At 38.8% G+C, this 144,001-nt stretch overlaps 5 protein-coding genes and 1 long non-coding RNA gene across 6 annotated transcripts; 2 read left to right on the top strand and 4 right to left on the bottom strand.

Annotated features, from left to right (window-relative positions):
- Positions 1–17,308: 17,308 nt before the first annotated feature.
- LOC5576797 (serine protease snake) lies at positions 17,309–24,677 on the bottom strand. Its single transcript, XM_001662831.2, has 6 exons — positions 24,503–24,677; positions 24,390–24,430; positions 18,860–18,969; positions 18,421–18,796; positions 17,795–17,975; positions 17,309–17,714 (listed from the first exon to the last, which is right to left on the bottom strand). Exons 1-6 carry the CDS (start codon positions 24,555–24,557, stop codon positions 17,695–17,697), a joined length of 783 nt encoding a protein of 260 aa, XP_001662881.2. The 5' UTR covers positions 24,558–24,677; the 3' UTR covers positions 17,309–17,694.
- A 12,873-nt stretch (positions 24,678–37,550) lies between these two features.
- On the top strand, positions 37,551–52,724 carry LOC5577667 (aminopeptidase N). Its single transcript, XM_021838125.1, has 5 exons — positions 37,551–38,322; positions 38,398–38,553; positions 49,560–49,856; positions 50,826–52,361; positions 52,424–52,724. The coding sequence occupies exons 1-5, from the start codon at positions 37,862–37,864 to the stop codon at positions 52,704–52,706; spliced, it is 2,733 nt and encodes a 910-aa protein (XP_021693817.1). The 5' UTR covers positions 37,551–37,861; the 3' UTR covers positions 52,707–52,724.
- A 19,139-nt stretch (positions 52,725–71,863) lies between these two features.
- On the bottom strand, positions 71,864–99,654 carry LOC5578897 (aminopeptidase N). Its single transcript, XM_021838124.1, has 5 exons — positions 98,978–99,654; positions 73,617–74,269; positions 73,479–73,560; positions 72,273–73,418; positions 71,864–72,208 (listed from the first exon to the last, which is right to left on the bottom strand). The coding sequence occupies exons 1-5, from the start codon at positions 99,583–99,585 to the stop codon at positions 71,992–71,994; spliced, it is 2,706 nt and encodes a 901-aa protein (XP_021693816.1). The 5' UTR covers positions 99,586–99,654; the 3' UTR covers positions 71,864–71,991.
- Positions 99,655–99,740: 86 nt separating this feature from the next.
- LOC5576799 (aminopeptidase N) lies at positions 99,741–118,582 on the bottom strand. Its single transcript, XM_001662834.2, has 7 exons — positions 118,036–118,582; positions 117,818–117,973; positions 117,257–117,755; positions 117,048–117,201; positions 112,695–112,776; positions 111,474–112,628; positions 99,741–100,122 (listed from the first exon to the last, which is right to left on the bottom strand). The coding sequence occupies exons 1-7, from the start codon at positions 118,494–118,496 to the stop codon at positions 99,900–99,902; spliced, it is 2,730 nt and encodes a 909-aa protein (XP_001662884.2). The 5' UTR covers positions 118,497–118,582; the 3' UTR covers positions 99,741–99,899.
- On the bottom strand, positions 118,558–137,465 carry LOC5576798 (aminopeptidase N). The gene is made up of 6 exons (XM_001662835.2): positions 136,751–137,465; positions 135,964–136,689; positions 119,463–120,117; positions 118,899–119,404; positions 118,762–118,843; positions 118,558–118,692 (listed from the first exon to the last, which is right to left on the bottom strand). Exons 1-6 carry the CDS (start codon positions 137,422–137,424, stop codon positions 118,633–118,635), a joined length of 2,703 nt encoding a protein of 900 aa, XP_001662885.2. The 5' UTR covers positions 137,425–137,465; the 3' UTR covers positions 118,558–118,632.
- On the top strand, positions 128,337–130,559 carry LOC110674176. Its single transcript, XR_002498712.1, has 3 exons — positions 128,337–128,892; positions 128,973–129,895; positions 129,974–130,559. It is a non-coding gene; the product is annotated as an uncharacterized LOC110674176 (long non-coding RNA).
- Positions 137,466–144,001: the final 6,536 nt, after the last annotated feature.

The following is a 144,001-nucleotide window of genomic DNA, read 5'->3' as shown; positions in this document are numbered from 1 at the left end:
TCAAGGACGTGTCCCCTCCGCATGTAGCGAGCATGCTATCTCTGACAACAATGAAAAGTGGGCAATCGGACACGACATGCTCCGCTGTTTCCTCCACACCAGCACAATTGGGGCACGCAGGAGATTCTGAGTGCCCGAACCTATGCAGATACTACCTATAGAAACCATGTTCTGGCCATTGGCGTAGCTAGGATTTTTTTCTGGAAGGGGCCTAGGGGGGGTCTAGCAAATACTTGTTTTTCAGATGTAATGTTGGTCTTAATAATCATGGTTTTCACAAATTTCCTAGTTTTAACAGATATGTATTGATTTTATTTATTTGTCGTGGTACATGGGTAAATTTCAATTTTCGCTACGGAAATCATTGATTCTTTTTATAAAAATCCTTCAAGAATTCTAGCAAAAAAAATGAACTTACAAAGTATGCCCTTTTTGATTCTTCTATGATTTTTCAGGTATTCAACCATGTTCTTCGAAGAGATTCCTCCGAGAATTCCTCCGTGAATTTCTTCATGATAATTTTCGTACTATTCAGTGCTTTCTTCAAGAACTCCTTAACCAGTTTTCACTCAGTTTGTCCTGGGATTCCTACGGAAAATCATTCCCAGAGTTTCTGATCTCACTAAAAAGTTTCACGAAGAATCTCTTTCGAATCGTTTGAAAATCTCATGAAGAATTCCGCCAGAGAACGCTTTAAAAAATTATTTTAATAATTTCTCCTGTAAGGTCCTCTACGTACATATTAAAAATAAATTCCAATGGATAGTTTGAAATATCCTGTTCATTAACAATTTGTTAAGGATTTTCAGGAATTACTGAAGGATTTCTCCAAAAAAGAGTATAAAGCAAGATTCATTCCACCATTTTTTCATAGAGTTCGCTTACAGCTTTTACAACTTTGCTTTTGAAAACTTCCTAAAGTTTCTGTAAAGGATTGAAAAAATTGCAGCAAAGATTATCCAGACTTCCTACAAAAAAAAAAAATGATTCTTCCAGGTGTTACTCTAAGGATTCCTCGTAATATTCCACAAGAATTTCATAAGCAATTAAAATATCAATTGGGAGAATGTCATTCATGATTCTTAAAGAAATTCTCCGCAGATCTATCGGCATTTTTAACAGATATTTATTTTAGATTTCACATAAATCAAGAAGCAACATTCCGCATTCTTTCAAAACTCTCTCGAAAATATGTTTTCTTATTTTTTAAAAATGCCTACCTAAGAAATGTTGGAAGTGCTCCAACATTCAATAAAGTTCTTAGCGGAATATGTCCAACTGTTCTTTCAAAAACTCTTCCGCGAAGATATTCATAGATTTACCGAGTAATTTGTTCATATTAGAGAATTATATTATTGTTTCCCTAAGATTCTCAAAAAAAAAAAAAAATTACCAGAGTTCGTTCCCAGAGATTTTTTTTTCCAGCGATTTCTTTTCCAAAGACTTTTTTCTACCACACTAACGGATTTTTTAAATGATTTGTTGATGAAATTTTCATTAGATTTTTGCAATTCATTCTTGAACTCCTCAAAAAATTTCACCAGAAGTTCTTTGAGGTTCTAGAAATAACTCATTTTTTCCGAATGGTAATCAAATTCCCATAAATAAGGAAAGTGTACCAATTATGGTCATAGTGGTTCCCTATTTGGCATATGGGAAATTTTTATAACTTTTACATTCTAAATCTTTTTGAATGTTCATACATCAGGATATATCGTAAACCTTACTACTACAACACACAAAATCTTTCAAAATGTGAAAACATTCAAGTAATCTCGTATGGCGAAATAGGGAACCACTATGTCCATAACTGGTACACTTGCCCTAACATTTCAAAAAATTTTCCACTCCATATTTGGTTCAAATCTCAATATTTTTAGGGATTACTTTACAAATTTCTCTACAAAACACTCCATATCTGATTTCCAGAGAAATACTTACAAACTAGATTTGAAAGAACTTTGTTAGTATTTTTTTAATGCAGCTTTAATATAATTCGGAAAAAAAACTAAATTCCAGTCGTAAAATGCAATAATTAAACCGTAGAATTTATAATAGAAAATTGTTTGTTGGGGACGGACCTGGTGTAGTGGTTAGAACGCCTCTCACGCCGAGGACCTGGGATCGAATCCCATCCCCGAGATAGTCACTAAAAATTATAGTGACGACTTCCTTCGGAAGGGAAGTAAAGCCGTTGGTCCCGAGATGAACTAGCCCAGGGCTAAAAATCTCGTTAATAAAGATAGAAAAAAAAAGAAAAAAAAAGAAAATTGTTGGAACAGATGGATATTTTACTGAAAGTATTTGTAACTAAAATCTTATTATTATTTTGTATGAACTCATGATACTATATTTCATGTGGAAATGACCCAATTCCTCATGAACTTCCAGAAATCAGGAACCATACGTATAAGAATTCTGCCATTTTTCAGAACTGTCATAATTTTCAATTTTCAGATTCTTTTGCATGTTGTTTCCTGGAGTATGAAAAGATATTTATACGAAGATCCTCAAAACATCATGCAAAAGAAGGAGAAATAACAAAATGTTGAAGCATGTAGAACAATAGATGAGCAACGGTACAATAAAAAAAAATATCTTATAATAAAATAAGAGAATAATCTTTTCTTTAGAGGTGAAATTATAGAAAAGTTAAAACCTCTCCAATAAACTTACAAATAAAACACAACATTTATCAAAAAGTTTCATCAGAATCTTCTTTAAATATTATCCTTAAAGTCTATTCTTCCATGACTTCTGGTTTTCTAGAATTCTGCCAGAAAGCCTTTAGAAATTCCGCCCTCGTATCGCACAAAAATTCAAACCAAGAATATGGATTCTGATAATAATTTGTAACATTATTTCTAGAGATTTGTTTTAAGGAAGATCAATACAAATTTATTTATGAATATCTTAATAATAATGTGAAGGGGAAAATTCTCAGCAATTTTGTTACATGTTCCTCTACCGCTATCGCTATCCTAGTGCCTGAAGCAAAAGTTTAACTGAGGATTTTCAACAAACTTCCTCTGAAAATTCGAAGGCAAGAGACATTTCAAAAACAATTTTGCGTCAAATTCTTGAATAATCTGGGGATTTGAAGCAAAATTTCTAGAAAAAAAACATAGATGAATTTTTGACGTAATACGTGATAGATTTTGGAATTGAGGATTTATTAGGCACTTTCGATGAACTTCGTAGAAGAATTAGTAATAAAAATTTTTGGGAAAACTAATTAAAGAAAAAAATTATTGTTCAATCAATTATTTTTCTGGAGGAATTGCGAGGGAAAACTGAACTTTTGATAGATTGAATAACATTTTTTAGGTAAATCCGGGTACATATTTCAGAATCAATTTGCTAATAAAAAGTGGACATAGCAGGAATTTATGTACATTAGGAAGAAATCGCTTTGAAAGTATGGACAAGTCCCACAATATGCTTTGACTAATTCCCAAGAGATTTGAAAAATTACTGAAGCCACCCATCAATATTCCTTGAGGAATTTAATTGTACTAAAATTCTATAAAGAACATCAAATAGTTATATGAAAAATTCAGCTACAAATAACAAATAGTAATTTTTTGGAAAAATGTTGTTTATGCAATAAATTTATTCATGCAAAAATACTTAACACAAATTAAACCATAATCAAAGAGATAATTTATTGCTGGAGTAAAACACTATGGTCGATTTTGTTACATTTTTTCAAACCTAGTCAAATTTCTACCATTCATCAGCAGAAAACTTGGCTATGCCAAAATTCCTTGAAAGTTAAGCCTTATTTTTCGACAAAAATTCCTGCTATGGATTGTCAGAGAAATTCGATTTCCAATTTTGTCTATTTTTTTCGGAGTTGAAGTTAATGTAGGGAAATCATCTTCACTGGACACCTCGCGCAGGGTGTTCTAGAAAAACATAAGAAATTAGAATGCAGTGAATATGCTGCTTTATGCTGAAACAGCATTATTTGAATTATTCGAAAAAAAAACGAATTTTGAGAATCAAAATTCCAGGTTATTGACGCTTTTTGTACCAAGAATACCTTTGCAACGGAGATGTTGATAAATTGCGCTTCTCGCAAACAACAAGAAACTAGCTCTAACAGCAAACAATTGAACTTACAGACGGTCAAACTTCGGTTGTCGCGCGATTCACCAAAGTCAGAACCGCCACGCTGATGCAGTGTTACACAAACGAGATTTTCTCAGTATTATAATTGTAATAATATATAATAGTTGTACAACATAAAATAACGTAACTACTGAAGATATTTTTTATCAATAATAATAGTCATGTACATTGATTCAAAAAATTTGGCTCTATGCCAAATTTTTTGTTTTTAAATTTTTATTTTTATTATCATCAAAAATGGGGGGGGGGGGGGCGGTTCTGGATGACTCTGGATGACTGTTCCTACGCCAATGGTTCTGGCACAAACTGCGTCAGGTGGAAATTCACTTCCCCATGGTTGCTTTTATACAAATCTGACACATTTTGTTGGGTCTATCTAACTTCAGAGGAGTTATCCAATTCTGCTGACAACCTCTAAGCGTTGCCTCTTTACACGCTTTGCGGACTCCTCTGGTACCTTTTTGGTTGAAGTATTGAAAACCTTCCTTGAGGACGAGCCTGATGAGCGTCATCCCGGCTATGGTATGCACTTGCTACTCTTAAGCACATGATCCTATACGTGCTTTCCAACCGTTTTAGGTTTCTGCTCGTTCAAAACGCTTTTGACCAGATTGATCTTCCATACCTTAGTAGGGGAAAAGCACTAATTTTCGACCTACAAGAATTATGTGCCAATTTTCGGAGGTAGGCCAAAATCTATGAATGGGTCGAAAATTTCTACAGGGTCGAAAATTGGTGCTTTTCCACTATAGATAGCGCCACGCCTGCCAGGAGTTTGCGTTTGCTGGTAATTACAATAGAGCTGTTTGACATCATCATCAAAAGCGCTGCTATAGCCGCATATGCCCTTTTACATGCGTATTCAACGTGGCTAGCGAAGCTGAGCTTGTCATCGATCATTACCCTAAGATGCCTAAGGGATCGCTTGGACTCTATGGTGCAATCACCTACCGAGATAAGAGTCCGTTGCTCGGACTTGCGGTTGTTGACCACCACCACCTCAGTCTGGTGACGGGCCAGTCCTAGTTTCCTAGACTTGATCCACTCCTCAACTATGGAAATAAAGTGCGCTGCTGTTAACTCTACTTCCTCCATCGATATCGTCGGCGAAACCATCAATCTTAACACCCGGCGGAAGGGGCAGCCTCAGTACGTCATCGTACATAGCATTCCATAACAGTGGGCCCAGGATTGAACCTTGAGTAACTCCCGCGGTAATTCTAACACTTTTCTGCCCCTCCTCTGTGTCATACAGTAGAATCCTACCATCAAAATAGCTTTCTAGAAACTTACATAATTGCACCGGTACCTTGAGGCGATGAAATGCGTGGGCTATCGCTTCCCAGCTTGCGCTGTTCAATGCATCCTTCACATCCAGAGTGACAACCGCGCAGTAACGGATGCCGTTCCTTTTATACTCGATTGCCACCTCAGCTGTCTGAACGACCGCCTGGATAGATTTACCTTTCCTGAATCCAAACTGGTTGTTGGACAGACCGTCCGCACCTTCCGTATACGGTATTAGCCTGTTGAGGATCAACCTCTCGAACAACTTACCCGTCGTATCTAGTAGACAGATAGGTCTATACGCCGACGGGTCACCTGGTGGTTTCCCCGCATTTGTTAGTAGCACCAATTTCTGTCGCTTTAGTACATCCGAGAAGATTCCTTGATCATCACAGTGCTTTATCGCGGTTCTGAACATGTCCGGATCCACATTGACTGCTGCTTTTAGCTTTAGGGCAACAATCGGGATGCCATCGGGACCCAGTGCCTTATTTGACGCGAATGATTTCACGACTTCTGCCAGCTCTTCGTTCGTCACCATCGCCACTTCTTCTCCTTCATCTGCCGCATACGGCGCTGGGGGCCATGGGTTTGTGGGATGATGCGAGAAGAGTACATCGAGATCGCAGCAACTCGGGCGACTTCTCTTGGGGCGCTATGGAACCTTTGGTCTTAGCCATTACCACTCTGTAGGCGTCACCCCATGGACTAGAATTGGCACTCTAGCATGGACTATCAAAACATGCCCGTTTCCGACTCTTGATTTCCTTTTTAAGAGCTAACTTCTGTGCATGTGCGTTGTATTCTTTGTCTAGCTCGAAGGCAAATCGCTCAGAGATTTACAATTGATTTGCACCACCAATAATCGGCGGAATGTTCTCTCTGGGATGGGCTTTTCTCGGCATGGAAATATCAAACGCTCGCTTTTCGCCGTTTAGGTCCAGAGTGGTCCATTCGCGCCTCAGGGCTTCAGTGAATACTTCACCGTCGAAGTGCGCTGTTCTCCAACATCGGACTTGGGTCGAGTTACATCGCATTGCCCTCCACCCGCCTATATACTATAGCGAATCGATTGATGATCGCTATGAGTATACCGTCATAGTTTATGGTACCGTATTACCCCGTTTTTTTGATAGTTTTTTCGAAGAAAACTTCAATATTAGAGTGTCCATCCCGGGACATCCCGGGACAAAAAATCCCGGGATTTGACGAAATTCGGGATTTCCCGTTTCCCGGGATTTTATTTCTGACATCCCGGGAATCTCGGGATTCCCGAAATGTACGGAATGTAGAATTTGATGAAAACCACTAAATTTCAATGAAAAACAATGACATTTTTCCTCTCTGCCAACCTTATTTTATAAAGTAGAAAAGCATAATGATTCAAACTAGTAATTATTGTCATGAGAAGATCAATTTACCAAGTAAGCAACACATATTTCCCTTTGTCTAGTTGCCAACTCTTAATGCTTTGTTTTTTAACATTAATTGTTTTTATAAGCCATGCTGAGATAACAAATTTGAAAATACACCTAAACTGCCGCAAACTGTAAGTCAGTACCATCTGTAAAAAGTAGGTTTTGAGCAAAATGGCTGAGAAGTTTTCAATCTCGTTTTCCATATAAATATTCGAAAAATTTCAGAAGTTTGGAACATGTTTTGATTTTAATGAAACTTTCATAATTTGCTTTTTACTCCGTTACTTTTCCAAGAAAAATATAAAGATGACCAAATGACGATCCATTTTTGTGCTTCACGATGCGAAAATCTGCAGTGGGATCCCACTCGGCTTTAGATTGGGTACTACTTCTAGTACTGCATTTGGTCCCTTGGTACTGCAAAAGGTACCGTTAAATCGGGTGTAATTGATCAGAAGGGTGAAATTGATCATCGTATCACACGATTTTATTTATGCACAAATATCAATGTAAGCTGCAGTAAATGAACGTTGCTTGTCGTAACTATTGTCGAATTGTGTGTTGTGAAGTTTTTTGCGTTGAAGAATGTTTATTACTTTGAAAATAATGTAAAATTTCAAAATCATGCACGGTACAGTATTGACAAACACCTATAAACTTCTATTTCTAAGCAAGGATTTAAACATAGTATAAACCAGAAAGTTTGTGAGGATGCTTGAGATATATCCGCAAACCAGATTTCATCACCAAATCTCGTACCAATTAGCTCAAATTTAATTTCTCTTAGATATCATTGATTTCCTTAGGAATATTTAGGCGTTTTCCGCGTGATTCTGAAATTTAACTATTCGTTATTTATATGAATATTGCATTGTTAAGATTTTTACAAGCATATTTGGATTCAGGGAGCTCAAATTTATCATGTAGAGTTGTTTTGAAAACTAACAATAATGGAATTGACAAGTGATCAATTTCACCCCGAAATGAGATCTCCTGATTTTTTATTTTAGAGATATTTCTTAACACTAAAATGACATTTGTTAGAAAATTTCGGTACATGGGTCAATGAGGCTCACTTTCGTACTTGTTTTCCTGCATTTAGTTGTTTGGCATTGTTAACATTATAGAAAACAGACTAGAAAAACCGTGAAAAATGATCAATTTCACCCGAAATTACGGTACCCAAGTTTGACAGATCGCAGTACAATTTTCACGGCATTCTAGATTTTGCTTTATTACCTTATGCGCCATAAAATTTTAGACAACTGCAAGGAACATGGAGGTCTTTATTTCGTCTTTGGTGGGACTGACATGGTTTACTTTTCATTATGGGACAATTTCTCCTAATTTTACTGAACAAAAAGTGATTTCTCGTTAGTGCAGCTAAAAGATCATTAGAAGATATAATGAAAACTGATAGCAACTCAATTTTTACCAAAATGCAGATGGGACTGACTTGCGATTCACGGCAGTAAAATTCAGTCAATAATTTTCAGTAATTAACTTTTAGCATGATCTACAATATCTTCAATGATCTTTAATCATTTCTTTTGTTTTTAACTATTGAAGCAAATTGCTTTGAAATTATGACTTAAGCTTTTATCATACTTCCATTCATAAGTGTTATATTGTATTGTTAAATTTGTACTTCCATTCCATTCCAACCGAAATACTAGTTTTATTGAAAATTTGATAAATCCCGGGATTTCCCGGGACAAGCATAGATTTTTGTCCCGAATCCCGGGACGAGCAAAATGGCCGGGAAATGGACACTCTATTCAATATGTATGCATGATGTTTCAAAGAATAACAATTTATATTTTTAAAACAAGTACTGACATCCTAGCTATCGGTTGCACTTGATAGATTGCCAAAAGACTTATTCTGAATGGATATATAATTTTTCATATAATCGAAAGTCGGTATTCTGTTTTGGGGTAACTTTGATAATGAAGTATCAATCGAACAAAATTGAATGAATTACGTAACATTTATAGGGCGTTGCATACCTCTAGGCGTTTAACACTATAGGGGAACTGGGGGGTAAAAGGAACACCCTAAGCAATTTTCATGTTTTCTTGCTTATGAAACTGTCAGATTATTTTTCAATAGCTCAGAATTGAAGAAGGATGTTTATGCAATGTAACAAGTTGAAATATTGTGATGGAAATAGAATTTTATCATCATTATTATAATTTTGAAAATTTTTTTCCACTGAGTCAATGTTTCAAACATGTGGATAAAATGAACATGTAACGGGGGTAATACGAACATATACTTAGGGGTAAAATGAACATACAATGGGGGTAATATGAACATATGCTGGGGGTAAAATGAACATGAAGTGGGGGTAAAATGAACACCATTCAAATTGAACGGGTTGCGGCATGTTTCTCGGCATCTGGCATATGATCAATGCATACCGTAAAACGGGGTAACTTTGATAATGCGGGTAACTTTGATAATGCGGGACCCCCAACATATTAAACGAAATAACGAAGTTTCTGTGAATCAGTTAAGAAAAACGAATGCAAAACTAAAGAATATTAGTATGACACTTCATGTCAAAGCTATTTTCATTGGAATCAAGTGCATTTGACGATTTTTATGCAAATATTAAAAATTTACAAGATTTTAGCATCTTTGCAACGCTTACAAACAATCTGTTCTACGACCACTATTTGATAAAGTCATAATGAGTTCGTCACTTACCCATGACAGCCTAGTTATAATAGAACATGAATTCGGTCTCAAATCTCTTAGCGAAAACCATTTTTACAAACTGGGACCATTTTTGTAATCTAAGTCAGAAATTTCCATATAGCGTTAAACGCCTAGAGGTATGCAACGCCCTATAAATGTTCCGTAATTCATTCAATCTTGTTCGATTTATACCCCATTATCAAAGTTACCCCAAAACCGAAAACCGACTTTCGATTATATGAAAAATTATATATCCATTCAGAATAAATCTTTTGGCAATCTATCAAGTGCAATCGTTAGCTAGAATGTCAGTACTTGTTTTAAAAATATAAATTGTAATTCTTTGAAACAGCATGTAGAAATATTCAAGTTTTCTTCGAAAAAACTATCAAAGTTACCCCGTTTTACGGTACCTCAAAGACATTCCGGAATCGATGAAACGTTTAGCTGGACCATTTAGAGGGCTGTCTTGTCTGTTTTTGTATTTTCTCCGGAAAACTCTCGGCATCTGAAATAAAATCCGGTAGTATTCGCCCTGCCATGGTGTTCATATTACCCCCATCTCGAGTGGTTCATTTTACCCCCAAAGAATCGACATAATCAAATCATTTGTTCTAAGAATTTAGAAGATCAAAATACTTTCAATTTCCGTCTACTCATCATAAATACCTTAAAGATATGATGTGCTGCGCAGTTCAATAGATTATTGATGATTGTAGTCTTAAAAACCTTAAATTCCATGAGTGAAAAGTTACATCATATGAGAAAACGGAGAGGCGTACTTTGTTTTTGTTTACTTTTCCAGCTTTTGACAGTTCTAGATCGTGCTAGAGTTGCCGAAATAGTTTTTTAGTCTGAGTATTAAGGATTGTGCTATGTTTTGCATAGATTTATAGCATAATTACCGTAAAACACAAACCTGTTCATTTTACCTACAGTTCCCCTATGGAAATTTCTTACTTAGATTGAGCAATTCTCGCTGAATCCAAGCCGCCATCGGCACCCATCGTTAGAATTCCAATTTTATGTCACTGATCACTAGTTTTTAATAAAACTCAAGGGTGGTCCTTTCGATTTTCCCAAATTGGTGGACCCCTCGTACGCCAGCTAGCTAAACAGTTTGCCAAAATGCCAGTTGATAAATATTAGGTATTTCTTCACGTGATAAGTCTCATATTTCGCTTGGAACACATAGTAAACTTAGTGGCATCGTATAGAGAAAGGATATAGCTTTCATTTGAAGTTAAACAAAATTTTGGTGGCCATTTTGAATTTGGCCGCCATTTTGAATTTTGTTAAAAAAATCGTTTTTTTCACCATTAGCGCACTGCTCGTTTTGAATTCTGAGATCACCAGCAGAAAGCTGAGGAAAAATTGCGTAAGATGGGCTACAGAAACTAGGTGAGCAATGGTATTTACCCTATGAAATGAACGATTTTCTAAATCATGTTCTACGATTTTGATGTATATGGCGAGTGCAATCAATGGAAACATCATTTTTTGTAAACAAAGAAACAAGTTCTCAATCTTTGGTGTGTTGTTCGAGTCGAGTGAAGAACAAGAGTATTATTTTGAGTGATAAAATCTGGTGGCTATCTTAATTTTATCGTAATCTTGATTTTAAGTAGTAAAATGAATTTTTCACCATGATAGCACTCAGAATGAATTTAGAGGCTACCAATAAAAACAAGGTTACGTATACTCTTTTTCTTATTATTCTACATTTTCCTAACGTTACGTATTATTATATAGGAATTTTCATTTATAATGCGATTTTCAATAACTGAATAATTCTTCGACATATCTTTGAATTCAGTTATAATAAATAAATAAGTTTAATGAATGGAAACCGTCCAAAATGTTGATTAAAATAACATTGAAACATTTTTTTACCATATGCATTTTTGCCATTGAATGAAGTTTATAAATTACGCGTTTGGACTTGCAAGTCTTGTGGTAATATCTGTAGTTTTAACGTAAAACATTGCCAAAAGTGCATTTATTAAGAATGGAAATCTTAATTTTTTAAGCGAAAAGAGTCCTCGATTTTTTGGACCATAGAGTATCGTTTTTACTACCGCCCAACATGCATGTGAAAAATAGCGAAATTGAAAGATAAGAAGCAGGCTTTTTTCTAATGTGGACGTAATGCCGGAACGCAGGTGTATCATTTTGAGGTTGGAAAATCTGGCGGCCATCTAGGATTTCGACGCCACCTTAGTTTTTAGCAGTTGAATGATTTTTTAGCATCTCAGCACTCATCATATTGATTTATAAGGCCTCCGTTAAAAAAACAATCAGATTCTTTATTTCTCATCTTATCTCAGCTGATCAACTGATTGTTCATTTCTATCAATGGCTCTAGACCAAATAAATGAAAGAAATAATGCTATTTTTCAACTCGAAAATATGCAGAGCAATCCTTCAGGTAGCAAATAAGCGTTAAAAAAAATCCCATTTGATAATTTGTTTTGATGCTATTTAAGCTGAGGGGCTGGTTCTGTTCCAGTAGGGACGTTACGTCAGGAAAAAGAAGAACAAGAAGAAAAGTAAGTGTAACGGTAGCATTAAAATTCAACATCTGGAGTGCTAACAACGTGAAAATTCATTCTACTACTTTAAACCAAGATGGCGTCAGAATCCAAGATGGCCTCCAGATTTTTTCACTCAAAATTCTTCATCTGACTCGAATAATACACCAACGATTGAAAACTTGTTTCTTTGTTGTACAAAAAAAAATGTTTGCATTGATTGCACTCGTCATATACGTCAAAATCGTAGAACATAATTTAGAAAATCATTTCATAGGGTAAATACCATTGCTCACCTAGTTTCTGTAGCTTATTTTACGCAATTTTTCACAAGCTTTCTGCTGGTGATCTCAGAATTCAAAACGAGCGGTGCACTAATGGCGAAAAGACGATTTTTCTAAAAAAAACGTAAATGGTGGCCAAATTCAAAATGGCCGCCAAAATTTTTTTTAACTTCAAATGAAAGGTATATCTTTTCTCTACACGATGCCACTAAGTTTGCTATGTGTTCCAAGCAAAATATGAGACATATCATGCGAAGAAATACCCAATATTTATCAAAAAATGTTTTTTTTGTAAGCTGTTTAGCTAGCTGGCGTGCGAGGGGTCCACCAATTTGAGAAAACCGAAAGGACCACCCTTAAGTTTTATCGGAAACTAGCGATCAGTGACATAAAATCGGAATTCGAACGATGGGTGCCGATGGCGGCCTGGTTTCAGCGAGAATTGCTCATTACAAAAATGGTCCCAGTTCGTGAAAATGGTTTTCGCTAAGAGATTTGAGACCGAATTCATGTTGTACTACTATTAGGCTGTCGAGGATAAGTGAAAAACTCATTATGACTTCATGAAATAGTGATCGTAGATTGACAACTGTCGAAAAACTCGAATGACAGAGCCGCGACGAGTGATTTTTTTGGTCGACAGTGACTCCAGTCGAGTCATTTTGCTCGACTCAACTTATGAAATAGGGCCCTTAGTTGGTAATACATCAAATAATTTGATCAAACCTCGTTAACGATGTTACGCCAATTTACTCGGTCCATGGCTGTGTCCTTCCAACTTCGATTTTGGTCTACGCTCTCCAGACCTAGGGGTCTATTTTATGAGTCGAGTCGATCAAAATGACTCGACTGGAGTCACTGCTTGACACGGGTCTGTCACTCGAGTTTTTCGACAGTTGTCACTCGATGTGACTGGAGTCGATGGGTGTCATCTGAAATATTCATGCTTACTTTGATCGAAAGTGTCTACAGACGAGTCACATGAATCTACTCGATTTATAAAATAGGCCCCCTACACACTAAAAAAATCTTAGATTTACACGTAACGTAATTTTAGCTTCAATCATGCAAAGCCATTTCTCATGTATTATTCAGTGATAAAACCCCTAAACACATCTATTATATCCAACATTGTTACCAAAATCCTTAATATTGAACGCGAAACGTCTTCTCTCAAAGCAGGGTGGCCACCGAACCGGGAAAAAGACGGGAATTTGATTGCACCGGGAAAAAGACGAGAAAAACCGGGAATTTGAGATGACTACCGGGAAAATCGTATTGAACGAACATTTTGGAGCTATCAATCTACAAACCAGAAGTTGTAGAAAATCGTTATATTTGAATAACACATTGGATTGCTTAATTTTTTTTTAACGATTTAATTTCTACTTTTTAAACTATGCGTCTTAACAATGTTCACGTTTCAAGTCCAGTATATTTATATTAATATACAAAAATATAAACTTAAGCAAAGTTCGCCATTAGAAAATAAAAAAAAACGCCGGCCACGCCTAATGATTGCACAGATTTTCAGTGTAAATTTCGGTATATGCTAAAAAGATTGATTTTCACCGAGCTTTGTGTTAATTTTTCACAGAATTTTGTAAAATTTTAGCTTTCGCCGAATTTTCTGTGAATTTTTGACAGTTATGTTGAAACCACTGTTGTTCTACGGAAAAATCTGCTGAAACATATGTCAAGGATTTTTGTTGCATTCTAAGTATGTTGTTTGCTTTGGAGAACTCTTTATTTTCATGAAGAACAAATAAAATGATGAGAAATTGAGTTGAAATATCTTCAATTACACAGTTCGAACGAAACGTGTAAATTTCTGAGACATATAATGCACATAATTGGAGCGTGGAGTATCATGGATATTTACATGATATATCATGTAAACTTCAATTATATGTGATGTAATCCAGCAGGATCCTCTGTGGTTACATGACATATAACACAGTTTTACATGATTTCAGACATAAATTTACATGACGTCATGTTTACATCGCATAAATGAAGTTTACATGACGTGTAATCTTCATAATTTTTAACTGTGTAGCTAAATCAAAAACCGGAAAAATTTTGGCGACTGTACCGGGAAAACCGGCAAAAAAGCGGGAATTTCAAAATGGAAATTTGGTGGCCACCCTGTCAAAGAATGTTGCATGCAAAACGGCTCGGTTTACATAAATAAATTTTCACATATTTTTATCGCTAGCAAAAAAACAATTGAAATGTTCATTTTACCTGCACTATATGGGTAAAATGAACAGCTGTTGGTGGTAAAAGAACATCATACAATAAACGTGAGCAAAATTAATATTTTTAACAGTTTTTGGTGCATTCCCGCAAATATACCTATAAATGATTGTAACCCATTCAAAAAGAAATGTAAAAGTTTCAGATTTGACATCACATCACAACGATATTCCCATCACTGAAAAACCTCAAGACCTCCGAGCCAAAAGTTACGACAGCTCCAATTTTCAAACGTGGTTTTCTAAAATCTTAGTTTTCGTTGATATTTTCACTTCAATTGACCTCCATATCAATCCGAACACTCGGATATATGCTCTAAATCGTCCGTTCGTGATAAAAATTCATTGAAATTTGTTTTTTCTCGGTAAAAGGCACGGTGTTCATTTTACCACCCCTGTTCATTTTACCACCACTTCCCCTACATGGTACATTTGGTGCGGGGGTGAATATTTCTCGACCGCAGCTTCTTCTGTAGCCCATAGTAGGCGCGACTTCCACTGATGATGCGTCTCCGTATTTCACGACTAACGTTGTTATCAGCCGTTAACAAGGATCCGAGTTAGATGAACTCATAAACCACCTCAAATGTATCCCCGTCTATCGTAACACTGCTTCCTAGTGTAACCGTTCGTAAAACTTTACCAGAGATTATTAGCAAACTCGGTGGCTTGAGCGCCACTCTCAATGAGAGACCACTGGTCGTGTTCAGATTTGCCCGACGCTTAGAGACTTCTTCTCTCTTGGAGAGTTTTGAAATGTTCTTGGTAAACAACACTAGAAAATCAAACGCAAGAATGACTTTTACTCCTCCACAGCCTTAAAGTTTTAGGGAATTCAGAAGAGGATGCTTACTCAAATGAGCTAATGGACCTATGCACGGGTTCACTATTTGACGTTTTAGCGGTGCCGTGTTATTCATGTGACCATGGAAACCAGTGAATTCGGCATCGCTCAAACGTCAAATTAATGAACTCGTGCATCGAGCTCTTGACGTACCTGCGCAGGCTTTTGGCGTTGACTCGATGCTGGCTCGTTGACGGGGAACGAACGTCGACTCCGAAGACTCGATGATGGCGACGATCGACCTCGGTGATGGCGGCCACCAGCGTGTCTGTGCTGCAAATTGGCGGGCAGCGGAGAAGTCGACCCGCGTGCAAAATGGCCGAAATAACGTTGCAGAGGGAGCGGCGGCTGGAACGGAAGCTTCCGATTTCGGACAAGGAGAGCAAAGCGACGATTTCGTCGATTAATACCCGGCACGATCCGATCCTGCCAATAGAGAAACACGTACCCAGCGACCCGGCTTCGCGTACCTGTCCGCTAATCCGAGCGGGGAGTAATGTCGCTCTAGCTTTGGATTAGGATCGAGATTCGTGGCGTGCAATTGGCGGTACGCTTCAACGAACCGAATTCTCGGAAATGGGTTCACCAGAGATGACGTAATGGAACCTTTACCTTCGGCAATTGGCGTCCGAAGGAGAAAAATTCGCTACAGAAGTACTTTAGTGACTTCACTCGCACCTCCGTTTGACTACCTGATAAAGGCGGTGCACACGGGTCTCGACTCGCGGCACGAAGCCTTTTTGGGAGGCGGCATGATCTATCAGTCTTAGGCCGTTCTCGTTCGTCAGCGGGTGGGCGCTGAACTTTTCAATCGTCGGTCTGAACTCATCCTCCTGGCCAATATGAGCGTTCCTGCAGCGCTACGATGCCGAAACCGTGGATCTTCAGTACAACGGAGAGTATGCGTGTGCTTCCGATAAAGTTGAGAGATTTGCAGTTCCACGTACCGAGTTTCCAATCGCTAGTCCATTTCCGTCGTTGTGGTCTTTGCCGATTGTTTGGTCCGTATTCTCTCGTTGACGTTCCTGTGCTGGTGTAAAGCTTGCGGGGCCTGATTCCAACCCCCTACATTTCCGGAGGCCATTCCCCTTAATTTTCGCTCCTAACATGGAGTACAGACGCTCCAGGTTTGCAGAAGGAAAAGCAAAAGCAACCCCCCCCTTTCTTGTCAGCATACGACCAGAGTTCCCACCGGGGTTGGGTCTATTTTGTTCCTGCAGGTACGCGAGGTACCAATGGTACGCCATGCCCAGCCATTTTCCGTGCCGTAAGAAACATAAACGTATATATTCAGTTTTCTGTACAATGTTAGCAATCAAAGGGGTGTCATATGAACCAATAAATTTTAATTAAATTGCTTAGGGCTGCATTACCAGAAAACATGGTAAATGTAGTCAATTTTAAGCAGAAATTTTCCGAAAGGCTTTATACCGATGTCGCCTATAAAGTCAATGTGCCCTTGTATGCTCTCTCGTCATGAACCATGCGATAAAGTGAATATCAACATTCATAGAGCTCTCCGAATACGATGTGCGACGAACTGATATAATTCACGTTGTACACTCTCTGAAAATGGTTCGATCAGCATAGGCCAGGGGAAGTGGTTCACCTAGAGTGAATTTATAGCAAAGAAAAAGTGGATTTTGTATGAAAATTGACAGGAAAATGAATGACAAGTTCATCCACTTCTCCTGGCCTATATTCGGATGAAAATCCAAACTCTGGTCCCAATGTACTAAACATCTCTTGGTGACAGAATGTCCAATTGACTCGTGACTGTGGAAGGCACGCCAGCAGATTCAAAAAGAAAAAAAATATTAGGAAGTCCTTAATATGCAAAACAACTTCGTCGGAAAAACTATTTTTATTTAAAGGTCTTTTATATAATGCAATAAATCCACGATGACTGATTTGAGTAGGAGGCTGATACGATGAGATGGAAATCGATTATTAGTAATAGTCGTTTTGAATATGGACAAGATAAGGCTATGACTAATTTCAAAAGAAATATTCTACGATACGAATGAGTTGCCGTGCAGTTTAAGAAGACGTATAATTAACCACATTATTGTCTTCCAAGGCAGCTTCCAACAGAAACACTGGATGTGATGATGTTCAACTCAATTTGTTCACTAGTGTATAAATTCTCTATTTCAAACGTAGATATCTGTCTTTATATTCCCTTTCGAATTAGTTGCTAATGAGTAACACGCTGCCGCGGCCATCGTCTGTCACTTAGTAGCGTGCGAAACACTCTGCGGAATAGAGAGAGAGGCGATAAAATCGATTTAATTCGTTGCTCAAACAATCAACAAAAATCCCCCGTCGCTTGTACCTTTTTCATCGAAATCCAATCCGGTGACGGTTTCCAGCCACTCGTAGTACGATCCGTAGCGGGTGTAAATCCCAGGGGTGCTCGTATCGCACGATTTTCCGATCGATTTGTGGCCAATTAGATAGGGTACTTCCTTGCCCGATCGGCGCGCGACGATCTGAAGCGGGGAGCTGTGTAAATCCTGTTCGGAAATGATGGATGAAAATATTTCTTGATTAATCATCGTCTGGTAGCGCCGTTGGTAACGTATGAATGATCACGTGTTGTGATAGATGTTTAGGTTAGGAATATAAGTTGTATCTCTTCAAAACACTTAGGGTAAACGCTTCTTTAGTGGAGTTTCTGACTGATAATTGAAAACCACAAATTTCACGATATTATAAGTACCAGACCTCGGCGGGATCAATAATGGGCATAAGGACAATAGTTTTCCAAATGAAATGGGATAATTCAAATGACATTGTGTGTTTTAAGGCGCACTAATAAGAAAAGACATGGAACTTGTTGATAGGCCGCACAAAACGTTTAAAATATTTAAAATATCATTGCAGACAAGCGTCGAGAATGAATTTCAGCTACATTACTGGAACTGAAACACTATTATCTTAGCGTAGAAGTCTACTCACCGTGCAGCGTTTAAGCTTCGCGTTCCGCGCGCAGAAACAGCACAGCAGCACTCCGAAGCGTAGCTTCCGGTTGGGGTTGTAATATTCGTGGCACTTTTCGGAACCCACGGCCAGCAGCTCGGCCCGTTCCAACTGGGCGGCACCAGCGATGGGTCCAATCAGCTGGACGGGAGTGTTCGACTTGGGATGCGACTTCAGGATGCAAGCCGCTCGAATCGCACTGGAGTAGATTTGCGGATTCCGTTCCAGCACCGCAATGGCCATGTTGTGATAGTCAAACTGAGGCTTGTAGCGATAGTGGAGAGTGATGTTCGCAATTGGTATGTCGAAAGTGTTCCCACTCGAACTGCCAAAACGCGCCAAATTGGGTTGTCGCCTGGGAAGTTAATCGGCTGTTAAATTAACGGAAAGTGCAATCCCAATTGATTGGTGTAAATACCCGTTTTTATTAGCACAGTGTGCACCCAGCACCACCATTTTTCCTCCCAAGTAAGATCCTCCACAGACAATAGTGACTCCTCCATTAGGTTGTCGTTGACCGATTTGAACCTGCAGGTGGCGTGAGGTGATTGATATATTGCACAGTGTGCTATTTTGAGAGAAAAATTGGACGCAATTCAGTCGCGATGGAACGGTTTATGATTTTTTTTTGATAAGCCGAAAATTATGAGGAATCGAGTGGTGCCCACCCCTTTCCTGTTAAACTTATGTAAGGGTCCCATTTTGCTCGATTTTCTCCATGTTTGCGAAAAAACATCTATTTTGGAATATAGTAGGGCAGAATCACCAGTTTTGTAGCCATAGTTGATTTTATCCTGTCCCATAAAGCTTTGAATCGATAAAACCGTCAAAATTTAGTAAAAAATAATAAAAAATAAGTATTTTCCTTGAATTAATTACTGTATTAAACCTAATTAGACTATGATATTCCTTATTTGGCTACTCTCATCAATGTGACTGACAAATAAGGAACTGAAGTTTGAATTGTGGTCGAAATTAGTTCAGGTGTCATATATTGATCGTCGCGTATTTCAGTGCGATAAAAGCTTTCTGCTCTATTCTGGTATTTTTCATGCATAATATGGATTGATAGCTTTTATTTATCGTCTTTGCAGAACACATATGGCTTCTCATATATTTTTGTTAAATGTTTACTCTTAGGCAGAGCCGTAGCGTCACCTCATGGCGCCCTTGGCGAACCACCATTTGGGCGCCCCCTTGTCAAAGTCAAAATTTATCGATTTCTTTTCATGAAACAAGTTTACGTTAAACATACCATAAAAAACCCAAAAGGTTTCTTTTAAAAATTCAAAAACTACCTCTGTGTCTATATGAACTTCACCAAAACATTGAAGAAGTATCAAGCTAAAGCTTAAGTATTCCCTTATATTAATATTACATTAAACTGTTGATAAAATTTGAACGAAATCATAAATTTGTTTTTGGATGAACTGTTTTAGAATTCCATGAAATTGACATTATACAAACCTGCAGAAACATCTAATAGTTTTACATTTGGCAAACATTTGCGATTTATATTTTTATCAAATGCATTGACTAAAAATGAAACGTCTGTTGGAGACTCAGCTAGTATTTCAGATTCTTACACAGATTCTTCTTGGAATCGTCGATTTTTTTTCGGATATTCCTGGGATATTTTTCAGCGAAAATCAACAGTTAATCTCTTAAATGAAACTCTCAGCAACACATATTTATCTCAGAAAAAAAAAATACGCTTTAAATATTTTCAGCATTTATTCATAACAAATTTAAATATAGTTAAATTTAGCTTTTTGATAGTTTTTGACTAGTTCGTCAAAATTAGTTATTTATGTTTTATAATTTTTAGAAACGTAAAGTTGGTGTATTCATTCTGTTCAGGATTCTGAAGGTGAACTTGCCAGGAGATTTTTTGAAAATTGTGCCCCAGACAATATGATTATTGCAGTCAGAATATTCACAGATTTATGCTCAGTATTTCATCAAAAGTATTCTATCAAAATAACACCATTTCCTATTTATTATGATTGAATTCAGAGATATATCATTCAATTTCAGTGACCGGGGTTGACTAGGGTATGATATTTTCAACAGCTTTGTTCTATTTGTCATGCACGATTTTTAAAACTGTCAAAATTAGTAAAAAATTTCTTCGCATAAAAATTTATCGTTAAGCTAAATTTCAGAATGTTTGACATCCAAAAACCTTTCATTACTAATAGTAAAAACTGCAAAAAATGCACTGGTTTCCCTAAGACCCCGATTGTGTGAGATTCCTATTTGTAATTCTGTGGAGTTCTGCAGAGCATCCTGTATAAATCCTTGTCAATGTTGTGGAAAACTTGCTTAAGATAATGTAAGAAATCTACTCAACTATATATAACGACAGTAACCATTGGTTGAATAATTGAATTTACGTAGACATTTTTTCCAGAATTTTGATCCACGAATGTATTAGTTGTATTTGGCGAACTTTGCTGAAGAGTGACAATTATACATCAACTTAAAAGGCATAGGAGAGGAAGCGTACCTTATGATGCTCATATATTTTGTTCTGATTTATAAAAAGAACCTTGTTTATTCTTATATGGAATCTCATATCAAAGTAATGAAGTTATTTTATTAGAAAAAAGAAAAGAAAAGTAGTTATAATCTGTCTGTTAAACATAATCGTATTCTAAGTTTGAAAAATAGAAAAATAGGAAATATATTAAAAAAACATTTAGTAAATATCAGTATAGATTCAATTATTTTATACTGATAATTTCATGAAAATATCTCAATAATCTTCAAGTTATGATTAATGTAATCTTCTGAGATGATTTCAACGCATATTTTTAAAATATTAGTAATGTTTTCCATTTTTCACCTTAAATCTGGTACTCATTGGATATGTCTCTCCCAAAGTTTAGCCAACTGCGTCACGCATTTTGGCGCCCCCTCAGAGCTGGCGCCCTTGGCAGGTGCCAACCTGGCCAACCGCACGCTACAGCACTGCTCTTAGGCTGGCCAAATCCGATGCTTCCACCCAGTGCAAAAGTGCAAAAATATATTACCATATCTTTAGATCCTTATCAGCTAGAAAGTAGGTATCTTCGGCAAAGTTGTGCAGCAGATTAAGGGCTATCTGGCTGTGAAAAGTCTGGTTGAAAATTCATCCACTAGGCGGCGCTTGTGGCAAATTTTATTCAAATATCTGTATAGGTTGGACTCGATTATCCGGAGTACCGTAATTTCGGGTGAAATTGATCATTTTTCACGGTTTTTCTAGTCTGTTTTCTAGAATGTTAACAATGCCAAACAACTAAATGCAGGAAAACAAGTACGAAGGTGAGCCTCATCGACTCATGTACCGAAATTTTCTAACAAATGTCATTTTAGTGTATCTCTAAAATAAAAAATCAGGGGATCTCATTTCGGGGTGAAATTGATCACTTGTCAATGCCATTATTGTTAGTTTTCAAAACAACTCACGGGCTAGACAAATCGCCAAATAGGCATCGCTAAATCTTTCAGCATTCGAAAATATAGGTTTTTAGCTTTCATTTGACGGGTTCCCCAAAAAAATCCACCAAGGGATCCCGAACATTTTTTTTATTTTAAATTTTTTTCCTTCAAGCTCGATGGTAGCCCAAATTTCAAATGAAAGTTGATATTTCATAGATATATAAGATTACATATTGTAATAGACATAACTGTCCTATGTGATCTTGGGGATACGACACTTACTCGTACAGTGGAGGACACACTCAGTTGAGTTCAACTAATTTTCATTATTTTACCAAGATCCGCACAGCTGAGCGGTAAGCAAATTAATTTTAACTGATATGTCAGCCTAACATCAAGTTTACTTAAAACAGCACCTTTGGGTGCCGTTACCAAACGTCACTTTTACTAAGATGTCAGCAAACGACCTTTTACCGAGATTTGCACAGCTGAGATCGGCATTCGGATTTAATTGTGTATTTGATTCTAGTGTATAACTGTTTCTGTTCATATTAGGAAAAGAATAATTTTCTTTTCCTTCTTTCTGGAATTACACCCCTATTGAGACAAAGCCAGGTTCTCAAATAAGAGTTCTTCGGTTACTCATGAACTGAGAATTTGATTCGCCTATCATGATTGTTTTTTTTTTTATAATGTGTGTAAGATAAATATATTCGACCGATGAGATCTAATCAACCATCCTGAAAATTCCACAAACTACGTTACGCTCTAGGGGGAGGGGGGAATAGCGTTTAATTTTTCCATACAAAAAACGTTACGGAGGGGGTGGGGTGAGGTGGTCGAAAATTTCCGATTTTAGCGTTGCGTAATAAATGGACGCTGCCAAACGATTGATACGAAATAGAGCTCTTTTGAACCATTTTTACAAATCAATATCACTTGCTGCTGGGCTAATATTGCCATATTTTTTTTCCACAATTAATATGATATAAAAAACAACATGCCAAAATAGTGACTCTTTGAATTGAAAATAGTCTTGCAGTTGTGTTAACTCAACTGCTATATTCTTGAAAATATCGTGGTCAACAGGCACAATCTGGCTTCATAAATAAGCAAAAATGCCACATTTGAGGAACAGAAAATCTATTCAAGATTCAAGAAATTCCATTTCATGACCAAGTAAGTACTAACAGTTTGGACTAGACTAAAAGAATCATTGAGTCAATTTTTTTTCAAACAGTACGAAACAGTCGATAAATTCGATATCTTTGGAAGTTTGTTCATTATGTCTCTGCAACGGAAATTCCATGGAATTGAATAGCCATTCCAAATCTGATTACAATGTTAAATCACATATACGGTGGCGCCTTTGTTTTGTTGCGGTGAGTGCCAAAAAAAGATACCTTCAATGATCCATTGAGATTATTATTTCCTCTGTTTGTCGATAAAAGCAACTGACTGTTTAACGATAAACTTGCGACGATCGACGCGCCACCATATTTCATATAACGGAGGGTATTAGAATTAACTTGGAGGTGATGATTTGGAGACTTATACAAAGTTGTTTGTATAAGTTTGGCACTTTGTTTTATGCTATTGAAAAATAGGGTGGTCCACGTTTTCATAGAAATGGAGTAACTAACTTTCTAATTTGTAGACATGCTTCAGCAAAGTTGTAGAGCATTCAATTTCAAGCAACTTTGCCAAAAAAAAGTTTTTTTTTGTGTCTATCAAATTGACCGATTTAGAGCTTTTTTCCTGCGATGACATAGGGTGGTCCGAACAAAACTGATTTTCTGGCCCTAGCGTTTTCAATTCAATTATCTTATCAAAGTAGTCTATGAAACCTTTTACAGCTTTGAAAAATGCGTAATTTGGTGAGTGAAGAAACTCGCTATCTGTTTCCGTTTGGGAGTTATTGTTGTTTTTCTCAAATGTTATTTGGTCTTTTCTGCAAAAGTGCCGAGAGTAAGATGTTTTCCTACTCAGGAATTATCAAGTTATTGGGACTTTCAGTATTTTATTCGGTTGGCACTTATCCATAAACTTATAGATGTTCCATTAATATATGTAAATATATAACACATTCGATGTGTCCTAATTTTATGTTGGTGTAGTCTGCTATATTCAGGTATGTTTTATGTTTCGAAGATAATGGGCAAAATAAACAACTATATGAACTCTACACTAATCACGGTAAGTACCTAATAGTTATTTGGTCCTTTCTGCAAAAGTCAGCAATAGTTTTTGAACTTTTTCTTCTGCGTTGCAGATAGTATTATCCAATATATATGTGTTTTTCGCAAAATGGAGAAAATCGAACAAAATGGGACACTTACCGATGTTTTACAGGAAAGGGATGGGTACTACTCAATTCCTCGTATTTTTTTGCTAAATACAGCATATTTTCCATAAGTCATGTGATCGTCCGTTAAATTTCGTCCATTTTTTCTCGCAAAATAGTACACTGTGCATTGCTTCGAAATGATTAATTAACATCTGTTGTCTGTCTCAATTCATACCACGTGAGAGCTCTCGACCCCTCGAACCCACTGGCATGTTCCTGTTATGAGTAAAAAGCAGTTTTTTTTTTAACAAATTTTAAATCAAACCAAAAGTTCGAAAATACATTTACCGGTTTCTGCAACCGCTAACAACACCAACGCCAACGCCAGCATATAAAACTTCATATCTTGGGCGATTAAATGATCGATTGATGGCGCGGGATGGAAGATCTATTGCCGTGTGCAGCGAATCACGAACTGGGGAGCCGAGCATCTTTGCCTTCCTGTGGTCGCCCGTCCATGTGTTATTACCCGGGGGAAACTTGTTTTTCGTTATTCTGAATCGCATTTGCCCGTTGTGGGATCTTTATTTTCTACCCGCTTTCTGGAGGGGTTGACGGGGCAAAATGTGCTCGATTAAAGCCTATTTAAACATTCTTATTTTGGTAAAATTTGAAACCATTCTTATATTTTACATTACTATTTTGACTTCTAATAACCAAATATTTGGAAAAATAGTTTTTAAAATAACACTTCAGAAATAGCTGTTTCATCCTCGGTCAAAAATACTAATTCAAATTCTATAGTTCACATTTCAATATATTTTCATTAGCCCCTATTCAATAAAAACTTCGGTAAAAACGTCACAAACAAAGGGTGCTCATCTTGCTTCGCCTACCCCTAACTATGTGCAGCTGGAGGTGAAGAGCCGGAGACTTATCACCACCGGTCTGTGGGATTCATAGGCAGTTGGGTGTGTTTTGGATCCATCCGTCCTCATCACATATTCACAATGGGTTTATTTGAGAACGGAGCATTGATAAAGAGGCACGTTTGGCTTGTTTCACTTTACTTCGAGTTTCACATTACAGGTTTCGTGCTGTGACGGGAATTTGAGGAATTCCCACTCATTGTTTGGAATCGGACCCAATACTGTAGCCAATATGTTTTCGTAATCTGAATAGTACTCACTATATTCGAAAATCAAAGACACGTGATATTGATGACATTTAACAGAATTGCTTTTTATGCTGCTTGATCGATTTTCCATAGTGAAGGATTTTGTTTATCTTACCACTTTGGTATCTAATGCTTTCTCGATACCTACTTAATTTCATTGGTATATCTATGTCTCATTTTTTTCTACCTTCAAGACATTGCTTTACAGTGTTCCGAGAGCACTTTTGAAGTTATTAACTGATAGCTTTCATTATATGCATTTCCATGTTTGTGTCGTATGTTAGGCATGATGATAATTTAAACCCATGGGCGTAGTCAGTGGTGAGCACGAGAGAAGCGATGATGGCAAGTAGTTTCCTAGAGACTGCGTCGATTATCATCACTAGGGATTTTTTTTCAAACACACAAGGAATTACACAAGAAACAACATATTTCATTAGTAATTGCACATGTTTATTCTTTAGGCTCCAAAAATTTGGTTTGCTGAAGAAATTCCCAAAGGAATTTTTGATAGAAACTCTATTAAAGTATTTCTGCAGCAACTTGTTGATACATTTTAAAAGTAACTTTTTGAAAATATTCTCGAGGTGCTACTGGAGAGATTACTGATTGGTGAACTTTTTGCGCAATTCCCTGAAGAACTTTTTGAGAGTGCTTTTCGGAAGCCCAAGCAGGCGATTTCTTTGTTTTCTCCGTCGGATGGTTTTTTTTGGGATTTCGCGGTTTGCTGGGCAGTGCTGGTGATGGAATAAAAAGTGATTAGCAACTGCGCTATCAACGATAGATTATAAATTGGTGAGCTCGTTTCATGCTTCTATTTTAAATAAGTTATATATGTAAACACAGAAATTTTAATGACAATGGTTTTAATTTTACGGTTTTACATTTATCAAAAAATTGATTAGTTCGTCACTACAAGTTTCGACATATTCTTATTCATGTTTTACATAACACATTGAAATAAACATACCCTTACCTATGTTTTTGTAATATCAAAAAGAAACTTTGAAATTTTTTGATACAAAAAGCATCGATGTTTTTTTTTCAAGTACTGATGAAAGACTATTTTTCAAAAGTATATGATGTTTTTTTTGTGAATTCTCCCTACTAAAAGAAGTCTTTTCCTGAGATTATCATGGAGATGCAGGGGTATACTCGGTCTCTAATAATAATGGAAATCACAAACATTCCTTTCTTCACGTAACGACCATAACATGAAAACACAACACACGTGTCTGTTTTTGTATTTACAAAATCTTTGAATAGTTCTTCACCATAGGTATTGACATATGTTGTCGGCTTGTACCGTTTTGATTCATTTTACGGACACTTAAGGCTTCAGTGAAATACAACTAATCACTACACATATAAATTGAATAGTTCTGTACAAAACTTTAGCATTATCAGGCTTTGCAAACACTTAAATTTCTAATGGTGGGTGAAGATTCGGATTCCACATCTTTAATTCACTTTAATCAATAAAAATGTTCGGCCTCTGCATGATTTTTATTCCGGACACAACCACACTTTCGCTTCATATTCTGGACACTTAGATTCGAATTCCGGACAGCTCTTGAAAAACACAATCAGAATAGTCAAATCATTAATTATACACACTTAGCCATTAGAAAGACGTCAAAACTAATTGTACATGGTAAATTTTCATGGATTGCTATGTAAAATGTTTATAAAAATCATCTTTAAATTGGGAACTTTTTGAAGGCGCATTTTGAAAAATTTCGAGTGAAATCTTTCCCATACAAAGTAGAGTGTCCGGAATTTGTAGCTGTCCGGGATTTGAATCAAAACGGTATGTCAATAGATGACTTTTTCAATTGAGGCCACATGAATCGCATCACTTACCAAGGTGAATCCAGATTGTGTAGTTTATGAATACTTCCTACTATCAAAAACTCCTTTCCGTGACAACCATGAAGATGCAGAGGTATTCTCGGTCTTTAGTAATAATGGATGCCACAATAACATTCCTTCCCTTCCCCAATGACCGTTAGGACGTGGCTGGCGCCGTTATTGACTTTGTGAAGTTTGGAAATCTCGAAATTGTACACTGAAGATGGTAAGCTACTCCCAAGCCCCGTCTGTTGGTTCCTTGTGCAATTTCGATTGTTCTGGTCAATAACGGAGTAGCAACTACGAATTGTACGGTCATCTATGCTCTTGCTCATGCTCAATTCCCAGAAGAACTTTTTGAGACTCTAAGAATTTTCGGTGCAAACTCTGGAGAATTCCTGAAAAAAATTCACCAGGGATTCCAGGACTCCAACAGTAAGTTATAGAGGGTTTTCTGTACTGCCCATATTTGCATAGTCAACGTAAGCGCCGTTGACAATTTCAGTATTCTAATTAAATTTTTGAGCGTATTATGGCAAATATTATGTTTTGATATCGATAGACCGTTAGTTCTAACCCTCCTCTAGATACCAGCCTGAAAATAACAATCTTAAAGTATTCGTTATACGTTGTTCTAATAACAAAAATGTGTGAAAACGTCAGAGGCGCTTACGTCGAATATGGGCAGTGTAGGACTGATAGTAAGATTTTTTGTAGAAATATTTTGCATAATTCCTGGATAACTCCTTTGATAAACTTCTTGGCGCAATTCTTGAAGGATACTATGAATGATCTTCTTCAGGAGCTCCTTAAAAAAGGATGGTGGGGGTAAACTGAGGTTCTTGTTTTGTTTTTCAATACAAGCTTGTTCAAGATTTAATTAAGCAATTCCTTGACGATTCATCCATAAGAAGTGATTTTAAGACTATTAGAGGAATACTATATCAATTTCTGGGGAATTTCTTGTTTCCAGTGACACTTTTGTAGTGCTCACCGAAAAGTTTTTTTGAGTAATCGTTCAAAGAATCTGTGGAGGAACATCTGAAGGAAGCGGTTTGTTTAGCTCAAATTGTTGGCCACCTCGTAAGCCAGCCGAACAGCTTAAAAATGCATTTGTCTTATAAATCTAAGGCATCTCTTCACGTGATTTGTCTCTTACTTTTCTAGAAACACACGGAAAACTTAGTGACATCTAATGAGAAAAAACAGCTATCATTCAAAAGTGACGGAGTTGGTGGTTTAGTTCCTCGTACTTTGTAGTTGATTCTTTCACTTGTGGATGATAGAATCCACCCTTATTCTATCACACTTAAACTTTTCGTTCTTAGCTATCGCTAGAACCAGCTACATTTCCCTCCTCGACCTGATAAATAGGCAGTTTGCTAACCAAAAGCAAACCTCTCTGCCATAAAAATACCTAGCCCTTATTTCTTTAGTCATGAACTGGCGTTGATGCAGTGGTATATAATGCATGAGGTCATTAGTTTTCTACTAGTATTCGAGAGATTTTAAATATTTCTTCTTAAATTGAATTCATTCAGGAGTGACTTTTGGATATCCTCTAAGAATTGATTCAGAGATACTGTTAATATATTTTCAGGAACTTCGTCTATTTCAATTCAGCAATTAGTTCAAATTCCATCTTACTTGTTCTTATCGAGATTGATAGCTTGTATGTAATTGCTGAAATAATTCCTTGATTAATTCAAGGAGGAATGCTCGTAAAATGTATACAGTTGATATTCCTAAGCAATTTTCGTAGGTATGCTGCAAATTTCTTTGAAGAAGTTTAATTGCTATTTATAAGGTTATTAATAATCAGTGAAGCACTGCAGGACCCTGCTGCCCAAGCAGGACAGCTCGGTTTTGCGTCGTCCGATAGATTTTGCTGACAATTTCGCGCGTGCTTTCGTTGCCAAAGAATTTTTTTTCCTGTTTTGGAGCGTCTTGCTGGGTAGTGCTTCGTGAAGCCCGAGCAGGACAGTTTGGTTTTGCGTCGTCCGATAGATTTTGCTGACAATTTCGCGCGTGCTTTCGTTGCCGGAGAATTTTTTTTTCCTGTTTTGGAGCGTCTTGCTGGTAAATATTTGGGAAGGCCCAAGCAAGACGGTTTGTTTTCGGAACGCCAAGAAGTTTTGCTGTCAGTGTCAGTTTTGTGTTCAGTCGAGAATGGATTACCAACTGGTGAGTTCGTTTCATGCTTATGATAACACATTTTTTCTTGAAAGCGTAACTTTTATGTAATATTAAAACAAACTTTGTATGGTTCGTCACTATATGTGTCGGCATTATGCTTTTTTCTTACACAATTTCAATATACATACATTTTTCTCTTTTTGACATTATTAAAAATTATCTTTTGAAATGTTCGACATTCTGAATGTTGACATATTTTCTTAAACTTCTACCATATCGAGACAAAATGCACAGTAATACTCATATGTCATTTTCAAACAAACTTTGTATGGTTCGTCACTACAAGTGTCGGCATTATTCCTGTTTCATATAATTTAAAATATATACATGTAATTTTCAGTTTTCGTCATTAATAAAAACGTCTTTTAAATTGTTCGACATTATAGATGTTGACGTATTTTTTCCAAAAACTTCTCGAGACAAAAATACAAAACTAGCTTTAAATATAAGTCGTATATTCCCCCCTTGTCCATGGATCGCATCACCGACCAGAGGTGACTCCCAGATCTTTTCCTCCCTTCCCGTGGTGATTGTGGAGATGCAGAGGTATTCTCGGTCTCTAGAAGCAACAATCATTACACCCTAACATTCCTTCCCCATCCCAACTGACTGTAAGTACTTGGCCGGCGCCGTTATTGATCAATAATATTAGATCTGTTAAAATTGCACTTCGAGAGTAAGCGGAAACTCCCATCCCTTATTCATTTGGATCGTCGTGCAATTCTTACCAGTTCCGATCAATCACGGAGTAGCAACCATTGGCATGTGCAGTCAGTCTATGCTATGCATGCTATGCTATTTATAAGGTTATTAATAATCAATGAAGACATTTTTACATCAGTCGTTTCTTCAATGATTTTCAGATAAAATGTAAAAAAAAAGGATTTTTTGGACAGACAATAATAGAGTACATGGAGTCGTTCATTATTCCCAAGGAGCAAATAGAAAAAAAGAAAACAAATTATCTGAAAGAATTTCACAAGGAATCAAATAAAAAATACTCCTCAAGTGCTAAATACACTCAATACAGAATTCCTAAAGCGGAATTCTGAGTGTAGCTCCTGACTGGGTGTAACTCTTGAAGAAGAATATCAGAAGGTGCCACACGGTGTGCTGGAACACACATATTATCGAACTTGCATGAACCTCCGATCTTTTTTCACTAAAAGTTAGCCTTGATAGTCAAAAAAAGCTTGCGGAATATTAAAAAATCTTTCATCGGCAAAAAATTGAAAAAAAATAAATCAATTTTTGTATTTTTCTCTCATTTATGAGAGAATACCAGAGTTACACTAACTTTGATGCATTGCAATACCTCAAAGACTTATTTGATATACCTTGAAGACGAATCGATTACAAGACGTTTCAAATTGAGCATAATTTCTACTGACATTCACACAATGTGACCAGCCCATGGTGGTATGCCGTTTATTAACGACATCGCATTTTTACATAAATTTATTAAGGTAAACATACTACAATTCACAAAATTTCCATCAATGTTTCATATTCTACTGAATAACTGAAATCATTGGAGTTCGTTATTGAACATGAAGGTTTTTTAAGATAACAGACAATTGTATTAAAATACACAGTCATACAATTATATAGGACAATGTACTGTTTCAGTTTTGTATGGTATGTTCACTCTAGCTGGTCTTGTTATTCACATTTGTTTTGATTGAAAGATGGAGGAAGATTTTACGCAAACCTGTATACGGTGTGTCTACATCCGAAACTAGAACGCATACAAATATTGTAAAATATCGTTACATATACAGGGTTTGTACAGAAAATGTAAGATGTGACAATAAAAAAATCTATGATAGTCTTATATTTCTTGTACGAGTAACAATATTATATAATATTTGTAAAGTTGTCATGCAGATTTATATTGAAATCTTGCAGCTGCTTGTTGGGTACGTTTGCTTAAACTAAATACATACCATAAAACGGGGTAACTTTGATAGTTTTTAGAGAGAAAATCTATTTTTTTTTTGTAAAACAATCATTGATTTGTTTGTTATCGATTGCACATGAAAGATTGCATAACGGTTCGATAATCGAAAGTCAGTTTTTGGTAATGGGGTAACATTGATAATTACTTTGGGGCAAGTGTGCCATAGGGGCAAGTGTGCCACCCCTGCTTTTTATAAAAACTACAATATATATTTTCTCTTTGAGCTTAACAATATGTTCCCTTATAGTTCACAATACTATGATCAAAATATGATGAAGATTGCTCTATTTTTCACGTATTTACATCGACTTGTGCAAAGACAACCAAATAAGAGTGGATTTTTATAAGATTTCGTTGTTTCTAAATAGCATGATGAAAGGTAAATTTTTAACAGATTTTTCTAACGTACTGTACATCGTGAAACTATTCAAATGTGTAAGTTATTGTGGCATTTGAACGAAAAAAGTATTAAGTTTTACATACGAGATCCAGTTTGGTTGAAATGTATACTTATTGGGGCAAGTGTGCCACCTAATTGGTACACAAAAATTGTTGGAATGAAATTTATAAAAATGTAAACATCGTCAACAAAATCATAATAATAAACCAAAATGAGGCACCAGTAGTAGTTTCTGAAGTATAGTAGGGGAATAACTGACATTTTTGCCCCCCAAAGTGATTTTTTTCTCAAAATATTCAATAATAACATGTTCTTCGGCTTATTAAGTACCGTTTTTTATATATCTACATCAATATTTAACCGTTATTTAGTGCTGATCTAGTTTAATATTATACATATTCGCCGTATTATAAGGGTAATACATATATTGTATTGAATGGAGACAAAAATAAGCATTTTAGTTATTCGAATTGAGTAATAGGGAGTTACGCATGTTTTGAACCTTGTTATAAAGCATCCCCTTATTACGGTAAATATAAAATTATTTTTTAAATTATCGATTAGCGTCTGCTTTGTAAGTAATATTAATAGGAAATAAAGAAAATTTCATTACAAGTAGAATTACATGCGATGTTCATTCGGTGGCCGTCTTGCCCCATATGGGTGGCACACTTGCCCCATAGTGTCGAAAAATAGGTTATTTTGGATGATTTTTGAGAAGCTCCAAAACTAATACTTTTTTTAAATTATTTTCTTTTTAAATGACACAGTGGTTATGAAAAGATGTGAAACTAACATCATGAGGCTAAATTGGTGGATTTTATAAGCTTTAGACAAAGTTAGAGAACGATTTGCTAAAGGTGGCACACTTGCCCCAAATTCCGCTAGATAAGTACATGGAAATCCACAACAAACTATTGTTTGACATCATTACAGTTTGAAAGTGTTTTCAGTCAAAACAAACATGAAAATTGATAATAATGGGTATAAAACTATATCTCTGAATAGATATCTATCGATAATCATGTTTCGACATTGAATTCACCATAAATCAATCGTTTTTGGAACATGAATGAGTATAAATCGAATGAATCCCGTGAAGTACATGAGGCGTTGCATATCTCTAGCAGTGCTGTAAACATTCGACACTTTGCGCGACGTTCGTTTCGTTGCCATGGTCAGCAGTCCCAGTACAAGTGTTAGAATGATCGTCGACAAACACAAGAAAGTGTCAAGTCAATTGAATGTCGTCTGATACGATGACATTTGCATAAATCATAAGTTTTGCATAGAATTCAGACATCGGATCATAACCAGTGCTGTAAAACGGTGTACAGAGTCTGTTCAGGCACACCAGAAAAATGCTACCGCATCGGTGGTTCATTTTGTGCGATTGCGTTCTTGCTTTCTTTGCTCACGATCGCCCGAACACATATAGTGTAAGGGGCATCGCATCACTTTATTTTGACATGCAATCACGCGTCCGATTCCCTGTGATATTTCTACAATAACGCCACATATCGGTCAATTTTCTCAATACTGTCGTACATTAGTTTGTAATCTATCTATTATAATCATAAGCCATCCAATTATTCACAAAAATAGCTAGGAACGGAAAAAAAGAACGGCTGTGAGCAGACTCTGCTCATCCAGCAATCACGCTCTTTTTACATTTGTTTTGTTCTGGTTCTCCGATGCAAGAATCTGTGAGCAAATCGATCGCTGTTGGTTCGTGAGCGTGTGAGCGTGGATCCTGCTTAATATTGGTTCATTTTGCGTAAACGGCATGATTCTTTCCACCACTGATCATAACCAACATGAATAGTTTGATCTTGTCTGTTACGTCGAATGTGACACACATACAGTGAAAGCAGAACAGAAACAAATAAAACCGTAATGCTTTCTAGCGAAGCTATCGTGGTCAGTGCCATTCAATTGACATTTTTCATTTCGACATTCGTTCGATCGCTCGTGTTGTGAATGTTTAAGGGAAGCACTGCCGAATATCAGCGAAAACGTGTCGACTACCGTGATTGCTTACAACACTGATCTCTAGGCTTTTAATGTTATATGGAAATTTGTGACGTTGATTATAAAAATGATTCCGAATTGTAAAACTGTTTTTCGCTATGAGGTTTGATACCGGATTCATGTTCTACTGTAGCTAGGTCATCGAGCATATGTACCGAACTCATTATAATTTCATGAAATAGTGATGGTGAAACAAATTGTTTGTGAGCGTTTTGAAAGTACTAAAATCTCATCATTCTCTTATATTCGAATGTAAAGCCTCAAATATTCTCGATTAGCACGAAAACAGCTCCGAGGTGAAGTGTCACACTGATACTCCTTACTTTCGCATTCGTTTTGTTTAACTGAATAACATAATTTTTGTTATTTTGTTTAGTACGTTGCGGATCCTGCACTATCAAAGTTACCCGCATTATCGAAGATACCTCGTTTTACGATACTAAAATTTATGTGTCCATGTTGGTTATTGAAATTGGTTATTGAAAGTGCGAAGTCGTGAATAAAAGTGCTGGATTACGTTGGACCGATTTGTCATCTTCGCGACATTTCTATCAATAAGTATCTTTATTAACGAGATTTTTAGCCCTGGGCTAGTTCATCTCGGGACCAACGGCTTTACTTCCCTTCCGAAGGAAGTCGTCACTGAAATTTTTAGTGACTATCTTGGGGATAGGATTCGATCCCAGGTCCTCGGCGTGAAAGGCTAGTGTTCTAACCACTACACCAGGTCCGTTCCCGTTCGCCACATTTATTATTCATCTCATGACAAATTATTGGAGTGATGACATAATGTCGATCCGAAGTAATCCAGCTCTTTTATTCAAAATCAGGCACTTCAAATAAATCGCGCAAATATCATGTGCGCATTGCATATGAGTAGATTAGTGACTGCACCAAACTCCATGTTATAGTGAAGCCTCTTTCAAGACTTTTGCTCGTATAAGCACATGAATACAGCCTATACTGCCATGTGTATCCATTTCTGGGAATTTCTATTCTGATTAGAAAACTATGCCACATACGTAAAATATTACTGATTTGATTCAGAAAAAAGAATACAAATCGTTCGTATGAGCTTTTCTGAAGTGAAAAGTGAAATATCCATTATATAAAATACGGCATACCATCATGGGCTGGTCATATTGTGTGAGCGTATTTAGGAAATGATGCTTAATTTAAAACATATGAGAATTCATTCATGTTAAAGATATGTCAAATTGGTCATTAAGCCGTTAAAAGTCATCATATTAGTGTAACTCTAATATTATCCTATGAACTCATATATGGGAAAAGGATAAAAATACAAAAATCGACTTTTTTCAATTTTTTGCCGATGAAAGATTTTTTAATATTCCGCAAGCTTTTTTTGACTATGAAGGCTAACTTTTAGTGAAAAAAGATCGGAGGTTCATGCAAGTTCGATAAAATGTGTGTTTCAGCACACCGTGTGCCATCTTAGACGAATACTTGGAGGAATCCCTAGGAACTGTGCTAGAATTCTAAAAGCAATTTATGAATTCTTCGTATTTTGAAGAAATGTCTCGTTGAAAAAAGTCGAGGGGGTCTTCAAGAAACGATTATTATTGCGATTATCAAGTGATTATTGAATTCCTCGAAGAATCGGAATAAAAAAATAAGAAGGAATCCCAAGTGAAATTCCTGGGTAATATGTGAATCTAATTTTGTGACGAATTCTCCGGAGAATTCCTGGATTGATTTGTTTTCAGATATCTAGGTAGATCGTTGGCAAAAACCTTGGTTCAATATTAGATTTTTTTTTCTAAAAATATATTGCGGTCTGTTAATAAAACCTTTGTGCCCGTGTACAGCACTAAACAAAGGAACAATTTTGTGTACGGTGCGTTTGCAGACTTTTAATTTGATCGCGGAGTAGATCGACAACATCGTACAGAAAGAAAATTAATTTTCTGAAACGAAGGTCGAGATTTAAAGTTTTTGAAATACACTTTGAAAGTGTTCTCATGAAGCCCGAGCAGTGAAACAATTGGAATGATGGTGTAGAAAATAATTCAAAATACGTCCGACTCTCACTGCTACTGGATAACTACTGATTCAGAAGTATTGGGTTCTATCATTGTTTCTATGCTGAAACTCTTGATGAATAACTAAATTAAACATTCATGTGTTAATATTGGATAGAACATTGAGATATCGAGTTACGGAGCAAAAATTGTTTGGGATCCTACAGGGATCATCGTAACCCATTAGAAATTGTTTTGTATGGTTCCATAAGCTGAGATTAAGTCGAAAAATCTGCTAATTTCAATTCAGCTTTGAATTACCTTTCGCTTTTCCTGTCACAATATGCTAAATTTTGAAAAAAAAAAAAAAAAATTGGATCACAGTTCACAAACTTTAAGCTAAAATGCTGAAATTTTGACATCGAATCAAAATATGTTATTAAAAAACTCAATAATTTGAAAATTGTTTTGATATACAATGAACACAATTATTTATGCAGCGTTTCGGAAGGAGGTGAACAACAACTAGAAAATACTACTCTTTAATGAATGTTCGAATCCTCTGAGTAGAATCTCAAATAGAGAAACTTAAAAGTAGATGGAGTACCGTGTACTTTTTAATTCCGCTCCTAAATGCTTATCTTTGACAGATACGCGTATTTCGACTACCAATTGCAGTCTTCTTCAGTGTCAGTTACTCGTATCTAAAATACTAAATAAATAAATCTATATAAATAAAAATGGAATGGTGTTTGTATGTCACGAAATGGCTTACGAACAGGTCAGCGGATTTGGATAATTCATTCTCCATTTTGTTCGTCAAGGGTTCCGACGTGTTTGTGTGTATAAAAGTTGCAGGATATTCACCGGGAAAGTCGGAATAACGAGAATGAACGGAACTGTCATTTTGTATGGGACGATTCGTAGAGGTTTTCAACAGCCTACTTGATGGCAAGACGAAGTTTGCCGGGACCACTAGTGCTAAATAAAAATATGAAAATCATGGTTTTATTGTATAAGAAACACATTTTTCCCGATGTTTCTTTAGGTGGGTCACGCGTTTCAAAATTTAGGGAACCTATGACTTAGATGACTAGAAGGATTGATCATCTTGTGAATAAATTTGAGCGAATTGCTATATAAAGTAGAGTTTCCGAAATATGAGTTATGTTATGGACCACCCTTATATTGAACATCACCTGAAAAAAGGGCCTAACAAGTTCTAGCAACTTTGTAGAAGACAGTTTCAGTTTAATGTTTCACTTCAAAGCTCCAAATGCATCTGTTCTCGTAAATCGGCTTGCTGGACCACTGTGCAGTGGCACATGCGGTAATTGTAATGCAACTGATGATGCATCACATCCACAGAATGCCCTGCCCACCTCGCTCCATAACTACTGCGGCATCATTCCAAACATGTGGGCCCAGATAGCTGTAGCGGTAAACGAAGGACCAAGCTGAGGGTAGTGGGTTCGAATCCCACCGATCGAGGATCTTTTCGTATAGATTTTTTTTTCGATTTCCCAGGCACAAATACTCTTGTGTGCTAGGCACATACGAATGCAAAATGGGTCGATTGTTTAAGAAAGCTTTCAGTTAATAACTGTGTGAGTGCTTACAAGCTGGGAAGCAGGCTCTGTCCCAGTTGGAACGTAACACCAGAAAGAAGAAGAAGAAGACGATCATTCCAAACTTGCACCTTTTCTCGGTTTTTGTGACCTGTCTCCCATATGCGAAATGCGAACAAAAAAAATCACCCTTTCTCAAGTGTTGCACATTCGCCATTCCACCGGGTGAGCTTCGATCGGTAGTTTAGTTTGCGCGCGCTTCCGAAGACGGGGCGCCGGCCGTCGTGCTCTCCGTATCGTTAACTGCGCGACGGTTATCTATCTCGTCGACTGTCATATTGCATACCTCGGTACTTACATGAAGTGATAAAGGAAAACTTATCATCACCTTCTAACTGGAGGGATACTTTGTGTCGTTGCTCGTGAGAGAGTGCTCAGTCAAAGACAGTAATTGCCGTGCAAACTACAAGGTACAAATAATTGCTCACTTGGCTGAGTTTGCAGTAGACTTGTCTCAGCTGTAGTCCCAATTAGCAGTTCAAATGGACCGGCGGCAGGTCAGCAATCGTCACTTGTTGTGTCTCGTCGCGTTGATTTTCGTGGGCGGTGCAGTCTTGGGGCAAGAAGTGGGGGAGGATCATTTCCGACTGCCGACGAACACGGTTCCGATCGGATATGACGTTCAATTGACGGTGGATTTGGAGCAGTTTGCGTTTTTTGGAACGGTGCAAATTTTGCTGAAGGCAAACAACGCTTCCAATCATGTGACTTTGAACGTGAAGGAGCTGGACGTGTCGAACGTGAGACTCACGGAGGACACTGGAAGGCAACTGGCGCTGGTCGTGTACGTGATGCAAAATGATTCGGAAATGGTGCGGTTCAACTTTGATTCGGATCTTCTGGAGACGCACACCTACCAGCTGGCAATTGACTTTGCCGGGAACATCACAGACGACCTGAAAGGGTTGTACAAGAGCTCGTACTATCGGGGAACAGAGGAAAGGTTGGCGTTGTTGCACTAATGGATACGATAATCATCTATAGGTATGAGGTAATCGGTTGATTGGTTTATTTTTAGATTCGTCGCTACCACGTTCAATGCAGCTGCCTATGCGCGCAAAATTCTCCCATGCTACGATGAGCCTCAGCTGAAGGCAAAATTCAAGCTGCGAATCTATCACAAACCGGAATTTCGAGCACTGTCCAACATGCCCGTTGAGAACCGCATCGAATCGTAAGGCACAATTGCAGCACGGTGTGACGGAAACCGTTATTGACAAAAATATGCACTAGTTGTGTGCCTAGCATTCGAAAGATAAAATATTCGAGAACCCTGAGTTTGGAAATGTTCCAACGAAGGAATTAAAAGTAAGTTATCGTGATTTGAAGGTTTTTGGGTATTTTGAAGGAATTTGCATATGCATAATAATATTCCCTAGAAGTGCATCCCAGCGCAGGGAATGAGAACTAATTGAAAGCTTACTTTGACGTTGTATGATATCACGACATCAAAATTAGCTTAGGATTAACTCAATATGATAATATTCTGATCAATGAGTTAACAACAATTATATCAAAATATGAAATCAAAATGTTGTATTCAAATAATAACTGAATAATAACAAATTTTGATAGTAGTATGCCAAACAAAAACTCATTTAGTTATTTGATATTTTTATATATTTTATAAGTAATCTGTTGGTTATTACTTATTATGCGACATCACAAAAAAATGAAATCAAAATTAGTGATAATTGTGATGTTTATATTAAAAAAGTAATTCACAATAGTGATAATTATTATGCAATCTTAAAAATTAACTATATTTTTGGAAACATCAAGACATTCACCCCTATTCTTGTTTACGGCGGATCCAACTTTTGATCGAATCCTATTCGTTCAAGTGGAACAGATTATCTTCAGAAAGCTGACCATCATAATAACGGCTGATTTGCTGCTGAAAAGTAATTTCTTGACTTATCTCGATGCAGGGGATATGCCTACAAAGAATCGTTCAAGAAAGCGTTTTTTTCTGATCGCAGTACGCAGAAATGTCAGTTCAAACGAGAGTCGCAGTAGAAAATTTCTGCAAGGGTACGATGGATTTTTTTGGGCGATTCCTTTTTAGTAGCTGTTAGAGCGACGAGGGTGATTCAATCACGACACTGATTTTTAGAGCAGATCGAAAGTCGGGTTTTTTGTTGATCAGCTTAAACTAGAGTAGATTTATTAATAATTCATTTTTTTCACCATAACTAGTACTCACAAATCTCAGTGCTTCTTTCCGCTGGGTTTCAAACCGCCTATCCAACTGACCTATCACTACTTTACTACTTTACTCTCATCACCGATCCCCTGTCTTTAACGTTCTTCCTGCTGGACTGTGTTTAGGGTTACCAGTCATTACTGCCACGCTAACAGTAGCAATTTAGGCTTAACCAAGAAATTTTGTTTTCATTATGGTTCCTGTTTCCTGTGAGCAAGAATGGGGTGCGACTCAAAACTCTATCGGTGCTACACGCGCTGCTGCGAGATAACACCCTTACTTCGAAGAAGACGTGCACCATCGTACGAGTAATGTTTCTTCATTGTACCCTGCCAGCTCCATATAAAAGGGGCGGCCAAAACTACCAAAATCTTTTTTGAGATTTAATTTTAAAATATACCTCATGTGTTGTATTATTATGATCCTTAATTGAAATTGAACTAAAATTTAAATTTCTATGACTTATACTGCCGTGAATCGCAAGTCAGTCCCATCTGCATTTTTGTCAAAATTGAGTTGAGTTCAGTTTTCAACATCTCTTCCAATGCTCTTTCAGCTGCACTAATGAAATAATATGATTTGTTCGGAAAAATAAGGAAAAACAGCAAGTCAAATTGTCCCATAATGAAAAGTAACCGCATATCAGTCCCACTACTGACTTTCGTACCGTGAAACACAAAAATGTAACCTGTTTTGATCATTTTTATATTTTTCTCAGAAAGATATCGTAGTGAAAAGTAAGTTGTTAAAGTTTCATTAAGATTGGAACATGTTACATTCGTCTGGAATTTTTTGAATATTCGTATGGAAGACAAGTTTGAAAACTTCAAAGCCCATTTTCCCAATGCCTACTTTTTACAGATGGGACTGACTTGCGATTCACGGCAGTATATGACTGCAAACCGGCTGAAGTCAAAAATTGGAAAATGTGACAATAAAATAAAGCACAAAGTTTAAAATTTAGGAATGCAATATTTCCCCAAAGTTATCCACTATCTGAAAGCTTATGGATCAAGACTTTTATCGAGCATGAGGATGGAAAAAAATATTTGGTTGAAGTTTTTATACTAATCAATATTACACTTGAGTAATTTTGTTGATTTTGAACATGAAAAACAACTTTTGTCGCGTCATGTCGCCGCAATTTCGAATATTTCACATCAAAAAGCATCCTTAGATCTTACAAAAACCTTTAAATTTTTTGCAGAAAATTTCTGATTTGCAAGTTAGAGCGATTTGAATAGGGTTTCAATGCTAGTAATGGACCCTTTAGTAGCTGAAATTCATTCTCGACGCTTTTCCGCAATGCTATCTCAAACGCATATACGTTTTGTGGAGTCTAACAACAAGTTCAATGTTTTTACTTCATAGTACGCATATGAAACATACAAAATCATTCGATTCTTCCAGCGAAATATGCATTTGGAAAACTGTTGTCTGAATGCCTATTATGGACCCTCCCGGGGTCCATAATAGGAATGTTTACAAATTTGACGTTACCTATTATGGACCCTCCATTTGATTCCCATGTAATCCGGCTCGCTGCCGACGTGCCTATTATGGACCCACCTGGAAATGCGTAGTATGGACCCTCTTGTGTGGTTTCATTTACAAAACTCTTCAAATATCTGTATTTATGCGTTTCAAACCAAATATTTTGCCTGAAACTGCTGACCAACAATGCAATCGAAGTTCCATCGGTTGATTTTCATAGGAATAAGGTTGCTTTGAGTGTTAATTTTATGTTTTTCTGTAGGGGGTCCATAATACGCAAAGGGTCCATAACCGGCATCGATTCCCTAATCCAATATTTTACATATATTTTGACGGTATTTTTCATACTAAGTTTATTTAAAATACATTTAACAACTATTCATACACATTTTGATCACATATAAACAAAATTTGTATTTTCAGCCCAGTTTTATAACAATTTTAAATAAGAAAAAACTTTTTTTAAAAGTTACGTAATTTGTGAACAACCCCTTCTAAAACAACAAAAACGCCAAATAACATATTCAGATTACATATTTCATCGATTAAGGCGATAAAAATAGTTTTGGCCAAACTTCACTTTTTTCCGACCATTGTGCAGTGCTGACTCGCAATGTGCTTTGGTCTGCATGGTCGAGTTGTCTCATTTTCACTCTTTGTGTTTTGTACACGCGTAAAAAAATCCACCCCATGGCTGCACCTTGCTTTGGGTTTGCTCGTAAAGAATGAGAGATACACAAAATTTCATGGTTACTGTGATGGTCCCCTCAAACAGCTTTCCAAAGCATTTCTGTTCTATGATTCGATATTTCCATGAGCCGATGGTCCCTTCAGATATCGGCTCATGAAGATTTTACTGTACATATGTTAGAAAAAAAAAAAACAAAAATTGATATCATTTTGATGAGTTTTAGAAATCAGATTCTGCTCGGGTCGTTATCAATTTGTAAACCAACCAAGTTTCGAACCATGAAGTTTGCATTAAGCAGTCAAAAGATGTGATCCACGCATCTTCTCTGTGAGTTCGAAATCATTTCATCAAGAGAGCCAGAAGTTATAGTGATTTTGACATTTACCATTATTTGCATGCAGTTTAACCTTTGCGTGCATGACCTATTTTTACAACCAGATTTTCGTGATCTTTTTGCTCTAATTTCCATAATTTTCAGCCTATTTCCATAAAAAATTGACAGAATTACACAACACTATTCAAGTTTTTTGACCTGTACTGGAAACTCCAGTTGGACGATCCGATCCAAATTTATATGGATGTTCCTTGGGGTCTGTCCGAAAACTATTTGAGATATTTCCATAATTATTTTGCATGGATCAAACAAAACTACAGCGTTCTTAACTGAATCATAACCCATGAATTGCTGTCCTTATTCAGGTTCCCGGAACCGGGTCCAGGACATCTCGGGAGTACTTGTAAATGACCCTATGTTGCCAGAAATTACTCAATATGCATCATGTTATACTCCCAGCGAAAAAAGATGGATGTGTTGCATGATATGGAATGCAATCATCGCATTGAAGTCTCAGAATAGGCTCTAGGATATTCCGGAAGTACTTGTAGATGGCCCAATGTTGCATACAATTTTTAATTACGCATTGTATTACAATTCTGTTGTAAAATCTTGAAGATTGAAATGTTGCATGACATGGTTTGTGCTAATCAAATTTTTGTCCCCAACTAATGCCTCAGGAACCTGTTTCAAGGTATCCGGAATCGGCCAGAATGATTCTAAATGAGTTGAAAGAATCGCAATGTACTAGAAATACACTGTAGGTTTGTTTGATCCGTTCTATGTTACAAATAACTACACAAACAACAAGGCTATACGTTCCAACCGCAGGCTACTGAATGATATTTCTAACATGTCAGCACCTCTCTTTTATCCGGGTGCACGATGGTGGGCATACATACGTTGATTCTTCCCTATTTCCCCGAATCCCATTACCCTGAATGCCATTAACCCTAACGCCATTACCCCGAATTCCATAACCCCGAACGACACATCACCCCGAATGACATTACCCCGAATTCCAAAATCATGGGGAAATGTCATCAATATCATCATGTCAAGATAATTGTGAATTCGGGGAAATAGCATTCGGGGCGATGGAATTCGGGGTAATGGTACATTCGGGATAATGGAATTCGGGGTGATGGGATTCGGGGAAATGGCATTCGGGGTATTGGGTAGAATCACATACGTTAGGCATAATGGACGTTTGGCATAATTTTCAAAATATTTCTAGTGATGGATGGTATGAAAAAAGTTGATTACTTATCTTGGTTATCTTATCCCTTCGAAAGTGGTAATGTATAAACATTTTATTATTTTCATCAGAGGTTTTAGCTTCATTCAAATCAAAGGCTGTTCTTTATTCTTATACCGTCGAATTGTTGACGTTAGAATTGTTCAATTTTAAACAGGAAATGTTGCCTTCTTTATTTAACGTTATTCTTTTGAGTCATACCATAGTCATAAGCATTTTAATTTTGAAAATGCTGTCGTCGTCGTCGTCCCTCTCCACGTTCTCCATTTCGCTCTTCGGTTACTGCTCGGGTAGTGTCTGATGCGAGTAGTAGGTGCTGCGGCTGCTGCTAGCGAAAGGCGATGTGTCGCTCGAGAAATGCGTTTCAAGAATGAGCCTCTGCTGAAAGTTCGCCCCTATTTATATTCGTGTGGAATCGCGTTTTCGCTCAATATGCATTCTCATTGGTTGCTGAGTTCGACGAATGCCAGACATTTCGCATAATACGCATGCTATTGGACGATGAATTTAACGAATGGCAGACAAGCAAACATGTTTTCACATCGTTGGTGGAGAAAAATGACGCAATCAACATAGGCACAGATTATCGCCTTAATGCAATTTCTTTCATTATGAAATATTTCTAGTTGCGCTTTTTATTTAAGGTGTGTAATTAGTGTCAGTTATAATGTACATTTATTCCTCTCTGTCTACAAATGCCATCAGTGCTTTTTCCTTTTTACATCGAAAACTGTTCTTTGTAGTATTTTGCTCGATATAATTATTGACAGTTAAGCTATACGAATTTAAATTAAGAATTTTGTAAGGGGTTATGCACAAATTACGTCACGTTCCAAGGGGGGGGGGTCAAACCAAGCATGACAAATCTTACAAAATTTTCGAAGGACCCATACAAAAACCATGGGAGGGGGGAGGGGTTCGAAAAAGTCGAAATTTAGCGTGACATAAATTGTGTACCATCCCCAATAAGCGTTTCTCAATTACCAATAATCGATGATTGGTAGAAGAGTAAAGATCAGCATTGACAGAAGGCTCTCAATCACTAACTGTAGAAGTGCTCTCATGACACTGAAGTTATAAGCATGATGCTCTTCTGGAAATTTTATCTAAGGAGAGAGTAGGATAAAAATTCGAAAGTGGCTGTTAACCTTGTTCAGTTTTAAACATGTTTGGTATATACATTATTATTGATTATTTGCACTTTACTTTATGATGTTTGCATGAGAGTTTTGCCCTTATTGAACAATTGAATTGTGACAAGTACGTGTATAAGGCATTGAAAAATGCGTGACAGAGGGCGGAGGGCGGGTCTAAAAATCCCGAAAAACAATGGACGTCATATTTGAACAGTCCCTTACTTATATTTCACAATTTTTGGAGCAAAGTAGAGTAAATAAGTGCATCAAAATCATAACAATATGGATTTTAAGTTTAGGTACGCTCATCCCTATTTAACATAAATATTTCATGCTGTATTTGAGCTGTATGGATTTTTATTCACAAGAGTCCGAATTTCAAGACAAATCTTGTTCCAAGTGTCTGGATTAAAGGACAAGAGAAGAATCATTGAGTTGACTATTTGAGTGATAAAATCTTCATTTATAATTGAAAACTCTACTTATCTCGTTTATTTGGCAGGCTCAGGCGCCGTAGGGCATAACAGAGCCGAAATCTTTTCTTTTTTTTACATTATTTACATTTTGAAATTTGAACTTATTTTAAAAACTATGTTAGTTTGCGGAAGTTTTAAGGTTAGTTAATACATTTGTAATAGGAAAGGAAAGGATTTATCGGGATTTCTTAAGCTACTTAGACTACTAAGCTGATGAAGCTTGAAGGGACAGGTTGTCCAAATCTGTAATGAAACATAATTGAAAACTCATCATCGCTACTTAGATAAGATATGAATCTATATGTAGCAGCACTGAACTTTATATATATATCTAGAGATAATCTATTTAAAATAGCATTTGAACATTGGTATATGCTTAAGCGTCCGGATATTGATGCAGCACGGTATAAATATTTACAATCTACTTGCTCAAAGCGCTACCTCTACGTCTTATCTCAAGATAACCCCACTGAAGGGTGTGTGATGTACCTGCTTTCCGACACACAACCTGCTCATCACACAACCTCTGAACCACACATCTCCAATCTCTTCATGACTTTCGAGTTCCTCCAGCTCTGCCAAGCTCGTCTTCCGATCAGCCAATGTCCGCACCTGTCCAGCCTCGTTCTCAACATCTTGGCCACCGACTCTTTGTTCCTCTTCAGCCATCTCTCTTCCAGACTCTACCCCCTCGTTGAGGTTCTACCGTCCAGGCCCTATCTCCTTGATTAGGTGCTTCCTCGTGATTCTTTATCGAAGTTACCTCTGCGTCCTCCAGGCGCTCCTGGGCCCATAACCTGTTGAAAATAGCTACACTAACAACCAGACTATCTGTTCCAACCGCAGGCTACTGGCTGATATCGCTACTGAAAAACAACTTGCACGATGACTTGACTGACTGTTTCATTGATTTAGAATACTTTTCAGATTTTTCCGCAAAAATTGTGTTAGTGCTCTTCAAAGAGTATAAGATTACGGTTATAATGACACCTTGTTTTAAAATTTTGATCGATCCAATGCTGAGGAAATTAGATATGATTATTCAGTGCGTTTTTTGAAAAATATAACAACTATAAGTAAAAATTTTGTATACAAAGTTGTAAAAATGTTTTTAGAAAAATACATACGAAGTAAGAGTAACTTTTTGCCTTTCGAATGCGGCTAAGAGAGTTTCAATTGGACGTGTAATCACAGAGATATAGACTGAACACTTTTGCATGTTTTTAGGGGGTGAACCACGGTTATGCACGGGAGTGTAGATGAGATAATGTTATTTTATAATTAGTAAATACCATACGATTTTCTTTCTGAATTTTTCAGTTTCAATTGAATGTTTTTCTTATATTATTAAGTTTTACAGGGAATTATGGTTTGGAATATTTCACAAGTGGTTCTACTTTCTTTTCGTCATAAGCTGTTCTTTAAAGTTTCTAGTTTTTGGGATATTTACAAAATTTCGATATATGTTGCAATTATTTGTGCCATTTGTTCGATGAAGTTCGATAATTAATGCCTCTACTCTCGAACCAAAGTTACATTTACTATAACAACTTTCAGGAGCTTTCAGACAAATAAGACGGTTGGAACATCTTTTATACGAAGAATGGAGAATTCTTTTTTGTCCCGAACCATATTGAGTAGCGAAAGGCAATTACTCTTTTTTGAAAATGGATAAGAAACAATCTTCAGAGACAGAGTGGTGAACTAGAAAGTACGATAAAGAATACAAGAAAAAATTCTGAGTTTGGAGAAACTTTAAAGAACCGCTGATCAAAAAAGAAGGGTACATATCATATGAACCGTTCATCACCTTAAAATATACAATAAGTTATGATAATTATGAGAGCCAACACATTTTCGAGGAAATAGGCCACTTGAGGGTATTCAGGGAACTGGCATTTGCGGAACTGGTGTTCGGGGAAACGACATTCGGGGTATCGATATTCGGGAGAAAGTAGCACAACCTCAATAAACTGCCAATTGGAATGCAAAAATTATCTGGTACATCTTCGAGAAATTCTGTACAATACAATATTCTGACGAAGAACAGCTCGCGTTGAAAGGAAATGCATTTTTTTTTCGAAGTTTAAACTATATAAAACAGCTTAGAATATTGTATCAAAACCTCATAGGCAAAAATCTCGCAAGAGATGTAGAATAACAGTGTTATATTGCCTCCGTTTTGTGCATTAGCAGAAAGCTTAAAATGAGAAGAACGAGATTATTATTGTACTATTAGTTCAATTTAGTGCTCTTGCAGATGTGAAAAGTCGCACAAGTCGAATATTGTGACTGCCATCTTTTGATTCCGAAATATTTCACCATGAATTAATTGATCAAAATCGACAAGAAAAATATTTCTGGGGAATGGTACTTTCTGGCGAATGGTATATTATGGCAAAAGGTTTTCTGGTAAATGGTATATTCTGGCGAATGGTTTTCTGGCTGATGTCATTCTGGCTAATGGTTTTCTGGCAAATATCGCACAGTCAAAATTTTGGCGATCCAATGCTAAAGAATTTAGCTATATTTTTTCAGTGTGTTTTCAGAAAAATGTCACAACTAATAATTTAGCTTAGCTTAGACTGACTACACATATCAATGGTTGCTATTCCGTGATTGACCGAAGTCAGTGAAAATGCACAAAGAATCAACTAGAAGTTCGGCTGGGGTTGGCCATAATCTTCTTCAGTGTGCATAATTCAGTGCCTCTATTTATACATGGTCAATAACGGCGCCGGCCACGTCCTTGCAGTTAGGTGGAATTGGGGAAAGGAATGTTAGTGTGTAACCTTTGCTATTTGGAGACCGTGTTTGCCTCTGCATCTCCACAAAGGTTACTGGGAGGGATGTTTGTTAATGGGAAGGATTGTTGGGTCACAGGATTCACTTTGATAAGCGATTAGACCATGATAAATAATTATTTGTGAGATATAAACATGCTTATATGTAAATATAATATTTTCATTTGATATGAACAATATCTATGTAGAGAAAAATTATGCCGACACTTGAGGTGACGAACCTTTCAAAGTTTGTTGAATAAAGTGAACCTTTCGGAAGTCTACACTTGAAGTGTCGAACCATTCAAAGTTTTATTTTTAATTACAAAAATAAAGGTAAAAAGAAGAAGGTGTATTGAATAAAAAAAATGTAGACACTTTACATACATGAGTTGCTTGTGGGGATGTGCAGCTAGTATATATTTGAAACCCCTAGAAATAATTCAGAACAAAGTAGTTAAAATTATAAGAAATCTACCTATACGCTTTCCTTCAGTAGAGCTTTACAGCGAATCTACTTTGTCTATACGATCACTCTGCAAATATAACATGATGATTCATATTTATAAGGTCCGTAACAATTTGATAAAAACAAATGTCGTACTGTTTAATGTATCAGATGTACACTCACATAATACAAGACAGCAAAATTCGATCTTTGTAAACTGTCCTAGGACCCAATATGGCTGGAAAAATCTTTTTTATCAGGGAATTATAATGTATAACTCGCTGCCAAATGAAATGAAATCTCTTAATCTTAGGTTGTTTAGGCGTAGTTTAAAACAATATTTGTGTAACATGTAATTTATAGTTAGAACAGCCAACTGAATAAGTAGAATCGCTATTAGAGTAGCTGATAACAGTTTGTTATAAACTTTTAGCTACAAATTATATTAATGATTAAAAAAAAAAAAATAATAATTTATGAATCAGAGTTTATGTCGATACTCACAGTGACGAATCATTCTTTTTTTTTTGAAACATCATATTTACATCTCACCGTTGTAACGATTAACGGTACAGTCATACATATTTTATAGATTAGGAACAGTAGCATGAAACGAGCTCACCAATTGATCCGTCATTATTGAGCAGGAACAATCCTCTTTCAGCTTCAGTCGTTTGCTCGGCTATATAAAAGCACTCAGAGAAAATAGGCGCGCGACCCGTGAGGGAAAACAACTGACGACTACTCGGGCTTTCTTGAAGCACTGCCCAGGAACAAGCGTCAATGTCGGAAGATCATAAAGAACTAATCGAAAGCGGCACTTTTTCACTTTACTCGATCGACGCGCGACATGTTTGATCCTGCCTCTATCGCCGGCCCCGCAGGAGCAAGCGTCAAGGTCGAAGGATCAAACACCACTCCATGTCGCGCGTCGGTAGTGAAGTAGTGAAAAAGTCAAAATGTCACAACTAATAATTTAGTATACAAAACTCAAAAATGTTTTTGGAAAAAGACCTGCGAAGTAAGAATAACTCATTGCCTTTCAAATGCGCCATAGATAATTTCAATTGGACAAGACATCATAGAGATAAGGACAGAACACTTTTGTATGTTTTTGAGGGGGTGAACCCAAAATTTTGCACAGGAATGTAAATATGCAATTTTTTCAAAATAATAAAAAAATCTTCTAATCACGATTACTTTCGAGTCCAGCGTTAACATGATTTCATTCGAGTAGTGTGTGCCATATGTGTGAACATTTTTCATTAATAACGATTTCAGAAACACCGTGGAAGCTATCAATAAGCCAAGTGCGTCACCTCCATTCACTGAGTTGGCCGTCTTCTATTCACAGCGCTAATGCCGATAACATGACCGTAACCGCGTTTATTGAATCGCCCCCAATGTCGAGCTATCTGTTGGCATTTGTGGTGTCGGATTTCGGCGAGATACGAATTGATGCTAAATTTGCCGCGCACGCACAGCTCAGCGTTATCAATTCGACGCGCTATGCACTGGACTTCACCAAAGATGCCATCGGGCACTTGGAGCGGTTCTTCAAAAGACCCTATCAATTGGACAAACTGGACATCGTCGCCATAGATGACTTTCTGATGGGCGCTATGGAGAACTGGGGTCTTATTACGTACAAGTAAGTACGGGAGGGTAGCAGAAGTTGAAATTGCTCAAATTATTTATCCGTCGTTTCATTTGAAACTTTTTTATTTAGTTGATACCAAGAAGCATACAGTCTTCTGCCAATATTCTTACCAGAAATCATCCAAAGTTTAGTCAGAAATTCACTGCCTATATTGCAAGGGTTTGTCTCAATTTATGCCAAGAATCTTGTTGGTATACTATCAGTTCGTCCCGTTAAATGTCATTAATATCACTTGACATTGACATTCGAACATTGTCAATACTTTCCTTTCCCGTGGAAAATGCCAACGGAAAATATTTTTCTCTGTGACCATTTCTGGATTACTATCGGATGTTTAATCGGATAGTGCTATTACATTCTAATCAGTCCGAAATTCAATCATTTTTCAGCGTTGACTAAATAAAAATTAGATGTTTGTTTCATAGATATTATACAAGTCAATGGGTTACTTCATTACTTTCAGTACTTAAAAGAAAATTGTTGAGGGGGTCCAGAAAAATGTTTTGTTTTTAAATTTGTTGTGCCAAATGGTTTGTAGAAACTTAAGAAAAATTCGTGGAGATAACTTATTAGTGGAAAAAATTGTGGGGATTTGAGATTCGCTCTTGAAAAATTCCAGGAAAAAATAGTTCATTTAAGGATTTATGCAAAAATTTCTTCATTAATTGAAGATATAATTTCCAATGCATTTAACGTAATTATTTAAAAAAAAAAAAAAAATTGATGAAATTTGTAGAAGTAAATCAAAATAATTACCTGGAAGGAAACTTGCAAACGTTTTTGAGGAATGTTTGGATAAATCTATGGAATTGTTTCTTTAAAGGAAAAAAAGCAAGTGCTGCAGATATGTTTTGAGGTATTAAGCTTCTCTCAAAGCTGGAAATCCTGGTGGTACCTAGCTGCACCTTCGATTTACAGTAGGAACATTTTTAGCTAATCAATATAAATTATGTTTTGTAGGACCTCAAGGATCGTCTACCGCCAAGGATTGGACAAAACGGAAAAGCTCCAGTCCGTCACGAAGATCGTGTTTCACGAGTTGATCCACCAATGGTTTGGCAATGAGGCGACCAGTGCCTGGTGGTCGTACATTTGGTTGAACGAAGGCTTCACCGTGTTTCTGGAGAGTTACGTTCTGGACCTAATGCGTCCCGAGTGGCGCACGCTGGACCAATTTCTGGTGAATGAAATGCATTCGGTTATGGAGCGGGATGTACTGCCAAAGACTCGTCCGATGACAAAACCGATCGATACCCCGGAGAAGATTGCCGGGATCTATGATTTTGCCGTCTACCCGAAGGCTGCCTCCGTTATCAGGATGTGGCAGTCAATCGTTGGGCGAGAGGTATTTGACGATTTTTTGGTGGAATATCTTATTGACCGTAGCTATAAAGCGGCCACAGAGGAAGACATGATCCGAGTACTGCAAAACGTTGTCAATCGGCATGGAGTAAAACTTCCCCCCATCAAGGATATCGTGCAGAGTTCGACGATGAATCCTTCATTTCCGGTTGTTACAATCGAAAGATTCTCTAACGGAACTGTCAATGCAACCTCGGCGCCAGTGGAAACATTCTACATTCCGTTGAATTGGTTATCAAGCACCAACAAATCCGGCATCGAATGGATCACCAATTCGGAAGGCCAAAAGTCAATTCAGCTTGGAGCTGTCGGCCATGATGAATGGGTTCTTTTCAATCCGAATCAGCATGGATACTATCGGGTCAACTACGATCGAAGAAGCTGGACCTTGCTAGTGGACGCCTTGAAGATCAATCACCACCAAATTCCAACGTTGAGTCGTGCTCAATTGATCGATGATGCCTTGGCCTTAACCAAAACCAATCAGTTGGACATCGACATTCTCCTTGAAGTCCTGGATTACCTACCGCAAGAGTTGAACCTCATTCCGTTGAAGGCCGGCTTCAAAGCTTTCCGGTACCTCCATCGGATGCTGCAAGGCAATGAGTTCTACCAAAACTACTGGGATCACCAGTCGAAGATATTGGAGCAGATATACGATCGCATGTTGGCCAACTCGGCGGACGACCATATGTCGCGTTTGTACCGTGCGGAAGTCCGCAAGGTCGTCTGTGAACTTGGAGCTCGTAAATGTTTGCAAGATTCGCTGGAACTGTTCGATCGGTTCGTAACAATCGATCCCGATCTTCGAGCCCCTGTGATTTGCGGTGCCATGAAAGCTAGCGAAAGCTTCAACGTGTGGGCTTTAGTCGTTCGACGAATGTTGCACATAACCAGGAACTTTGAACAGAAAAGGATCAATACAGAGGAGTTTGAGGACATATTGTACGGGTTTGGTTGTGCAGTCAGCGAGGACCGATTGGACAACTACATGATGATGTCGCTGACCAGAGAAGATACACTGGAGCAGTCGGATCGCATCAAAATGTTCAACTACATTGCAAACAGCGGAGTCAGCGGTACGAATATGGCTCTCTTCAGGTTGAATAACGATCTTAGGACTCTCAAATCAAGGTATAACATTTTAAAAATGAAATTTTAAGAGGTTTCATTACGTAACTTTTTTTTATCCCCAGATACGGATCAGTTACGGAGATCATAAGCAATCTGAAGCGCGCCATCAGCACCGAAGGGCAACTCCAGGAGTTCACAAACTTTATGAAGAATAACACGGACACGAGCTTGGGTCTGCTACTGGCGGAAGTGCACAATGAGGCGCAAAGTAATGTTCGATGGGCGAAAGAGAAATTGCCGCAGATTTCCAAGTGGATTTCATTGCACAGTTCTGCATTTACGTTTTTCATTTCGAAAACTTTAATGGTTCTAGGATTAGTTGCTGTTGTTTATCGTTGGCAATAAAGTTATCTGTTTTTTTTTTTTTTTTTTTTTTATGACACTACAGAAGTCCCTTGTTTATTCTCCCGAAAAATTTCGTCATGATGCTCGAGAAGCTTTATCTAGTTCTAGAAGCTTCTTCCAGAAATTTAAAAAACTTTGTTCTTATGCTCGTCAAGTTTATTCCACAAGTGTGAAAAGCTAATTCCTGAAGTGTGAAAAATTTGGTGCAGAAGTTTGGAAAGCTACTTCCAGCAACTCGAAAATCTTCGTTCAAAAGATGGGAAAACTTCACCCATCCACAAGTACTGAAAGTAGAGCCAGAGCCAAAGCAAGAGCCAGAGCCAGAGCCAGAGCCAGAGCCAGAGCCAGAGCCAGAGCCAGAGCCAGAGCCACAACCAGAGCCAGAGCCAGAGCCAGAGCCAGAGCCAAAGCCAGAGCCAGAGCCAGAGCCAGAGCCAGAGCCAGAGCCAGAGCCAGAGCCAGAGCCAGAGCCAGAGCCAGAGCCAGAGCCAGAGCCAGAGCCACAGCCAGAGCCAGAGCCAGAGCCAGAGCCAGAGCCAGAGCCAGAGCCAGAGTCAGAGCCACAGCCAAAGCCAGAGCCTGAGCCAGACCAAAGCCAGAGCCAGAGCCAGAGTCAGAGCCAGGGCCACAGACATCCTCAAGTACTGAAAGCAGAGCCAGAGCCATCCACATGTACTGAAAGCAGTGCCAGAGCCTGAGCCAGAGCCACAGCCAGAGCCATCCACTAGCACTGAAAGCAAAGCCAGAGCCAGAGCCAGAGTCAGAGACAGAGCCAGTCATCCACAAGTACTGAAAGCAGAGCCACAGCTAGAGCCAGAGCCAGAGCAAGAGCCAGAGCCAAAGCCAGAGGCAGAGCCAGAGCCATCCACAAGTACTGAAAGCAGAGCCAGAGCCAGAGCCAGAGCCAGAGCCATAGCTAGAGCTAGATCTAGAGCCAGAGACATCCACAAGCACTGAAAACAGAGTCAGAGCCAGAGCCATCCACAAGTACTGAAAGCAGAGCAAGCGCCAGAGCCAGAGCTAGAGTTAGAGCTAGAGCCAGAGACACCCACAAGCACTGAAAGCAGAGCCGAGCATTCCACATGTACTGAAAGCAGTGCCAGAGCCAGAGCCTGAGCCAGAACCACAGCCAGAGCCATCCACAAGTACTGAAAGCAGAGCCAGAGCCAGAGCCATCCACAAGTACTGAAAGCAGAACCAGAGCCACAGCCAGAGTCAGAGTCAGAGCCAAAGCCAGAGCTAGCCATCCACAAGTACTGAAAGCAGAGCCACAGCTAGAGCCAGAGCCAGAGCAAGAGCCAGAGCCAGAGCCAGAGCCATCCACAAGTACTGAAAGCAGAACCAGGGTCAGAGCCAGAGCCAGAGCCACCCACAAGTACTGAAAGCAGAACCAGAGCCAGAGCCAGAGCTAGAGCCATCCACAAGTAGGGTAACTAATATATTTTGGACCTCTATCTATTTTGGACCCCCTGGGCCGTTTTCCTACAAATTTCCTAGATTAAATCAAAAGGCCAACTCAATTCGCAAGTCATTTAGAAAGATAGGACTATTTCGCACTTGCATCAACCTTGTGTACATGGAAAATGTATTTATTTTATCTGAAATTATTGAGGATTTTGCCCTCCAATAGACTCACACCTAAATAATTTTGTCCCACCAAAATATTCTCCCACCATGTTTGCCATATATTGGATGGCGTCGTAGCTAACAAAACCAACAAGTAACGCACATGTAACGCATTATGTTGGATTGTACATTGAATGCAAGGTGCGTGCTTCTATGAAAGTGCCATATAAACTGACGTGTGAGTATTTATTTTTCCTCGTTGAAGATGTGTACGATAATCTATTCCTCAACTAAACGAACAATAATAAAAATCAATCGGTCCATCCATGCAACCGTTACAACACGTTACACACAGAAATTGAAGCCGTCAGAAATTTTTCAAATGTAAACAAAAACTTTTTTCAAATTTCTGGACTAAAAGCGTAGAGTTTCCTCGCTTATCCATTGTCAATCGATTAATTAGACTATGGGCAAGCATATTATACAACCAGTATCGTGGACTTTGTTCCCAATCGATAATACATGCCAAAGGTCCAAAATATATACTTTGAGGGTCCAAAATGTATTGGTGTGTCCAAAATAATGAAAAACAGTGCTTCACAATTCTATTATTTTCGACGTATTTTGGAACCTTCATGACCGTGTGGGCATTTTTATCTCGTAAAGGAAGTTTTTCTCTACATTGTACCATATTTTTTGACTTGGTTACGCTGTGCAATTAGTTAATTGTGACAAACAACCAAAATCACTTTCTTAGGGGGTCCAAAATACGACTGTTACCCTACTGAAAGCAGAAGCAGAGCCAGAGCTAGAGCCAGAGCTAGAGCCACAGCCAGAGTCATCCACAAGTACTGAAAGCAGAAGCAGAGCCAGAGCTAGAGCCACAGCCAGAGCCATCCACAAGTACTGAAAGCAGAACCAGAGCCAGAGCCAGAGCCAGGGTCAGAGCCAGGACCAGAGCCAGAGCCAAGGCCACAGACATCCAGAAGTACTGAAAGCAGAGCCAGAGCCAGATCCAGCCAGTCGGCGAATACTGGTTTTCGAGAGGGCCGCTCGACAACGGACCAGATGTTTACCTTGTTTATTGTTCTAGACAGGGACAAAAATACTCAATCTACCCTCGCCTACATTGATACTTGCTGGGTAGAATCTTCGTTGATTTTTATTTGTTTTTATCCTCGCCTTGACAACACAACAAAGATTGGCAAAGCGCTTGCCGCAAGATTGTCAGTTTCCTTTTACCCTGCTGATACTCAACCGCTTTATGATCATCGGAAGCAAAAAATGATATTCATTCTGGACAGCTTGACTTTTTTACATTCCAGCATATTTTTTAATTAGTATGAACCTCAATGATAATCAATTTTCTAAAACTGACACTCTTCTGCTTCTGATAATCAAAAACACCAGCGACGTACGGGCATCGTTGTTTGTTTTTTCATCTACTTTTGTGCCATCTTCTTTTTTTTTTTTACTTATTCGTTTATTTGGTAGGCTCATGCGCCGACAGGCATAACGGAGCCGAATTCATTTGATTTGGTTTACAAAATCTGTTTGCTTCTTAAACATCTATGTTAGTTTTGGGGAACCGTAAAACTCGCGGTTTGGTCGAGGTTAGGGAATACAATTATCTTTGGGGAAAGGATGGGATTTAAGGGTTTGATTGATCACAGATAGCAGCAAAGTGGCGGTATGATGCTGTTCGTCAATCATGGGGCGGACTTAAACGACCTGTAACGATACAACAAAATGGTTTCAAGGGGAACGAGGCGGACAAGCGGAACGACAGACAGGGTAATCAAACAAAAACATCGATTTTCTTCAAAAATTTGAAGAGGAGGAACATGTAATCGAAATCTAACCTACCCAACACATCTCTAATGTCTTCCTTATCTGGTTTTCCTTGGGCCCTGAGGGATGCACATAAATTGGTTCTGGCAATTTCGTATTCGGGACAGTACCAAACAATATGATTGATGTCTTGGTAGCCTGCGCCGCAACTACAACGATTGCTGTCTGCGAGCCCTATTCGATAAAAGTGTGAGCCCAGGGAGTAGTGATTGGACATCAGACGACACATTACCTTGATAAAATCTCGGCTCATGTCCAACCCCTTAAACCACGGTCTATTCGATACCTGTGGGAGAATAGAATGTAACCACCTGCCCATATCCCCTTCATTCCATTTTTGTTGCCAACTGATCATGGCTTGCTGACGAGCAATTGTGAAAAATTCATTGAAGGTAATACGCCGTTCGTAAATATCACCTTCCATAGCGCCCACCTTGGCGAGTGAGTCCGCTTTCTCATTGCCCGGAATCGAGCAATTAGAAGGGACCCAAACCAAGGTGATTTTGTGATTCGATATAGCACTCAAAATGGATCGTATTTCCCGTAAGAAATACGACGAGTGCTTTACCGGCCTCATTGAACGAATAGCCTCGATGGAGCTAAGACTATCCGTGAAAATGAAGTATTGATCAGAGGGAAGAGAGGCAATTCGCTCTAATGCGTAGTGTATTGCCGCTAATTCAGCAACATATACGGAACAAGGATTCTGAAGTTTATGGGCGGCGCTATGAAATTCATTAAATACACCAAAACCAGAGGAATCATTTATTTTTGACCCGTCTGTGTAAAACGTTCTGTCGCTGCTGACTTGGCCAAACTTGTCTGTGAAAATTAATGGTATATACTCCGAGCGGAGTGGATCTGGAATTCCATGGATTTCTCGCTTCATGGTCAGATCAAAAGCTACAGTTGAACTGGAGAATACTGGGAAGCAACAACCGTGGGATACATTCGAGGAAGGATTAATCTCCAGAGTCATGTACCGGTAGTACAGTGTCATGAATTTTGTTTGAGGATTTCGTTCGATTAGCTTTTCAAAGTTTTCAATTACCAATGGGTTTAACACTTCACAGCGGATGAGGAACCGGAGCGACAATTCCGCGAAACGATCTGATAATGGGAGAACTCCTGCTAATACTTCTAAACTCATTGTATGAGTTGAGTTCATGCATCCTAAAGCGATTCGAATACAGCGATACTGAACACGCTGCAGCTTCAAGATGTGAGTTTTCGCGGCGGATTGGAAGCAAAAGCTACCGTATTCGAGGACCGAGAGTATTGTTGTACGATATAGCTTTATCAGATCTTCCGGATGAGCTCCCCACCATGTTCCTGTGAGTGTACGCATGAAATTGATTCGTTGCTGGCACTTCTGATGCAGATACTTGATGTGCTTTCCCCAGGTGCATTTGGAGTCGAACCAGACCCCTAGATACATGTGCGAAAGGCCTTGAGTGAGTTCCTTACCCATGAATTGAAGCTTGATCTCTACTGGGTCACGCTTCCTAGAAAAGACAACTAACTCAGTTTTCTCCGGAGAGAATTCGATACCCAGCTTTACAGCCCAAGTAGACAAATTGTCTAAAGTATCTTGCAGTGGTCTTTGCAGATCATCCGCCCCTGGTCCTGTTACGGAAACAACGGCATCATCTGCAAGCTGTCTTAACGAGCAATTTTCCACGAGACAGTCATCGATGTCTCTGACATAGAAATTGTAAAGAAGGGGGCTTAGGCATGAGCCCTGGGGGAGACCCATGTAACTAATTCGTGAAGTTGTTGAGGTTCCGTGAGAAAAGCTCATACGTTTCTCAGACAACAAGTTATGCAAGTAGTTATTTAAAATTGGGGAAAGACCACACTCGTGGAGTTTGTCTGAAAGGACGTCTACATTAACTGAATCAAAAGCCCCTTTAATGTCCAAGAATACTGAACCCATTTGTTCCTTTTGAGCATAGGCCAGTTGGATTTCTGTAGAAAGCAACGCTAGACAGTCGCTCGTTCCCTTACCTCTGCGGAAACCAAATTGCGTATCTGATAGAAGGCCATTCGATTCAACCCATTTGTCAAGCCGAAAGAGAATCATTTTCTCTAATAGCTTTCGAATGCATGATAACATCGCGATAGGTCGATACGAGTTATAATCCGACGCGGGTTTACCGGGTTTTTGGATGGCTATTACTCTCACTTGTCTCCAGTCATCCGGAACAATGTTGCCCTCCAAGAATCGATTGAAAAGATTCAGCATGCGCCTCTTCATGACGTCTGGGAGGTTTTTAAGCATGCTGAATTTAATTCCATCCATGCCTGGGGCAGAGTTGTTACATGAGAGGAGAGCAAGTGAAAATTCAACCATCGTAAATGGTGCATCCATCTCGTTTCTGTTGGTTTGCGTGTCGCGAATGATTTGTTGGGTTGGAACGGAATCCGGGCAGACCTTCTTGGCGAAGTCGAAGATCCACCGAGGAGAGCTTTCGCGATCCTCATTAACTTTTGAAGCGTTCCGCATTCTTTTCCCGACGGTCCAAAGTGTTCTCATTGACGTTTCGCGCGATAGCCCGTTAACAAAATTACGCCAATATCCGCGTTTTTTCGCCTTTACAAGGCTTTTAAATTTTCGCTCGAGCTTGGTAAACCGGTCGTAATTTTCTAGTGTACCGCGTTTGCGAAATTCTTTGAACGCGGCGGATTTATCGCGATAGACCTTAGTACACTCGTCGTCCCACCACAGAGTGGGTGGCCGGCTTCGTACTGCAGATCCTGGAAAAGGGCGACGCTGGGCTTAAAGAGCACTCTCAATAATTAACCCGGAGAGAAATTGACATTCTTCCATCGGAGGAAGGACATCCACTAACTGTTCGCCATCGGAGACCACCTCGGCGTATTTTTCCCAGTCAATGTGCTTGGTGAGATCATACGGGCGGTTTATCTGACGAATTGGATTCGAATTATTGGTAACTGAAATTCTGATAGGCAAGTGATCACTACCATGGGGATCTTGAATTACTTTCCACGTGCAATCCAATGATAGTGAACTCGAACAGATTGAGAGGTCTAACATGCTTGGAGGATCTGGAGGTTTTAATCGTGTTGCTTCCCCCGAGTTCAAAATTGTCAAGTTGAAGTAGTCACAAAGGTCATATATCAAGGAAGCGCGGTTGTCGTCCCTCGGTGACCCCCAGGCTGTACCGTGAGAATTGAAATCCCCTAGGATCAACCATGGTGCAGGCATAGCGCAGCATATGGCCGAAAGATCTCTGCGAGATACTCTGACATTAGGTGGTATGTACACGCTGGCTATGCTGCAACTTTTACCTCGTATAGTAACATGACAAGCAACTACTTCAGTGCCTACCATCGGGGGGAAATCAATTCTATAAAAGGAGTGGAGTTTATTGATCCCTAAAAGCACTCCTCCATACCCATCCCCTCGATCTAGACGAATAATATTTGTTGCTGAGGTATTCGGATTCTCCGAAGCAAACTCGATTTTTGCTCGAAAGTTAGCTCGAAGCTGTAAATAGTTTTATTAAACATTTGCATGCCGAACAATAGCGTTTGTACTTACATTTAATCTCCTCATTAAGTATTTTTCAGCGAACAAATATGCTTCTAGGTAAGTTAGCTTAAGGAAACCTAGTTTAAGAAGAAATTTAGTATAAGTTGAACAATGTCTAGGTATAAACAGCAATAAATTCTTACTAATGGTGTAGAAAATAGATTTTAACAATTGGAAACAGATTCTGTCTTTTACTTCTTTAGCTGATATTAATTGTATCCGACATGATGGCAAACAATGACGAGGAGCTCTATTGCATGTTGTATGTGTATTGGGGTTTTGCTTAGCCTAGTGTGAAGCTGCCTGCGATCCATCCGTTAGACGAACGATCGAGGGGTCTATTCTGATGATTAATCCTAACATTCCGCCCTTCGTGTCACCAGAACTGTTGCTTCGGTGTCACTTTCCTTATCCACATCGATCAAAGCTAGTTTGACGACTGGTCGTCGTAGGATGCCGCAGGATGTCTGCACATCGGCCCTACGTACAGTGCCATCTTTACCCGGATATGTTCGTACTACTCGCCCCCTTTGCCACCGATTCCTAACATTCCCGTCAACTACCACTACTAGCGCACCCTCTCGTATCGGCTGGACGTCTTCGAACCATTTTGTTCTCCGGGTTAAGGTCGGAAGGTATTCTTCAACCCATCGCCGCCAAAATTCATCAAGTGTGTTTTGAATCATATTCCAGCTATTACGTATTGCAGCCTTATCGTCTACAGGGGTTTTGATAGGTTGTCGTACACCAGTAGAACTGAGGAGAAGGAAATGGTTTGGCGTCAAAGACTCGTGTGCAGCGGTCTCTAGTGGGATGAAGGTCAATGGTCTGGAATTGATCATAGATTCCGCCTCGACGAGTACCGTAGCGAACGCTTCTTCATCTAACAGGCGAACGGTCGGAAGGGCTCCTAAAGCAGTTTTGAAGGAGCGCACCATCCTTACCCAGCATCCCCCCATGTGTGGTGCCGATGGAGGGTTGAACTGCCACTGTGTCTGGATGTCAGTGAACGTGCTACTGATTTCTCTATTGATCATCCGTATTTCTGAGGCCAATTCTCCGCTCGCACCAACGAAATTGGTACCATTGTCCGAGAAGATTTCACGTGGAGCACCTCTGCGTCCGATGAACCGCCGAATCGCTTTCTTGCAGGAGTCCGTCGATAGGTTGGCTGCAATTTCTACGTGAACTGCTCTGATTGTCAAGCAGGTAAATAAGACAACCCACCGCTTCAACGTACATCTTCCTGTTGGTGATCGTATATTATATGGTCCGAAATAGTCGATTCCGACCATAGTAAATGGGCGACAAAACGGCGTTAATCTGGCTTTTGGAAGCGGTCCCATTCTTGGTATTGTTGGAGTAGCGTTATAAACTCGGCACCACATGCACTGTTTCCTTGCAAGGCGTACCTGAACTCGTAATCTTGGTATGTAGAAACGCTGCCTGACTTGGTTTACCACCGTTTCATCGTTTGCATGCTGGAACTTTCGGTGATACCAGTCCAGTAGTAGAGTGGTCACCCGATGTCTTCTAGGTAAGATAATTGGATTTCTAGTATCGAAGTCCACGAAGTCAGCTTCCTGGATACGCCCGTCTATGCGCAATACGTCGTACTCGTCGATCGCTGGAGTTAACTTGATAAGGGGGCTGTTTCGTTCTAGTCTCCGACGATGCGAGGAATTTGACCGCAGATTGTATTTGAACACCGTCACCTCGTCCGGAAAACCGTCGAATTGTGCTATTCGCCACAAGCACCTTTCTGCTTTTTGTAGTTCATCTCTGGACAGCGCGCCTATCTTTGAGGAAGTTTTCCTGTGTTGCCACATTCTGTTGTCGATGAACCGCAAAACGTACGCTACGCTCCGCAGCAATCGCTCCCACCGAGAGAATCGTTCTAAGTCAACTGCTGGTTCGGTAACGTGGTGATTACAGACAAAGGCTGGTCGAAGTTCTTCCACTGTATTGTTGACTTCGTATCGACAGTCCTTCGGCCATTCTTCTTCGTTGTCGTACAGAAAACCAGGTCCATGATACCATCGGCTTTTTGAGTCAAAGGAAGGGCCTTTCCCCCACTTTGTGGCTTCGTCAGCCACATTGAGTTTTGTGGGCACCCATCGCCATTCGTTAATCGATGATAGGTTAAGGATTTCATTGACTCGGAATGCTACAAATTGCCGATACCGCCGAGCATCCGAACTTATCCAGGCGATAACAGTGGATGAGTCGCTCCAGAAAAATGTTCGACGTATTTCCAAAGAATGTTTTTCTTCGATTGTCTGTCGCAGACGAGCGCCAAGTACCGCTGCCAAAAGTTCTAGGCGCGGTATCGAAAGGGGCTGGATTGGAGCTACCTTCGTCTTCGAAGAAACCAAAGAACATCTAACACGACCATTGTCGACTACGCGAAAATAAGCGACTGCTGCGTAGGCTTCTTCGCTTGCATCAACGAAGATGTGCAAATCTAAGGAGTTGTAACATTCGATGCTGTATCCCGGGAAGTAACAACGAGAGACTTTCACCGTATTCATTTTACGGAGTACGGCAAGCCACTGTTGCCAACGGCAAAAAATTTCCCAGGGAATCTTTTCGTCCCAATCGATTTTGGCCCTCCAGACTTCCTGAACAAGAACCTTCCCATGAATAACGAAGGCTGCCACGATACCCAGAGGATCATAGATACTCATTGTAATCTTCAACATTTCCCTCTTGCTCGGAACTATTTCTCCTTCGATTAGCTGTTGCAGATCTTCACGGAAGCTCAATGAAAATGAAAAGAAGTCTTCGTCTGGCCTCCAAACCATCCCGAGACGCCTCTCCGTGCCTGTTTCTTTGTCTGCACCGAAACATTTAACGGAACCGGGTTTTACTTCACCGATTTTATCAAGTACCGTTGTTCTATTTGACAGCCAATTCCTTATTTCAAACCCGGCTTTGGAATGGACCTCTGCTACTTCCAGTGCTAATTCCGCTGCTTCTTCCTCTGTGTCGACACTGTCCAAATAGTCGTCTACATAGTGCCGATGTTTGATTGCAGCGGCCGCTCTCGGATAATCAGCTTCGTTCTCAGTAGCGTTCAAGTTCATGGCGAATAGCGATTGCGCTGGGGAGCACGATGCACCAAATGTTGCAACGTTCATCACCATTATGTCGATCGGGCTGTTTGGGCAGTTTCTCCATAGAAAAAGTAGTGCACTACGGTCTTCCTCTTGTATCAAAAGCTGGTGGAACATTTCTCTGATGTCTCCTGAAATGGCCACCTCCCGCTCGCGATACTTGAACAGCACGGATAAAAGTGAAGTCAACTGATCTGGTCCTTTTAACAGCATCGAATTGAGTGAAACGCCTTCAACTTTTGCGGCAGCGTCCCAGATAATCCTCACTTTACCCGGTTTTCTGGGGTTGAGAACTACACCGAGAGGAAGATACCAGGTTCGACGTGGATCGAAACTGCGCAACTCTTCTGTGGTAGCTTTGTGTGCATAGCCCTTCTCTAAGAAGTCCAGCATTTGTCGTCGAACGTTATCGTAAAGTTGCGGGTCTTTCGACAGCCGTTTCTCTAGACACCTCAACCGCTTTTCTGCCAACGGACGGCTATCCGGAAACTCTATCCCGTCGTGTTTCCATAAGAGACCAGTTTGGAATCTCCCACTATTTGTCCGTACAGTTGTTTCTTGCAGAATCTTGCGTGCTCGTCGATCGTCGGCACCTTCGACCTGGGGTACCATCGCAATTCCAAGGCTTTCTATGGAAAAGAAGCTCTGTACGTAATCATGCAGATCTTCGTCGGCTGGTTTCGCACAGATATGCAGTTGTCGGTGTGGCATAACTTCTACATTTCCTCGCTGACATCCGTAGATTGACCAACCGATACGGGTTTTTGTCGCAATCGGCTCATTTTGTCGACCTTCTCGAAGTTTCAAGGTAGCCAACAAGTGAATATTGGTTAGTCCTATTAGTACACCTGGTACTGCAGCATCATAACTCTGTACAGGTAAACCTTCCAAGTGCTGAAAACGTGCAGACATCTCGTTGAAATTCAGCGACTGCTCTGGTAATCCGAGGTGTTCTACTGTGTAGACCTCGTTTAGTTTGAACCGCTGATTACTGCCCAATGCTGATATTTGTAGCTGCACGAGATTTGTGTCAGTAATTTGTTTCTTCACACCTCCTGTCCAGTGGATGCATAGGGATTCTGCAGAACCGTTTACTCCAAGTCCATCAATCAATGACCGTTCAACCAAAGTGACTGACGAACCGTCATCGAGGAATGCCAGTGTGTTCACCTGACCGTTTTTACCATACAGGGTTACCGGAAGGACTCTAAACAACGTTGACGAGCTGATTTGACGGTGAACTGCTACTGTTGCATTAGTTGGATTTTGAGTTGATACTTCTGACGACAAATTGTTGGAGTATAGCAGCCGATGGTGTTTCTTTTGGCAACCGTCTATCCCGCAGACTTCTCCCTTGCAAGGCCACCGTGTGTGCGGTGTTAGACAGCGACGACATAGTTTATTTTCCTTCACTAGCTTCCACCGATCGTCGATGGATAGTCTCTTGAAAGACGGACATGCGGCTGTTTGATGACTTCTAGCTCCACATGCTGGACACATTTTGCTGACAGCGATTTGCTTATCGGGTGACTTGGCTCGATTGTTCGAACCTCTCCATTCGCCAGACGTATTTCTATAGCCTTCGCTTCTACCTTCGTTCGACGTTGTGTGTGCGTTCACATATACCTTCTCCTTGGACCGAGGTTCCTTCGATGATTTGAGCGGAAGTGCGTTGAAACAGGTCACGCTGCTGGTGGCGGATACGATGTTGCCCATGTATTCTCCGAACTCAGTGAGGTTTACCGCTGGTAATAGCTGTTGGTGAAGTGCCCAACTAAGCTTGACGTTGGCCGGCAACTTGTCGACGAGTTCTTGCAGTAGCATAGGGTTTGAAAGGTGCTGCTCCAACCCAATCGCCTTGAGATGTCCACAAAGGTTCTGCACTGCAAGACCGAAACCCACAAGTGTTTCCAGTTTGTCCGCCCTTGGTGCTGGAATTTCGCGGATTTTGGAAATCATATTGTGGATGATGTGTTCTGGCCTCCCAAACAAAATTTGCAACGTAGACAACACCTGTGGAACCGTAGAGGGATGAAGCAAAAAGCTGCTGACTGCTTCCCTAGCTCGACCCTTGAGACTTCGTTGTAAACGAAGCAAATTCTCCGAATTGGAATAACCACACGCTTGAGTCGAGTGTTGATAGCTGCTGCAGAATAGTGGCCAATCCACTGGATCCCCCGAAAAAACAGGCAAATCTTTTGACACTACTTGCCTAGTAGCCAACTGCTGGGGTGATGGACCAAGTTCAGCTGACTGGAATCCAATGTTTGGCACTGCTGTGTTCATCACAAACGGATTTGGAATCGGACGTTGGCTCTGTACACCAGACACAACATGGGGGGGAACTATTGGTGGTACATTGTAATGACTTCGACCACCCACAGGGGTATGGATCGGCGATGGGGAATAATTTTCATTAAAACTGTAGCGCGGATACGAGGGGCTAGTATTTATTGATGCGTTTTGTAAATTATTGGGAATTACATTTATGAAACTCATTGGTGGCATGATGGTACAATGGGGTGCGGGGTAGTTACTTACATTTGCTGCATGTTGCGACGTTGGCTGCTCGTGGATCATCTGCGCTGGTTGCTCGTAGACCGTTCGCTCTGGTTGCTCGTCGCTCGTAGGTTGTTGGTGATTTCCCTGAAGCAGTTCGATCGGGTCGGATTTAAGCACACCGATATATCCACCAGTATGCTGCTGTTGGGAATGCTTCAGAAACTGCTGTTCCACTGTTCGGAGCCGCTGTAGTTCGTCCTGAAGCGCAGTCAACTCTTGATGCTTCTGCTCTTCGATTAGTGCTTGGTTACGCTCCAGTTGTTGAAGTTGTGCTTTCAAATCTGCTTCTCGTGCTCGTTGAACTTGCAAATCGTCACGGTTCTGGATCTCTAGCTGCTTTAATTGGTTCGCCAGCTGCAGTTCCCGTTTTCGTCGTATTTCGTTCTCCTTCTTACGCTCCGATTCCAATTCCTTGCACTTTCTGAGGTTTTCGGTTTCAGAGCGCCACTTCTCGAATAACGTTGTGTTCTTCAATATTTTTGGCACTGTCCCAGTAATCGGCTTGGCGATGTTGGGTTCCTTCAAGAACTGGCTATATATCCGTACATCTACTGGTGATATAGAGGTGAAGCGTTGGGATGATCTCACTTCGGTACCTATAGCGCCACGTTCATCTTCATCGTCGGCTGTATCCCCAATAGTAATGCTGCCAGTGGTGTCGATATCGACTGCCAAAGCAAGCTGTTCCGCTAAACATGGCATACGGTTCGATTCAACACCGGTCGTTTCCTTTGGGGTTAGCGGTGTCGATTGCACATTTGGGAATATTTCCCGCGAAGGCGTGTGGCGGTCCCCGGTTGGAACCTGTTCTGGGTCTTTACTCCGTGTATCACGGCATCGGAAGGAACAGCGCTGGTAGCCACTTGCTGCTCGCGGATCCAGTTCTCGACTCGGTTATTGTCGCTGGCGTTGTTACTAGCATCATCTTCTTCTAAGTCCCCCTAGCTCAGAAGCTCGTATTTTCGAGCGATGAACTGTCGCTGCCGTTCTAGCTTTTCCCGTCTAGATCTTTCTTGCAGCAATCTCTCCTGCTCTATCTGTTCCCGATGGAATTCTTCCTCCAGTTGTCTTTCCTCCTCTAGTCGCTGTAGCTCTCGTGCTATTTGTGCTTGTCGTGAACTGGACGTACTCAAACGACCAGACGTGGAGCGTGCCGGGGGGAGACGAGTTAGCCGGACACAAGAAGAGCAAACGAATGGTTTCGTACGTACCGTCTCAGACGTTACACTGGCACACGAATAGTGATAATAGCACTGGCAATCGCAACATAATACCATTGGCTCGGCATTGTTTGGCCGCTCACATCCACCGCAGTCGCAAGCTTCTGCGCGCTCAGTGGATGGAGCCATATTGCGATTATCTATAGATGAAAGTGCCGCTCGTTCAATGTCATCATGGAGGTTAGCTTGCTGGTCTTGCAAAGCTTTGGCCTGGGATCTCGTTTGGCGAACGTTTGACCTCCTGGACATGACTCCTCAAGGTTAAATCTTCGAGAATTTGTTGCTGAAGTATTCGGATTCTCCGAAGCAAACTCGATTTTTGCTCGAAAGTTAGCTCGAAGCTGTAAATAGTTTTATTAAACATTTGCATGCCGAACAATAGCGTTTGTACTTACATTTAATCTCCTCATTAAGTATTTTTCAGCGAACAAATATGCTTCTAGGTAAGTTAGCTTAAGGAAACCTAGTTTAAGAAGAAATTTAGTATAAGTTGAACAATTTCTAGGTATAAACAGCAATAAATTCTTACTAATGGTGTAGAAAATAGATTTTAACAATTGGAAACAGATTCTGTCTTTTACTTCTTTAGCTGATATTAATTGTATCCGACATGATGGCAAACAATGACGAGGAGCTCTATTGCATGTTGTATGTGTATTGGGGTTTTGCTTAGCCTAGTGTGAAGCTGCCTGCGATCCATTCGTTAGACGAACGATCGAGGGGTCTATTCTGATGATTAATCCTAACAATATTAAAATCGTGGAAAGGGACATCTTTATCGGATGTTAGCCATGTTTCACAAAGGGCAAATACGTCACAGCGCGTACTGTGAACTAAAAATTTGAACTCGTCTATATTTTTTAAAATGCTTCTACAATTCCACTGTAGCACTTCGATCATATCCCCGACCTCGTTGGTTAAATTAGCCATCGAAAGATATGAACGAGTCAAGAATTGGCCAATTTGAAGCCAGTTGCTTCAGAAGAGGTTTTACCAAAGGAAGAATCATATTGATAAGGTTCCTTATTGCGGGCGAGACTTCGATCATTTGGAAGATGATATCCACTAACCCAGAAAGAGTCATTTTTCCGGAAGCGTCGACCTGTTCTTGTCGACTTTTCTGGTGACAAGATTGTTGGTTTTCTGAGCAAAAAATGGGGGCATCCGGGGTTTTGGATGTTCCTGGAAGTGACGGAAAGTCTCCAACTGAGAATTTGAAACCCGGAGGTACTGCGTTAGTAGAGTTTCTGTCCCTTCTTGATTTTACCAGAGATGGTTGGAGAACCTGTTCAACAGAAACGTTTTGAGGATCATGCTGGCGTTGTTTGAGCCGCTTTGCAATGGCTCGCTTCCTCTTGGTTCCTGTGTTAATGACAGTGTACTCTTCTCCATCCTCAGTGTGGGCTCTGGATCTTCAATAGGCAGGGAAGTGAAGAGGTTATTGCTGTTACTCGATTGGGCTGGTGGATCATTGGTCGGAGCGATCTTTTTCAGAATTTCTGCGTAGGATCGCTTCGATCGTTGTTGCAAGGATCGAATTGTGTGTTTCTCCCGCTCTATAAACTTCGGGCATGCGACTAGTTCATGTGGAGCTTGTCCACAGCATGTACATTTTAGTTCGCTTGGACAAGGGCCCTCCACATGCTGTTCTCCGCACTTGCTGCAACGAGGTTTGTTACAGCAGTACGTTGCGGTGTGCCCTAATTGTTGGCATTTTTCGCAGTGCATGACCGTCGGTTTATAGAGACGGACAGGTAAACGAAGAAGCCCAATCACGAGGACGTCCGGGAGGGCTGACCCAGAAAAAGTCACTCGAAACGAATTTGAAGGTTTTTTGGTGCCATCAGATGACACGTGGTTCATTTGTTTGACATCAATTATCTGTACTGGAGGAACGGCACGATTTTTAAAACCTCCAGTACCAGATCTGATGTCCTCACATGTCAAAAACGGTTCGGTAACTACTCCTGAGCACTCGATCTCTTGACTAGACAAGTAGACATGGTACTCCCTCAGAAAAAGCTCGTAGCCAGCAATCCGATTTGCTTGTTCGCGGTCACTGACGGTGACCCGCAATTTATTACGGTTGGGCGAAGACACCTCGACAATGTCTCGAAACGACTTTGCCAGATCCTTCTGAATTTGAAGCTTGTTTAACGGTTTGCCTTTGGGCCGAAAAAAAACCAGAAAGGGACCCTTAGATCCGGGCGGATAAGCTTTAAGGCGGGGGGTCGCAGTGGAAGAAGCGCTAGAAGAACCATTTGTCTGGGAATGAGGAAGACTTATTGCTTGGGGAACCACAGAATGCATTTTCAGACCAGTATTGTTCTTCCCTGAGGTGGAGGGAAGCACTGCATTATCCTCGACGGACGTATCCATCGATTCTTGGAGCTTACTCAATAGTTCAAATGAGGGAGATTCTACTGATTCAACATCATCATCAGAGATATCGAACCTTTTCGCCCCCCCGCCGTCATCGGTTACGTCCATTGAGATGGCTTAGCACCACCCTAGTGGACAGCCGAAACCAAAAACAATAGTAAAACTATCAACAACTAGCCTAATATTTACAAAACAAAACAAAAAAAAAGAAGAAGGATACTAGTAGTAATGATAATGATAACTGATGAATCAATCCAAATATTAATAATAATAATAAAAAAAAAAACTTTTTAAACTTACTAACGTGGGCCGTGGGCCGTAAGTTGGCAACCACTGATATGTACCCGAAAACAACTATCACGTGAGACGGTGGATGGGAAAACAATAAGGCGAAAAGCAATAAAGAGTAAAACTACTTATCTATCCGTTCGGGGTGTAGGAAGTTTTTTTTGTTGCTGCGCCAATTTCCAATACAGCAGCCGTACTCGTCTATGTCGCCGTCGTCGTTGTTGTTATTGGCGACCAGATGATGACGATGATGGACTTCGATGATCGTCTTTGGTTAAAGATGAACGATGCTGCAATGGCATCGCCAATGCCAGCTCGCTTCCCGTCGTCGGCAGGAATCACCTTGCGAATTATTGCACAAGCAGGATGGCAAGGATATAAAATAAAAACCTCAGCGTGAGGAAAAAACAAAAACTCCACTTGTGGAAAGATTATCGCGCGATGATAAACGGAACAATGCGTCTGACTCGTCCGAAAGCTCGACAGGGAATGTTGTGCCATCTTCATTGGTGCAATCACGGCATAAAAATTAACAAGGCAGGCTCTTTACTGATGTAAATATCAATTTTGATTGCAAACATGTGACGTCACTCCTATCGTACCATATACCTTCCGGAGCACTAGATCAGTTTTTTCGCAAATTTGTTCGAGGTGGATAGGAATGACGTCGTCATATAGCTGTCAGTTTTCGGAATATATCACCTTATTAATATATTACACCGTGGGTGCAATCATATTGGTGGTGGTGCGGTTACTTTGATGGTGGCATAAATGTCAGTGAATTGAGTATAGTGAGCATGATTTTTTTCGTCCCTGGTTCTAGATGTATTCCTGAAGTATAACTTGCAGACTCACGATCTGTTTATTGATTTCAAGTGAAAAGAAATGAACTGTGGAAGATAATGTCTGAACATGGTTTCCCGGCGAAACTAATTAGGTGTTGAACTACTACTGAACAATTTCATTTCTATATGCAAATTCATTATGTTTTATTAAAGTATTGCAATACCTGATCCAATTACACTGCGGAACACGGTTTTGTCTCAAGAACCAACGTACCGCTATTTACTAAATTAAGGGTTGCCGTTTTCAGAAATATCATGGCACGTCTAGTTTTTGAGATATTGATGGTTGAAAATGCTAAATTTGACTGTTTCAGCCAACTTGCGTGCAAGTTTTTCAACTTGTACGGCAATTTGTTTGCTAAATTTGTCACAGAATTCAAACTTTATGTATAGAACAATAATTATCAATGAAGTTCATAATATTTTCGATGGTAAAATGTTATTTTTTGGTGGTTCAGAAAAGTATTGTATTATGCCATATAAGAGAAACGAAGAATTTTATATGACGACTGCAAACATGTTGAAAAAAATCGATTTAACCTAAATTTTATCGTAAAATTTCAAGTGATTAGTATCTAAATTGAAAGTTCAAGTCCTATTTAGCATGTCTGGTAGATTATATCACAAAAAAGTTTGATAAATCATACTTTAAATTTCATGTAAACATCAATAAAACCAGTGTTTTATACAACTTTGGCGACCTGTAGCTAGAAATTGTGACGTGCTGGAACATTTCTGAGAACGGCATCAGATTCAGCGACCCAAACTCTACTAGAGACACATAATTTGATCCTTGAGACACGCGAAAGTGTCATTTTTGTTACGCTGTGTTATCAGTTTGGTGTTTGTAGAATATGCCAGAGGTATAATTTGAGGTATTTTACATCTTATGCAGTTCTCTCTCATACCTGATATAGGTAGTAAGTAGGGACAATGGAAATTCGCGGCAAAATTTTGGAAATTTCGCGTCTGACCAAGGCGATTAATTCAAAATTTCGCGGCTTTGTCGCGGTCCCATACTTTTGGCCGAATTTAACCCAAAATTCACATTTTTGGTGAAAATAGTGTGTATATGTGCAAATTTCTTGGAATTTAATTAAATACAGTCTTTATTTTACAAATTAAGGAGATGAGTTTAATATCAGAGTCATAATACAAAACTTAGGTAGCCAACCAGAAAGACATCCAAGTTAGAACTAAGAATTTGATGGAACTTCGAATTTAAAAAAAATAAACCTTTTTTATTAGCAAAAAAACTGGAATTCACTGTGATTTTCATAAAACTTCTCCAAATTTGACTAATTCCGCGGCATTTCACGGGTTTCTCAAATTTCGCGGCGAAGGCTAAATTTCGCGGAATTCGCGGCTTCAGCGAAATCGCGAATTTCCATTGTCCCTAGTAGAGAGTTTTGAAAATTATCTGGTATAAAATATTTTGTTTTCAGCAGCAATTTTCTTCTCCTCGAGTAATAGTACATTTACTTTACTGGATAGCAATAGGCATCACTTGCAGTCACGATGATTCGCATTTCGATGTTTGACAGGAAACCAACGGTAATATACATAAAGGCTTTGATACACGTGGTAACCCAGTATCGCCCACCTACAAGCTGACCCCCAGGCTTCTAGTTATGACGAATAACACACGTGTGGTTTCTCTGGACCAAACTGACCACTGTTTGTATGCGCATGGCTTCTGGTATAGAGAAACCATGAAAGCGGAAAAACGTTGACCGGGTGTAATTAGCCTATGAGATTGATTAAAGCACGGTTATATTTTTTTAAATATATTTTACTTTTAACCATCAACCGATTTATTCACTTAACTCAGCACAGCGTTTGTCAGTCGCTGCAGCCTTCAAGAGATAGTAAATTAGCTCACAGCCCGCATATTTAGAGTTACAGCGCATATTGCTGAAGTATTCGCCGCACCAGTGGCAAATTGTGCTCCTGCCAGCGAATCTGCTCTTCCACTCGACTGTTAATGTTCGCAGCAAAACTCGAAGAAACGGGCAAAATCATCATCATCTGGCGCAGTCGTTCGGCATTCAGTTGATCAACGATCCGATCGGCAAGTTTGTTCAAGAGCTTCTCCATGCTTCGTTTGCTGCCGAAACTAAAATTAGAATATCCTGTAACTATATTGATCGGCTTGAATTGTAATCTACTGCAAAACTTACATATCATCCAGATGGGCCTGCTCTCGTGATAGAAGATCGAAAATCGAGACGATCCAACTACCGCTCTGTTCAGCAACAGCCTCTAAGAATTGGTCGACCTTCTGATTCTGCTCCACCAAAAACGCCATTACGCGTTCCTGCTCTTCGCGACTGCCGACGCAAGCCAGCGAATCCATGAGGTACCTTCTACTACGCGCGTCGTCTTCTACTTCGAACGCTTCGGTAAGCTTGTCCACGTCGACGCCTTTCGCCGTTCGCAGTGCATGGCAGAATAGCTTCTGTTCGGCTTCCGAGCGTATTGTCAACGTGGTCCTCTGCTGTAGGACGTTCAATTTGCTCATGGCTTGCTCCAGACATGCCTGTTGACCGATACGGCACGCAAGATCGACCGCGATCAGTTGAGCGTCGTAATCGTTGGTGTGGTGGTGTTTGCGCTTCTCGGTACCATAGTCTGCGTAAAGAGTGTCTATCAACTCCAAAAGGTACTTCCGGAACAGATCCAGAGCTTCCGGATCCACTGTTAACATTTTCTCCAGCTCCAGGATATTCCGATATGCAGACTTCCATGCGAAAAAGTCCGTATTGTTGCGGAGATGATCCAGGATTTGGAATGCCGTATCATGGCTTAACAGCCCGGCATTGGCTAAATTCATGGAATCGTCGATCAGCTGTCCTCTGATTACGGCATCAAACGACGTTGGATTTGATCTCAACCTATCTATAATATTATTCCACGTCTGCTGATCATAATTAACACGGTAGTATCCAGTTTGGGCTGGATTAATCAGAAATACGTCATCTTGTTGGATAGAAATCTTGTGGGTCACCTGCTTCGATCCTTGGGGAATCCAGAACAGCGGACTCTTCTCGTACCAACCCCCACTACTGTTGGTGTACATGAAAATGGGAATCCACCAAGTCTGATTATTCTCCGTTGATTGAGTGGTTGAAAAGAACCGCTTCTGCTCGAAAAGCACATCATCGGTTCCAGTCTGACGGGTAATTGTCACGACTGGTGCACCTGGCTGGTTGGACCATGATTCCATGATCATTGTCATGGATGCATTTGCTGGCAGCATTCCATCTTCTGCCGCTGCTTTTTGAAGACTATCGAAGAGATTCTGCGGCACCACAACAGAGTTTTGACTGGAGGGAAATGTATTTATGTAAATTTTTGCGCGCTACCTTGTTAAGATTTCAACTTACTGCTGTTTGATGTAGTGCTTCAGGCCTTTAACGAATGTCGCTTCACCCAGTGCATAATGCATCATTCTGAGAACACTTCCTGCTGCAAAAAACAAACATAAATGATTTCATCGTTTTGTTGAAGATCATTCCACTTACATTTCTCGTATGCAATCCGGTCGAAGAGGCGATTAGTTTCCGGAACCGTCTCCACGTAGTGAGTCATCGATCGAATGGTTGCACTGGCATCTGCCGAAAGAGCGGTCTGTAGCGCTCCGCTGGAAAAGCGTTGCTTGATCAGCAAATGCGGATGCGTTCGATCAGCCAGATAATACTCGTACAGTGTGGCAAATCCTTCGTTTAGCCACAGGTAAGACCACCACTTGGGTGCCATCAGATTGCCGAAAAACTGGTGGGCAAACTCGTGCGCGATGATGGTAGAAACGGATCGCCGACTGTTGTCGTTGGAAGACTCGGTGATTAGGAAGTACGACTCTCGGTATGTTACCAGGCCCCAGTTCTCCATAGCGCCGGCAGCGAAGTCGTTGTTTGGAATGCCAACGCTATCGATTTTGCTCATCTCATACGGATGATCGAAGTACATTTGCAGTTCATCAATGAGCTTGACGGAGGCATCCAGTGAGAAGGACAGTTGACTAGCATGTGTTGGACGGGACATCGATTGGACGGTTATTTTCTTCATGTAGTTGGCAAAGTCACGCTTCACGGTGTAATCCGACACTAGGAAGGCCAGCAGGTAGGTTTGCATCCGAGGGGTTCTTTGGAAGGTCACCAGTTTTTTGCCTTCGGGGCTGAAAATAAGTTAGTGTGTATACGAGCAGATTTAGTCTTCAGAACGTTACGCGATTTCAGAGAACTTATTCGAAAAATATATCGTCAATGTATGTATTGAGCATTTTCTTTTTATGGTAACAAAGACGCCAACATCCTAAGTCAATGATCATTAACACTAGGAGCCCCGGAATCAAATATCAGCTGTACTCAGCCCTGTCGTCGTAAAATTTTAGCTTCTTAGTCATCCCCTTTTGAGGAGGGCGTTGCTATAGCCCAGAGGGCGGTTTTACTCCCAGGCGTTAAAGAGGGAGTCTCACAAGAAAATTGTATCAAATTAATATATATTCCAAACATATGAGAACTAATATGCATTTGCACGTGTTTAGTTTGTGTTCATGCTCATTCCAATTAATATATCGGAATATCTTTAAAACCAGGGACAAATGTTCAAAGTTCACATAGATTTTCAAAATGGAGAGTATTTGCTTCAAGTCAATTTGTATGTCATTTCAACATGATAAGTATCGTCATACTAAATAACTCATACTTTTGCTTAAAATCAAGATGGCGTCATAATACAAAATAACCACCAGGAAAGAACTAGCAATTGATTAAGATTACTAATTACTTTGTTGTACGAAATAAATTTAGAAAATCGTTCATTTCCTACGGCTAATACCATTACTCACCTAGTTTTTGCAGCTGTTCTAACTCAGTTTTTTCTTAGGAATGTTTCAAATATGACGTCCATCATTTTTCAGGATTTCTAGACCCCCCACCCCCTCACGGTTTTTCCAATACCTAATACATGCACTGTTACACTTTCGTAGACCACCCTTTTCCCTCAAATGATGGATGTCATATTTAGGTGACCCCTTAGTAAGCTTTTTGATGGTGACCACAAAATTAAAAACGATTGGTGCATGAATGGTGAAATTATTTTTTCTGTTGAAATACAAGATGACCAAATTTAAAATGACCAAAATTATTGCATATGAAAGCTACATACTTTCTCAGTTTAATTTGTGTTTTACGATTTATGAAAAGAAAAAAAAAGTAAAGAAATACCTGAAATATATAAAAAATGAGCTTCTCTTCAAACTTCTAGCGTAAGAGAGATCCACTAATATGCCTGCTTCCCCCTGACGAGATTTCCGAACAAACAATTTCGCCAGAGATGTCATTGATTGAAATTAATACGCCTCAAAATGCGGCTTATGTGGAATTGCTGAACAGATTTGCCTGCAGTTCTTATGGGAAAGGCTGACGATGAAATCGAGGATGCAGGCAATAGTCACAATTACATGAGATATTTGAAATATTGTAAAAATGTTTCTCAAAAGTTATATTTGACAGACAAAAGTTGATATTAGACAGGATTGAGCAGCGCATAAATTTAACAAACATTTAGTTTGTCTGCGTATGTCCGAGAAAATTACAAATGAATCGCGGCATCGGCTTAGACTGCTGAAAATACGTTAATTCCCTTATATTACTTTATATAAAAAATATAATCGAAAAATTAGGTTCACGAACAAATGCTCAAGGTGTCTTAAAGCAGGAAATCTAGAAAGTTTGAACCTTATTTTTGGATTAAACAAGAGGTTCGAACTTCAGACAAATATATCGCTCTTGAAGTGATACAAAAGTGCAAATAAATTAACAATTGCCCTGGATTTCAAAATATCACGCTATTGTTTATTATAATAGTTTGGCGTTGGATCTATTAAAGGATTTTAGAATTGTTAATTATTCACTACAGCAGGTTTTCAAACCGTTTTTGATGAGTACTTGATAATGAATTTTCATCACTATCGCATGAAAAATATTGGCCCAAAATGAACAAGAATACGAAATGATGTTTTTTCTGCTTCAAAATTCCATGTATCTCATCATACTTTAAGAGTTACTAGAGATGATTCGATCGATATTGTTTCATGCTGTCGCAATTTTAACATATTTTTTCTTTTCACACCTAAGGCATATCAGAATTTCAGAATTCAGTGGTGACAAGGGGTCGTACAGCTCGGACATTTCAATTGATTTTCTACAGTGCGTTAATTTGCTCCTGATTACTCCATAGTGTTTATACAGCTTGACAATATCGATTGGTGTCCTACAGAGCGTAAAATTGTGCCTGATCTATGTGGATTATGATCAAATTTCTGCAGGGCGTTGATGAAGCTTTGAATTTTAAATTATTGTTCTACAGGGAATTAAGATGAGCTATCTGAGACAATATCAAATTACTCCAGTGCGTTAATACAGCTCGGGTTAATTTCGATTGATGTCATAGAGGGCGTTAAGATGCAGCTGAACTAAAATTTACTCCAAAGCATTCATACAGCTTGACAATTTTGATTAATACCATACAGGGCGTTGATATGCATATGATCTTTGTGAATTAGGTGAATATACTTCAGAGCATTGAAAAAGTTTGGAATTTTTAATTGATGCCCTACAGGACTATGAGATGCAGCCGATCTACGTATAATAAAGTCAAATTACTCCAGAACGTTGATACTGCTTGGAATTTTCAGCTTATATTCTACAAGTCTGACCTAAATGAGACATGGTCAAACTCCATGGCGTTAATGAAGCTAAACAATTTTGATTGATGCCATAATGGGCGTTAATATGCAGCTGATCTAGGTAGGATAAGGTCACATTACTCCAGGGCCTTGATACAGCTTGAAATTTTCAATTGATACAGGGTGTTTAGATGCACATGGTCTACATATGACAATGTCAGATTACTCTAATGCGTACCGTCAGACGGGGCTACTTTTGATTCCAGGGGCTACTTTGGACACTCACGTTGTGGATTTATTTCCAGCATAAATATTAATCTGAGGCATTTTGTGTCTTCAGCACTTTTATTAACCAATTTTTGTTCAACAATCAGGCATGAATATTTTTTGGAACAACATCAACAATAACAGGATAAACAAGAAAATATACCAAAAAAGTCCAAACAAATATTCACAAGCTACAAAACATTTGCTTTGTAAACATTGTATGAATTTTCCACATATCGTGGAAAGTTGTTGGGAACATCACAAAACTATCAAATCGTCATGGTTCAAAGAAATTTGTGATAAATTTATGTTGAAAGTTGTTTTTTATAAAAATAAATGATCAAATGTCTTAATTTTACGACTCATATTTAATTATAAAGTGTTGGTTTCTATATTTTACAACACAATAAAAAAATAAACAAAGGATTAAGAAAAGTAAATAATTGTAAACATACAGAGCCTGCTTCTTATGAGCACTTCCACAGTTATTAACTGAGAGCTTACTATGCCAATGACCAATTTTGCATGCGTATATCGTGCGGCACGTACGAAGATACTCGTAGTCGAGAAAATTTCCAACCCCAAAAGATCCTCGACCGGTGGGATTCGAACCCACGACCCTCAGCTTGGTCTTGCTGAATAGCTGCGCGTTTACCGCTACGGCTATCTGGGCCCTTCTTCTACATATCGTTCATATAACATTAAGAATCAGAACGAATATTTCTGTACAAAGCTAATTATTCATCGCAGTACTTGGTAATTACCAGGGTTCTGAATTTTCGTATCAATGATGCGAAATCTACGATTTTTCGCACGTAAGGAGAATGCTTTTTTCGCTTCCTCGCGTGAACATCTTTTATCGCTCACACTAATTTTCCCTGGAGCTACGATGGTGGATAACCGAAAATCACTCCACTCTGTGGATAATTTGATTTTCACTCCATCATATTTTCGCTCACCAACTGCTCCGGAGAATTATCACTATGTGGATAAACAAAAACTAATGCCGGCGATGGGATTCGAACCTAGAACATTGCTTAAAACAACCGCGATGCGTGCACGCTAACCATGCTACCACACCAACTTGACGAAAGGAGTGGTTAATTTGGTGCATAAAAGCAACTGCTGCTCGTGGCGATGGATACAGGAAAAAATCTCCATGGATCGGAGAAAGAGAAAACAAACTTCTCGCAGCTGCGGAAATGTGCAATTATCTATTTTCGCTTTGTTTTGTGGACGGATAAAATCCCAAGGCAGCTGATCGCTGAAAATTGCTGTGAGGGATAAATCCATTATCGTGAGAGTGAGTGAGAATTCGGAAGCCTGGTAATTACACAATTCGTTTGCATCAACTTGAACAATCAAGCATAAGTCGCTATTTATTAGCTGACATTTAAAACGAAGTAAACATATCATCATGCAAACTAAAAATTGTGAATAGCATGTTTTTGTAAAAAGTATTGTATAGGTATGTGTAGTTTTTTCAAGCTTTACAATTTTCTAAATTATGTATATCATTGAAAAACATTCGAAAACATCACTATGAACGATAATCAATAGAATCAGTTTGAAATTTATGATGAAAAATCATTTCACTATCAAAACGTATTAATTTCTAAAAGTGTCCAAAGTAGCCCCTTTTTTTGTCTTGAAGGACACATTTTTTTCGCTATTCAAGCAACTTTTTTTTATTTATTGATGGATTTGCCTCATATTTTGCACATTGGTTACTTACAAATACAACTTAAATATGCGCAAAAATTATCGAAATATATTCATTATTCACAGAGCTACAAATCCTCAAAGTTGAAGAATGTGGAAATAATGTCAAAAGAAGCCCCGTTTGACGGTATTAGCTTGTATTTTACAACTGATATCCTTCAGGGCGTTAAGATGCACCTAATCTTCTTGAAATAAGATCAAATTACTTCAGAACGTCGATACAGCTTGGAATTTTTAATTGATTTGGGGCGTTAAGGCGCACTTTATCTACATAGGATAAGGTCAAATTTGTCGTAGGTACCACTTAGAGTTTGCAATTGATCTTAATCAGGGCGTTAAGATGCAGCTGATCCACATAACACAAGGTCAAATAATTTCACTGTGTTGAAGCAGCATGGAAATTTCGATTGATTTTCCAAAGCGGTTTTTAGCTCCTCTAGATCTTGCAAAGATATAGGTGAAATAAAGTCAAATAACTCAAGGGCGTTGATATAGCTTATCAATTTTAATTGATGTAGGACCAATTTTAATTTGATACAGGACGTTCAAATACACCTGATCTATTTGGAATACTGTCAAATTTCTCTTGGGTCAATTGTTAAGATGCACAATCGACATAGGATAAGGACAAATTACTCCAGGGCGTTGATACAGCAATATATTCATTAAATGATGTCCTACAGGGCGTTAAGATACAGCTCATCTATTTGAGGCAAAATCAAATTACTTCAGAGCGTTGAATATCTCGATTGATGTTATACAAGGCTATGAGGTGCGCATGATCTACATGGGATAAAGTCGAATGACCGTAGGGGTTTGATACAAGCAAGACTTGCTTTAGGGCGTAAAGATGCTTCAGATCTCGCCAGGATCTTTGTGGACTCTTACTCCAGGGCGTTGATACAGCTTGGAATTATCAAATTAAGTCCTAAAGGGCGGTCACATGTACCTCATCTGCATGGAAAAAGGTGAAATTAATCCAGGGCGTTGATCTAGCTTAGAGTTTACAATTAATGTTCTACAGGATGTTGAGGCAAAGTAGCCCGTCATTCGTTTTGGCAGTAATGATGACTTTACAACGTGCAATTTCAAAGTGAAAAAACTCATTCTTGGTAGTTTATATTGACTTGAAAAAATATCACTGTACGCGCCAACATACATATAGTATGCTGATACTTTTTCAGTTGTGTTAACGCAAAACCAACTGATTTTGTTTTATTCGAAATCGTGAGATGAATTAGCAACAATCATCAACAGCGCGTACAAATTTCAATGATGGCCTACTTCGCCTTAAGTCGTATTTGATATACATGGAATAAGCTAAAATTACTCTAAGGTGTATCAACGCCCTGGAGCACGTAGGTTTCGATTGATTTTCTACAGAGCGTTCAGATGCTCTACATCTCGCAAAAGTCTGTGTGGAATAAAGCCGAATTTTTCCAGGGCGTTAATAAAGCTAAGAAGTTTCATTTGATGTCCTACAAAGCGTCAAGATGCACCTGATCTACATGAAATAAGATCAAATTACTCCAGGACTTTAATACAGCATGAAAATTTCAATTGATTTTCTACAGGGCGTTGTCTTGATCTCGCAAAGATCTATGTAAAATAAAGTCAAGCTACTCCAGGGCGTCGACACGGATGGATCGATTTATGCCATACAGGGCATTGAGTTGCACCTGATCTACGTAGAGCAACGTCAAAATACTTAGGGCGTTGATACAACTAGGAATTGATGTCTTCAGACCGTTAAGATGCACCTGATCTACATAGAATAAAGTCAAACTACTCCAGGGCGTTAATATAGCTTGTAATTATTAAATAATATCCTACAGGGCGTTAAACGCAACTGAACTAATTGGTCAATTTACTCTAGGGCATAGGTTCCCAAACTTTTTGGATGCGCGACCCACCCAGCCATCATGCGTCTTCTTCGCGACCCACCAGAGAGAAATTATTGTACAAATGAGTTATTTATTGTAACTTTCATTGTCTTTCGATACTTTGTCTATAATTAATGACAAGGCGCGATAAACATGCTCAAAATCAGTTGAAAGTTTTAGTTTGAGTTGGAGTTTTAGAAGAATGAAATGTTTGAAAGTCGTTAGTTTTCATTCTTTTCTTACTTTACCGTCGAAATAAACTACTTTTTAACGAGAGGTTAATAGAAATTTAAAGAATATTTAATTTTAAAGGACTAATTATCATATACAATCATTTTTTTGCCAAAAAACTAAACAACTTTTACAATTAAATCACAATTATTTTAAGAACGTGATAATGTTTTTAGCCTGCTATCAGTATACAATTTCCAAGCTGGACATTTCAGTATAACAGCAATTTTACGATATTTATTTTTTTGTTGAAGTTTCCAAATATACTTTTAATAATTGGAAATTTGTTTCGACCTGACAACTTTGACAGAAAAAGTTAAGATGTGTCCACTGACCTAAATAAAATCTATGAATATAAAGATTTTTATGAAGTGCCAACATTCAAAACGAAGAAAATAGATAGAAAATATGATTTTTTTTCGCGACCCACCAGAGACTACCTTACGACCCCCCTGGGGGTCGCGACCCACAGTTTGGGAAACTATGCTCTAGGGCGTTGATACAGCTTGACAATTTCGATTGATGTTACACAGGGCGTTTAGTTGCACCTGATCTAAATGCAACAGAGTTAAGTTAATTCAAGTCGATGATACAGCCTGAATTTTCAACTGATGTCCCAAAGGGCGTTAAGGAAAAAAATCGTCGACTAAGCGCGACTAAGCAGGACGACAGGGCTGGCTGTACTTTAAATTTCAATCAGCCATGTGCCACAACGGTTTTCAAAATTTTACCACGTATTTCATTTCCACATTCCGTAGCATAGTATGGCAGGGAAAAAATATCTTTAGGAGTGATCAAATTTCTATTAGAGCAAATAAACCAATATATTTTTTTCGCAGCCTAAAGCGGCATGGGAATCGCGTAAAATTTTACCGTAAATGTAATGATTTAAGGTTTCTCACATTCGAATGACCGAGGATCGTCAATGTATCGCAAGTTGTAACAAGTCTGATAAATGGAAGCAGCGAGCGAGAGCCCCAAAGAGAGAGCGATGATAAAATCCATTTTTCTCGCTTGTTTACCGTTGGGGATAGGTGGTTTTCTTTACTGGCACGATAAACATCCACGAACTTCCAATAGCTTGGAGCGTGTTTAGAGGGGTTTTATCATGCACTACTATCCCCCCAATCTGATCAAAGTTGTAGCAGTATACGATGAACAGTCTCTCATAATGTGCAGCATGTTATGATAGTTACAGAGAGCGATACGTGAGAGATTTTCTCAATTTTCTCTGGATTCAACCCCTGATGTTAAGCAAAAACATATTTCATAATTGCGAAGATCGCGTGTTTCGCATGCCAAAACCTTTAGAGCTCTTGATATGCATGCTAGAGGTTTGGAATCTTCGACAAAGTATTTTGGAATAAGATGCACTATGTGTTGATCCCTTTGGATTTGATCTAGATAATATCTAGTTCTGTTTTATCTCTTGAAAGGAAAGTTCTAGGTCAAAGGGATGTTTTGCAATGTTTTTCAATCATACATTTATGATATTTTTTGACACAAACTTACTTGTAGAATTGCAGAGAACATGCTTGACCTGACATATTTTTATTATTCTCAAAATTTAAATTACTGGGAAAAACTAAGAAATACATATTTTTCTTAATATAAATTTTGGATAACACTCAAAATTTTCCTTCACAAAAACCTACAAAAAAAAAACTAAATTTTCATGCTGCTTGCCTCTAAATTATTTTTTTAGCTTTTCGAAATTGAATGAATATATTTGGATATAAATAGTAATTTTTGGATACACTCAAAATTTCTTCTGCGTATTAATTACGGAAATATATGTTTATTATAATTATTGTCTTTAAATCGATATTCAAATCGATGACATGTAGTTTCTCTACATGATTTGATTGTACAGAAACAGTGCGTATGTTTGAGTAGAAAGTGTAAATAATTGGGATAAAATAGAAATTTTTGATTACTCTCAAAATTTCGTTTACAGAAAAAGCTATTTTTTTGCAACTATTTGCTGTATATACAAGTTTTTTCTAACAATAATTTTAATGTAGAAAACCATTGAACATGTTTGAATAGAAATAGTGATTATTTAAAACACCCAACATTTGTTTGACCCATAAAAGCCCGAAACGAGCCTTGAATTTTCAAATGGCCTTGATCAATTGATTTGAAATAAATTTTAAAGTAAATGCGGTTAGTTGATCTTACAATTCTTGGATTTGACATCCACCCTGACCCCTCCCCCTTTTCTAGGTAACGGAAATAGTGTGGACACGAGGGGTCCATTATTGACCGTTTGAGGTCTCAATATCTCAACATCAAAACATGCTAGAAGGTTGGTTTCTTCGAAAAAGTTTTTCAGCATTCAAGAGCTATCTGGCGATGAATAATTTGGTTAGGAATTTCCCGCTAGGTGGCGCTAGTAACAAATTGTCTTTAATAGCGTGTATTTCAAAATCAAAATTAGCTAGGAGTTGATCTCTTTGGCAAAGCTTTTAAACAGATAAGGGCTATCTGGCGAACAAAAATCTGATTGAGAATTCGTCTGCTTGGTGGCGCTAGTGACAAATTTTATACAATCATCTGTATCTCAAAATCCCTATCAGCTAGTGTCTTCGACAAAGCTGTTCAGTAGATCAAGAGCGGTGAGACCTTTTTACGGTGAGATTGAGAAACCGGCTAGATGGCGCAACTGACATATTTTCTTCAACCGTATCTCAAGATCCTTATCAGCTAGAAGATTGGTGTCTTCGGCAAAGCTGATCAAAGGCTATCTGGTGTTAAAGAGTCTGGTTGGAAATTCATCCGCTAGGTGGCACTAGTTACAAGAAAATTTCTTCCTTCTCTACCTCAATATCCTCATCAGCTAAGAGGTTGGTGCCTTCGGCAAAGATATTCAGCAGATTGAGGGCTATCTGGCGAAGAAAAATCTTAATGAGAATTCATCCACTAGGTGGCGCTAGTGACAAATTTTATTCAATTGTCTGTATCTCAAATCCTTATCAGCTAGAAAATCTCAATCAGAATCTTCACCGCCAGGCAGCCCTTTTTCGGTAAGATTTGACACGATTCTCATGCAGTTTCAGGTAACAAAAAAAATGTATTGATTTAATTGCTATTGGGGAAATGTGAACACCCCTAGGATTTGTTTTCCATTCGTACAAAAGGTGAGGATATGGACATGATATACGTGAAAGAATTTCAAAAATCGGTCCATCTCTGATATATAGTCGATAATCTATATAGATGCTACTAATCCTAGGGCTTCGGTTTACTATTTTGAAAGCAGAGCTCCTAGTGTTAAAAAAATAGAGAAGAATTATTAAGAAGCTCCGAAGGACGAAGCATGCGTGTCATCTGTAGTAGATTGCCAAAAAGTTTCCTCCTTCATACTTGCAAACAAGGAAGATTTCTCCTAATGCTTCCAAAATTCAACTTATAATATTCCCATATAAACCAAAAGCACTTTATTTGAATCCTTCAAGTAGACATTTTGTCACATCGAGAAAGATCCCAATAAATTGGTCAGATTGTAGGATCTTAGTAAGCTAGGTCAATCTTAGTAGTCTTGACCAACTGTAGAGATAGATGATAGAGAATAAATATTCATTAGTATTCAAACCACCAAGCAATCAACACTGGTTTTCTCTCCTACATTTGGCGACGACAGGAAAATTTGGAAAATCGACACCGATGGCTTGGCCAATGATAAGTATAGAGCTCGATGTTGATATAACGGATCACAAGGCTGTCCCCAAGGGGAAAGATACCTGGTATTCTTAGGAATGGTTTCTAATATAAATGTCACTGTGATGGAGATTTTGTGATGCTGCTTTTAGGGATGAAGTACGCTAAATTTTATTTTGCGGAACCCGGAGCAAAAGATCAATTCTGAGACCATGCACTGTGAATTTTGTTAGAACCCGGAATACAGGTGGCGAGACCACTTCATTGAATGTCTGCGTGAATAGAAACGTATAAACCATGGTCGAAAGAAGAGTGGTTGTGATTATTGGAATTGAAGAGGTCATTGAGGTCCTTGATACTCTTATTTCAATAAGCCCTTTCTGGACTGATGGTAATTCTCATAGCAAGAAACCAAGAGTTATGGAATCTGGCAAGTATGCAGGGTGATTCATAATGGAAGGTTGAGCGAAGAATAGTGCAATGATTATAATTTTGAGCAAGACACCTTAAGGATCTTGATTGTATAAGGTTGAGCAAATTATAGGAAAAGCCTGTGTGAAATATTCCGTTACACCATAATTATTGTTGAAATTTGTGATACCCAGTCGTGGGTGTATTTTACAAATACAAAGTCATGTTCCTCTATATAGGTAAGCCCGCTAGTTGCGCCGTTTGTTGAAGATGCCGACGGTCCAACTTCGTTGCGGTGGGAAAAATGGCGAGAGCATTTTTAAGCTTATTTAGCGTGGAAGGACGTAGAGGACCATGAAGAGAAGTTCAAATCCCTTATGCTGTTTGGTGGACCAGATGTGCGGAAAATCATCTCTAAGATTCAGACCGACGAAGAGCACATTCTGGGCAATCGTTATCGAGCTGCGGTGCAATTGCTGGACGAATATTTTGTTCCAAGGGTTTCGAAAACGTACGAACGACAGAAGTTTCGACAGATGCTGCCTAGCCCAAGCGAGAAACTTGACACGTTTGTCATTCGTCTGAAGAAACAAGCAAGCTACTGCGATTTTGGTGACCAGACAGATAGCGTGATAGTAGATCAGGTAAATGCAACAACGAAAAATCAACAGCTCCGACGGAAATGCTTAGAAAAGCACCACACTTTGGATCAATTGTTGGCAGTTGGCCGAACACTTGAGTCTGTGGATCACCAACTCGCTACTTGGGAAATTGAAGCTACCCCCAAACCAGACCTAACAAAACTCCGAACTGATACATGTGACGAATCCATCCTGAAAATCAACACCATTAATATCAACCCCGTATTAAAAATCAACACCGCCCAAGATGTATCCGATGCGATAGTTGTCATCAATCAAACGATCCTGCTTGTCCGGCGAAATCCGAAAAGTGCCGGAGCTGTGGAGTGGTTGGACATTTTGCACGATGCTGTTTCCTGAAAAAGAAGAACACTGGACCAATACAAGCTCCCCAAATGATTAAGAAGAAGCGATTTGTCAGGGAAGTACATGAACAAGTTGCAGATCCAAAAGAAAGTGAAGGTTTTGACCAGTGTTGGCGGTGTACCATTGACTTTCGTTATCGACACTGGTGCTGATGAAGATATCTTGTGCTATGCAGACTGGCAAATACTTAAGCGTGTTGGATTCGAAGCGTATGAGGTGAAAAAAGGCAGCAACAAGATTTTCAACAGTTATGGATCGACCACACCATTAACGGTGCTTGGAGAAGTTCAAACTGACGTTCAATTCAATGAAACTATTCTCAAGACGAAGTTTTACGTGGTCCGCGATGGTAAGTGTTCACTCCTATCCGGGAACACAGCCGTCAAGTTGGGACTGGTGAAGTTTCTGTACGAGATTAACAACGAAGCGTTTCCTTGTATGAAAGGTATGTAATTAATTTTTGTAAATTATTATCAAACATGAAATAAATAAAATATTCAAATTTAAATTACTTAGGAATTTAAGTATGCATATAAATTGATGAAACTGTTCCACCAGTACGTCAAAGCTTACGCAGAATTCCATATCCACCCGAAGAGCAAACACTAAAGAAATTGAGCGAACTTGAAAAACATGATATTATAGAACGGGTGAACGAAGCTTCCGAATGGGTTTCACCCATGCTCATAAAACGCAAATCTTCGGGTGAAGTACGAATAATTGTTGATCTCCGAGAAGCCAATAAAGCTGTAATTCGTGAGATGCATCCTTTGCCAACACTCGAACAAATGTCGAGGAAAATTGATGGAAACAATTTTTTTACAAAGCTTGATATTAAGCAAGCTTTTCATCAAGTTATGCTGAAAGAAGATTGTCGCTACAGCACAACATTTATATCTCCAATCGGGTTGATGAGGTATAAGCGACTAATGTTTGGGCTATCAGCTGCTCCAGAATTGTTTCAAAAAGTTATGGATATGATATTCGCCAATTTTCCATGGCTTATCGTGTTCATCGATGATGTGTTGATACCTGCAAAAGATGATGGAGAACTAATGTCTCGAACAAAATTAGTTTATGGACGCCTGCGTCAATATAACGTTTTGCTGAATTTAGACAAAGTGGAGTCTGGCGTTAAAGAAACCGATTTCCTTGGATACCACATTTCTGAACAAGGTATTTCTGTATCACGAACAAAGCTGGAAGCAATTGCTAAAATGGAAAGACCTAAATCAGCTGAAGAACTACGGAGTTTTTTTTTTGGGACTGATCAATTTTGTTGATCGATATATACCTCATCTATCAACTATAACATATTCTCTTAATCTGCTGACAAGAAAAGGAACTCCGTTTATTTGGGAATCTGAACACCAAGAAAAGTTTAATCAGCTAAAACAGATCTTACTCAGAGACGGAATAATTGGATACTACAACCCAAATGATGAAACTTTTGTCATCGCGGATGGTAGTCCTGTAGGACTTGGTGCTGTATTAGTGCAACGTGGAACATCAGGAGAAGATCGTATTATTTGCTTTGCTTCCAAAACTTTAACAGCCACAAAACAAAGATATGCACAAACAGAACGAGAAGCATTAGCACTCGTTTGGGCATGTGAAAAGTTTCACTACTATCTTTACGGAAAATTCTTCTGGCTAGTGACTGATCATAAACCACTAGTTGCCATTTTTGGAGAAAGAGTTAAGCCTTCTCCACGAATAGAAAGATGAAAACTACCAGGTAAAAGCAATATAGCCGATCCACTATCTAGATTATGTCAATCTGCACCAGAACAAGGAAACTCTTTCGACGAAGAATCGGAAAGAATCATCAGGGCGGTTGCTGATAGTTCTTGTCCTATATAAATTTCTGTTGATCAAATTGTTGCTGCCACAAAAACAGACATAGAACTGCAAGAGATAATCAAATGATTACCTTTCCATCCAAGACGATGGCCTAAGAGCTTACACCGGTATAAGAAGATAGCTGATAGCCTAACTAGCAATGGTGACTTATTAATGAAGGATCAAAGAATTGTGATACCAAGATGTCTCCAGACTCAAATATTGCAACTGGCACACAACCCCCACCTAGGAATATCATCCATGAAAAGAAGATTGAGAACCAAAGTATGGTGGACCCGAATGGATCAAATGGTAGATGATTTCGTTCATAATTGCACGGAATGTATGCTTGTCTCAGCTCCAGATACAGAACTGATTTCTAGAATAGAAATTCCAAACGGGCCATGGAAGAAGGTTGCTATTGATTTTACCGAAGTTGTAAATGGAATACATCTTTTGGTTATCACAGACTATTTTTCCAGGTAAATTATTTAAAGAAGCTTATAAATATTTATTTACTTAATGCATATTCTTCAGATATCTCGAAACTGTCATTGTGTCATCAATGACAGCAAAGAACACGATAACTAAGCTACTTGAAGTATTTGCTCGATTTGGTTATCCAGAACATCTTGTGTGTGATAATGGTCAACCATTTTCTTCGGAAGAATTTTCGGAATTTTGTCACACAAATGGAATTACGGTATGCCATACTGTACCTTATGCTCCATTTCAAAATGGTTTAGTTGAGAGACAAAATCGTACGTTACTTAAAACAATAAAAATCAGCGTAACCATGGGTCGAGACTGGAAAACTTATTTACAAGACTTCCTACATACTTATCGTGCTACTCCACATGCAGTTACAAATTATTCTCCATCCGAGCTTATGTTCGGCTGGAATATTCGCGACAGACTTCTAGGAGATCGAAGGAAAGTAAACATCAGCCAAGCCATGGATAATGACAAAACGTCTAATGAAAAAGGAAGAGATTATACCATTAAGAAACGACGAGCGAAAATGTCGAACATCGATGTGGGAGATATAGTTGTAATTAAAAACATGATTAAAAAGAATAAGCTGACACCTACATTCAGTCCACAAAAATATGAAGTTGTTCAACGAGAAGGAACAAGATTACATTTGCGAAATATGGATTCTGGTGTTATTTGTAACAGACACGTAAATCACGCAAAGAAACTATTTTGTTTTAATCCGCTTCTACAACAAAATGCAGAATTTCAACAATCCGGTGCATTAGATGAAATATCCAAATCAAGTAAATATGAAGAAAAAGTGCAAGAGACGCGCCGTAAGCGACCAATTGACACGGTAGTCCCATCAACTAGAAAATCAACCAACAGAATCAAACGGAAACCCGAATACCTAGATGATTATGAATTGTACACTTTAAAATCAAATTAAGCATAAGTTTTCTATATTGATAAAAGGGAGAGAATGTAGGATCTTAGTAAGCTAGGTCAATCTTAGTAGTCTTGACCAACTGTAGAGATAGATGATAGAGAATAAATATTCATTAGTATTCAAACCACCAAGCAATCAACACTGGTTTTCTCTCCTACACAGATGAAGTTCAGTAGCTAGGGCTCATGTAAAATAAAAACAACCTTTCAAAAATCACATTGAGTGCATTCAAACCAAATGTAAGTACCGTAAAATGGGGTGAAGTTGATCACTTTTGTGCCATTCTCTTTTATAATTCCTAGTAGGATCCATGTATTATCATCCAAATATTTTTAAAACCTGTACTGGTTGAATGTTTATCGAATTATGCAAACGTATTTTTTTACAAAATAGAAAAAAGTGTACCAGTTATGGCCATAGTGGTTCCCTATTTGGCCATATAGAAAATTTTGTCAACTTTCACATTTAAAATCTTTTTGAATGTTTTAACACCAAGATATATCTTAAATCTAACTTCTACAACACACAAAAATTTTCAAAATTTGAAGGAATTAAAGTAATCACGTACGGCGAAATAGGGAACCACTATGTCCATAACTGTTACACCTACCCTATTACCATAATAATAAAAATATTTTTAAGAACCCATTTTTTTTATTCCGGGGTGAAGTTGATCAATTACTGCGATAGGTTTCCTAAAATAAATCGATATGCTATGCAAAAGATTTGGCACATAACATAAGTGGAACTCGAGCTCAAAAAGTGGCACCCACTTCAATATTTACATGCTGGTATAAGGAAATTGAAATGTCAAAAGAGTTATGCCACCAATGCATTGATCGATATTGTATAGACATTAATCATAGATAACGTATTGACAATTCAAGTGACAATTAGAAGTTCGGCGTCGGCATTCTAATTTAGTGCTTCGCCGACGCATAAGGATTGCCTTCGTCGGCGTAGCACTTCGGTAGAATGCCGGTGATATTTCATTTACTCCAACAAGTTTCCCAATAAATCCCCCGTTCATTCCAACATTAATTCTCTATAGAGATTCTGTCCAATGCCTTTCGAGAAATTCCTTTAGAAAACCCTGCGAAATACTATCCCGTGACTCGATTGATTATTTTGATTATCTTAGCAAATTATCTTGGTACTCTTCTAAAACTTTATCAAGAGTCCTGGCGTTATTTCAGAGATCATTGTTAATACAGAGTGACTTTGAAGCTTCCACTTATTTTATGTGGAAGGGATTCTTTAAAAGTGCCTCATGGTTTTATTTTTCAGAAAAAAATTCTGGACACATTCCTTGAAAAAAAAAAACTTTCAAGGCTTACTTGAAAAAATCTCAAAGTGCACAGGAGGAATTTCTGCAGAAACCTAAGAAGATATCTTTGGAGCAATTGCTAAAGGTATTTTTAGAAAATCTCTAGTTGCAATCTTATATAAATTCCAAAAGACAGTTTTATAGGGAATCCCTAAAAACTCTTGGCGGCATTTCTGGAGAATTTATTGATTTAAATGCCGGTTTTGACCGGAAACCTTGCAGGATGTCCCAAGGAAATAGATGGATTAATCACTGCATAAAATCTTAGAGAATCTTAGAGAGGACTTTCTTTCACAAAGATTTTTCGGAGGAATTCTGATGATTCCTGAAACAATCTTTGGAGATATTCCATGTCTGTGGTTCTCCTTGAGTAAATCGAAGTTGAATTCTTGAGGCATCCAAAATTGGGAAAATTCGTCAAACTCCTTGAGAAATTTCCGGAGTAATATCTGAATTTTTTATCTGACAAAAAATGCAGATAGAATTCCTAGAGAAAATTAAGTTATTCCAAAAATGTGTCAGGTCTTGAACAGTCTGCTCTGAAACTATGAAGAATAAATCTCTTTTCTCATGGCTCTTATAAGGTTTCATTTTTTTCTTGGTTCCTGTTTGGTATCTTGTCGACCACCATATGATTCTTTTTATATCTCCGTTTGCAGGCAAGTGGTCTCTAATTTCCTAGTTTTTAAAGCACTCAGTCTTATCTAGCCCAGTAAAGACGGAAAGCCTTTTTAGTCTTGTGGTAACGACTAAAGGGTAAAATGAAGGGGTTTGGAAGCAAGGGGTGCCAGTGAAAAAAAACTAGTTTTGAGAAAATCTACTTTGAAGTTTTCATTTTATACTAATTGTATTGAGGATTTTGCCCTCTAATAGACTCACACCAAAATTATTTTGTCACACCAAAATATTCTCCCACCATGTTTGCCATATATTGGATTGCGTCATAGCTAACAAAACCAACAAGTAACGCACATGTAACGCATTATGTTGGATTGTACATTGAATGCAAGGTGCGTGCTTCTATGAAAGTGCCATATAAACTGACATGTGAGTATTTATTTTTCCACGTTGAAAATGTGCACGATAATCTATTCCTTAACTAAACGAACAATATGATAGTCAAAAAAACACACATCGACTAAATTGACGCTTACACCCCTTTGTGTTTGAGCCCCTCAAATATAGTCAGTTTAAATCCCCAGTCTAGGATTCCATAGGGTTGAAATTTTTCTAAGTTTCACTGTGCACAAAATATTTGCCAACGTTTGTCCTACCCATGGTTCCAAATTTTGTTTACCATTGGCAATGACAGTTCGGTGTCTTCTATACTATACATATACCACTTGCCAGCAGCTGAAAGTGGGTACAAGTTTTCATCTCGCTTTCGCTTCTAAGTTCCACATATGTTATGTGGAACATGGTATGTTTTTGACCATGTTTACTCAATTTTCTAATGTTTTCCATTGGTTTAAGTACAAAACATATTTTTTTAGATTCTGTCCCACCCCTCGGCTTAAACTCAAATGTTGGGTGAATTATCTTTTCAGTGTCCCTTCCGAAATGTCAGATAGGAACTACTAAAACCCCTTTGGTGTTTTTGTTGATGTTCGCTTATCAAACATGATCAAAAGTGTCAAGATTCATTCATGGACCCAATTTTCAAATCAAAGTTTGAACATGACATAGCCGTTTTTTGAGCGGGAAAAATTGCTAAAGTAGTTGCAATTACACTGAAAATACATATATATTGTTTTATATAACGAAATCGTTCGTTTGAACTACGAAATTATTCGTTGTTTTCTGCATCATTCGTAAAAAGAGCTAGCATTTTAGTGCATTCGACGAAATGGACTCGTACATCTCACAAAATATACGATATGCTGGGAGGAATACAGAGATTCAAATTGGTGTGCGTACAAGGCTCTGTTTTTACATCAAATTGGTAAATACTGATCAAATGATATAACGAATTTAAAATACTCTCTCGATAATAAAGGTTTATCATTAATGAAGTATTTCGAAGTCAATATATCTATGGATAGCTTTCTACCAACTTGATGTGAAAACAGTTCCCTGTACAAATATGAGTTTGAGGCACTGTTTAAGGGGTCATGCACAAATTATGTCACGCTCCAAGGGAGGGGGAGGTGGACAAGCCAAGCGTGACAAGCCTTACAAAATTTTTAGAGGGTTCATACAAAAAGTGCGACAAAGGGGGAGGAGGGGGTCGAAAAAGTTGGAATTTAGCGTGACATATTTTGTGTACCATCCCTGAGGGGCCGTCCATAAATGACGTAGCATTTTTTCACAGATTTTTACACCCTCCTTCCCCCTCGTAGCATTTAGTCACAAATTTAGTCACAAATGCTTAGAAAATACGTAGCATGTCAAGTAACCACCCCCCCCCTAATTTTTTTATTTGTTTTCCTGTTTAAGTTAAATAGTTTTTCTTTCCAGTTCATACAGGTTAAATTTAATTTTTAGTATTTTGTTTTTATAATCATGAAAACCTTAAACAGGATTACAACTGAAAATAGAAAGAAAGAAAAAAATCTTTGTTCAGATTGATAAAACCAACAGTGATGAACATATTTTATAATGCAGTGAACAAAAATTTCGTTAAATTGGAAGTTTTTGTTTAATTACTCGTGCTTAAGAAACCGATTTTAGTGAATATGATCAACCAAATACCTTTATATGGAATAGATCTACGCCATTATTACATGAATTCAAATCCATTCACCAAACAGTGGCAAGATAGAGAAAAAATAATAATTGTAATATTTGGAATGGTAGGAAAATCTTAGCGATATTTATATTTATATATTTCTTCATCTCTATTGATGTTTCAACTAATCCTTTTTATCGTTCCCCATACTGAAATAAACTTACACAACTCATAATTAAGCAATGAAATAATAAAAATGCTCCTTTCCTGTATTAACGAGTGATTTTTAAAACTGAATGATAGGACAGTTCAGATAACACTCGCATTTGATGTCCTCATTTTAATCTATATCGCAATAAATCGATAATTTTAGATCTACTGCAACGCATTACTCATTGAGTAAATGTTTTGTTTTATTATAATAACGTTAATGCTCCAACAGAAAATATAAAAAAAAAAATAACTTAACGGTTAGGTAATTCTATGTCTTGTTGATAAATGGGAAAACATTGTTTTTCAAGTCGATAAAGCATTGATTTTAATTAACTGATTAAACTTTCAATTTGTTTATTTATAAATAAATAAATTAGACATAAATAGAATATACTATTCACATATCTATAAAGCTTTATGAGATCTGTTTTATTACATTTATGAGCAAAATCAAAAAACCTTATAAAATAACCTATCATATTAATGTTTTATTGCATAATCATCATTTAATAACCCAAGTTCAAGAAGTAAACCAAAGAAGTTTGATGAAAAACTGTTTGTCAATTTTTCACCGACATGATTCAAAATGCTACGTCTACTAGTTGCGACCCCTGCCTCCCCCTCGTCACACATCGTCACAAATTCGTGTAGGCCCCCCTCCCCTCTAAAATGCTACGTCATTTATGGACGACCCCTAATGGTTTTTGTTTTTGTTTTCACTTGCACTTTGATCTATTTCGATTCCTGAAACATAAAAATGAAAACACTAGCCCACTTTACTTCAGAGGAATGAAACGGGATCTGTGGGTGCCTCCAATACCAGGCCTTCCGAGCTTGCCTGGGCCTTGCGATAACTTCTTCAGATAGTGGTTAATCATTCCCGGCTTGAGACTTGTAAATACGGCCCGCAAAAAAGTTTTCTTCCCGCTGCAACTTTCCAGTGTGACGTCATCAAACATTAGTTTATTCTACGAAATGTGTCTACACACAAACAAATTTTGTTGTATAATCTACCGAATCCATGGTAGAATTAAGAACTGCACCATCGATTTTCAACCGACTACAAAAATCTGTTAAGTTTACTATAATCTGGTGAAAATCACTGAGCAGTGCAGTAAATTTGACTATGTCCATAGTAGCATCCACTACAAAGCATTGTATTTCAATCCGTGACACCCACCGTACAACACAGTGTGGTCAAAAGTATGATGCTAAACTTCTCAAATCAAGAATGTTTCTAGTCAAAAATACTACAACTCTGGTTAAATCAACAGAACAAATTTTCTTGTGTTGTGATGTTGACTATGTTTTGGTAGAGTTAACAGATTAATGTAGTCGGTTGAAAATCGTTGGTGCAGTTCTTAATTTTACCATGGATTCAGTAGTTTCTACAATAAAATTCATTTCAGTGTACGAAACATTTCGTTGCAGAAAACAACGAATGATTTCGTAGAGCAAACGATCAATTTCGTAATACTAAGCAAATCTCGATTACTTTTTCTAATCGACGTAGATTACTTTCCCATGGTTTGAAGAAAAAAATAAAATGATTGAGAGGAAATAAAACTTTTTGTAGCCACAGACTCTAACCACTCGGCTAAGGAAGGTCCCCTGAAAATTACTCCGTTACCAGTAAAACAAACAGACTTCGTTTCATCTTCGTAAATTGCTTTGAACTCCTAAAATCTAGGCTAGTTACCTTTGATAATGGGCATAGGGTGATATCGAGATGAGGAGGATATCGAGATATGGAGAGTAAAAATGTATGCAGAATGAAGGGACTGAAAAAAATTATCCACATATGGAAAGACATCGAGATGTAGAACATCGCGATGATGAGAGTCGACTGTAAATCTACATTTTGCCATTTTTTTTACGTGTAAGCAGCACGCGTTCAGTTTGGGTTTTCTTTCATTTCCCAACAAAAAACCTGAGAGAGAGAGAAGACAGCTTGCTTAGATTACGAGCTCCCAAAAGTCAAGGGAACCTGTCACCAACTGTCACTGAAAAACCGCACATTCGAAGGGCAGAGCCTGTAAATGCATCAAAATTCAAGTAAATGTATTTAACATTTCTTTGTGTTTTTCGATAGTTTCACATTTTAAAAAGTTGGATAGCTAAACCTAATTGCGTGTTGGCAAACTGATTTGCAGTGTTTATATTCATATCCTTTTTCTTATAGGGTGTCCCAGAAAGTATGGGCACGACTTTACCATACTGCCATTCAGAGACCAATGCAGATAAAAATCTGATTTTTACACATTTTATTCCTTTACTTATCAAGAGTAGATTTTTAATTTTGAGCGATTTTTCCGCTAACTGTTTGTTGATGGTGTTATATTTCTAGAAGCTCTTCTTATCAGTTCTGCACAAATCGCGACTCTATTGTACGAAATTTGTGCTGAGTCATGAAGTACGTACAATAAAAATCTGAAAAAATATATTTATCATTGCCGAAATGATTAGACTACCACATATTTAATGGAAATTATATACTTAGGTATATGAAATGCGAATAGAAACTAATACTCCGATTTCAGCTGTGGTCGGTTTTTTCAAGACTCAAAACCAAGTCCGTTTATATCTAATAAATTATGTAAAAACCTAAAATTTTTGTTGCCCATACAAAATTACAGATATTTGACATAAGTAAATTGGAAATGAAATATTTTTATAATACTGAAAATACCTGTAAAACTATGATTTCGTGAAGTTGTGGAGAGATAATCTTGCGATTTTTTTCGATTTTTACCATTTTTTTTAAATGTGTTCTAGCGGTTTATGGACAAAAGGTCGAAAGACAAAACGTCGAAAGAACAAAAGGTCGAAAGACAAAAGGTCGAAACTGATTTGCTTGGTGGGAAATTTTTCCTTCTTTGAAAAAAAGATTTTCGACCTTTTGTCCTTTCGACCTTTTGTCTTTCGACCTTCTGTCCTTTCGCCTTTTGTTGTTCGACCTTTTGTCATAGATTCGTTCTAGCAAAGCCAAATAAAATTTTAAATAAAAATTATTGTGGAACGTCGTAGATACCAGGGACGAAAATACTCAATCTACCCTCGCCTACATTGATACTTGCTGGGTAGAATCTTCGTTGATTTTTATTAATTTTTATCCTCACCTTGACAACACAACAAAGATTGGCAAAGCGCTTGCGCAAGATTGTCAATTTCGTTTAAACCTGCTGCTACTCAATCGCTTTTTGATAATCGGAAACAAAAAATGATATTCATTCTAACCAGCTTGACTTTTTTACATTCCGCTTCGGGAAGTTGAAATTTTTGCACGAGACATACTAAAGACGCGTCAATATAATCCATTCCGTGCATCGGATCCTTCATTACCCGTATAGCAGCATATTTTTCAATTAATTTGAACCTCATTGATAATCAATTTTCTAAAAATGACACTCTTCTGCTTTTGATAATCAAAAACACCAACGACATACGGGCATCGTTGTTTGTTTTGCCCATCTACTTTTGTGCCATCTTCATTGGTACAATGGTGGTGCGGTTACTTTGATGGTGGCATAAATTAGTGAATTGAGTATAGTGAGCATGATTTTTTTCGTCCCTGGTAGATACTATGTACTTGAACTCACCACATCGAAAGATTTTGAAAAAAAATCATTCATTACTAGTTAATTTCCAACAAAACACAAAAGTAGGGTCTGTGCTGGCTAGATAAGAATTGATTTTCTAAAATCAAAAATTTCAGTGGTAAAGTTTTTTTATTCAAACAAAATTTTCACAAGCGGCATTTAAAATGCCCCAAAGAAAAATACAAAAATATAAAAATATTCATTTGTTTGAAAAAATATTGGTATTCTCGTTGTCAAAATCGTGTCCATACTTTCTGGGACACCCTATAGTGAACAATAAGAAGTGAATATGATTTTGAGTTCATCTGATTGTTGTGCACAACCCAAGAATTATAGAAATAAGTCCAAAAAGGCAAGAAAACATGCCAACAGTCAGAGAGCTGTCTCCTATCTATCAGCAAAAAACTATTGACTAAATGATACATCGAGGTTTTTAATAGAATATAGAGAAATGACACATCTCTTTTATTTATTATTCACACAGTTGAAAACCGGAATTTTCGACACGCGAAACCCGGATTTTCTCCAAATCTATGCGTCGGAGCTACGTCGGGCATGGTGCGCTGGGTAGTCCGTCAGATCCGCTGTCCAGCGCACTATGCCCGACGTTAGGTTCAACCCATAGATTTTGAGAAAAATAAAGAAAGTCATTTCGTCTTTTGAATGCCGTCAAATTATATTTTGTTTGTTTGCCCCAATCAGAGTAGACGTATTTTTGCGAGGAAAAAACTACAAAACTTGAACGAAAAAGATACCGAGTTCCTCCACTCACTAAATTTAAGTGCTTTCAAAATTTTCAAAAGTGGTTCATAGACTACTTTGATGAGATATTAGAATTGAAAACACTGGAGACAGAGAACCTGTCTAGCTATAAATCGGTCAATTTAAGAGCTACAAAATAACTTTTTTTTTGTTAATTTTCTTTAAATTGAATGTTTGATGTCTTTGATGAAGCATGTATGCCATAATTCCTACAAATATGAATGTTGTCTGTTTGAATTATATGATAATGTGGACCACCCTATTTTGAATAACATCAAACAAAGGGCTTAACAAACACAAATAACTTTGTAAAAAACTGTTTGCATCCCAAAGCTCTAAATGCATCTTTCCGCCTGAATCTGTTTTCTGGACCACTCTACAATGTAAGATTGACTCAAGTATTATTTTGTTTTGATTTATGGTTACTTTGTAATTCTGAAACTTAAACGTAACAAAAGTGATAATCAAGTTGGTTCAGAGTGGAATCTAAGTTTGATTACTCTCTCGACTTACGACTATTTGAATATGTATTCGAGAATTTTCATCCAGTGCGAGAAGCGTAAATGAGGAACAAAAGCAAAAATATCGAAAACGCATATCTACGAATTGAGATTCGTGAATCTCACGAATATTGCATAAACTAACCTAATCGCGAAATTCTGTCAAGTACAAATAATTCGTACGGTGAACGAAAATAGCGTAATATGTACGAAATATTGTTTTGCGAAATAGATTTTGGATAAAACACGAAGAGGTATTTTCAGTGTACATGCTCTTTCGTGTTATTAAATAAAAATATTATTTGATTTAAAATGAACGCAATTGAAATCGGACCATAGCTCTCTCCACAGTTTATACATGTGGGTACGGGAATAGTCAACTTTTCCCCACTGATCAACTACACCCCGAATTGCGGTATATAAAATGTCTTCATCCATTTATTAATAGGTAATCGATACCGCCTTAAGAACAAGCTTTAACAAGCTTTTGATATTCAGACAAATTTTCAGGCCAGCCATGTTGTACGCTGTACCAATAAAGACTAGCTGTTGTAATACCAGGAAAAGAGCTCAGTAGAACATTAAAAATAAATTTTTGAATAGTACTAATGAGTTGTACAAATCAACAAATTTTGAAACATTCGAACATATGTCTCCAGTTAACGTCGATACTCACAGTATGGAAATGCTCGCAATCTCGGCATTGGATCTGGCGTGATAATCAATGCCGCAGGCAATTCTTACGTCGAACATGGTCTTGATGCCGGGTTCGTCGTAGCAGGGAAAGGCCGATCTCGCATCGCATGCCTGAAACTGGGTCACTCCTGAATACTTCAGCGTCCCGTCGTCGTCGGTGTAGGACGTCCTGTAGAAGCCGGCCTGATCCGTTCTGTTGATACTGTTCAGAAAATCGATTGCAAGCACCACTCGGCTCCCACTCTTTAGAACATCTGCCGTATACACGACGAGGAATTCCCGCTCATTGTGTAACTCATAATTTATCACTTTCATGGGCAGTTGATTGTCGTTCGTAAGTTCGACATTCACCAAGGTACTTCGCGAACTGTGCAAAACTATTTGCTTCGTGTCCTCCAGAATGTTTATGGCTATCTTCACTGTTCCATTGTAGTCCAAGTCGCCGTTGTGGATTTCGGTGTTGATGAACAAATCGTAATGGGTTGGAATCGTGGTGTTGGGTAGGCGAAAACTTTCGAAAGCTTCACTAATGGGAACACAAATCACTAGCAGTATTACCGCGAGATAGGACAGTTCTTTCCACTTCATGGTTATAGCCCAAACGCTTAACCTTGTCTCCGCTCTGAGCTCGACTAATTCTTGTCGTAACGATCGACGTCCATTTATAGCTTGCGGACCAAATACAAGGGAAGAGAAGGCTTTCTATCTTATCTGTTCAAAATCCACTTTTAACCTAATCGATCTTATCGCTTTCTTCGTTTATTGTATCACCTACGCTTGGCGGCGGATATATGGACAAATCCGAAGAAAACAATCATCTTTTTTTTTTATTGAATAGATTTAATCGGGCGAACGTTGCGCGGGTGGAGAACTCCTCGGGGCGCGTGTCTGACTGATATCGATCACATGTCTATCTGTGGCGGGGTTTTCAGCATGTCGGAAACAATGGCAGCGTTTCTCCGGATCCAGCTTTCGTTCTCGCGCAGCTTGGCTTGGATTGTGTGAACCAGATGAGTGGGTGCTTCTCGTTTGACGAACTCGGCGAACCTCTCGGCGCTCTCCGGCTGGACGGTATACTCGGCCATGTCTTCTAGCAGGGCGTGCAGTTGGCGCTTGTTGATGTTCCTGGAAGTGGAGGGAGAGGGAATTGATTTAAAGTTAGCACCTATTTAAACCTCTACCTTTTCCCCTCCGTAGATTTTTGTAGACTTAGGAAAATTGGGGAATTATTGTTCATTTTGTAATTTAATTCAAAATTCAATTTACGTCACTTTTTTTTAACGAAGTTCGTACATTGAGTTACACTGGTATACTGGTTAAGTTGTGGTTTGTTTTTAATATGTATTCCTATAGCAAGTACATCGATTGGAAGTGTCATCAAATAACCAGGAAATGGCAGTCAATTGCAATTCAATTTCAACGTGGACCAATCTATTTTAAACCTCGGAAGTAGTGATGATTCTCTAGTTCTAGATCAATAGAACTGGCTCCGATGATTTGTTTTTGCGAAATTATTCATTTTAATATGATTTATTCGCACTGTTCGGAATTTGAATCAAGGTGTTCGGAATGTGAGACAGAATGAACACAGTGTTCAGCATTCGAATTAAAATGTTGTTCCATACTTTTACATACTAAATAAGTTTAAATAAATATTTTTACCGGCACACTCAACAGCTGACTTTGCGAAGAAATTAAAATTTTCACAACTATCATCTAATGTGTGCCAATGAGATGCATTTAAAGTCAAGGTTGACCTTAAGTGTTCGGAATATGAGTCGAAAAGGTACCATGGGACATGCCATCTTAAATTGTTGCTCCAGCTTCACAGTATTGCTTTTTGCGCTTTTCCAAAATTGTTGTGTTTGGTTCAAGGGGTGGATCACTTCTTCAATGCACATCGAATTGCATCAAATGCATTTTTTCGACATTCACATCAGTTTAGCACTGGTCATTTTTATAATGCAGGGCTATAGCAACGCATTTTTGTTTGTTGTGAAAGGATCAACATAGTTTTACTCTTCCTAATAAACTATTTATTATTATTTTGTTCATTACAGATATTCAAGCTGTAGCTTCAGAACGAATATCTATGGAATTTTAATTGAAAGCTTTCTCGATGCCGCGGCAATCCACAAGCAGATTCTTGGAGCGGATAGTGTGTGATCATAAAGGTTTTTTTTTTTTTAAGAACGGTCTAGGGCAAACGCTCCCTTAGTGGAGGTAGCTCCAATAGTGGAGGTAGTGTGTTTTGGCATGTTTCGCGCTAATTAATGATTATGTGATATTTTTGTATTATGTACGACGCGAAAATGATACAAGTAATCGAATAATATTCATGAAATTTAACCGTAAAACTATTTAAAACAATTATTTTGCTTAATTTTTTTGCTCCTTTGCACCTATAGTGGTGCATCAGTACCCATAGTGGAGGGTCCCATAAGAAATCAATGGTTTGCGCCACTAAAGGAACCATCCTTAAAATATACCTCCACTAAAGGAACAGTGTTCCTATTATTGGTGCAAGGCTTTTTGCAGGGAAATTTCAAATGAATCGTGATTTTTATACATTTGAATGATAGAAGGATTTGAGATCTATCGAATGATACGTTAAAATCATATATTTCATGATCTTAACACCTTGTTTTAGCAGTTTTCCCTTAGGTGCACCACTAATGGTACACTTGCCCTACACATTAACAAGTTTTGATAATACTCAGTGCACGTCATAAGTTAGAGGATGATAGCTTGATAAAAATTCGTCGTATCACGTCCCTGTCAGAACCACCTTCCAGAGAAACCCACATACTGTGCCTTAATAGTGACGGTGGAACGTACAACAATAGCCTTGAAAACAATTGGTCTAAATAGCTTTATATAATTTCTTTCAACAATAAACTATAGACTAGGGGGTCTATTTTGTAAATCAAGCGAATTCATGTGACTCGTCTGTTGTCATTGTCGATCAAAGTAAGCATGCATATTTCAGATGTCATCCGTCGACTCCCATAGTAATCCAGTCACATAGAGTGACAACTGTCGATAAACTCGAGTGACAGAGCCGAGTCGAGCAAAAATTTTGGCCGACAGTGACTCCAGTCGAGTCGTTTTTGTTCGACTCGAGTTATAAAATAGGGCCCTAGATGTGTTAAAGCCTTGTCTATCTTATTTATATATTGCTTCCAGAAATCTTGCCTTAGACTTTCCACAACTATTGAACTTATGTCTACGGAACATAGATTTGCTGAAACAATTTCTTAAGGCCCAAGTAAAATTGGTGCTAAATTCAAAGCTGAAAAAGCAGTTTTCTCTTTTTAAATAGATAAATCAAAGAAAATAAAAACACACAGCTCTTTTATTTTCCAAATAAAAAGGCTGTGTGTTTTATTTTCATCAAATAGTTGTTTTAAAAGAAGAAAACTGCTTTTTCAGTTTTGACTTTTGTGCCATCTTCTCTTGCGCCTTAATATTGTTCATGATTAACAGCAAATGAACAGATCTCTAGGTCTTAAATCATGTACCACCCACGCTGGACACTTCCGGATAAACTCCTCTCTATAACAGAGCGCGATATAGCTACGCTTCTGAATTGATATCTATGCATTATGTAGATGCTTTGACGAATAAAACAACCACTAATCATTTCGGATAGTTTTTTTTTTGTCATTGGTGACTTTAATGCCAAACATCGGTCATGGAATAATTCTCAAAGTAATTCCAACGGCAGAATTTTATTTGATGAGTGCTCTTCAGGATATTTCTCAATTCAATACCCTGATAGCCATGTTTTTCCTCTTCTAGAAATCCATCCACGATTGACTTGGTCTTAACCGACTCTAGTCATCTTTGTGGCCAATTAGTTACTGATGCTGATTTTGATTCTGATCATGTCCCTGTTACATTTCAAATATCCCATGAAGCGATTCTCAATCCTATCAGCTCCACTTTCAATTATTTACGAGCCGACTGGAATATATATGTGTGGTAGCTAGAGTTGGTAATAATAAATAAATAATATGTTGTTTGTTCTGATTCAAGAATGCATCGATAAGCGGTGCTTGATAATTTTTGAGAGTGTCTGTGTTATGCCAGCGATAACCTCATAATAACTATATTCAGTTCAGAGTGTATGACTGACAGCTGATTGGGTCGAACGGAATGATGCCGGTAACGGGATTGACGATCAAAAGTGAGGTTAAGTTGCGAAAGTTTTTCAAATTAAAATCAATATTTGCGGTTTCCTGTGCCTTAAATTGCAAAAATCTTGTCAGTTAAATGATTGTGGTGATTTTTCTTCCAAAGTTTTCACTAGAAATTTTTAATAAGATGCACTAATCTCTATTCTAGAAGAGCGCCATCTACGCATTTTAGCTTTGCGTTAGATCACCAATACCATCAAAGAATTAGTTTTGTGAAGATTGTTGTGGCGTATAGATGTGCCGGTTTGAATCCGGTGTTATGTTTTTAAATTGTTAAGCAAATTGATAACCCTCATTCTTGTTTACGGCGGATCCAACTTTCGATCGAATCCTATTCGTTCGAATCCATCGCCCATTTGATTTTGCTGGCGTAAACGAGAATGCGACACGGTTTTCGATCGAAAGCGCATTCGAACGTAAACAAGAATAGGGGTGAATTTTCGGATACTACAATATGTTGACTCTGATCTTGATGTTAACATTTCTTTAGAAACTAAACTTGATATTGACAATGCTCTTGAAACTTTAACTAATTCCATTGTTGAAGACAGGAGCATTGCAATTCCAAAATGTGAAGTAAAATTTGAATCCGTGATTATAGACGATGATCTTAATCTCTTGATCCGTCTTAAAAACGTGAGGAGAAGGCAATTTCAACGCACTCGCGATTCTGCTATGAAAATTATATGGAAAGAAATCAAAAAACGTTTTTCTCAATTAAGAAACAAAAATTTTGAAAATAAAATTTCTCAATTGAACCCTGGCTCTAAGCCCTTTTGGAAATTATCTAAATCTTGAAAAAATCTCAGAAGCCAATACCGGCATTGAAAGAGGAAAACAAATTATTACTATCTAATTACGAAAAAGCTCAAAAACTTGCTATGCAGTTTGAAAGTGCGCACAATTTTAATTTAGGACTTACTAGTCCAATTGAAAATCAAGTTACTCAGGAGTTCGAAAATATTCTCAATCAAGAGAACGTTTTCGAAAATGCCTGGGTGACTGATTTGGAAGAAGTGAGAACTATTATTAAAAAATTCAAAAATATGACAGCTCCTGGCGATGATGGAATTTTCTACATCCTCATCAAGAAACTTCCAGAAAGTAGCTTATCATTTTTAGTTGATATATTTAACAAATGTTATCAATTAGCATATTTTCCCGACACATGGAAAAATGCTAAGGTTGTTCCAATTTTAAAAAAAATCCTGCAGAAGCTTCTAGCTATCGTCCAATCAGTTTGCTTTTCTCCATCAGTAAACTTTTTGAAAAGGTTATTTTGAACAGAATGATGGTTCACATCAACGAAAATTCAATGAACAGTTCGGATTCCGCCATGGACATTCGACCACTCATCAACTTTTACGTGTAACAAATTTGATCCGTTCCAACAAATCTGAAGGCTACTCTACTGGTCTTGCTCTTCTAGACATTCGACAGTATTTGGCATGAAGGCTTGTCGTGAAATTAAAAAACTTTAATTTTCCAACATACATTGTAAGAATAATTCAAAGTTATCTGTCAAATCGTACACTTCAGGTTAATTATCAGAACTCCAGGTCGGAAAGACTTCCTGTAAGAGCTGGTGTTCCTCAAGGCAGCATTTTGGGACCAATATTATACAATATTTTCACATCTGACTTACCTGAGTTACCTCAGGGATGTCAAAAATCCTTGTTTGCGGATGACACAGGCCTTCCCGCCAAAGGACGAAGCCTGCGTGTCATCTGTAGTCGATTGCAAAAAAGTTTGGATATTTTTTCTTCATACTTGCAGAAATGGAAGATTTCTCCTAATGCTTCCAAAACTCAACTAATAATACTCCCACATAAACCAAAAGCTCTTTATTTGAAACCTTCAAGTAGACATATTGTCACGATGAGAGGGGTTCCAAAAAATTGGTCAGATGAAGTTAAGTATCTAGGGCTCATGCTAGATAAGAATTCAACTTTCAAAAATCACATTGAGGGCATTCAAGCCAAATGTAACAAATGTCTCTATCCCCTTAATAATAGAAAATCAAAACATTGTCTTAAGAACAAACTTTTGATATTCAAACAAATTTTCAGACCAGCTATGTTGTATGCTGTACCAATATGGACTAGCTGTTGTAATACCAGGAAGAAAGCTCTGCAGAGAATTCAAAATAAAATTTTGAAAATGATTCTGAGGGTTCCTCCCTGGTATAGTACCAATGAGTTACATAGAACCTCCAATGTTGAAACATTGGAACAAATGTCAAATAAAATAATAAATAATTTCAGGCAAAAATCGTTACAATCTTCTATTGCCACGATTAATGCGTTATATGTTTAGGTTAAGTTAGGTTAAGTACACTCCCGTGCAAAAGTTTGGGTTCACCCCCTGAAAAACATACAAAAGTGTTCTGTCCATATCTCTGTGATTACACGTCTAATTGAAACTCTTTAAGCCGCATTCGAAAGGCAAAGAGTTATTTTTACTTTGTATGTATTTTTCAAAAAAAAAAAAATGAATTTTGTATACTAAATTTTTACTTGAAGTTGTGATTTTTTTCAAAAAACACCCTGAAAAATCATATTTAATTTCCTCAGCATTGGATCGACCAAAATTTTAAATCAAAGTGTCATTTGAATCGTAATCTTATGTTCTTTGAAGAGACCTCACGAAATTTTGGCGGAAAAATCTGGAAAGTATCTTCAAAGAATATAAGATTACGATTCTAATGACACTTTGATTTAAAATTTTGGTCGATCCAATGCTGAGGAAAATAAATATGATTTTTCAGTGTGTTTTTTGAAAAATTTCACAACTTCAAGTAAAAATTTAGTATGCAAAATTCAAAATTTTTTTTGGAAAAATACATACGAAGTAAAAATAACTCTTTGCCTTTCGAATACGGCTTAAAGAGTTTCAATTGGACGTGTAATCACAGAGATATGGACTGAACGCTTTTGCATGTTTTTAAGGGGGTGAACCCAAACTTATGCACGGGAGTGTATATTAAAAACTTTTTTTTTTCTCTTTAAGCAGGTGAAATCAACTCACTTGTAAAAAAAACTGAACTGCTACGGCAAATGAAATGTAATATGTTGTTAACAAAATGTTAATAAAATCTTAGATTTGTGTTACCAAATTAGGATGATAGTGTTGTCTAATAACACAGAACACCTAGATATAAGAAATAATGAATGTAATGTTTGGAATGATACTAATAAAGAAATAAAAAAAAATCACATAAGATTACAGATTAGTTCGCAAGAAAATTTATACTCTCGCATTGTATGCCATTTTTCATCATGTAAATCGCACGTATATCGTCTTCACTTTTGTACGTTTTAGGGCTTTTCGCGACATCTCTTACGTAAAAAATGCACATGTGAGCATGTAAGCAAGGCATACTGCAAAGGTGATTCCATCATGCGTACATTTTGGTTGTCTGGGGAGGCCATATACCTCCGCACTGCACACGATTTCTTAAGGCTTTCCATGGTAAGCAATACGATGCCACCAATTTTTGATGAAAATAAAACACGGGACCTTTGAATTCAGAAGTTTTTTTTTACAATGCATGTTTCCTATACAGCGACACTTGCTTTGTTATTCTTCAAAGCCACGTGATGGCATGTTTTGGTTAATTTACCGCGATTTAATTCCACGTTATTCTGGATTGTTATACGATCTGTCCCTCTGTCAATTTATGTAAATTGACGCGATTTTAGAATATACAATTTACGACATGTTTGTTGTTAACACAACTTGTCGATAATGAATCGTAGTGGAGAATTATATACAATTTGTTTGCCAACTTTGCCAAAACGATTTTTTTGCTGCTCCTAAAATGACCGATTTAGAGCTTTTTTATACGGTGGTCCAAAGATAATTGGTTTTCTGACTCCAGCGTTTTCACTAATATATCATCAAAGTAATCATTGAAACGCTTTTAGAACTTTAATGCGTCATTAGGTGAGTGCTAGGACAGGACGTGACAGCTCAACTAAGACTGTCCAGTTGTTTTTCATCCGATAACCTTGACGATACGAAAGCCAGTGCTACCAGTATTCTTTTTAAGTAAATCTTGTGACCAAATTCAAATGTCAAGGCCCATAATTTGATTACTTCTTGCACGCTTCATTCATTCAGTGCAATAGAGGATGCTCTGGCAATACGTGTAGAGAAAATTCACACAATTTTCAGTATATTGCTCTCAATTAAGTATATTTTATTTATGTTAGTATTGTCGGAGCACATGCGGCAAACTTAACATCGAATATAAATGGATTTGGAACAAAAAGATTTCATGAAAAATATTCAAACTTTTGATGAAAAATCTAACATATGATCTAGCAACACGGCCGGGCTAGCAACATAGTGTCCTGTTGCAATCCAACTAAACAATGTGAGAATAGGCCTTTGTCAAAAAGACCAATGAGAAGTAGTCTTTTTGACAGGCAATTGGTTTCATTTTTGTACTTTGACCTGACACGTCTTGTCTTAGTGTCTTAGTGAGTGAAGGTACTCGCTATTTCTTTCCGCTTGTGAATTCTTTTCTTGCAAAAACACGCCTACTTTGATTGTGAATATCTCTGATTGGGGCAAATGTCGTGACGGCAATCCAAATGATGGCATCCAAAACACAAAAAAGGAATTGTACAATATATAAAAAATTACAGATGTGTTTTTTCTGTAACTCTTTTAAAATGCCTTGAAAAACAAAGATTTTTTATCAGGAAAACTTTAATAGCTTTTGAATTAGAATTAAATATCATCCATCTTTTTATTTTTTAAGTTCTTCAAGTCATTCTCAGACTTCAATCAGCACTTTTGCAAGAGCTTTCTCTGCCAAATTTGGCTTTATGCATTAGTATATTGTGTGTCAAGTACGATAATCATAAATCATGGGTCTCTTGCCGTTTTCATTAGTCATTTTTTATCTAGAAATTACTGCATTTGTTTTCACAGGTGCTCGGGCATTGGGCCGAACGACTTTGAGCTGAAAGGATCATTAGGACGATCGTGTCGTCAGGACTAATAAGTCGAATATGGAAAATGAATAGTCTTTACACAAAGAGTACAAAAATATGGTTCCTGATAAATTTTGGAAGTTGTGGTATAGTGGCCTCTTCGGTCTAATGATCTGATATCGTTTTCATGAATGCTTCAATCAGTCCACTCAAAATGGTTTTATAGATTCCAAGGATATGATACCAATTTTTTTTACATAAAAAGACATGTTTGCTAAATAAATGTATGTGATGGCACTCCAATCAGTTCAGAGGAAAATAGGTCAGACTAATTGCTTCGCATGACACATGTTCTCTTTTCAAGATAAACCTTACAGTAATATCACGTCAGAATGTGGGAATATGCTCGATGTGAAACATTTATACTTACTTACTTATTTGGCTTTACATCAATTATCTTGATAAAGCCTCGCCAACAATATTTCGCCAATTCGCTCGGTTCATGGCCGCTTCTCTCCATCCTCGATTGTGACCCACGCTCTCCAGGTGCACCTGGTCAATCCACTTAGCTCGCTGCGCCCCACACCTTCTTGTTCCGACCGGATTCATAGCGAACACCATCTTTACAGGGTTGTTGTGCGGCATTCTTGCAACATGCCCTGTCAAGCGTATCCTTCCAGCTTTAGCTACCTTCACGATATTGGGTTCGCCGTAGAGTTGGGCGAGCTCGTGGTTCATCCTTCGCCGCCACACGCCGTTCTCCTGTACGGTGCCGAAGATCGTCCTTAGCACTCTGCGTTCGAAAACCTCAAGAGCTTGCAAGTCCTCTTCGAGCATAGTCCACGTCTCATGCCCATAGAGGACTACCGGTCTTATGAGCGTTTTGTACATATTGTATTTGGTGCGGGGGTGAATCTTTCTTGACCACAGTTTCTTCTGGAGCCCATGATTCCGCTGATGATGCGCCTTCGTATTTCCCGACTAACATTGTTGTCAGCCGTCAACAAGGATCCGAGGTAGACGAACTCGTCCATCATCTCGAAGGTATCCCCGTCTATCGTAACACGGCTTCCTAGGCGGGCCCTGTCGCGCTCAGTTCCGCCAACCAGCATGTACTTTGTTTTCGACGCATTCACCATTAGCCCGACTCTTGTTGCTTCGCGTTTCAGGCGGGTGAACAAATCTGCCACCGTTTCAAATTTTCTCCCAATAATATCAATGTCATCCGCGAAGCAAATAAATTGTCCGGATGTCGTAAAAATCGTGCCTCGACTGTTAAGTCCGGCTCTCCGCATGACACCTTCAAGTGCAATATTGAATAACAGGCACGATAGTCCGTCACCCTGTCGTAGTCCCCGCCGAGACTCGAACGAACTGAAGTGTTCACCCGAGATCTTCACGCAGTTTTGCACACCGTTCATCGTTGCTCTAATTAATCTTGTGAGCTTCCCGGGAAAGCTGTTCTCGTCCATGATTTTCCATAGCTCTACGCGGTCGATACTATCGTATGCCGCTTTGAAATCGATGAACTAATCTCTTGGCATTCCACCTCTTCCAGGCGGCGCTTTTTGTCCCGGAATAGGCGGGTTTGCTGTTTCCGCTTCAGTCTGTATCGTTCCACGTTTTGCCGCGTACCATGCTGCAGCATTGCAGCCTGCGCTGCATTCTTCTCCTCTAAACCCTCCTGGCACTCTTCGTCGAACCAATCGTTTCTTGAGCTCCGTTCCACATATCCGACAATGCTTTCGGCAGCTCGTTAATGGCTGCTTTGACTGTCCTCCAGCAGTCCTCAAGAGAGGCACTATCGAGCTCGCCCTCATTTGGCAACGCTACCTCAAGATGCTGCGCGTACGCATTGGCGACATCCGGTTGTTTCAGTCGCGCAAGATTGTACTAAGGCGGGCGTCGGTACCGTACATCGTTGATGACGGATAGTTTTTGGCGCAGTTTCACCATCATCAGGTAGTGGTCGGAGTCAATGTTAGCGCCACGATAGGTTCTAACGTCGGTTATGTCGGAAAAGTGCCGTCTATCGATCAAAACGTGGTCGATTTGCGACTCTGTCTGCAGAGGTGATCTTCAGGTGTACCGATACAGGAGGCTGTGCCGGAAATAGGTACTACGAATGGTCATATTCTTGGAGGCAGCATAATCTATCAGTCGTAGGCCGTTCTCGTTCGTCAGCCGGTGGGCGCTGAACTTTCCAATCGTCGGTCTGAACTCCTCTTCCTGGCCAACCTGAGCGTTCAAATCTTCTATGATGATCTTGACGTCGTGGCTTGGGCAGCGATCGTACTCGCGTTCGAGCTGCGCGTTAAATGCGTCCTTGTCATCATTAGTGCTTCCAGAGTGTGGGCTATGCACGTTGATTATGCTGAAGTTAAAGAATCGGCCTTTGCTTCTTAACTTGCACATTCGTTCATTGATCGGCCACCATCACGCGCCTTTGCATATCACTCATCACTATGGAAGCTGTTCCCAGCTCGCGTGTGTTGCCGCAGATCTGGTAGATGGTATGATTACCTCGAAACGTTCGCACCAATGCTCCTGTCCAGCACACCTGCTGCAGCGCTACGATACCGAAACCGCGGGTCTTCAGTACATCGGTGAGTTTGCGAATACTTCCAATGAGGTTGCTAGATTTGCAGTTCCACGTACCGAGTTTCCAATCGCTAGTCCATTTTCGTCGCTGTGGTCTTTGCTGATTCTTCCGGTCCGTATTCTCTCGTTGACGTTCCTGTGCTGATGTGTTTTTACGGTTGGCTTACAGGGCCTGACACCAACCCCCTAGATTTCCGGAGGACCATTCCTCCTAAATATTCAGAGGGCCATAGTGCGTAGTTTAGTTTAGAATCCTTCTCTGGCACTCGAACGATGATCAGCCACTCCTGACATGGGGAACAAACGGTGGAGTACAGACGCTCAAGGTTTGCAGAAGCAAAAGCAAAAGCAAACCCCTTCTTCCTTGTCAGCATACGACCAAAGTTCCCACCGGGGGTTGGTACCCGATTTTCCCCAAGGTTATTCGTGCCCCGGCCAGTACCACGAGGGGTATATTTTATTCCTACAGGTACGTGAGGTACCAATGGTACGCTATGCCCAGCCATTTACCGTGCCAGTGAAACATTTATGGTACACTTATATCTTTTCTGGAATAGAACATGATGGATCCCACTTGCTTCTGAAGATTTGAAGGTATCACAACCAATGGACACTAACATTGAATCGTCTCTGTAGTTATGATACTTTCATTGCCTAACCCTATCCTCCTTTTCCCGAATAAGTCTACGTCGTTTTGAGGCGTACCCTTATGATAACATTTAGTATAACTTACATGTTTTCGGCGACATTCGTGGTGGAATCGAACATGTCGATGATGGCATTCAGTCCGGTTAGAGAATTGCTGTAGACCGATTTTAAAACTTGCACCTTTTCCGCAGCACCAAAGTCATCCGATTTGAGGGCGTTCAGCAACTTATTGATGGATTGCCCGTTTTCCACGCAAGAGATAGTATCGACTAAATAAGACCGGGAAATGGAGTCCCGGGTATTTTTCAAGCTGCTAAGCATCATCGAAAAGTCACTGTAGTCTGCTTTACGCATCTGGCTGCAAACCAGTAGTTGTTCCGTCTTGGAGCCAATAGTGAAAGTTTGACTACGTCGCGATGATCGCAGTTTTTGGGCTGCTTCCGCTTGGCAGGACTCATCGCTGTTGCAGGCCCATTCCAGCGCTATCAAGCGCGCACTTTCGTCATCTGCAGACTCGCCCTTGATTGACTCGAGACCATAAGTGGCAAGCAGGTTGGCAGCCAGCATTGAGCTGTAACTCTCCAGATTTGCCAAGGCTTCGCTGTCGTGACGTAGCATACGCTTCAAGAATTGGAGATTGCTAGATGCGGTACTCCATGGAATGAAATCGGTTTCCTCGTTCAAGTAGTCGAACACCTGGAACGCTGTGAAGTAGTCCAGTTTGCCTGCATGGGCCAAATTCATCGCGTCGTCGACCAGTTGCGAACGCGTCAAGCGGTGGAACTTTTCCGGGGATTCGTACAAGTTGGAGATGATGTTCTCCCAGGTTTGCGCATCGTAGTTCACACGGTAGTATCCTCTGGCAAGAGGATTAACCAGGAGGGTTTCGCTCTCGGCCACGTCAATACGATAACTGAAATCGGACACGTGTGGAGGCAGCCAAAAAGCAGCACTGGAATTGTACTGTCCGTTGCTGCTAGGCGTGAAGAACGAAATCGGGATCCACCAGGATTGCTGTCCGGGAGTTTCCGGAGGAGTGTTGTAGAACCGCTCTTGGTTGAACACGAACTCGTTGGTGTCTCCAACACGCTTGAAAGTTACGACGGGGGCGCCAGGCTGGTTGGACCATGATCGGAAAATTTCATGCATCGTCAAACTCTGAGGCAGCTGGGCGTCTTCCTTGGCCGCCTGTTCTAGGCTGTCGAACAGATTCTCTTCGTTCGCCACTCCGTGGTCCTTGCTGGATAGGGTAACGTAATGTCAGTCTATGGTATTCGAAAGGGAGTTGTAAGTGTAGGATACTCACTTTTGCTGGATGTAGTACCGAAGACCCTTCTGGAAAGTGGGCTCGGTGATGGCATAGTTCATCATTCGCAGAACACTTGCAGCTGTTGGAAAAGATTTTTAAAAGTTTGAGATAATGATGAAACGTAAGATGCAGTAGCGTATTCACAAGTGAAAGGTTTTTAGCGTCGAGGGATGCTGATCGGAATTCTGAAGAATCGAGGAAGGGATTTTTAAGAATCCAGGTATGTATTCTAAGGAAATCTTGATGAGAAATGTGAGAAGAACCTGAGAGGGGTTTGACAAAATCCTAAACATTGTCTTAATGAATTTCAAGGATACTTTTAGGTAGAACAGGAATATGACGAATTACTGAACATGCAGACGATCCTGTGCAGAATTCTGATAAATATTCTATCAGAATCCTGCACAGGATCGTCTGCTTGTTCAGTAATTCCTCAGAATGCTGTTTGGGATTTGTTCAGAATTCAGAGTGGAGAACAATCCTTAAAAACTATGGTGATGCATGAATCAGAGTGAATCATAAGCAGATTCTGAATCAATCATGTAAAAGCTCTAAACATAAAACTAGAACATGATTCTGAACACAATTATGAGCGAATCCTAAGCTATCCTCTGCAGGTTTCTGCGGAATCCTTAGCAGAATTCTGAGCAAATCCTGAAAAGGAATCTAAGCAAATCCTGAGCAGGGTTATGAGATTCCTATCGAATGCTGAGTAGAATTTTTATCGAATCCTGATCAGGATTTTTGCCCTTCTTATCAAATCCTGAGCAGGATCCTTGTCAAACCGTCAGCAGGATTCTTGTTCAATCCTGAGCAGGATTCTTGTCGAATCATGAGCAGGATTCTTGTCGAATGCTGGGCAGGATTCTTGTCAAATCCTAGGCAGGATTCTTGTTGAATCCTGAGTAGGATTCTTGTCGAATCATGAGCAGATTCTTGTCGAATCATGGGCAGGATTCTTGTCGAATCCTCTAGTCGAATCCTGATTAGGATCCTTGTCATATCCTGAGAAGGATTCTTGTCGAATCCTGAGCATAATTTCTATCGAACCCTGAGCAGGATTCTTAACAAATCCTGAGCAGGGTTCATATCGAATCGTGAGCAGGATTCCTATCGATTTCTGAGCAGAATTCCTATCGGATTCTTGTCGAATCCAGAGCAGGATTCTTATCAGGATTTTTATCGAATCCTGAGCAGGATTTTTGTCGAATCCATATCACGATTCTTGTCGAATCCTGAGCAGGATTCATATCAAATTCAGGATTCGACAAGAATCCTGCTCATGATTCGATAAGAATCCTGATCTGGATTCCACAATAATCCTGCTCAGGATTCGACAAAAATCCAGCTCAACATTCGACAAGAATCCTGCTCAACATTCGACAAGAATCCTGCTCAAGATTGAATAAGAAACCTGCTCAGGATTCGACAAGATTCCTGCTCGTGATTCGACAAGAATTCTGTTCAGGATTCAACAAGCATCCAGATCTGGATTCGACAAGAATCCTGCTCAGGATTCGACAAGAATTCTGCTCAGGATTCGACAAGAATTTTGCTCAGGGTTCGACAAGAATCCTGCTAAGGATTCGACAAGAATACTGCTCAGGATTCAACAGAATCATGTTCAGGATTCAACAAGAATCCTGATCAGAATTCGACAAGAATCCTGATCTGGATTCGACAAGAATCCTACTCATGATGCGACAAGAATCTTGCTTAAGAATTGACAAAAATCCTGCTCAGGAATTGAAGAGAAACCTGCTTTGGATTCAAAGAGAAACCTGCTCAAGATTCGAATGTATCTTGCTCAGGATTCGACAAGAATCCTGATCTGGATTCGAAAAGAATTCTGCTCAGGATTCGAAGAGAAACATGCTCAGGATTCGAAGAGAAACCTACTCAGGATTTGACAAGAAACCTGTACAGGATACGACAAGAAACCTTCTCAGGATTCGACAAGAATCCTGCTCAGGATTCGACAAGAACCCTGCTCAGGATTCGACAAGAAACCTGCTCAGTCTTCGAAGAGAATCCTGCTCAGAATTCGACAAGAATCTTGCTCAGGATTCGACAAGAAACCTACTCAGGATTCGACAGGAATCCTGCTCAGAATTCGACAAGAATCCTGCTCAGGATTTGACAAAAAAACCGGCTCTGAATTCGATAAGAATCCAGCTCTGGATTCGACTAAAATAGTGCTCAGGATTCGACAAGAATCCTGTTCAGGATTCAACAAGAATCCTGCTCAGGGTTCGAAACCCATCCTGCTCAGGGTTCGAAAACCACCAGATTCTATATGAATCCTGCTCAAGATTCGACAAGAATCCTGCTCAGGTTTCGACAAAAAACCTGCGAAGGATTCTTGTCGAATCCTGAGCACGATTCTAATCGAATCCTAAGCAGGATTTTTGTCGAATTCTGAGCACGATTTTAGTCGAATCCTGACCAAGATTCTTGTCGAATTCTAAGCAGGTTTTTTTTTTGTCAAATCCTGAGTAGGATTCTTGTCGAATCCTGAGCAAGATTCTCTTGGAAGACTGAGCAGGTTTCTAGTCGAATCCTGAGCAGAATTCTTGTCGAATCTTGAGCAGGATTCTTGTCGAATCTTGAGCAGGATGGTTTTCAAACCGTGAGCAGGATACTTGTTGGATCGGGATTCTTGTCGAATCCTGAGCAGTATTCTTGTAAAATCCTGAGCAGGAATCTTGTCTAATCCTGAGCTAGATTCTTGTCGAATTCGAGCAGGATTCTTGTCGAATCTTGGGCAGGATTCTTGTCGAAACCAGAGTAGGATTTTTGTCGAATCCTGAGCAGGATTCTAGTCGAATTCTGGGCAGAATTCTTGTCGAATTTTGAGCATAATTCTTGTCGAATTCAAAACAGGATTCCAGTCGAATCCTGAGCAGGATTCTAGTCGAATCCTGAGCAAGATTCTAGTCGAATCCTGAGCAGAATTCTAGTCGAATCTTGAGCAGATTTTTTGTCAAATCTTGAGCAGCATTCTTGATGAATCCTGAGTAGATTTTTCGTCGAATCCTGAGCAGGATTCTTGTCGAATCTTGAGCAGAATTATAGTGGAAACCAGAGTAGGATTCATATCGATTCCTGAGCAGAATTCTTGTCGAATCTTGAGCAGGATTCTTGTCGAATCTTGAGCAAAATTCTTTTCGAATCCCGAGCAGGATTCTTGTCGAATCTTGAACAGGATTCTTGTCGAAACATGAGCAGGATTCTTGTCGAATCTTTAGTAGGATTGTTGTCGAATCCTAAGCAGGATTCATGTCGAATCCCGAGCAGGATTCTTGTCGAATCTTGAGGAAGATTCTTGTCGAATCTTCAGCAGAAATCCTGTAGAATCTTCAGCATGATTCTTGTCGAATCTTCAGCATGATTCTTGTCGAATTTTGAGCAGAATTCTTGTCGAATTTTGATAAGGATTCTTATCGAATACTGAGCAGGATTCTTGTCGAATCCCGAGCAGCATTCTTGTCGAATCTTGAACAGGATTCTTGTTGAAACCAGACTAGGATTCTTGTCGAATCCTGAGCACGATTCTAGTCGAATCCTGAGCAGGATTCTTGTCGAATTCTGAGCAGTTTTTTTGTCAAATCCTGAGCAGGATTCTAGTCTAATTCTGAGCAGGATTCTAGTCGAATTCTGAGCAGGATTCTTGTCGAATTCTGAGCAGGATTCTAGTCGAATTCTGAGCAGAATTCTTGTCGAATCTTTAGCAGGATTCTCGTCGAATCCTGAACAGAACTCTTATCGAACCATGATTAGATTTCTCTTCAAATCATGTGCTAGATTCTTGTCGATTCCTGTGTAGGATTCTTGTCGAATCATGAGCACGATTCTAGTCGAATCCTGAGCAGATTTTTTGTCGAATTCTGAGCAGGTTTCTTGTCAAATTCTAAGCAGGATTCTTGTCCAATTCTGAGCAGAATTCTAGTCGAATTCAGAGCAGGATTCTTGTCAAAACTTGAGCAGGATTCAAGTCGAACCCTGAGCAGGATACTTGTCTGATTTTGAGCAGGATTCTTATCATGGATTGTTATTGTGGAATTCTGAGCAGGATTCTTGTCTAATCCAGAGCATGATCCATGTCAAATCCTAAGTAAGATTCTTGTCGAATTCTGAGCAAAATTCTTGTTAAATTCAGAGCAGGATTCTAGTTGAATCATGAGCAGGATTGTTATCGAATCCTGAGTTAACCTTGATCAGAATTCTGAGTGATTTCAAGCAAGTTGTTAAGCAGGATTCTGAACAAAACCTGAGTTATCGAGAATTATTTGTTTTCATAATGAATCGAAGAGCAAAATCTTTGAAATAGCTTTTCCATATTAAACTTACATTTGGCGTATGCAATATTGTCAAACAGCCTGCTAATTTCCCCTGGAGTTTCCACGTAGTACGTCATTGGCCGAACCGTTGCGCTGGCATCCAAGTTCAAAGCCGATTCCCGAACAGAGGCGAAGCGATCGCGCATTTTCAGCTCCGGGTGACTCTGTAAAACATAAACCATCAATCTCGTGGCATGCCTTCAAGCTCACCTCACTTACGAATTCCGATACGTAGTACTGGTATAGACGAGCGAAGCCTTCGTTCAGCCACAGATACGACCACCACTGCGGTGCCAATAGGTTTCCAAAGAATTGATGGGTATATTCGTGTCCCACGATTCCTACCACCTGTAGCTGTTGGCTTTCGCCCTGGCTTTCCGGGTCGAGCAGAATGGTCGATTCACGATACGTGACCAGTCCCCAGTTTTCCATGGCACCTGCTGCGAAGTCACTGTTGGCGATGGCTACGTTGTCAATCTTCGACATGGCATACCGTTGATCGAAGTAGATTTCCAGCTCCCGCAGGAATCGTACCGAAGCGTCTACGGAGTACGTCAGCTGATGGCTGGCAGTTGGTCGAGCAAACGTCGAGACGGCAATCTGATGAGGCTGGAACACGACTTGCCGTTCGCTGATGAAGTCGGAAACCAGGAACGCCAACAGGTAGGTTTGCATTCGTGGAGTCGTTTGGAACGTAGTGAGCTTCTTGCCTGCTGGTCTGCGAGATGTTGGATACAAATGACTTTGATAGATTTTATAAAATTATTAGGGACTACTCACAAAAGCTGAATTCCTAAGGCCGGAGCGTTGGATCTTGCGTTGTAATCCAAACCGCAAGCGATCTGTACACTGTAAGTTGTCTTGATTCCAGGTTCATCGAAGCAAGGGAAAGCCGATCGGGCGTCGGTAGACTCGAACTGAGTCACTCCAAGAAACCTGTGGACGTATCAGTCAACCTGGTTAATCAATCGAACACACATCTTAGAAATGTTTCCTACTTGGTAACTCCTTCTGCGTTGACATAAGACGATCGATAGAATCCAGCGGCATCGGTACGATCAAGACTGTTGGTAAAGTCTATGTCCAGAACGTATGTAGATCCCGCCGGCAAAGTCTCCTTGGTGTTAACAATCAAGAAATCTTTATCCGCATCCATCTCAAAACTCTTTAAACTAATCGCCAACTGATTGCTGTTGCGCAATTCTAATCTCACAATTTCACTACGCTTGCTGTGCAGTACGATCTGAGATGTACTCTCAAGCACTTGGATTCTAATTTTCACATTACCACTGTAGTCTAAATCCGCCAGATGCAAATTTGTATCCAGATACAGATCATAGTGCGTTGGTACGGTTTGATTCGGAAGGCGGTAAGTATCGAACGCACGAACACTTTGATCCACCGGCCATGCCAATGAAGCAACCGCAAGCAGTGCCAATGGCACACAGATTTTCAACATTTCAAGACCTCACTTCACCTGGACTAGTTTCGACACAATGGAAAAACAAATCTCGCTTAGCTCAATTTATAGATTTGCACTTTATTACATTCTCAAAGTTGTCTTATCTAAGCTATATTGAACGGTAGTTATCTCTTTATTTACTAATCACGCCTCCCTCCGTCTGGTCTTTCCATGCCTTTAGTAGCGTGATAAGCTGTGAAAGATGAAAGATGACTTTTCAGTTTATATTGTTCATGGAGCTATATCTCCCAGACTGAGATACCTGTGCAAAGTTTCCGAAATTAGCTTTTCGATTTTCGACATCAGCCAAAATTGCGTGGAAGTCTGCTTGTCTTCCGATGGATCTGAAATTATGAGTGATATACTGGGCACTTGATAAACAACCATATTGTTACTTACGAGCTCAGAATGAGATCGTTGAATTGCTCTAACCAGGCCTGAAACGCTTCATGACCTATATTTGTTCGGGAGTATACTGATCTGACAATTTGCAACGCTTCGCCGGATCTCAAACTTATCTCTTGTCCGGCACCCAAAACAATTACAAGGAAATCAATCAAAAACTGTTTATTCTCACTGCATCCTAGGGCGGAAATGTACATCGCCCTTTCCGATAAATCAGTTGACCGTTGGTAAGCATTGAACACGGCCACAAACTCTTCTTGAGTTGCGTCCATTAGTCCTCCACAGTAGATGCTTTGTTTGATGTACGAAGGAAGCAATTGCGATCCTTCCAGGTCTTCCATCATTAATTGGTGAGCACCGGTTCTGCATCTGTCATAACCCATACGGCAACCCCATTCGATCGCCATGGCTCTGAACTGTTGATGTTCGTGGGGCTCGCTGCTTCTTTCTTCAAAACCCAGTGTGATAATGAGATGCTCCATTAAAGAACCCACAAATGCCTAGAATAAAAAATGATGATGATAAGACTTTCATAGTTGATCCGAATCAAAAACCTACCTTCAGGGCGCCATACGCAACTTCATCAACCAGCAATGCTTTGTTGATGAACTGAAGATTATCAGATGCCAACGCTGTGTACCATGGAATATAGTCCTCTTCATTTTTCAAGTACTTCAACAGCTCGAAGGTCACTTCGACTTCAACCTGACCACCCATAGCCAACTTCAGCGAATCGTCAATCAATTGCGAGCGAGAAACTGCTGGGATGGCATCGTGATCAGCCATCAGTTTGTCGATCAACTTACCCCACAATTCTCCGTCGTAGTTGACCCGGTAGTACCCGGTTTGGTGAGGGTTCACCAGAAGATACTCATCGCTCGGGATATCCAGACTGACGGCCACTTGCAACGTCCCTTGCGGAATCCAAACACGAGTTTCAGTTTCGTCGGAAACGGGTTGACTGCTGAGACGAAAGCTGATTGGAACCCACCAGGTGCGCGAATCGGGTGTTCCATCTGAGAAATGCTGCTGTCTGAATACGACTTCGCCGCTGGTAGGGGTCCATGAGACAGTGACCAGTGGATAACCGGACTCGTAGACCCACGGACTCATGATGGCCCCAACAGTTGTGGTTTGCGGTATGGCAGCGTCTTCCTTGGCAGCTGATTGCAAACTTTCGAATAGATCGTTTGGATCCACTGCACTATGTTGACTGTTGAGATGGATGATCGATCGATTAGTTCAAATGTCAAATATTGAATTGAATTTGTACTTAATTCTGAATTTGATATTGGGTGCAGAATTAATTTAGATCGGATTTGGATTTGGATTGGATTTGGATTGGATTTGGATTGGATTTGGATTGGATTTGGATTGGATTTGGATTGGATTTGGATTGGTTTTGGATTGGATTGGATTTGGATTGGATTTGGATTGGATTTGGATTGGATTGGATTTGGATTGGATTTGGATTGGATTTGGATTGGATTTGGATTGGATTTGGATTGGATTTGGATTGGATTTGGATTGGATTTGGATTGGATTTGGATTGGATTTGGATTGGATTTGGATTGGATTTGGATTGGATTTGGATTGGATTTGGATTGGATTTGGATTGGATTTGGATTGGATTTGGATTGGATTTGGATTGGATTTGGATTGGATTTGGATTGGATTTGGATTGGATTTGGATTGGATTTGGATTGGATTTGGATTGGATTTGGATTGGATTTGGATTGGATTTGGATTGGATTTGGATTGGATTTGGATTGGATTTGGATTGGATTTGGATTGGATTTGGATTGGATTTGGATTGGATTTGGATTGGATTTGGATTGGATTTGGATTGGATTTGGATTGGATTTGGATTGGATTTGGATTGGATTTGGATTGGATTTGGATTGGATTTGGATTGGATTTGGATTGGATTTGGATTGGATTTGGATTGGATTTGGATTGGATTTGGATTGGATTTGGATTGGATTTGGATTGGATTTGGATTGGATTTGGATTGGATTTGGATTGGATTGGATTGGATTGGATTTGGATTTGGATTTGGATTTGGATTGGATTTGGATTTGGATTTGGATTTGGATTTGGATTTGGATTTGGATTGGATTTGGATTTGGATTGGATTTGGATTGGATATGGATTGGATTTGGATTGGATTTGGATTGGATTTGGATTGGATTTGGATTGGATTTGGATTGGATTTGGATTGGATTTGGTTTGGATTTGGATTGGATTTGGATTGAATTTGGATTGGATTTGGATTGGATTTGGATTGGATTTGGATTGGATTTGGATTGGATTTGGATTGGATTTGGGTTGGATTTGGATTGGATTTGGATCGGATTTGGATCGGATTTGGATTGGATTTGGATTGGATTTGGATTGGTTTTGGATTGGATTTGGATTGGATTTGGATTGAATTTATATTTCTTTAAAATTCACCAAGCACTTTCATAAACACAATTATTCCGAATTATTTAGGGTGATATTAACATTAAATTTTTCATAATAAATATCAAAAACAAAGTTTCTGTTAGTCAACATTGAATTTGATCTAAATTTAACATATGCTTACGGATTTCGGAAGGGATTTTTTTTGCAAAATCATAACAAATTACCCGTCCATGCTTTAACAGAAATGTGAAATATGCTTCTCTCCTGTGAAACTCACCTAATATGAAATATGGAAGAATTTACATTAGGAGAGTTTGTTCATTTTTCCATAGATTATGGTGACTAGCAGTTAGAGGACTGAACACAAAAAAGTTTGTTTTTCCATAGTAATTTCCATATAAACTTCAAATGGCATGTGCACAAACAAATATCTTCCAAATCACTTCAAATTTTGGGAGAATGATTTTCATCATAACCAATTAAGCATAGGGGAGCAAAAACTTAAAAATATGACAATCTGCGGTCATTTGTAAATGGATCTTCGAAACCATGCTTACTGCATAGTAAAGCATGTCATACCGCATCACACACACTAACAGCAAAGAGACCGAAATTCGTTACCTTGAATTTCAAAATTTCGATTTTCGTAATCACCGTAATCGTGCTTGTTCTGGAAATACCGTTTTGACTCACATTCCGAACACTTAAGGCCAGCAGTGACTTCAAATGCATCTGAGGGACACACATTAGTCGATACTTGTGAGAGTTTTAATTTCTTCGCAAAGCCTAACTGTTAGCTGTTAGGTGTGCCGTTAAAAATGTTTATTTCAACTTGTTTAGTATTGTTTTAACGCAAAAGTATAGAACAACAATTTGATTCAAATGCCGAACACTGTGTTAATTCTGTCTCATATTCCGAACACCTTGATTAAAATTTCGAACAGCACGAATAAATCGTATTCAAATGAATAATTTATCTGAGCTGGTTCAACTAGTCTCGAACTAGATAATCATCACTACTCCCGAGGTATAAAATAGATTGGAAGACGTTCAAATTGAATTGCATATGATGCCACTTCCTGGTTATTTGATGACATATTTCAGAGAAACATTTCAACCAAATCGCCATACAAAAATCGAGTGTTCGGAATTTGAGTCTGTTCGGAATTTGAGACCGGACGTCGTCATCTTAGATTTCAAAATGGTGTCAGACACCCATATTACATTGGTTTTCTATTATTTACCCCAACCAGAGGTCGCCATTTTGGATTTAAAAATGGCGTCGGAAACCAATTTTCGTCATTCTCTAGTCGTGCACGTTCCGAAAACACCCATATTGTATAGTTTTTAAACGATTTTCCCAAACCGAAGGTCGTCATCTTGGATTTCAAAATGGCGTCGAACATCGATTTTTATCATCCCTTAATTGTACCTATTCCAAAAATACCCACATTTCATGGGCTTTAAATAATTTTTGGATTTAAAAATAGCGTCAAACATCGATTTTCGTCATTCCCTCGATATGCCTGTTCCGAGAATACTTATATAGCTTGGGTTTTTAATGATTTTCCCAAACCGGAGGTCGCCATCTTGGATTGCTAAATTTGAAATTTAGTTAATTTTCTGTGCAAATAGTCCAATATTAATATTTGGATAAATAAACTTTTTTTCTATCGCATCAACTCAAATATCGAAAAATTCTAAACATCAGAGCACCCCTACAGCACGTTCACAATCTAACAGTGCATTCTACCCCAATAATTTGGTGCGTCTTACCCCAATATTTAAAATCGTCTCACCCCAATGTTTTGGCTCGTTCTGCCCGTTCCATTTGGCATTTTGAACAAGTACTGTTTTTGAATGATTCCTAAAAAATTAAGATTTTTGTCGAACAAACAGTTTTTCCTGGAAAAATATTTGATTCGACCATAGAAAATATTGTACACTAGGGTGTAGAGCTACTTGGGCACTTACATGATTCCTTTTGGGGTGGGGGTGTTTCTCGGCCAAATTGTCTAAAACTTTGCAATAAGAAGCGCCTCAGTACGATACATATCGTGGCCAAATATTATTTGTGTAGCCAAAGCCAGGTTTTCAAAAAAAAAAAAACCCACTGCCGAAGTGAATCAAAAGTGCCAAGAATAGGATCCGGCTCCCTACTGCTCTACTCCCTACTTACGTTACAAGTTTCTAGTAAAACCTGTGAAATGAGATTGAGTTAAAGTTGGCATTTTGAACCATCATCCCCTAACAGGGAAACGATCAGAATCAAAATCAGCGTGAGTAACCAGTTGCGTACAAAGCTGACTTAAGTCTGTTTTTTTCCTTTTCAATGCCAGCAAAATAATTTGCTTTAAACTGACTTGCGGAAATTGCCTGGAAATAAGTCAAAAAAATTTGTCATTGTTGACCTTAATGCAAACATCATTCAAGCTGTCTTTTAACAGAAACACCCATAGTTCCATAAACTTTGGTTGCAAATGACAAAAAAGTCGATGATTACGACTATGAATGATGAATGATGCTCCACCACATGCTCCCATTACGACGAACAAAAAAGTTTGGTTCTCTTTTAGTTTGGATCCAGGTTTCAAATAAGTTTCAGTAATGACTGCTATATGTATGTTAGAAAATTAAACAGCTCGTCCTTTTTACCATTCATAGAACGAGCATTCCAATAGGGTCCTAAAGCCTTGTCTCAATTTAAGTAACAAACGCTGGCTAAACGGCCAGATTTTTTTTTTAATTTTCGTAAGTGAATTCAATGATTTTGTAAGCCTTATTAATTATTTCTAAAGTTTGGCGTAAGATGTGTTTTTTAACTATACTGAAAACATCATCAACGTATCTCCACCAGATTTCAGGGAGCTGTTTTATTTTCTTCTAATCGTTTCTCTAAATTTGCCATACAAATCTCACTTAAATGGAGAAAAAAGGTTTTCCATTGGGGCTCCATTTAACTGTTTATAAGTTTCATCTCTAAAGGAAAAATAGTTCTCTTCAATGTAACTTACTAAACTTTGTTAATTTAATGTATGTACGTACTTGTTTTATCCAATCTGTGCCTTTATTTTGATTAAGTAGCCAATCTTCTAATAGGCTTATGGTCTCTTTAACAGGAATGCTAGGGAATAAAGATTTGACATCAAAAGAAACCAAAACTTCATCATCGGTTGTTTAGATTTTCAATTACCTCTGTAAAATGTTTGTAATTTTTAACTGTTTTACCATGAAACTTTATGGAAGATTTTGGAATTTTTGGAATAAATACTTTGCAAACTTGTGGGTGGGTTATCTTCTTCTTTCTGGCGTTACGTCCCCACTGGGACAGAGCCTGCATCTCAGCTTAGTGTTCTTATGAGCACTTCCACAGTTATTAACTGAGAGCTTACTATGCCAATGACCATTTTTGCATGTGTATATCGTGTGGCAGGTACGAAGATACTCTATGCCCTGGGAAGTCGAGAAAATTTCCTTTACGAAAAGATCCTCGACCAGCGGGATTCGAACCCACGACCCTCAGCTTGGTCATGCTGAATAGCTGCGCGTTTACCGCTACGGCTATCTGGGCCGGGTTATCTAATAGCTGAAACAGTCTCACGCATTTCATTACCAGGTTTATGAACTTTAGGAAGTCCTTTAATTCTTGGTAATGAAGGGTTAGATTCTTTCTGAGAGTTTACAACATTACCCAAAACTGGTTTTGCTTCTTTTAACGCTTTGTCAACACGCCTTACCATTCTTGGAAGAGGATCTGTTCATTGTATACGGTAAGGTCCATGTTGAATTTTATTCTACTTTATTTATTCGTATTTAGATTTATAAAAAAATAGAGGAGAATTACCTTTATCTGCTACTAAATCTCGATTTTGTTTTGAGTTGTTTGATTATGTAGTGTTCTTTGTTTTGGGGTGTAGTGTTCGTGTTGCGGATGATGTTGGCGGTGTGTGTTCTGATTTCCTGTATTTGTGAAGTCTGTAGATTATTAGTGTTGAATGCTGTTTCAATGTCTATGACCGTTTGTGTCGTATCAGGTTTTGCTGGTATATAAGATATATCCTATATCTTACTGCTAAAACACACAAAACTTTTCAAAATGTGGAGACATTCAAGTTATCAAGAATGGCGAAATAGGGAACCACTATGGCAGGAGTTTTCAGCCTTTTTGGCTCGCGGAGCAGTTTTTCAAATAAAATGGTTGCGCGGAGCACCTGTTCCTCATCATTACTCCGATTGAAATTCGATTTTTTTACACGCTTTAATCAACCCTAAAATTTTTACGAAAATCGTGTTCCATCATTCTCTATAACGTCGAAATCATCATAAGGTGAAGATGAATCGAAAGCCCAAACGCAAAGGAATGTAAGTGAAATATTAGTCGGCTTTGAGTTAAGTATACTAGAAAAAATGTACTGTATTCAAGCTTTCCAACGGTGACAAAAAAAAGTTGACATATTTCAAAGTACTGATACCAATTTTCAGAACTGTTGCGGAGCACCTGCCAAGTCTTGGCGGAGCACCAAGATCTGAAAACCGCTGCACTATGGCCATAACTGGTACACTTTCCCTATATTAGGTTTTTGAGAAGGACATGAAAACTTTTAACTTTAATTTTTTAAATTTTTTGTCAAAGATTTAGGGGGAGATCCCCCACTAAATTCATAATTCGAAAAATATTCGTTTTATGTGCTAGTGTTACTAATTTATGATAACTATTATCATTTTAGTAGTGTACAAAAATGAATTTGAAAATATAATTATGAATTATGACATTGAATTTTGATGATGTGTACCAAATTGATCGATCTTGAAAGGTGGAACCCAATACCGGACACGATCTGGATATGCCTCGAATTCTGTAAATTTGAACATCATTGAATGTGTTATAAGTATATAATATAAGTAAAGTATATAATTGCCCATTCAATGCATTTGCAACATTTACAAGAACAATTTGAATTTTTCTTAGTTTGCAACATGTCCATCAAAAACCTATTTCATATATGATAAAAAATAGGGTAACGGTCGTATTTTGGACCCCCTAAGGAAGTGATTTTAGTTTTGTATCCCAATTAATTAATTGCACAGCGTAACCAAGTCAAAGAACATGTCAAAATGTAGAGAAAAACTTCCTCTACGAGACAAAAATGTCCAAACGGTCATGAAGGATCCAAAACCGTCGAAAATAATTGAATTGTGAAGCACTGTTTTTCATTATTTTGGACACACTAATACATTTTGGACCCTCAAAGTATATATTTTGGACCCCCGGCATTTTTTCATCGTTTGGCGACAAAGTCCATGACACTGGATGTATAAGATGCTTGCCTATAGTCTAATCAATCGATCGACAATAGAAAACCGAAGAAATTCTACGCTTTTTGTCCAGAAATTTGAAAAAAGTTTTTGTTTACATTTGAAAAATTTCTGACGGCTTCAATTTCTGTGTGTAACGTGTTGTAACGGTTGCATGGATGCACCGATTAAATTAAATTAATTTCAGATAAAATAAATATATTTTCTTTGTACAAACGGTTGATGCAAGTGCGGAATAGTCCTATCTTCTTAATAATGGTAAGCTCCATCGAAGTTAAACGCCGATCGCGTATCATCCTCGATTTTACCATAGTAAAATCGAGGATAATACGCGATTGGCGTATTAACTTCGATGGAGCTTACCACCATAAATGGCATGCAAATTGAGTTGGTCTTTCGATTTAAACCGGGAAATTTGCAGGAAAATGGCCAAGGGGGTCCAACATATATAGGGGTCCAAAATATATTGGTTATCCTAGCACATTTCACGATGTTGCTCTGAATATTCATTCTTCTTAATTTTTTTGCATGTTTGATACCATGATTGACGGAATCCATAAAAAATGAATGTATTTTGAGACACTGGTGCAATAATTACAAAGATATCATATAACAAATCCAATTGTCCGATACTGGGGAACAGGAGGTGCTTAATCAAAATTGTAATTTGTCCATATTTAGTTCAACTATAGTACAAAATACATTCATACTATCAAATTGAAAGTATGTTCGATAATGCTTGCGTGATCCAAAGTTTTTTTTCATATTCGAAATAATTACTAAAGAGGCTCAAAATTAAGACAACACGACAAATTAAAAAAAAACAATTTTTTCTACTTTTTTAAAAAGGCATGCATATTTCAAGGATACACTATTCACTAACGTATTTATTCGACATAACTAATTCGTGTTAAATAGGGTAAATTATGGCTTCGGCACCCTGAGGATATTTTCGGCAACACTAACTTATCGTCCTTGTTTAACCCCTCTACCGGCAGCTTCTTTTTTTTACCGCAAGAAAAAAAATCAAATCGCGATATCTTTTTTGTTTCTCGGTATTTTTGCACCATTTTTTCACAAGTTCTCAAAAAAACTCTTCTAGTTTGAGGATCCGTGTCGATATTGATGATTGGTGATCTGGTTTTAAAGATATTCCAATGTTCCTTGGGGGACCGACATTTTCCATACAAAATGTCTTAGGCGGCCATTTTGTTTTACGTCAACTTATCGAAAAAGTAAAATGTGGGCTATACAATGCTATGTAATAAGGAGCTACTCTGAAAAAATCATACAAATTGGTTAAGAATTCTTAGAGATATCTGAAAATTACGATATGAGGTTTTTTAAAGTTTTCAAGATCTTTATTTGGTCAGTTTGGTACCAGCAACATAAATGCTCATTACTCAAAGACGGCTGCTCCAAATTGCTTCATATTTTCACAACATACTCTCATAAATGTATTGTTCCAAAAACAGAACATCTGAATACTCCAATGCCAATTTTTTCACACAAGCTACGCACCGATCACTTATGCACTATTGAACTTTTGATTTGTATATAAAGCACTCGAAAATACTTAATTTTTATGCTTTAAATCACAAATTGAAATTAATGCACTTTGATTTCCTCGGCAATCAATTTTTATTGCTGGACTAGGTTGCCAGAAAACCATATTCAATTGCGGTGTATTTATTATTCACGATTTAAATTCACCGAAAAAATAGAACACAACTAATTAATTTATTGGAATTAGCCAACAAAGCATGCATTGGTAACAATTGAGCCTTTTAAAACTTTCTTATTAGTAGATTGTAGGGCATAATCTTTAATATACTGAGAAACATATAAAAGATACGTCTTTTAATAGTTGAGCTATTTTGGCAACACTCCTGTTGTTCTACACACGGAGAAAACGAAGTACTCAAAAATAAGTTTTTTTATACTCAAATTTGAGTAAAGCAGTCGAACTGAAGTAGTGGGTAAATTTCATTCTGTCAATTACATACATTTAACCCAACCTTTGAGTTCTCTATCGAAAACTCAAATTTGAGTAAAAATCAATTTGTTCAATTTATTGCAGTCATTTAGGCTGCGTTCCAGCCGTTGGGAAATTAAAACACAATTTTGGATGAAAAAATGTAGCAGCCACTTTAAAATGTCAACACAGATCATTCCATGTTAGCCATCGTCGGTGAAGGATGTAAATCGTGATCGTTTCTAAAAAATAGTCGCAAAATTGGTGGATTAGTGTAGTGATTTTTTAAAGGTAAGTGTCCTTGACTTAGTTTCCTCCGAAGAGTTCAGTTTGCCGAAGAAATTAATATCGAACGGACTTTTTCTTTTAAGATCCTCAGTTGTCCTGTGTCCACTATCATAACTACTGTTTGTCGTCCCTGCCACTCGTTGTGAACGATTTCCGGAACCGAGATGCTGGTTACTGATCTCAAAAGAATTACCGCACTGATTTCGACAGATGGCACCCCGCTCCGAGCTTTGTTTTCCCGTTCCAGCCACCCTGTGCCACCGCCTAATTGAAGTAAATTTTCACACCCGATACCAAATGTTCTTTTGCACCGTGAACGTCGCTCCTGGCATCCACGTCGTTGACTAAAAGCTTCAAGCGAATAAAGGTTTTTTTTAAAAATTAATCTTTTGCTCTTTATATATCACAAACACATGCTTATTATATCAATTTTAATATTATTTTTGTTTTGGATTTCGCTTCGTATGAAAATACCTATTTTTGAGTTTTTACTCCCAAGTTAACGTTGAGTAAAAATCACCCACCGATTTGATTTGGTACAATTACTCAAATTTGAGTACTAGGCTTTTTACTCAAATTTGGGGTAACGCACTAACGTGCCGAGTTGGGTCAAAAGAACCCAAATTTGAGTATGTCATTTTCTCCGGAGAAAACGAAGTACTCAAAAATAAGTTTTTTTATACTCAAATTTGAGTAAAGCAGTCGAACTGAAGTAGTGGGTAAATTTCATTCTGTCAATTACATACATTTAACCCAACCTTTGAGTTCTCTATCGAAAACTCAAATTTGAGTAAAAATCAATTTGTTCAATTTATTGCAGTCATTTAGGCTGCGTTCCAGCCGTTGGGAAATTAAAACACAATTTTGGATGAAAAAATGTAGCAGCCACTTTAAAATGTCAACACAGATCATTCCATGTTAGCCATCGTCGGTGAAGGATGTAAATCGTGATCGTTTCTAAAAAATAGTCGCAAAATTGGTGGATTAGTGTAGTGATTTTTTAAAGGTAAGTGTCCTTGACTTAGTTTCCTCCGAAGAGTTCAGTTTGCCGAAGAAATTAATATCGAACGAATATTCTTTTAAGATCCTCAGTTGTCCTGTGTCCACTATCATAACTACTGTTTGTCGTCCCTGCCACTCGTTGTGAACGATTTCCGGAACCGAGATGCTGGTTACTGATCTCAAAAGAATTACCGCACTGATTTCGACAGATGGCACCCCGCTCCGAGCTTTGTTTTCCCGTTCCAGCCACCCTGTGCCACCGCCTAATTGAAGTAAATTTTCACACCCGATACCAAATGTTCTTTTGCACCGTGAACGTCGCTCCTGGCATCCACGTCGTTGACTAAAAGCTTCAAGCGAATAAAGGTTTTTTTTAAAAATTAATCTTTTGCTCTTTATATATCACAAACACATGCTTATTATATCAATTTTAATATTATTTTTGTTTTGGATTTCGCTTCGTATGAAAATACCTATTTTTGAGTTTTTACTCCCAAGTTAACGTTGAGTAAAAATCACCCACCGATTTGATTTGGTACAATTACTCAAATTTGAGTACTAGGCTTTTTACTCAAATTTGGGGTAACGCACTAACGTGCCGAGTTGGGTCAAAAGAACCCAAATTTGAGTATGTCATTTTCTCCGTGCAGGCAATCAGAGGATGATGTTTTTGTGTCAAGTCATAAGTGAATTGATTTGCAAAGGGCCTATTCTGATTTTCTCATACACTGAGAATAATGGGAACGCAAATCAATTTTACTGGCAAAGTTGATCCGAAAAATCGTGGAACATTGAAAACAAATGTGCAAGTACCGTCGTTGGGGGTGAGATTTGGCCAAAAATGCGTAAGTCCTCACTTATTTTTGAACAAATTTCACAATTTCTTGATGTGTTCGGCTAAAAAAAAATATATTCTCATTGCAAAAATATATTTCACGGGCAGGCATCAAAATTATCAGATAGACGATGATACTATCATCTATCTGATAGACAACTGATACTACCAGTTCAGCCAGATGATACTATTACTTCTTGTCCATCCTGATAGTATCAATGAGAGAATGGTTCCTATCAGAGAAAGAGGATAGAGTGATAGTATCCCTATCCCAAAAAATTCTTATGATGATACTATCAGTACAACATCTCTCAAATAACAATAATAGAGGTTCTATCTTTATCAATTGATAAAAATAGAATAAAAATTGTTGGACGATGGGTATAGAAAATTTACTAAATTCCATATTTAGCAATCCAATGTGGCGGCTTCAGGAGTGTAAGAATTGTTGGAAACCCATGCAATATGGGTATTTTCGGAACGGGCACGATGAGGATATGACGAAAATCGATATCCGACGCCATTTTGAAATCCAAGATGGCGGCCTCCGGATTAGTAAAATCATTGAAAACCCATGCAATATGGGCATTTTCGGAACGGGCGCGACGAGGGGATGACGAAAATCGATGCTCGACGCCACTTTGAAATCCAAGATGGCGGCATCTGGTCAAGGAAAATCATTGAAAACCCATGCAATAATTCGAGTCTAGTACACGACACTGAAGACGGCCTTACAGTTGAGGTCGAAATACGCGTATCTGTCAAAGGATACAAACTTTAGTGGAATTAAATGGTATAGTACTAAATTCGGTTTTTCATCTACTTATAGGTATTCTACTAAACAGCTCGAAGATTTATTATCATAAATTTGAAGCCTGTTACCTGGAATCGAACCAAGAACCTTGTGATCGATAGGCTCGTGCGCACTCCCCTCGTCTATCGGGTTTATGGACAAAAGGTCGAAGGACAAAAGGTCGAAAGGACAAAAGGACGAAAATGATTTGCTTGGTGGGAAATTTTTCCTTCTTTGAAAAAAGATTTTCGAGCTTTTGTCTCCCCTATTTTGTTCTTCGACCTTTTGTCCTTCCGACCTTTTGTCCTTTCAACCTTTTGTCTTTCGACCTTCTGCCCTTTCGACCTGTTGTCTTTGGACCTTTTATCATAGATCCGTCTAACTTTCGTATTGCAATCGTTCCATCTTTCTTAAGGGGCTGTCCATTAATTACGTAAGGGTTTCTGGGGGGAGGGAGGTCTGAGATTTTTTACGCGCCATACAATTTATTTTTGATTTTCATACAAAAAATCTTACCATGGGGGGAAGGGGGGTTGAAAAATCCCGAAATTTGTCTTACGTAATTAATGGACCACCCCTAAGGCAAAATGTATGAATTTCTATAGTCCAGATCGCCGCAGGTATAATTGATACGCAATAAGAACAAATCAAGAGAACCGTGTTCGACCATTCCCCCCTCGACCGTTGCGGACCGTTGTATGAAAAAGTAAATTTTGTGTTTGAGCCGCAACGTTTGAGCCTACTCCCCCTCCCCCTAGAGCGTTACATAATTTGTGGACGGCGCCTTAGTCTGCACAAATTTAGTGACGTTGTGTATTCAATATGACTTTCAGCTATTCTATTTATAACTGCAATTATGTTCTCAGTGTAGTCTGTATTTTTCTGCATTGGCCCTTTCAACGAGTAAAACATAATGAGTGACGTTCAATTTCAGGCATTGTCAACAAATACGAAAAGTTACCAATACATAACCTAGTTTTTGTACTTTTTTGGATTGCCGAAGAGAACAATTTTGTTGCCGACAATAGTAATTGCATTGCCGATAAAAGAACAAGTGCCTCGTGACTTTGGTGAGGAAAAATAGACGATTTAGAGAACAAAATGATGTTTTGTGCATAATAATTAATAAATTAAGTGTGCTCAAGTGTAGTTCAGGTGTCTCCTGTTAATTGTTGTGCTTTGTTGTTGTGTATAATTGCCTTCCTAAAAGTTCAACTGCTTAGGCTGCCGACAATACGTAAGTTCCCCTATCGCAGTTCTTATTTTGGTCACCTATTTAGCAAAAAAAGATGTGACCTTACGTCGATTCCGCCATACATTTTGCACGTTAAGAAAATTGCATTCAATTGTATGCGTTGAATTGTAACAAAATAGACTGAATAACATGGATCGATCAATCGCGTTATTATTAGTTTATTATATTATAGCCATTATTAGAACTGGCAAAATGGCTTGATTTGTTCCTACTATTTGGTAAAACAAGAATTCATTAAACATTTTAGTACCAAATTTAAAATATTTAAAAATTATTTGAATCCATTGGAAAAACGTTATCTGAAAACAATTTGTTTGGTAAATATTACATCAACTTGGCCTTTTTTGGTCGTAGTGGTGATTTTGAACATTGCATCAAACTGCAATTGTTCAGTTAAAACATCAAAATCAGAGGGAGATGTCGTCCCCTTAATGCTACAACTAGATAACTCGAAATTTCGATTTTTAGAGTTCAATTTATCGAAACATAAATCTTAATTGAATATGCCAGATATTCACAGATCATAAGCGCGTGATTCAAAGTAAACAAGTCTTTTCAATGGTTCCGGGTCAAATGGCCGAATGCCGTTTGGCCGAAATTGAAAACAATAGTGAACTACAGTTAGTATGCATTTGTAATAAATTTCAAAGCTGAATTTAAAAGAACAGTTTATTCTTAAAGAAGGATAAATCATTATTGATATACAGCTCTTTAGTGCTAGTTCAATAAGCAGTCAATGCTGAATGAAGAACATTCTAAATGTAAGCAATTATTCACTTCTGTGGTAGCGGTAATAGCTGCCAGCATAAGTTTTCGCATTGAGTTTGTAGTCAGCTTTTGACAGTTACTAAAACAGTTTACGACTTATTCGTCTTTTGCTACATCGATTTGCTTCAGAGTTGTGTTTGATCTTCCGACCTTGACACTTGCTCCTGCGGGGGCGGGTGATGGGGGCAAGATCAAATATGTCGCGCGTCGGTCGTATAATGAAATGACGAAACGCCGTGGATCGTTAGTAGTGTTTGATCTATTGATCGCGTTGCTTGCTCTTGCGTGGGCGAGTGATGAACACTTGTTCGGGGTGCAATACGATTATCGAATTATATCGCGAATCCGATTAGGCGTGATTATATCATGGATCGCATCACCAACCACTGGTGACTCCCAGATCTTTACCTTATCCCACTAACCCAATATCCTTTCCACGACAACTGTGGAGATGCAGAGGTATACTCGGTCTCTAGTAGTAACGGTTGTCTAACTAACATTCCTTCCCTTCCCCGATGACCGTAAGGACGCGGCCAGCGCCATAATTGACTTTTAAATTTTGAGCTCTCGATTTATGGACATTGAAGAATGGTAAGCTAATCCCAAGCCTCATTCATTAATTCTCTGTGCAACTTCGATTGTTCTGGTCAATCACGGAGTAGCAACTACGAATTGTACGGTCATCTATGCTCATGCTCATTTTGCTACATCGATTTGCTTCAATCATACTGATAGAACCTAGTTAATTAATTATTTTTATCAACCACAAGTTTGGCTTCTTCTTTTCACAACGGAGAAACAGTGAGCTACTTTAACGTAAGTGTACACCGAGTCGTTCGGTTAAATTTTTAATAAGACTTTAGGTACGTATTATAAGCCTTAATTCCAATAACTATGAAAATTATTCAAATATGAAAGAACAGACTATGATCAAGAGAAGGAAAACTATCTTATAACAATTTAAGCTAGTGTAACGAAAATAATTGTTATATCAGAATAACTGTAAACAACTGCCGATGATTTAAAGAAGTTAAAATTTTCAATTAAAATTTAAGCTTAATTATTGCCTAAGTAATGAAACCAGCACAAATTGAAAGAATAGCCTATGTTTAAAAAAAGGAAAAAATTCTTATGAAATTATTGCAAACATGTCAAACCCGTTTTTAGCCCAGAGACGAACCAATCATGAGCGCGGACGCGAGTTCACAACTTCGTCCTGAATGAACGGATAGTTTTAATTATTCTCTTGCAGCACTTATATAGCGACAAACATGACATTCACATCAAAAAGATCAACAAATTAACTAGTAGATTATTAATTGGGCCACCGTTTTGAATCCTTCACATCAGCGCTGAAAAAATGTTTATTTTTTGTTCGTAATTCGGCCAAACGGCATTCGGCCAAATGGCCGGACACCTTTTTCAATCATATTCTCTGTGATTATCCATCAGCTTGTGAAACGGTCCAACTTTCGAATAGTTCGAAACTTGGATTTTCGAGTTATCTAGTAGTAGCATCAAGGGGACGATATGCTGCTAGAAGTAAGTACATTTTATGATAATTTTCTTTTGGGATTTTTCGTTGATGAAGAGACGGAATAGAAGTTGCTTGCAAGAGTATAATCATGGATATTTCCATTTGATTTGCAAGAATTCGGACTGATTCCCGTAGGAATAAAAATTATTGGGGAGGAACTTAAATTATCTGCGAATATATTGGTATAGGAATTTTCTTGGGTATTTTCATTCGAAATTAAAAGATTTGAACGGTTATCCTAAAGAAACAAATCTTGTGAATGAGTATGATTTTAATTCACCTGATAGGTTTGATCATTAGGTAAGTAATCGTTAGCTGAAAAATGAGAACTATTGAAGATTCTGCCTAGAGAATTCCAACTACAAAAAAAATGAACATAAGTCTTGCTTTTACTTAAGCGTTAATATTGTTTATATCACTTTTGTTCTAGTAAACTAAATAATATTCTTTAGAAAGCTGACGAATGCCAGATTTTGCTCTGTTTTTTTCATGATTTTTACTTGGACTAGATAAAATGCAAGTAAATCATAGTCACTTGAGAGCCCTTTTAAGTAGACCTTGAACAAACGTTCAGTTTTGTCGTCATGAGTTGAAGAAATTTGCTTGTTTTCTTCAAGATGTTTGAGAAGAAGTTCGCGATCTTTAAGAATTTCCGGCAAAACATTTTGAAGTCTTAAGTCTAGAGTATCGAACTGATTGCTCATTTCGATGCAATTATCAACATTATCCAGTTTAACCTTGGAAGAAAGCGCGCATCACTTAAAACTTTTGGAGGATGCTAATTACCATAATTGACATCGTTAAAGCATAGGGGAGCCAATATTTCAAAATTTACATTTCAATGTTTGTAGCTACATATATGAGAGTTTTCGTTATCTACTTACTTGTCTCTCAAATACCGCCGAAGACCATTCTGGAACGTAGATTCACCTAAGGCATGTTTCATCATGCGCAGAACGCTGCCTCCCTTCTGGTAGGCGATAATGTCGAACACTGACATGAGATCGGTTTCCACGTAGTGTGACAGGGGTCTCGTGGATGGTCTGCTGTCCACGTAGAGTGCCGTCTGAACGGCTTCCACGGCTATCAGTTCCTCGTACCGAATGCTGGGTTCAATTTCTGCACTGATCTGATATTCGTACAGGGTTGCGAAACCTTCGTTCAGGAATATGTCCGTCCACCACTTGGGCGTTACGAGGTTACCGAAAAATTGATGAACCAGTTCGTGGGTGATCGTCGCCACGATCGCCTCTTTGTCCCAGTTGCTGGACGTATTGTCATTGTACAGTAAGTATCGCTCGGCGTATTTCACCAGGCCCCAGTTCTCCATAGCACCGAACATAAAGCTCGGTATGGCAGCCTGGTCCAGTTTGGGCAGGTCGTACGTTATGTCGAAGTATCGCTCGATTGCCCGGATGGCATCGACACCTTTCTGAAGTCCTAAGTCGAGCTCATCTATCGCGGATGATCGGGCAAAGATCTCCATCGTCAAGCTGGTGGGTTCCTTGAGAATCACTCGCTTGCTTACGAAATCGGTAACCATGAACGCTACTAGGTACGTTGGCATACGAGGTGTAACTCGGAAGCGGGTGAGTTTCTTCTGATCCGGTCTAGAAATGAGGATTGAGTATTTTAGGGGCTACTGTATTGCATAAATTACGGAATACTTACTGAATGGCGATGGCGGCGAATGGCATGTTGGAGGTAGCTTTGTAGGACAGCCCACAGCTGATGCTGATTTCGAATGTTGCCCGAATCCATGGTTCGTCGTAGCAGGGGAAGGCACTCCTGGCAAAGCTGGCCTCGAATTGAGTTACGGCGATGTATTTGGTGGTACCATCTTCGGCTTGATACGACGACTGGTAGAATCCAGTTAGATCGTTACGTAGCTGATTGGTGAACTCAATCAGCAGACGATAGTTAGCGTTTGCCGGTAGCGTTTCTTTAACGTTGATAATCAAAAATTGTCTTTCTTCATCGACGATATATTCGTTCAGAGCTAGAGGCAATTGATTCGCATTATAGAGCTGCAGCTTGTTGATCGTGCTTCCGGAGCTATGCAGCACGATTTGATTGGTGGCCTGCAATGTCGTCAGCTGGATCTGCACCTTTCCGCTGTAGGTGAACTGATTCAGATGAACGTTGGTGTCTAGTTCGAGCATGTATTGTGTTGGGACCGAGGTGTTCGGTAGCCTGAACGAGGTGAAACTTCTTTCTTCGAAGGCTCGATCGGATAGTAGTATCAAATCATTTAGCGGTAGGTTGTGTCGGTCGGATTTGAATCGCTGACCATTGGAAAACACTACTAAGGCACTGATCAGCCAAATAACGAGACGTGCTTCCATATTTAGTCTGCGATTATTTCTACTAAACTGATTGTTGCATTTCGACGATTAATTTTTATATAATCCAACTCAATGGGTAAAACCTGTATCGGTACTCAATAATACAGAACTGTAAAATTGAGACAATCTAATCGACAGATGGTTGGGTCATAATGGTTGTCATTGATAAGCGTTGCACAAATTCCAAGAACATGGTTGTATATTCAAGAAAATCTATTGAGATTAGATAATATTGGCAAAGTCGAACCAAACCTTCATTTATTTATTACCGGAGCTTTTGAGTAAACATTCCGAGTAAATTTTGTAGAGGACAAATAATAATCAAACGCATGATCCATGTGACCCGCATACCTTATTAAAATCTTGATATGGTACGCATTATACTCCAGGCTGAACAACAGTGGATCGTTTTTTCAAATGTCTAACATTATACAGAATCTCTATCATATTCATCACTCGCTCACATTACCTTGTTGAAAAATAAAGTTTAGTTTCGACTGTGTTTGCATGTGCCATGATGGCGAAACAGCGTATAGAGCTGCTTCTGTGAGACATTTATTTATCTAGGAATTCTATATTTTTTCCCATAATAAAGAGTCATCCAATCAATCAAATTCTATAAAAAGCCAAGAGAACCGACTTATTGCTTCTATTGTTATGGCACGCTATACATGTAATTCCACAATTAAAGGAACATTGTGCTGAAGAGGCGAAACGAAATTTATTTACTTCAAGACTTTATGTTGCTCTTGTGTCGATGCTTATGCTTTGTTCAAAAGAGCTTTTCCAAATGCGAAGAAGAATGTGTATCATCTACCGGCATACTCAAGTGGGCTGGTCATACAGCTTGAATACCTGAAAAAATACATTGGAACTCTTGTTGAGATACTCATAAAGATTAATAATTTTATGAAACATTACAAACACACGGCCTTTTAGAAGTAAATAGGCGCGTACGGTAGCAGTTGGTGCAATTTAGGGGAAAATCAACGAAAATTGAGCTTTGGAATGCGATAAGCGTGAAATTGACCTGCTTTTCAAATGACTAACACAAAAGACACACAGATATTTACAAACGTTTACAAATTTTAATGGTTTTCAAAAACGTTGCCAAAAACGGATCCATTTTGTTGCCAAAATGGGGGGTGCTAAAAATAGAGCATGCCAAAAACGAAGCATGCCAAAAACGGAATCACACTGTATAACCATGCTTATAAATATAATATTTTAACCCTCAAAATCCCGGGACGAGACTTGCGTGTTTCAAATGGCTTGTTCTCAGCAAACCGATTTACGAACTTTTTGAAGCTACTTCAAGGGCTGAAAAAAGGTATGCCCGGGGAGGGTCAACCCGAAAGAAGGTTGACCCTCCCCCTTTTTCTGGGGGGTGGATGTAAGTGTGGCATAAGGCACAATTTCAACGAACCTTGATTATATAAACATGACAACAACAAAAGATCATAGTTTTCCAGAGGCAAATCATTCTGAACTAGTTATGCTTTACTTATGTGTTCAAAGTAGACATATTTTGGCCTTCTGGAAGCCCCAGAACATGTTCTGGAAGTCCTGTACACTTTGCAAGCGATGAACGATTCTCCTATAGCTTTACAAGTCAATTATGTGACACATATATTTTGTTTTTGATTTCCTGGCTGATCTTAAAATTTTCAAATATAGTTTCAGGTTGATTCTTACTGCCTACAAGGCACACACTTGGTCCAGGATACCCATTAATCCCTAGTAGAGAGGGACGGCATCTCCAGGGAAGTGGGCACTTTTAAAATTATTCTAAAACTTTTCTTGCGACACATCAAACTTCATGATTTCGCAAGACAAGTTTGTAATATCTGCTTAAGGTAAAATGCAAGTGAACATAGCCGGCGGCTGTTCCGTGCAATCTATATATATATAAAAATGGAGTGGTGTTTGTATGTCACGAAATGGCTAACGAACGAGTCAACGTATTTGAATGATAATTTCTCCGTTTTGTTTCTCAAGGGTTCCGACGTGTTTGTATGTATAAAAGTCCCAGAATAATCACCGGAAAAGTAGGGAAAACGAGCGTGGACGGAACTGTCATTTTATATTGGACGATCCATAGCGTTTTTCAACAGCCTACTTGATGGCAAGATGAAGTTTGCCGGGACCACTAGTTGTAAATAATAATAAACGCGAGTAATAGTAGTTGTGATAACGATGTGCGAAAGTACCGTTTTGATTCATATTACGGACACTTAAGGACTCAGGGAAATGTAACCCAGCATAGAGCATACAAAATTAATCATTCTGTATGATTCCTTAACGCTATCGAGCGTCGGAAGCCCTTTACTTTCGAACGGTGGGTGAAGAATACGCTTCCGCAACTTCAATAATTTTAAATAAATCAAAATGTGTGGCCTTTTCATGATTCTTATTCCGGACGCTTCCTCACTTTTGCCTCATATTCCGGACACTTTAAATCGAATTCCGGACAGCTCATGATAATCATTAATGGAACAGTCATATTATAAATCGAAATCGTTAAACCACCAAAGAGACATCTAAGGTAGTTGGGCATTATAAATTTTCAAAGATATTTATGGAAAAAGTTTACTAAAACGAGCCTTGAATTTGAGAACTTTTGAACAGCAAAAATTGAAACATTTCGCGTGAAATGTTTCCCATACAAAGAAGAGTGTCCGGAATTTGAAGCTGTCCGTAATATGAATCAAAACGGTAAATACGTAAACAAAGAATCGAACAAATGTTATTGTTATGACTGGACTATAAATAGCGAAGCAATAAACCTAGCTGGCTTGCATTTCTATCCAGTGAACTGAACAGTGGTGTTGTTATTTATAGTACATATCAAAGTTCAATAGAAGACATTTCAATATCTTTTGGCCACATTGGCTAATTTCTGACAAATTCCAGGGGTTTAGGGCCCTCAGGGAAGTGGCCACTTCTAGAAAAAATCTGAAACCTCACTTGCAGCACACCAAGCTTTATGGTTTCGCAAAAATAGTTCAACAGAAGACCGCCAGATGTCATTGATATGCCTTCTAATGAATTTGTTTTGCAAGTACATCAAGTTTGATATGTCGCAAATGAGGTTTTAGAATCATTTTGCATCATTACCCTGAGAGCACATCCGCCCCGGAGTATACTGTGGCATGTGGACTTAATAGAATAAACTTTTTTCAAAAGTTTTTCTAGAAAATACGTTCTAAATTTTATCAGAACGTGTTCCATATGCTAGTTATTATGTAGACATTTCAATATCTCAGAAAATGACATTGGAGACTTTTCTCATTCAAGCTCTCTCTATCTTTGTGATTTTGTAGAGTATCATACTGAGAATAGAAGAGTGCATGGTGACCAAGGTGTGTGCATTTTACTCTGTAGCCAGAGTAAGGTGTAATCACTTGGCGAAAGCTGCTAGGAGGCCATCTTTAACGTGCTGGCCGTTTTGTTTACAAACATTACTGCCTTGCCTGGATGATGCTGAAACTGAAACTAACTGTGCTGCCATCAGTGCGGACGAAATTGTCAAAAAAGAAAGAAAGGAGTAGAGCACACAAGGAGCAGGGGCGACCAGATTAGAATAATTCTTGACAACACTGTTTCTCCAACCAATCACCTTAGAGAATTGGACCCGCCTTGATGGTGACGTTACGCACAATTCTCCTTCTCTGTTCCTCTTTCATCACGCTCAATTGACTGTCCTGCTCTTTGCAATTCACTGCTGGAATTGTTGACATATTTTTATATGGAGTTTCAAGATTATGTAAGGCATGCAACGATCTATTAGTTGTACCTCAGTCATTTAGAAAATCGTGGAGTGAGTCTTACGAACATAGTGAACACGGACGGTCATCAAAATGAAACAGTTTTCCGAAAATTCATCTGCCGATAGTTCGGCTGGCGCGTATGTCCTTTCGGCTCAAGTACGCGCAGCAGAAGATGAGAGTTCGGCCGGTGGATCTATTCCTCCAAATTACGACATATACCAGCAGGGCCCAGATAGCCGTAGCGGTAAACGCTCAGCTATTCAGCAAGACCAAGCTGAGGGTCGTGGGTTCGAATCCCACTGGTCGAGGATCTTTTCGGGTTGGAAATTTTCTCGACTTCCCAGGGCATAGAGTATCTTCGTACCTGCCACACGATATACACATGCAAAAATGGTCAATTGGCATAGAAAGCTCTCAGTTAATAACTGTGGAAGTGCTCATAAGAACACTAAGCTGAGAAGCAGGCTTTGTCCCAGTTGGGACGTAACGCCAGAAAGAAGAAGAAGACCAGCAGGTAGCCAATTTTCCCATTCCAAACTTCTATTGAAATTGTTTTGCGAAACAATAAAGGTAAGTGTGTCCCAAGAAAGGTTTCAAAATAATTGTGTATGCCAGGAGGTGGTCGATGTCATCAGATGTCATTATTCGGTCTTTTATTGAATTGTTTTGCTAAATCAAGAAGTTTGGTCTGGCGCAAAAAAGTTTCACAACCATTTCAAAAGTGGCCACTTTTCTGAGGGCACCACATTCCCGGAATATGCCAATAGGTAGCCAATGTCGCCAGAAGACATCCAAATGTTTTTCTGACAATACAAACGAAACTTCAAATTTGACAATCCTCTAGGGTCCGGTTTGTAAGATATTCTTCTATATAGAAGTGGAAAATTGATCTCCATTAACTCATGTAGAATCATCATAAGGCCAATCTCCAAAAAGTTTTTGGATTACCTTAACTTGCACACATTCTAGACTGATTAAGAACCAAATATGTCAATTATAGGCTAATGATACTGTTACCACCGTTAGAGGAAATAAGTCTTCGATTCTTCAGCGAACAATTTATTGTAGAATGTTGCTTTTAAGCTACAAATGGTAGAGATTATTAGGTTAATTGTTTACAAACTTCTAAGTTTCATTGGCTTACAATTTCGGTGACTTTTAGTCTGCAAACTACTCCTCTTGACCTCAACGGTGAATTACAATCGTACTGCAATCTGAATGAATGTTTAAGGCTGGTTTAGCAAATTCTAACTTCATTATTGATTGAATTACTTCATAAAAAACTTACGGATAGCGAGTACAAAATTTGGGTATTTTATAAGAATATAAAGCTTCGTTAACCACACAGGTATATGTAATATTAATAACGAAATAAATTCATAGTTCAATTTAAATCAAACGTACTTACAATACTTCACAAGATAATTTAGAATAATCGAATTCAATTTATACTGTATCGTATACAAAAGAGAAGAAAATATAATTCTGAATGCCTCTACTGAAATCTCAATCAAATTTGCTGGTCATACTAGTTGACGTTCGCTTCGTAATTTTCTACCTATCCGTCACGATGAAGGGTATCTAGGTCGCCACTGTCCGTTGCGCCCACAGTCATGCGTCCGTCAGTGATGCCAGTGCCAACAGATACTTAAAGAGCATAATTTATCTAAATAGTAAAAAAAATCATACAAGTAGACTCCACAAGGCAAAACCTCGTTCTACGAACTAAGCTCTCTCGTTTTACGCACTAATTCAATTTAAGCATCTCCCATCTAGTTCGTATCTTGAGGTTACGGTGTAATCATATCATCTACCAGAGCTGCGTCAACACACATGAGCTGGGAACAGCGTTTAGAGTGATGAGTGATGTGCAGAGGCACGTGGTCGGGTGGTGGTCGATCAATGAGAGAATGTGCAAGTTGAGGCACAAAGGCCGGTTCTTCAACTTCAGCATAATAAACGTGCACAGCCCTCACTCCGGAAGCACTGAAAGACGCTTTTTACGCGCAACTTGAACGCGAGTACGACAGCTCCAAGAATATGGGCATTCTTAACATCTACATCCAGCACAGCCTTCCATACCTATACATCTGAAGATCACCACAGCAGACAGTATCACAAATCGATCACGTTCTGATTGATGAACTGCACTTCTCCGACATTATCGACGTCAGGACCTATCGTAGCGCTAACATCGACTCTAACCTGCGTCCAAAACTATCCGTCGTTAACAGCGTACGGTACCGACGGCCACCCCGGTATGACCTAGAGTGGCTTAAGCAACCGGAAGTCGCAGCTGCGTACGCGCAGAACCTCGAGGCTGCATTAGCTGAAGAGGGTGAGCTGGATGAAGCCCCTCTTGAGGATAGCTGGAGAACAGTGAAAGCAGCTATCAACAATGCAGCTGAGAGCAACGTCGGATACGTGGAATGGAACGATTGGATCGACGAGGAATGTACGCAGATTCTGGAGGAGAAGAATGCAGTGCGGGCGGTCATGCTGCAGTAAGGGATCCGGCAGAACGTGGAACGTTGTAGACGAAAACGGCAAAAACAGCGCCTCTTTCGGGAGAAAAAATCGCTGCCTGGAGGAGACGGATTGCGAGGAGATGGAACAGCTGTGCCGGTCTCAAGAAACACGTAAGTTCTATCAGAAGCATCACAAAACAAGTGCAGGGATAAGGATGGGAGCATTTTGACGGACTAGCGTGAGGTGATCGAAAGGTGGAAGCAACACTTCGACGAACAGCTGAAAGGCGCTGAGAGCACAGGCAATGAAGGACAGGACAACGGAGGAAATGCCTTCAT

Source organism: Aedes aegypti, chromosome 1 (genome assembly GCF_002204515.2).
Source record: "Aedes aegypti strain LVP_AGWG chromosome 1, AaegL5.0 Primary Assembly, whole genome shotgun sequence".
In the NCBI taxonomy this organism is placed as follows: Eukaryota; Metazoa; Arthropoda; class Insecta; order Diptera; family Culicidae; genus Aedes; species Aedes aegypti.
The sequence above is the reverse complement of the archived record's forward strand: the minus strand, read 5'-3'. Positions and strand labels throughout refer to the sequence as shown.

What these genes read in the sequence shown, in the direction of transcription:
- LOC5576797 (XM_001662831.2), bottom strand. Translation starts at nt 24,557, where the DNA reads ATGAAGTTTTATATGCTGGCGTTGGCGTTGGTGTTGTTAGCGGTTGCA. An exon ending in CGAAGCTTAAACGCTGCACG is followed by an intron (nt 17,976 to 18,420) that starts GTGAGTAGACTT and finishes ATTTCCGAACAG; the next exon opens with GATTTACACAGCTCCCCGCT. An exon ending in ATTGGATTTCGATGAAAAAG is followed by an intron (nt 17,715 to 17,794) that starts GTACAAGCGACG and finishes TCTATTCCGCAG; the next exon opens with AGTGTTTCGCACGCTACTAA.
- LOC5577667 (XM_021838125.1), top strand. Translation starts at nt 37,862, where the DNA reads ATGGACCGGCGGCAGGTCAGCAATCGTCACTTGTTGTGTCTCGTCGCG. An exon ending in TATCGGGGAACAGAGGAAAG is followed by an intron (nt 38,323 to 38,397) that starts GTTGGCGTTGTT and finishes GTTTATTTTTAG; the next exon opens with ATTCGTCGCTACCACGTTCA. An exon ending in GTTGAGAACCGCATCGAATC is followed by an intron (nt 38,554 to 49,559) that starts GTAAGGCACAAT and finishes TTCTATTCACAG; the next exon opens with CGCTAATGCCGATAACATGA.
- LOC5578897 (XM_021838124.1), bottom strand. Translation starts at nt 99,585, where the DNA reads ATGAAGTGGAAAGAACTGTCCTATCTCGCGGTAATACTGCTAGTGATT. An exon ending in AAGCACTACATCAAACAGCA is followed by an intron (nt 73,419 to 73,478) that starts GTAAGTTGAAAT and finishes ATTTCCCTCCAG; the next exon opens with TCAAAACTCTGTTGTGGTGC. An exon ending in CAGGCCCATCTGGATGATAT is followed by an intron (nt 72,209 to 72,272) that starts GTAAGTTTTGCA and finishes TTCTAATTTTAG; the next exon opens with TTTCGGCAGCAAACGAAGCA.
- LOC5576799 (XM_001662834.2), bottom strand. Translation starts at nt 118,496, where the DNA reads ATGTTGAAAATCTGTGTGCCATTGGCACTGCTTGCGGTTGCTTCATTG. An exon ending in GCCTTAGGAATTCAGCTTTT is followed by an intron (nt 117,756 to 117,817) that starts GTGAGTAGTCCC and finishes AACATCTCGCAG; the next exon opens with ACCAGCAGGCAAGAAGCTCA. An exon ending in CGGTACTACATCCAGCAAAA is followed by an intron (nt 112,629 to 112,694) that starts GTGAGTATCCTA and finishes TACCCTATCCAG; the next exon opens with CAAGGACCACGGAGTGGCGA.
- LOC5576798 (XM_001662835.2), bottom strand. Translation starts at nt 137,424, where the DNA reads ATGGAAGCACGTCTCGTTATTTGGCTGATCAGTGCCTTAGTAGTGTTT. An exon ending in TTGCGTATGGCGCCCTGAAG is followed by an intron (nt 119,405 to 119,462) that starts GTAGGTTTTTGA and finishes TTTTTATTCTAG; the next exon opens with GCATTTGTGGGTTCTTTAAT. An exon ending in ATTTCGGAAACTTTGCACAG is followed by an intron (nt 118,693 to 118,761) that starts GTATCTCAGTCT and finishes CATCTTTCACAG; the next exon opens with CTTATCACGCTACTAAAGGC.